Here is a 144,179-nt window from a genome sequence, read left to right as displayed (position 1 = left end):
TTTAAACTTATTTACTGTCCATTTAGAAATATATACAGTTTTTTCGTTTCAAATTGGACGATTTAAAAACTAACTTGGACATTTGGGTCGACTACTTTCAAAATCCTCCAGATCCATATAAGTCGATTTTATAAAAAAAATATTAAATTCTCCGGGTAACATTTGTGTTCAAAAGATTTGTCTATCTTTATATAAAATATTATGAAATAGGGAATTCTTTTTTTTTCCCATTTTCCCATTTTATAAGAAAATTATTCAGTATTTAAAAAAAGACGCCAACCCATTTTTACCCATCCCCGCTCTCTGATTGGCCGATATGGGTCAGAATGCAAGTTCAATGAATATAGCGAAATTTGAAATTTAATGTTGTATTTAAGTATTTTTTAGCAAGGTCTTGAAGTAGGTATATAATTATTTTAAACAATAAAACCCACAATTGACATTCCGATACAGTATATATTTTAAAATCTTATGAAATTGGATCTGGCGCATTTTGAAAATAGGCGACACATTTTACAAATCAGATAGGACGTTTGCAAGCCAGATTGGACGTTATACAATCAAATATTTGTATTCTTAGTTGTAGATTTTTTTATTTGTTTCTTTTAAACATACTTCTTACCTTATGTTTTTCTCATTTATTTATTTGAAACACGCCAACTTTCTGTATATTTTTTTTACTATTTATTATACCTGTTTATTACTTTATATTTTATGAATGATGAGTTTTATTTATATATACGACTAGTTTCGAAAACTTACAGATGTTTTCATCTTCTGGTAAAAATTTAAACTAACGAACAAAAAATATTCAGGGGTATATAGGTTAATAAATATAGGGTAGGGTGGGGGTTATGGAACAAAGATTAAGGTTTTTACCAGAAGATGAAAATATCTGTAAGATTTCGAAACTGGTCGTATATATAAATAAAACTCATTACATGGTATATTCAAGTGTTTAATTTTTAAAAAATAATCAAAATGTTATCCCACAAAGTTAATGCCGAATCAATAAATAATATTTGAGCGATTAATATGGTATTTTTTGAAAAATATTCTATACCACGTTTATATCCAAAACGCTTGGATTATCTCATACGTCTTGCACGTGATAGTATTCGTAGAATTGTAATCGAGACACATCCAAAATATTCCAAAGTTTGAACGGATGTGTGGATATCATTACTAAAAAATCATGCCAATTTTTCCTAACAATTTTTCCATGAAAATTTTATATTATTCCTGCCAAATTGCAACTGAGACGCTTCTGAGTAGATACAAGGTGGTAAAAAAGAGTTGGTAAAAAAATATCATATTTTTACTATAATGTTTTAATTTTTTATAAGTTTACATTACTATAGCAAGCCATGTCACATAACAGAATGGTTCGAAACGACATGTGGTATACATATCCTTCACCTAGAAGAAAAACGTATACGAAGAAGAAGAAAAATTACTTGAGAAATTAACTTAATCAGACAAGCAAAATAATCATATTAAATATAAAATAACGCTTCTTCTTGTAACGTTTATCCGCTCACAATGGTGTGTAGGACACTGCGTCGTATTGACGCAGTGTCATCTTGATCGTTACTTACGTAGATCACTCGTGCGCTTCAAGGACCAGTCCAGGGTACTATTAAAAAATGTAAACAGGGAGAAATTGCCTATATTTATTTGGCCTCCCTGGTCACACCTTTGTATACACCTTTGACAATGGCTCCCACAGGTCCTCTCTACTATTAGGAAGAAGCACAGCATCCTCATCATACAAAAGGCAAAAGACTGTATCAAAATATACGAAATCGTTTACCTAAACCAAAATTTCCCCGTTTACTTAGATTTTACGAAAATATACAATGATTTTCACAAGTTTAAGTCTACATGGTTAAAGTAGCTTTATTATTTTTTTTTTTGGTAATAAAATAAAGTCAAATGTCTGTTAATTAAATTTATTTAGAAGTAAAAATTCATTTATTATACAAGTTAATGATTACATAATTAAAAATCGAATACATTGTATGTATAAATTCTTCACTTCACTTCACTTCAAATCCTTATCCACACCTCAATGGTGCATAGGGCACTGCATTATATTTATGCAGTGTTATCTTGATCGTTAACACATGAAGGAAAGGTGATCAGCCCTCCGCTACAGGTACCAGTCCAGGGTTATATTGAATAAATCAATTATATTTATTAGACCCCCCCCCCTTGGGAATCGAACCCGGGACAGTACGGTAGCCCAGCGCGCTGACCACTACACTACACAGGTGGACGAATGTGTATATAATTATTTATAAAAACAAAAAAACTTTTTATACAAAAAAGTTTTTAAGAAAAATAGAATCATTTGTTCATTGATTTGGCGTTTAATTTGTAGAACTCCATTTTAATTTATGTATTAATTTTAAATCAAAAACAGATTTTTTGAGTCTACAAAGTTGTATTTTATTAACAAAAACACATAAAAAATTAATATTGTGACAATCGTTTCGCCTACTTATGGCATTTTTAAACGAATGAAAATGAAATTACATTTGTTTGAAAATAACATAACAAGGCGAAACAATTGTCACAATATTTTTTTTTTGTATTTTGTTAATAAAATACAACTAAGTTAACTAAAAAAATCTGTGTTTGATTTAAAATTGGTACATAAAAATAGAATCAGTGATTTTGTGATCATCCTGTTCATTGGCTCTGTGATTTCATATGTCAAAAGAGTGACAGAGTTCTGTCACAAAACCCGTGTCACCAAACGAGACGACACCTAAGAACCTTCACACGAAAAAGAAAGATTAATGTAAAGATTTTTTTGCACAAAAACACGTCACCGTTTCCACTTTTTTTTTAAATCCTATTTTTACACACTGGGCCTGAAATTTCACGATTCCGCCTGTTATTTCCGCTAACAAGAGAAGAAAATATAAAATTACAAAAAATATTGCGAAATCTGGCTTGTATGGGATATATGGGTGAAGATATTATTTGATTAGGGCCTTGAATGGACGGAAGTAACCGGAAACGGAACATTGAAACAGCCGCACACCTTTCCGGTTCGGTAAATTTTGATGCGTACCTACAGTAAAATATAGTCAAATATTTGGAAATTATATGGAATATATATATATATATATATATATATATATATATATATATATATATATATATATATATATATATATATATATATATATATATATATATATATATATATATATATATATATATATATATATATATATATATATATATATATATATATATATATATATATATATATATATATATATATATATATATATATATATATATATATCTACATCACAGGAGAAGTCACTTTCTTGAAAAGAACAGATATTTAATTCAACACTCTATTCTATTCTATTCAACACTCTCCTTATCTTTATAAAATTAAACAACCACTTATTTACTTACTCATTTTATTATTATTATTCACACGCTCCAATTTTTTTCCGAAAGTTTTTGGTGTTGAATATTTTTAATGTTTAAGAATTTAATAAACCCTGATGACGACAAGGTTCTTATCGAAACCAGTAGGTTAAAGTGTACTAATAATAAAAAGTGGTTAAAACAAAGTTGTTTCATTTTATAAAGTTTATAAAATGTGCCACAAAGTATCTATGAAAAAAATTCAAGAAATTCTCCTTATCATTCATCGTTCATCGTTATTACATAAAGTGAACAATGAATGTATAATAACGATGAATGATGATTGATAAGAGGTGTCATACCATACCACAAAGTTAACAATGCTTATACTTTACAAAATATGTTTAAATTAAATTATCTAGTCCTCTTGACACGTTTCAGATCTTGCCCATTTCCCTGCAATGGTTTAAAATCTCGATTAATGTATCACGAGTGCACGTAATTCAATATTAATTTGTGCGATTCGAAGATTAGTTCGGAACTTTGCCGATAGGAGTGCTGTACGTGGGACGCCAATTAAACATGGCGGCCAACCTCCATTTTGGGGCTAACTGTCACTTTGACTAAAAACTTTGCTGTGGGATCGTGGAGTGAGGACGGGACAACTTCATCTTCATGCCCGCATTTGCAATTCTGTTGTTTTATTTCGAGTTGTTGCCTCGACGAACGTTTCATTAATAAAATTTTATTATAAAATATTTTGTATCCTCATATTGTCCTAAATATTCTTCATTTTTCTCTCGTGTAAACATTACTTTTCATAACATATCTCATTTGTGGTGTATATCACAGATGTTTAATGCATTTTTGGCTTAAAAGATTAGAATAGCAATCATAGGTTGTGTTTAAAATTGGTCTTAAAAGAATCAATATTGCTTGGTAATCTATACATGTATTTAAAAATCCGAACGTTAGTTACATCAAAATATTTTATCTTGGCTTCATGTAAGTAACGATCAAGAAACACTGCGTCAATACGATGCAGTGCCCTATGCACCATTGTTTTTGTTACTTCACGAGCATTGTGAAATTAAACATTCATATGTCTAATGACATACTAATGTTTGATTAACATGTCTAATGACATGTGTGTTTTTTTTTCATGTCTTTTCCGTTTAACTAGGCTGAGTCATAGCAACGCTTGGCCGGATACAGGTATTTTACAATTAGAAAAATTTACTTTTGATAAATGAGTGCGTAATAAGTCAGCTTTGGTCGATTTCGCGTGGCGCCCACACGTTTCGGGCAGGTATGAAAAAATCAAAGAAAATTTGACACATTATTTGCTTTCTCTGACTGAAATTAATGGAGAGCGTTCACTCATCTTTGTTTCTTAATGACTTGGAAACGGTTGCTGTGAAAACTAAGGGAGGGGGGTCAAATAAATATAAGCGATTTTTCACTCTAATATTTGTTCAATATTACCCTGGACTGGTAATCGTAAGGGTGATCACCTTTACTTCGTGTATTTAGTGATCAAGATAACACTCCGTTTATATGATCCAGTGCCCTATGCACCATCCGCCTCCATAGTGCAGTGGTTAACGCGCTAGGCTAGAGTGCCCGGATTCGATTCCAAAGGGGATTTTTCAATTTTTTTTATATTTTCAGTTTATTTATTCAGACATATTATTATCTTGGGCTGGTATATTATTTTCTTGGGTGCCATGATGATCACCTTTTAACGACCAAGATAACACTGCTTCTATACAATGCTGTATATATATATATATATATATATATATATATATATATATATATATATATATATATATATATATATATATATATATATTATATATATATATATGTGTGTGTGTACTGTACACATATGTGTATACATCTATCATGGCTAAATTTGTTAAGCACTTTGTAACTATGAATAAACTTTCATCAAAGCAGTTTTATTCCATTGTATTCGTCCAATCATTGGATGACCGGAAACGAATTTCCCAATCCGGATGCCACTAGACGGATCAAAAGTTGTCTGAGAAGGCGGAAGACTAAACTATTCTAATGACTGATCTACTCAAGTAATTCTGATAGCTACCCTTCAAGGATGATGAGTAATTTTAATTATTACTAATAGTACAATAATTGTTTGATTGATGACAATTCCACAACTTGGGTCTAGTTTAATACGTAAAACTTTTAAACATTAAAACTTGAATGATTTAAATTAATGAGTGACATTTCTTGGTAGAGATTTACTCCTCTGTTGCTCCGAATGCTGGACGATGTATAACACCGACTCTAGGCTACTAGAAACTTCTGAAATGCGAATGCTTAGATGGTCGGCTGGAGTGTCCCTTAGAGACAAAATAAAGAGTTCACGCATTCGTGGAAGCCTGGCTGTAACAGGCATCAATAGAAAGGTATAGGAAAGGCAATTGATGGTATGGCCACATAGGATGCAGAAAACGTGATCATATTGTGAACCAGGCAATCGCCGTGGATCTTCCTCGAGAGACATCTAGAGGAAGGCAAAAAATTCATGGATGCTGCAGAAAGATAACATGATTCGAAGGCATGGCTTAGGTCACGTTGTCCATGACAGAAGGACCTACAACCTGAGGACGAGGAGAGCTGACCCCGACAATCTACAAAGACGATAAGTTGGGATGGAGCCAGGAAGAAGAAGAAAGTTTCCTGGTAGAGGTCTAAGATAATAAACGTTTTGTTACTGATAACATATTTGAGTGTGTCCAAATACTTGTTCCCTTATCTGGGTTTCTCCACTTAGGATATAAAAAATCATCTAAACATCTAAACAATAGAGTCTCTGCTGAATAAAAGCTTTCTGAATTCACTTATAGATGGCTCCAGTGAAATCACACACACATAAAGCGTCATGGGATTTATGATATATGTAGGAGTTCCAAAAAATTTTATGGTGTTGTTTTCAATCATGGATAGAATGGTGAATTTTGCACTTGTGTAAAGTGATTACTCAAACCATCTTTTGACAGGCCGTAAGCCCTTTAAATACCCAGACTACCATATTCATCTTTCACCTATGTTGAGATATCAATGCAAGTTTATTTTTTCCTTTTTTATTAGCGTAAAATAATGGAAGTTCTTGATACCTTTATGGTAAACCATTTCTAGATTAATTGAATACAATATGTGGAAATAAGGTTCAAAGTGATATTATAAGGAAGTGACGGTACGCAGACACGACGTCACATCCGCCCTTTCCATGTTCCTCCTAACGAATCCATTGAAAACCGGAAGCTAACCGGATGTGACCATATAAAACATAGATAAATGTCCTCAAGTCAGCCGATTCCGGATCTGCGAGCAAACTCTGTTTATACAATGACCGATACATAAACATTTTAAGTGCAATATGATGTCATATGTGGAGGTCCTCACCAAAACGTTACATTTCCATTAAAAATTATTTTAAGTTATCAGGCATTCTAGCTTGTAACATTGTTACGTTTTGGTGCGATTTAATTTCATATTGGTTTAACACAGGATTGGTCACGTTTTTTCCCAACTTTAATAAAGATTTTCATAGAATATTGTGAACAGAACAGATTTGCATTTGAAGGATTTTTGTGCTATATTGGAAATGTAACTTTCAGTGAGGACTTCCACATATGTGAATAAAGATTATCAATTTTATTGGAATATGGTGTATTTTTAGAGGTATATAAATTCAAATTTCCCTCAATAAATTTATGGTAGCACCCAACGTGTGGCATGTTGCGCTATCTTGTCACATAAATGCCATTCAATTGAGTTATGAAGAAGTCAGTTATCATGGTTTTGTAGCGCTCTCCATTGACCGTAATATTGTGGCTGGCATCGTTTTAAAAAAATATGGGCCAATGATTCCACCTGCCCATAAAGCACACCAAACAGAGACTTTTTATGGATGTAATGCCGTCTCGACAAAGGCTTCTGGGTTTTTTCTACTCCAAATTCGGCAATCTGCTTATTGACATAGCCATTAAACTAAAAATTTGCCTTATCGGAAAACAAAATTTTGCATTGATAAAAAGGATCAAGCTGAATATTGTTTTCGGCCCATTCACGAACCTACAACGGGCATAATGGTCATTCAGTCTATTCATGGTGAAATGGAAAAACGTACTGACTACAAATCAACTGTCAGCTGTCAGCTGTCAAATTGACTGTCTGTAGAAATAATGCTGTCAGTTTAAAAACCAAACCTCAAAATACAGCTTTGAATTCTTTCCTTATTTCACCAAGCAGATTATATAAAAAACATCAAAACTTGATTCCTTTTTTAAAGTAGGATTACCGAAAGCAAGCGCGTCGATATCAAACAGCAACGTCACTTCACGACGAGTGTTCGAAGATAATTTAATCGAATTTCATATGTATTTAGTATTTTTAAATCATTTTTGATATCTCAACATAGATGAAGAAGAATATGGAAGTCTGGGCATTTACAGGGCTTACAACCAATTAAAGATCATCCGTAAGTTTTTGAATACACTAAAAATGTTGTTTATTTTTATCTAAATACAGTGCTCATGTTTTCAAAAAATATATTTACTTTTAAATTGGTTATTATTTCTAAAATGATAAACCAAAACTCATTCAAACTATGAAATTTCAAATGAATTGTTTTTTTTTAATATATTAATTGTAAATCAAACACAGATTTTCTGAGTCTACCAAGTTGTATTTTATTAACAAAAACACATAAAAAATTATTCTTGTGACAGTTGTTTCGCCTTGTTAGGGCATTATCAAACGAATGTGAAGATTAGATATCGTTTTATAATGCCCTAACAAGGCGAAACAATTGTCACAATATTATTTTTTTATGTGTTTTTGTTAATAAAAAATCTGTGTTTGATTTAAAATTCAAACATAAATTTAAATGGAGTTCTACAAATTAAACGCCAAATCAATAAATAAATTAATTGTTGCTGCGTTTTACTATTATTATTTTGATTGTAAATAAAAATAATACTTAACACTGACAGAAATAGCTTTTCACAGGGTGACTGTTAAAAAAAATTAAAAAACTTTTTTTTTAAATTGACATTCGGCTTTAATGGACACATCCTCCCCTAAAATAGTCCGTTATATCGTGGTTTTACCGTACTCAAAACCCGAATAAAATAAAATCGTTTTCCATTTCATATTTTTTCCTAAAATATGGCTTTTAAATTTTGGTTTGATCAGTCAAAAATGATGTAGTAAGTCGTGTTTATATATTCCGGAGTACTCGACTAACGTATGTAGGAACAATACTACACCAGGGACAGTGCTTGCGGCTTACATGTATACGGGATCAAGTCAATAAAGTGGTTCCCGAGACCGCGGTAATAAAGTTCCACACATAAATACGTAACTTGCTCATATGTGATATGTAACTGGAACAAAGTTCAAGGCAGGACTAGCGTGAATATCAGACAGTCTACAAGTCTTGTGTAATATAGGGAAAACCAGAATTTACAACATTATTTATTTATTGATTTGGCGTTAAATTTGTAGAACTCCATTTTAATTTATGGAGTTTTTTATTTTTTATTTATTGTAGGTATATATATATTTATAAATTTAAATCACAGTTTTAACATATTTAAAACATTTTTTTTGCAGAGACCCACCAAGCCACCTTGTGTGTCTTGTCGGTGGAGTTCTTTTTTAACACATTTTTTTATTGTTTATAACGATTTTAACCTAATATACACACAAAAAAGAGAGAAAATTAAAAAATATAAACATTTTACAATTTTCATAAAATTAACTCTTGATCATTTACCCATTCCTTTATTTTGCCTTTGTTCCATATTTTATTTTGACCTCTAACATCCGTCGGCAACAAACTAAAAATGTTCGGAACGATATATTGCAGTGTTGGACTCCCATATTTATTTTTAATTCTTGGAACTATCAAACCTTCGTTGTGTGTAAATCGTGTATCATGGTTGTGTACTAAAGTATTTCTATATTTTTGTGTAGTTAATTCATTTTAAATCAAAACCAGATTCTAAGGAAATTAAGAATATAAGGCTACGTACCTACATCCCCCATTAGCTACTGTTGTCGCCCATAAATTATTGCTGCACGTGTTAAAACTGTCACTTAGAATTGTATAGCTACATAAGGACCGTCAATCCATTTGATCTTCACATTCCTTTTATAATGCCAAAACTAGGCGAAACAATTGACACAATATTAATTTTTATGTGTTTTTGTTAATAAAATACAACTTAGTAGACTCAAAAAATCTGTGTTTGATTTTAAATAAATCCATAAATTTACAACATTTTGAGTGTGTTCAAATACTTGTTCACAAACCTGGATTCCAATTATTTATTTAATTTTCATATTACTTTTTGACATCTCATTTTTTAAGATTATATGAAAAATAACCCCTACAATTTGAGATAAGCCAGATTTGTGAACAAGTATTTGGACACACTTAATATGTTGTATATAAATTTAGTCAAGTTATGAACTTTAATAAAAAAATTAAATGATGGTTTCTGTTCTTCTCAAGTTTGTGATTATAATTTAGAATTCGGATATCATATACAAAAGAAAAAGTTTCTTGCTCAATAAAAAGCTTCTCTCATCTCACCAATAGATATCTTTAGTGAAATTCTAGGGATTCAAGTACTACGTTTTGAAATTGAACCATATATATATAGAACTTCCTAGAATTTGAGTAGTGGGGTTGTTAATCATTGGTAGAATTGGTGAATGTTACACGTGCGTAAAGTGATCACTTAATGGTTTGAGGCTGGTGTCTATGGCGGTCGTGAGTCCCGTGAATGTCCAGACTTCCATTTTCTTCTTCATCTATATTGAGATGTCAAAAAATAATATTGATATTGTGTATAATGGGCAGAATATTTCGTCTCGAAAAAATCATAAAATTATAGCCATTTTCCCAAACACGGAATACAGACCAAAAGGTGAAGCAAACCTTTAAAAAATATTACAATCACCATTGTCAGAGATTAGTCTTATGTAGACCTTATAAAAAAAACACAAGCAATTATCCAAGTCGGGCAGGTACTTGGTTCATTATAATCGAGAGCCAGGAATTATGCCTTGTACGGTGATACAATGTGTGAGGGTCCCAAAGGCGCGGCATCGCATCCAGAAAATATAAGGTCGTTCCGGTAACTTGTTAGCGTAAGATAGAGTTAATTTCTAGCTATTCTCCCAGAGGGATGACCGGCGCTGATTTGCTTGTGCATCTTTCAGGCATCGCATACACTGAAATCATCCCCTAAGAGAGTTGAGACGTGAACCCTGCTACTTTGCACAGACGAGCTTAATACGTCATTACGTTTTACATAGTCTAAAACCAGTGGTTCACAACCAGCGCTCCGCGGAGCACTGGTGCACCGCAAGCTTGTTGCAAGCGCCCCGCGAAATTATGAAAACCAAAATTTAATGTTAGCTCATTTACTGTGCGATTTGAATTGCAAATATAATGGCTAGTGCGCTCACCTCATAACAGCGGTCAATTGATTCTACATACTCGTATCTCATTTTTATCGATTGTTGCGCGGTATGATCGATAATCCTGAAACTATCCGGAGCATTGCGTATTGGTCTGTATGTTCCCGATAGTTATGTAGGCGTCTGGCCACGCCGTCAGGTTGACAACACCGAAATATACAAATTCGCCACGGAGATTCCCGAACGGATTCAACAAAAGCGGCCAACCGAAGCAAGGAGACCGAGATTCGCCTGCATCGCTTGGTTCTGACGGACGTATATTCAGCTTCATATTTTAATTCAAAGTTTCATAATTAATTAGATAAAATTATAATAGTTAATATCAATAGTAATTAAAGTGTAAGAATTTATATCAATAAACGATATGTAAGTAAGAATTCTTATAATATCCTATTCTGGCTTCCCGTCAATAACACACACACGAGTTGACCAAATTGGTGACCTCCGACATACACACGGTCGCTAAAGTTACCTAAGACAGTGTCGGCATAGATTGTTTCACATTCCCATATACAGGACCAACCTGCCAATGGTTATGCCTGTAGGAAAAGCTACCGCTATGTTGAACAATATAACATTGGATATTGATCTGTTCCTTGTGTCTGAAGGAGTTTTGCGAAGCGGTATTCTTCTAGACCTTTAAGTCTTATTGCTTACTTTTAATATTTATACTCCTTGAATATTATTTGTTATGTATATATAAATATTTTTTTGAATAAAATTGAAATTAAAAAAAAATTAATTCGTCATTCTTAGAACAATTGAAAATAACATGGGAGTTATGTGTGGCAAATCACACAGTCGGTGCTCCATCAATGGTAGGGTCATTAAAAAAATTTGTAACCCTTGACTAGTGAATCTTTACTTTGTAATCTGGATGAAGAAGTGAAAGTAGCTACGAGTATATCAATTATTAGACCTAATATCACTGAAATTTGTAAAAATCGACAAGCTCAGGTGACACATAAAATCATTTTCGCCGTAAAAAGTTTCACTGGAGTTTTTTTTATGTTTTTGTGTTTTTTTAACTAATGTAATTTTTATTACTTTTAATTTTTATTATTTATTTTTATTATTTTCTAAGGTATTCTTATTCGTGGAAGAGGAGAAGAATGTTTGCAAGGACAGAGTGGTGTGGCGCTCTATTCTCTCTGCCTACCCCTGTGGGGAAGCGGCACGATGGTTAGTTAGTTAGTTAGTTTATGTAATTTTTAACTTGTAATTAATAATCAGTTTTATTTTTAATAATAGTTATCTTTCTTCTTTAGTTTTTCTAGAATTTTCCTTATGATCAAAAGTACTCCCTGACTTCGAAAAGGTTCAGAATCACTGGTTTAAATCGTAGGTCTACAACATTTTGAGTGATCCATGAAACCAGCCTAAGACGATCATAAGCCCTGTAAATGCACAGACCTCCATATTCTTCTTCATCTGTATTGATATGTCATCATAGGTCGGCGAAGTGTGGCTTGGGAGCTTTTAAGTGCGGCTTTTTAAGTGAAGGCTCTACGTATTCATCCGGACAATCTTTTCGAAGGATGAATCTCATTAAAAGCAAACTGAGAAATTGTCTTATTGATGAGAACGTGCTAAAAATAACGACATACAAACCTGATTTGATCAAACTTTCAAAGGAGATGCAAGAACATTATTCGCGATAAGTAGTCTTCTTTTGGAAACTTCAATTCTATTGATCTATCTGTTTTATCAATGAATAAAATCCTTTCATTAATTGATTCGGCAGTCACTTTGTGGTAAAATCTATCCATTTCAGTTAAAGTTTTACTTAGTAAATACCGTATATCGTTCACTCCTTTCAAGAACGTCACAAATCAAAAATCAATTTTCAGTTGTGCATGTTTTCGGGATGCCCAGAAAATGTACTATATCGCAGAAAAAGAGACATATAAAATCCTTATTTTTACCTAAAAACGTCCTAATAACAACAAAATATTATACATATTATTTATTAAATGATCGTTATAATTTATATAATTTATATATATATATATATATATATATATATATATATATATATATATATATATATATATATATATATATATATATATATATATATATATATATATATATATATAGTTAATCTTTTTCTGGCGAATCATGTCAAATATAAAATTTAAGAGCTTTTTTTTCAAACGGTGTCTTTTTTAAGTTCATTGTATAGTCGTCTCTAAGCTTTTGATTCACCCTTCGCGAAGGGTGGAAGCTTTCTACCCTAAGTATATGTACCTGCCTCTCTTTCATGTTTTCCTATTAAAACATTTCATTTAACTTCCGGTCTTTCCATACGTCTTGAATTTTTCTCCCTTATTCTATTAACTCTGAAAAAGGTCTTCGTAAAAAACGAAAATAAACGATGTTTTTAAAAATAAAAATAAACGAATGTTATAATTATTGATTTGGCGTTTAATTTGTAGAACTTAATTTTAATTAATGTATTATTTTATTGTTTTTTGACATCTCATGAAAGATGAAGAAGAATATGGAAGTCTGGGCATTTACGAGGCTGACGACCGTCATCGGCTGGTTTAAGTGATCACTTTACACACGTATAAAATAAAAACAGAAAAACAATAAACAGGTATAATAAATAGTCATAAGAAGCATATTTAAAATAAACTAATGAGAAAATATAAAAAAATGAGAAAATAAAACGAATGAGAAAATATTAAAAAAAACATAAGGTTAAAAAAATAAGAGAATATGACTTAACACTAGATAAATATCTTTCCATAAAGTATTTTTTCAGATCATTTATTTTGGACCCCCGAATGGGTTCTATTTTATGTATGTCAGGCAGCTGGTTAATTTGGGTATAGGCAATATATTTTAAGGACCTAACTCCAAATTTAATTTTGTTTATCAGCTCCACATGTATTTTGTTATGTCCTCATGTATTGTGATAATGAATTTCTTTGCTAAAAATCGGTATGGTATTGCTGTGAGTCGTTTTAAACATTATTTGAAGCATTGTATTTGTAATTTCATAAGTTGGTAGATTGTCAAAAAAATTATATGATCTCTTTTATTATTTATTCAACTCATTCTCCAATTCACATTTTGTTGCTTGCACTTGAGTGCACTGTTAAATGCAATGACCTCAATTAACGCTCGCCGTTAAATGCTAAATTTTAACGGGTCGTGGAACCCCGTAGAGATATTTAATCTCCTCGCTATAACTTATGAATATTATCAAATATTAAAATCTCGGCTAAGGCCATAAATCACTGTTAATCTTAGTAAGGCGTCAGATAATGCTTGAAAGATTTTTAAACAGGTGTATTTAATAGGGGAAATAATGTTTCGGTTTTAACACTTTGAAAAAAAGTTTATAAAAATGAACACTTAATCTTCTTTATATTATATCAGCTCCCTTACATTATCAAAAAAAATGTTTTGATTATTTTTATTCGTTCAGGAATTGTACAGCTTTACATATATAAAAGTATATTATAAAAAATAGTAACATTAATAAAAATAAAGCCTATTACACAATTCCACAATATGATTCATTAGCTAGACATTTTTAATTTTGACAATTTTAAAATTAGTTACGCTGTTCTCTCCTATAAAGAGACTAAGCTCTTGTGCTTGGAGAGGGACTTACACCCATTGTTTATGCTTATGCGTGATATAATAGTTTTAATATAATAGTATACCAACCTTTTCTTTCTACTCTATTCAGTCTCAATCTTATAACTGTATTTTTATTTTTCTGTGTTTATTTTTTTTTCTAAAAAAAACATATTACATACATAAATCATATATACATATAATATTCCCAAAGAGTAATTTCAATTTCTCAATTTGGGACATGATATGTGTGTGTTTGTCTTACTTTACTATACGCTATACGTATAAATAAATATATATATATATATATATATATATATATATATATATATATATATATATATATATATATATATATATATATATATATATATATATATAAATATATATATATATAAATATAAATATATATATGTTTATATATATATATATATATATATATATATATATATATATATATATATATATATATATATATATATATATATATATATATATATATATATATATATATATATATATATATTGTATATATATATATATATATATATTTATATACTATTGAACGTTTTGTTCTAATTTGACAATATCTCCTTTTGGCCCAGTATTCGACTTAATTTTCTCTTAATCTTGGTAACATTTTAGGTTACATAAATTCATTAATTGTTATTTTTATTTTGATAAAATACAACTTAGACTCAAAAAATCTGTGTTTGATTTAAAATTAATACATAAACATTTTAAGTAATGGATTTTTTTCTTAAAACACCGTTCATGCGTTGAAAAAATGAGTTTTTTCGAAATAATAATATGGTTTTGAAAATAAAAGAATTATTGAAAGATTAGAAGTTCTTAAAAATTGACATTTTCTAAGATCAAAAAATATATATTTAATTTAAATTCTCTAAAAAATCGAGCGTAAACAGGCTCTCCGGTGGTCTCCGGTGGAATGAATTCTGCGTTTGAATATCCCCTAATGACTATTTCTTTAATATTGGCACCATATAACTTTTTACGAACGATGAAAATGACGAATAACGGAATACTTTCAACAGTAAAAAATTCTGAATATCGAGTCTGACGAATATGGAGGTTCCACTGTATAAAATATCTTTTTTGTCCCGTCGAGAGCCTCCCGCAGGTAATAATTTCATTCCGATAAACCCCAGTCGGTGAAATTATGTGTCTAGTCTCGCAATATCGTCCTGTTTCTCGTATGGGAACAAATGCTAACTACCCTTTGGATAATTTACCCTCGCGCCCCGACGAAAGCCCAGGAATAAATCTATTATTTCTCTAAAAACCACCCTTGCGTTGACCGCGGGGGAGAGATTCGTTTGATCTTTAAGATGGTTTACGGTTTATTGATAGAGTTTATATTAAGAGCGTTGTTCTTAGGAAAAAAAGGTTTCCACCCACAGATGTTCTGTAATTATTATACGATAATTTTTCTGTTTAATCTCTATCATATGTTACTGAGATGTAAAAGGTTTTATTTTATTTATTGTTTCGGCATTAACTTTGTGGTAAGACATGTTACAATGATTAAAGAAAACACTTGTTTTTTACCACTTGAGTTTTATTATAGACTACATGTTTCAGAAGTTAAACTTTCATCATTCAGGTCTGTATAATAACATACAGACCTGAATGATGGAAGTTTAACTTCTGAAACATGTAGTCCATAATAAAACTCAAGTGGTATAAAACAAGTGTTTTCTTTAATCATTGTAAAAGGTTTTACAGTAAAGCATGGTTTTATCCTGATTATTAATTTATTTATTTTAATTCTCTACCTTGCGGTAAATACTGCAAGCTTCTTTGTTTTATATGTTACATACGTACTACTATATACATAATTCAATATACGTACACTGAAGAAAAAATAAAAATATAACATTCAAATATTTTATTGTTGAAAATTAAAATCAAATATATCATCTTCTTCTTACCCTTATCCGCACACAATGGTGCATAGGGTACTGCATCGTATTGAACAAGTGTTATCTTGTTCGTTAAATACACGAGGCAATGGTAGATCAGCCTTGCGCTTCAGGTACCAGAACAGGATGTTAATAAGTAAATATTAAACTGAAAAAATACTGGCATTTATTTTGACCATCTTTAGAATTGAGCCTGGAACTTCCAGCATAGTAGCCTAACACTCTAACCTCAACACTATGGAGGCGGAAGCATATACGTATACATATATACTGAAATACACATACATTTAATTTCGATTGTATGAAAAATCTGATCGCTTCTCAATTTTTAAAATGCTTTTTAAAAAAATAAAGCACATATATTTGACAACTGTCGCGACAGTCGTGACAATTTCTTGAAGTGTTTCAGGGATTTAATATTATTGAAACAGGAAATTGAAAAAATTGACCATGTCAAAGATAATTTTAAAAAAATACACAAAATATTTTACATTAAATTTGGTTTTTAAGGGAAAAGTGTGTGTGACGAAAAGGTTTATTTTTTTCATATCAAAGGACCTTTGATGTTATATTCCACTTCATAATACTCTTGTGAAAAATCTGTCTTAGTCTCTGTGAATACTTCATTTTCAAAGACTTGAGGGTCACAAATGGATGTTTAAAAAAGTCTTAAATGTTCAGAGATAAAAAGGACCAGGAATATTTTCCTGGTGCAAAAAAAACCTATTTATTAATATTTTTAATATTATTTTCCTTGGTAAATTTAAATTCTTCTACAACATTTTGAGTGTGTCCAAATACTAGTTTACATATCCAAATTATCTCCAATTATGGTTGAATATATGTAATCCAAATATAATTGGAGATAATCCATATGTGTACACAAGTATTTGGACACACTCAAAATGTTGTGAATAAGTTAACTGGTCAAATTATAAGCTAAAATAATTAATGATTAAAGAAAACACTTCGTTTTTTACCACTTGAGTTTTATTATAGACTACATGTTTCAGAAGTTAAACTTCCATCGTTCAGGTCTGTATAATAACTAAAATATAAAATATAAAATTGTTCTATAAATAAGGAGAGGGGAAAGAAAGGGGAAGGGGTTAGTCAAGGGATGGAGTTTGAAAACAAAGGAAAAATGGAAAGCAATGGTGAAGAATTTTGAAACAATATATTATTTAATAAATTATTATTGGAATTTAGTTTTTTTTGGATTTCTAAATTTTCAAGATAATTCATAATTTGGTCTTACCACAAAGTTAATGCCGAAACAATAAATAAAATAAAATAATTAAAATGAAAATGATATTTACTGGCATTTCTCATGTACGAGTATGTGATTATAATCCAGGATTCGGACCTCACATACAAACATGTTTATACATATTTGCTCAATATTTCTGCTCAATAAAAAGCTTCTTCATCTGACCAATAGATATCTCATGTGAAAATTCTTGTGATCATATATCGGTAGTGTAATGGTAAAGGGGTTTATCTGTCAAATTTTTCATTTTCTAAGTTTGTTCCACAAAATGTCTAAACTAGTGTATTATTCAATTTGGCAAAAGGATATAGCTGTAGTTGCAATATTTATTTAGTTTGATTAAGATATGTGTATATAAAAATACATAAAACAAATGAGTTATTTAATTTCACAAGTATGTTTTTGCTCTCCTGTAAAATTTGGTCTGAGACAGATATACCCCTTTGCCTTTACAGTACCGATATATAGAAGTTCCAAGAATTTGAGTAGTGTGGTTGTCAATCATGGATAGAATTTTAAAAATAATGTTTGTTTATTATTGAATGAAATGAATTTAATTTAATTTAATGAAATCAATTGAACACCCTTGTATATATTTTTTGTCTTTTGTAGTCTCGCTACTGTCACACAGATTTTTTTTTTTTTTTTACCTAACGTCCAAGTGACTCTGAAATCTAGCTACGGCTTATGCAACACCGTTAATCATGTTCCTACTCAGGCTTCAACTTTATAAGTTTCATAGCCTATGCCTACTTGTGAGTGGATTTACTCATGTTTAAAGTTACTATAATTTCATGTAATTCATGAGTGAAAATTCTAGGCAAAAACACTCGACTGTCACACAGATGTCTTACAAGTCGTTTATATTTGCGTTTTTATTTTATTATACATTCCGAATCCCACGACGCTACAAATCCCAATCTTTTACATCATACTCAAGTCTCAATAATATCTTCGAACCCAACTCCCCGACGTGACCGCGAACGAAATAACTTTTTCGCCTTCGTGAGGGACGAAGTGATAAATACATTAACCCTTCGCGACCCCTGCGGTTCACCCTAAGGGCGGCCGAATATAATAATTTAACCCTGGACTAGCCGTCCCGCGAGGTAAGAGTTAAACCTACTTGATTCATGTTACTTTATTCAACCTACCGTTAAAGGAGAACAAAGTTGTATTTGTAGGCAAAGATTGATGGGTAAAAAATAGAGGTGAAAAATTGCTTTGCGGCAAGAATACGTTGGCAGAGAGATTAAGAAGTTAACAACATTTTGAGTGTGTCCAAATACTTGTTCACAAAATCTGGATTATCTCCAATTACATGAGTTATTTCACATTACTTTTTTGACATCTCATCAAAGATGAAGAAGAGTATGGAAGTCTTGGCATTTACGGGGCTGACGACCGTCATAGTCTGGTTTAAGTGATCACTTCACACACGTGTACATTCACCAATTCTACCCATTATTGACAACCACACTACTCAAATTCTTGGAAGGTTTATATATATGTATATGAACCAATTTTGAAACATTATTCTTGAATTACTAGAACTTCACTAGAGACATCTATTGGTGAGATGAAAGGAAGCTTTTTATTGAGCAGAAACTCTTTATTATTAGTATGTGAGGTCCGAATCCTGGATTATAACTATACACATGAGAAACGCCAGAAAATATAATTTTCATTTTTATCATTTAAGCTTATAATTTGACCAGATAATTTATTTACAACATTTTGAGTGTGTCCAAACACTTGTTCTACTTCATCTTTGATGAGATGTCAAAGAGTAATATGAAGATAACTCCTGTAATTGGAAATAATCCAGATTTTGTGAACAAGTGTTTGGAAACACTCAAAATGTTGTAACTCTGAGGAGCATATCTGGCAAGAGTCTACGAGATAGAATAAGGGACGCCAGGAAAAGTAATGCGAGATGGATGGTTTCGTAAGTAGAAATGTCTAGTAAATGAATTATATATTTTTTTAATGTATTGTAAAAATTGTAAATATTTTTTTTTTCAAACTTTATAGTTAGATATAGTGGAGATATCGTTCAAAATATTTTGAAGTCTAATTCACTCTAGTCCGCCTCCGTGGTGTAATGGTCAGCACGCTCGTCTACCGTTCTGGAGGTCCCGGGTTCAATTCCCACATATAAGTGATTTTTTCACTGTCTATTTATTCAATATTACCCTGGACTGGTACCTGAAGCGGAGGGTTGATCACCTTTCCTTCATGTGTAAACGATCAAGATAACAATGCGTTTATATGACGCAGTGCCCTATGCACCATTGGGGTGCGGATAAGGGTTTTATTATATATTATTTAATTCACCCTCGAGAGAGCTTTGAAGACATTTTTTAATATAATTAAATAATCATGGTATGGATGGGTTTGAGTTTCATCAAATCATTCAATCGTCCCTATCAGTTAATTGCTGAGTTTAGATCGCCTTTGTACTGCCAGAATATTGAAGTCATGAAAGCACTGTCCATAATCGTAGGATAGACAACATTATGATGATCAAAGGCAGGCCTAATGAAATTCGTATCACGGAGCAGATTGAGTGACGTATAGGGGTAAACACGTGCACATATCTAACATAACAGAACATCACGACGCTTTCCCGCAGAGAATATAGCGTCACACCGATCAGTCTTTGAAAATATTTTGCGCCTCTTTCGCATTCATGCATCTCTTCGTACATACACGTCGACTGTTCCTACTTATGACTTGAGAACTTTTGAGTATTTGAAATCCTTATTGTACCAATTTTTCTTGGTCTTCCTCTGCTTCTATGACTGACCTTATTTGCCTAATTTTTTTTTTTTTTTTTTATTTTCTCTTCAGTCATTTAATTCATATGCCCAAATCATTTCAACAAACTTTTTTTTTTTAAATATTATCGTCAATGCTTATTGTACCTTATCCTTATTGTACCAATTTTTCTTGGTCTTCCTCTGCTTCTATTACCGATCAAATTCGCCTAATTTGTTTTATTATTTTCTCTTCAGTCATTTAATTCACATACCCAAATCTTTCAACAAACTTTTTTTTAAAAATATTATCGTCAATGTTTATTTGCATTTTATTTTATACTTATTTGCATACTTATTTGCTTGCAATGCTTATTTGCTATTGCAATGCTAATTTACATTTTAACTTGCGTTTTTTCTTTATATTAATTACCATTGAAACATCTATCATGTATGGTTTTGAGCGATCGTATTTCGACTGCATTTAGCCTTATTTCATTCGTCTTGAGCTACCTCCTTCCTCACTTCCCTACATTACGTTAGGAACCAGATGGCTACATTCGAACATCTATCACGCAACTTTTGCGCGACCAACTAACAAATCGTAAAACGTTCAGGAGGACCATTTAAGTCACTTTTGATTGACAAGAAAATAAACATCAATGCAGTTAGTCATTTTTAACAAGTCAATTTATTATACTTCCAAGTTTTAAATCGCTTTGGGATTTTCAGGTCAATATTAAGCTAGTAAGATATCGAAGAGTCAATAATCACGTTGTAAAAAATGCACTATAATATATATATATATATATATATATATATATATATATATATATATATATATATATATATATATATATATATATATATATATATATATATATATATATATATATATATATATATATATAAATATATATATATATACATATACCGTTAAGTGGGTTTACTTTGCACCATGGGTGATACTTTGCACCACCTTCAGTAAAGAAATTGTGGAGCTGATCATCTCTGATACATGTCATTTTTCATTCTACTTTCTATTGTTTCTGATAGATGGCACCTAAATCTACTTTTTCGTTTACAAAAGTAACAGTCGGTCGCTATTGTTTCAATGCGTTTTTCCTGTCCGAACGTTAAGAATGTTTTCTGTCTGAAAATTGTGCCCGAAAAAATCCAGTGTAATCAGTATACTGAAACAAGTTACAACAAGTGAGTGGACCCTAAATTGTAGTTAGGTAGGCCCTGCTTTTCTCAAATGCTGTATTTTTTGGTTACGTTGACAAGTTTATGAAAAAATAATATTTTTTTAAGAACTGACTTATATTGACCACATTTCGGGTTACATGACGTATTTGTTATGTGCTTTGTATTATAAATACAAGTTATAAAAATGCATAAATCATGGAAAATATGAATTAATGATGTACCAATAAATAAGATTTTGGGATAAAAACCCATATATTATATATATATATATAAATATATATATATATATATATATATATATATATATATATATATATATATATATATATATATATATATATATATATATATATATATATAATATATATATATATATATATATATATATATATATATATATATGTATATATAAATTTGTCCGCCTCCACAGAGTAATGACTTCCATATGGTTTTCTACCACTGCGCGCTGTATTATAGGTATGTGTAGAATTACATTTTTTGTTTAATGATTCGCCCACATCGTCACGGTCCCGCCCAGAGCTCCGCCGGCAGTTCAATGCGGCTCGCGGTAATCAGGCGGACACGTGGAAAATTGGATGATTTTCCTCGCAAATGTCTTCCTCCCGCGCTGAGACTCGCTCTTTTTACCTATTTTTGTCGCTGCTTCCTGAAACCATTCTTTCACGCGTTCACCTGCCCCCACACTTCCCGTTTTCCGTCGTCCCACACGCGAGACTCTCAGGATTTCAGCGAGAATTTGTGAAAAATGTCGCGTCGAGTCTGGTTCATTACTCGAACAAATATTATTTACCTTTTAAAAATTACCTTTTTTATTTATTTAATACAGTTACAAAAATATTACAATTTTATTCATTTTCAACATTTCTGCTTATACATATCTTTTTACTAGTCACGCTGTCCCTGTTCAAAAATGAGAATCTGCTCTTGCGCTTAGAGAGGGATATATTTGTAAAAAAAAACTCTTTTTATTTTTATAGTGATCTCTCAGAAGAATGTGCGACAAAACGATGTATGAAATATGTTCGAATAATAAAATAAGGAAGGAATGCAAAGCTGAGACAAGCATTATCGATAAAATTAAGAAAGGTGTGTTGAGATGGCTTGGACATGCAGCACGAATGAGTGAGTAAAGAACGATAAAACAAATTTATGAGGCGAATGTAATTGGAAAAAGGAGCAGAGGAAGACTGAAAAAAATTTGGCCTAATCAGGTATGCCAAATACTTGAAACTGGTCAGGTTAGGAGTCGTAACAATCGGCGGGTATTATGAGGAGATGCATGAACGTGGAAGAGGCGAAGAATGTTTGCAAAGACAGAGTGGTGTGGCGTTCTATTCTCTCTGCCTACCCCTGCGGAGAAGCGGCGTGATGGTTAGTTAGTTACTTTTCCTTTTTATTAGTTCTCTAAACTAGTCGTGTAAATTAAAGTCGTGTAAAAACTAATCCGTAAATTAAAAAAGTGATATTTTACAACTACTTAATTTTTATATTTAAATCATTAAATCACCCCAATAAGTTAATGTTAAAACAATAAATTATGTAAACTTTAACGTATATGCCAAAAAAATTTAAAAAATAATTTTCTTGAATTCATCATTCATTTTGCTATTGGCAGGAATCGATCCTACGACGCCTATTTCACAATGAGCCTGTACGCCATGGCACCTTGTTGCAAAAAATAATAAATATTTATTTTGAGACCCACGTATGCGAAATACTTAGACTCCAGATATATCCATCGACAGCATCATCTGCGTACTTTTAGTCACATGGTTTGTAAGACGAGGACATAGAACAAGCTTTACATTATACAAAAAGGAGGTACCTCACATCGAATCCAGTACTACCAATGGCACTTCGTGGAGTACTGAAAAAAGCTCTGAAAATTTCTGTTACGCCGGATAAAAGTTTCACAATTTAACTGCCCGAATTCGGTTACAAACTTTCAGTGCTTAATTTCAGATTCAAATTTCAAAATTAATTACGAAACGAATTTGAATTCAGAATGAGCTCTAATTGGCGGTTAGAATTTCAGGAATCCATGACAAAAGCAGTCGAAATTCGGACTGAAAAAAAAATCAGGAAATCTGAAACGCCGCAAGATTTACACAAAAGTTATATTTTTAATTGGTTTCATTGTTGAATTTGCGGAAAGTAATCATCCCCTTTAATTAAGTTTAATTCATATTAGAATATTAATTTTCGCTCCGTGATTCGATTCAGGGATTAGGGGTAGAAATTGGATTAAAAATTGACAAAAAATTAGTATCCAAAAATTCAGTGGGATAATTTTTCATCTGTAATAACTTGTTACCATTGAAATTTAAAATACTTTAAATGGCTGTTAATCAACTCGTAGTTAAATTCACTTCACTTCAATTCTTAAGACTTATTTTAAGGAAATTTTGTCACTTAATTTTTAAGAATTCATCCAAGAAGCGATCATAAAACGTAAAATATTTCATTTATATGAATAATACATATTTTTTAATTAATTTGTTTTATAATTTACATTTCGGATTAATTTTAAGTCGATTAACTTCATAAGTTTTTAAAATAAATTTTAATGTCTTAAAATTTTTAATTTGTTAATTTTTTATCATGTCCATCATTTGTCTGCCTCTGTAGTATAATGGTAGCACGCTCGACTACCGTTCTGGAGGTCCCGGGTTCGATTCCCAGGGGGGGGGTCAAATAAATATAAGTAATTTTTTCGCTCTAATATTTATTCAATATTACTCTGGACTGGTACCTGAAGCGGAGGGCTGATCACCTTTCCTTTATGTGTTAACGATCAAAATAACACTGTGTTTATATGATGCAGTGCCCTATGTTTTGAATCCAGACACTGTCCGGCTGTTATTAAAATAAATTATATGACGGTTTCTTCTGTTTCTGGTTGGGTCTAAATATTTATCATTTTAGGGGGGACAAGGGACAGTATAAAATATTATTTAAAAAATATATAAATTAATCTGATCAAATATTTCTCTTACAATTTTTAATTAACAACCAAATAAATTTTACATATAGTCCATTGTTTGATTCGACATCGGTTAAACACGATTCGTCAATATCCATTTCGAACCCCGCCCACTCCTTTCATCCTACAAGTATATAAGTTGATTCGATAACAGGTCTAATTTTAATGTACATTTAACCTCGGCTCGTAACGCATGTCTGTATTGAAAACTAAAGTGCATGTTGGTCTTCGGGTCGACCAAAAATCGCATGTGTTAGACATTCGTGTAGTTTTGAGTGTGTAAATGGTGCTATGGTGGTGAAGGGTAGTATTGTTTGCATGCTGTGTTAGTGATTGTCCTGACGAAGAGACGGGTACGTCTCGAAACCGGTAGACGTAAAAATCTCGGTGAGTGGTTTAATACTAATTTTATTAACATTTTTGTAAAAAAATAAATAAGTGAATATTTCTCTCCTATAATTCAATTTCAACAAATTTAGTAAACAAAACGATCGATTATAATGCAAGTAATCCCCAGGTGAAGATCTATTGAAATTATATAGAGTGAATGGTGCACTAAAATCAGTTTTAGCAAATAAAAATCTATCAGCGGAAGCTAAACTGGCAGTACACAATGGAGTTCTGGTTCCAACCCTTATGTATGGAAGCGAAGCAAAAGAAGGATGAAAGCAGACTGAATGCAGTCGAAATGCGATCCCTCATACGAATGTGTGGCAAAACGATGTTTGATAGATGTTCGAATGATGAAATAAGGAAAGAATGTAAGGCTGAGATAAGCATTATCGATAAAATTAAGAAAGGTGTGTTGAGATGGTTTGGACATGTGGAGCGTATGAGTGAAGAAAGAACGGTTAAACAAATTTATGGAGCGAATGTAGTTGGAAAAAGAAGCAGAGGACGACCGAGGAAAACTTGGCACAATCAGGTATGTCAAATACTTGAAAGCGGCCGGGTCAGGAGTCGTAATAATCGTCGGGTATGTATGAGGAGATGCATGAATGTAGAAGAGGCAAAGAATGTTTGCAAAGACAGAGTGGTGTGGCGTTCGATTCTCTCTGCCTACCCCTGCGGGGAAGCGGCGTGATGGTTAGTTAGTTAGTTAGAAAATGTCGTAATATAAAATAAATTACACATTTTTATTATAATTATTATTGCCGGATGAATTCGTTGAAACCTTCAACAAATATTTTGAAAAGATGAAAAATATTCCATTTCAACATTCCTCTGAATTCAATTTAGAAAATGTAACATTTTTGTTTTCTTAATATCAAGAATATTGTATAATACAGAGGCAACAATAAATATCTGATATTTTTCAGATTTCCGTGTGCCTATACCAAATGAAATGCGGGTTGTGTAAAGAGATGCCAGTACAAGTACGTTTAATAAGATTCCTCTACCGTATTGTAATACATGAAAATGCTTAGAATTTTCTAAATTCTGACGAAAACTTCTAAAACTTTTTTCCTCAATGTCAGTAAAAGTCCCGATTTCGATAACCTAAGCCAAGCGATTTAGCCCAGTATTGTCTTATTTCAATTTTTCAATTTATTCAATAAAAAAATAATATGTATATACATAACAAACAATATTCAAGGCGTACATATTAAAAGTAAGCAAGAAGACTTAAAGTTGTAGAAGAATCCCGCTTCGGAAAACTCCTTCGGACACATGAAACAGATCAATATCCAATGTGATATTGTTCAACATAGCGGTAGCTCTTATATGTCCGACTCCGTAGTGTAATGGTCAGCACGCTCGGCTACCGTTCTGGAGGTCCCGGGTTCGATTCCCAAGGGGGGTAAAATAAATATAAGTGATTTTTTCACTGTCATATTTATTCAATATTACCCTGGACTGGTACCTGAAGCGGAGGGCTGATCATATTTCCTTCATGTGTAAACGATCAAGATAACACTGCGTTTATATGACGCAGTACCCTATGCACCATTGGGGTACGGATAAGGTTTTATTATTATTATTATTATTGTCTTGTTTATTGATGTGGCGTTTCATTTGTAGAGCTCCATTTTAATTTATGTATTAATTTTTAAATCAAACACAAATTTTTTGAGTCTACTTAGTTATATTTTATCAAAAAAACACAAAAATTTATATTGTGATAATTATTTCGCCTAGTTATGGCATTTTCAAACGAATGTGAAGATTAAATGGACTGACGGTCCTTATATGGTTATACAATTCTAGGTCTTTTATTAGTTGTGTTTTTTTTTTTATAAAATACATCTTAGTAGACTGAAAACATCTGTGTTTTATTTAAGAATTATTTCATAAATTCAGTATTGTTGTTTCCAATACGGTGTTTGAAAATGATGCGGAATGCAAGTAAACACGTGTCACAATAGATTTTAAGAAATAGTGATATTCACCAAGTAAAGCTTTAATTGAAAATGGGTAGATATTACGGGAAAGTAAATGCCGAATCAATTAATGACATAATCCATCATTGAACATTCACTGCCTACACCGGGGCACTTCTAGAAACTTGGTAGTGGTTTCACAAACTTGTATTTAATTAGATTAGCAGTGACAGGAACATTGGCTATTAAATGTTAATTAATAGTAAAATCGGGATACAATTTTGTTTCAAATTTTCTAATCATTTTCGCAACTTAGTTCACAAAATAGTCACAACTTACAAATACACAAGTAAATGATTTTTCTAATTCCGTTATTAAATATATTTCTAATCACTCATTATCCATGAATCGAATGAGTGAGGAAAGAACGGAAAAAAAGTATGAGGCGAATGTTAGCGGGAAAAGAAGCAGAGGAAGACCGAGAAAAACATGGCACGATCAGGTATGCCAAATACTTGAAAGTGGTCAGGTTAGGAGTCGTAACAATCGGCGGGTATGTATGAGGAGATGCATGAACGTGGAAGAGGCGAAGAATGTTTGCAAGGACAGAGTGGTGTGGCGCGCTATTCTCTCTGCCTACCCCTGCGGTGAAGCTGCGTGATAATTAGTTAGTTTTTTTTTTCATTATCCCTAATCCCTTTTTGACTGTGGCTGCCAATCAACACAAAAAAATAAAGCCACTTGAGATCTATACGAGCTTTTTTTCCTAACCGTCAAAATATTTTGAATTTTGTTAGGTAGATAGTGTTTAGTATTAATCAGTCTTGATAAAGAAGTGGTTAGCTTCTAAACAGGTAGACATTTTAAATTAGTTATAATAAAAAATAGTTATAGTGATTTTAAAACACTAAAAAACAGAATTTCGCCATTAATTGTCGTGGTAGTATGTATAAATCCATTTTTAATTCATGTTTTACTTGGTAAATACCACTTTTTCTTAAAATCTCATTTCGATGCATTCCGCATCATTTTCAAACACCGTATGATGTGGAATACATCAAAATACGTGTGACAATAGATTTTAAGAAAAAGTGATAAAATTTACCATCAAAGAAATGCCAAGTAAAACGTATATTAAAAACGGATGGATACATAATCCACCTAGAAATAACGTTCAATTTAACATTGCACCAATTTTATACAGTACCCTATGCATCATTGGGCGCAGATAAGGTTCAGTTATAGAAGTAAATTATGCACAATGAAGCGAGATAGATTTATTTTTTAAAGAAAAGTGAAATTCTGAAAGACAAAAGTTTCAGAACCATTTGTGGGATTTTTGAAGAAGGTTTTTACCATCCCCTTACAAGATATTTAAGTGGAGGAATTTAATACTTACAAGGCACCTGAGGTTGAGCTCTTTATTACGCAGGTGACTCGAACACGTGACATCGGAGCATTCCTGAAATACCTCCGCGACATAACCGCAGACGTTTTGTATTGTAATACACTTGAACTCAATAAAAATACCGAGGACTTACATCGCTTACTCCTTTCAAGAACGTCATAAATAAAAAAAACTAATTTTTCAGGAGAAAGTTTTTAAAGTTTAAAAATATAACACAATTTATGAAAAATAAATATCAAGCCACTTATTGAAGTTTTTACTGTGCATCAGATCTTTTTAGGTAAACCTGAAGGTTTTTTCTCCATTTGAAAAATATTTAGTATATTTAAAAAAATAATCAAACAATACCTTTTATACAAAATGCAAAAACAACATTTTCTGCCCTGTAGCGGGTAAATATAAGGTTAAAAATATGCCTCTTTTGCTGGGATATAGTACATTTTCTGGGCAATCCGAAAACATGCACAACTGAAAATTTACGATTTTTGATTTATGACGTTCTTGAAAGGAGTGAGCGACATATACAGGTATAGTGGGAGTCGGTTATAACGCGGATTTTCAAATGGCATATCTGACTCGGGTTACATAATCACTACCATGTAAACAAACTGTCCAAAATTATGATTTTTTTTCCATAAACGACAAAGCATTTCTTAGTTTTCCTTATTACTATTTTACATTATTATAAAATATTAATCAAAATCAATTTGTTATACGTTTATAAATAAAACCAGTAATCTCCCGTTTTTATTTTCAGAATATTTTGAGTGTTTCTAAATACTCTCTTAACCAGTCTATGACAAGTTATAAGTCCTGTAATTTTTACTGTCCGCCTCCGTAGTGTAATGGTCAGCACGCTCGGCTACCGTTCTGGAGGTCCCGGGTTCGATTCCCAAGGGGGGTAAAAATAAATATTAGTGATTTTTTCACTGTAACATTTATTCAATATTCAACCTGAAGCGGAGGGCTGATCACTTTTCCTTCATGTGTAAAACGATCATGATAACACCTAAGTTTATAAGACACAGTGCCCTATGCACCATTGGGGTGCGGCTAAGGGTTTTATTATTATTTTTATAATTATTATTAATATTTACTGTGTATATTTAAATATGTTTGAATTAATGTAGACCAAATAATTTTCATTTTTTTTCCTTTTTCTTTTTCTTCTTCTTCAGCCTTTGTGGCCTGTTTTTACGAGGGATTAGCCTCCTGCGATGTCGATTCCCAGCTATCGACCAATCTCTTTGGTTGTCTGCCGGGGAGTCGTCTACCATGGGGTTGGTCGTAGAGTGCGATGTGGGGGAGTCTAGATGGTTCCATTCTCCTCACATGCGCATACCATTGTCTCCTTCGTTGCCTTCCCCGCCTAACGACATCTTCGATCTCGCATATTTCCCTGATCCTGGCGTTTCTTATTCTATCTCGAAGACTTGCTTGATATGCTTCTTAGAGTCTTCATTTCCGACACTCTAAGCGTGTTTTTGTGGCAACAGTGTCCGCTCTACTTTCGATTCCATACGTCATGTTTTTTTTTTTCCTGATTTCAGTTATTTCAATTATTATTCTTGATTATTTTTTCCTCTCTTGTCCCCTTTTTGATTATTATTACTAGGTGTTTTATTTGTTAAACCCAAAATCAATCGGAAATGAGTGAAGTGAAATTTATAAAATAGAATTTAAAATTTAAAATACTGTTATTATTTGTAAACAGCTGGAGGATTCATATCTTGAGGTATATGTTATAAGTTATATGTTATTTAATTAATTGATTCGGAAGCCACTTTTTGGTAATGTACATGCATGTTGTTCCTTCCAAATTTGTGTACTTTTTATAAGAATTTGTGTATTAAAATTGTATTTATAAAGGTATGCGGGAAGAACAAAGAGACGCAGTTCATCGACTTTTATTTTGTTTATAATATTGTCCCCACCGCATGTAACTCCTTTAAAATTACTCCTTTATATTACTTTAATATTATCCTCTTACGAAGAATCTTTAGCCTTCCATAAATTATCTTCACTTAGTAAACGTAGGAATATATCAGATTTATGTTTTTTGTATAAAGTTATAAATAATATGACTGAGAGCCCCTATCTTCTTGCGCAGATATCTTTTCACTGTCCAATAAGAATCAATAGGCATAGTCATACCTTTTATAATCCAGCACCAACAAAGAACTATTCGAAAAATTCCTTTATTTATCGAAGTTGTGGGAAATTTGATGAGTGTTGTACACACCTTGATATGTTCTACTCCAATCTTTCAAAATTTAAAGCTAAGTTGTTCGAAATCTTATAAACCTAAAAAAGTAATTCTATTCCCTGTCCTTTCCTTTTCTTTCTTTCCTATCACTGCCATCTCCTTTTCTCTTTATCCCATCCTTGTCTCATGTCTCTTCCTTTATATAGACCTCTCTTATGTATAGTTGTGAAGAACTATAATTGGTACTCATGATTTTATTTTTTGTATTCTGTATGTATCATATATTGTAACTGTTGTTCTTCCTTCCAATAAAATAAAATAAAATAAAATAAAATAAAATCGTATATAAGGGGTGGAGGACAAATTATTGTGAGCTCAGATAAGATTAAAATTTAAACGTATGTACGTCGCGCTCGCTCTTTGTCTATTGGCTTCGCTTTGTTCTTCTCGCCCTTATATTTTTTGTAATTTTCGATAAATAAATAAATGTCTTCATTTGCGCGTTTCCGTCTTCCTCATCATAAGTGTTCCAGTACCATAGACGTTACATATGGAATATCTATTTTTAATTTTAGTTTTACTTGGTGAATACCAGATTTTTCTTAAAATTTTTTGTGAAACATGTTTCGATGCATTCCGCATCGTTTTCAAACAATGTCGATTTAAAAAATAATGGTATTTATCATGTAAAACTTAAATTTAAAATAAAGTTTTGTATACTGTATTAAAACGTAAATATCCGTATGTAATAGATCTTCTGGATACATTCGATTTGAGATACTTATTTCAGATAATTTTCTATTCGATTAGAATCGAAATTCCAGAATATAAAACTTCCTCCGCATCCCTTAGAGTCCTTGGGGGTAGAATTCTGCGCCCACCTAAATCATGGATTACTCACCTTAACACCTTTCAACCTTAAATCTTTAAATTTTAAATAAATAATAAATTTTAAGGTCTCTTAACCTGAGAAGAAAATTTTAAAAAATTACGGGTCATGGAGCATTTCGAGAATACCTCTTCCGTTTTAAAATTAGACACAACCCTAGTTGTGAATATGATGAGACGTCATATGAGATGTCCCTCATTTAGTTTGGATACGTATATCGCTCACTGCTTTCAACAACGTCATATTTCTAAAATCGTCAATTTTCAGTTAGGCATGTTTTCGGAATGCCAAAAAAATGTATTTTATCCCAGCAAAAGCAGCGAATTTTTAACTTAATATTTACCCGCTACAGGGCAGAATGTTATGGTTTAGCATTTCGAAAAAAGGGTATTGTTTATTATTTTTATAAATTAACTAAATACTTTTCAAATGGAGAAAAAACCTTCAGGTTTTACCTAAAAAAAAATTCTGCACAGAAAAAGTTCAATAAGTTGATTGATATTTATTTTTAATACATTTTATTATATTTTTAAACTTTAAAATCGATCTCCTGAAAAATCAAGTTTTTTTATAAATGACGTTGATCGATATGTAATGTGTGATGAGATTAATGATATCGTAGTCATACAGGAGAAAATGACCAAGTGCATTTTTTTACAAAAACGTGATCATTGACTGTTTGATATCTTATAATATTGCCCTGAAAAAAATCCCGAAGGATTTTAAACTTGGAAGTATAATATATTGACTTGTTAAAAATGACTAACTGCATTAATGTTTATTTTCTTGCCAAGCAAAAGTGACTTAAATGGCCCTCCTGAACATTTTCCGTTTTGTTAGTTGGTCACTTTCTCCTGTACGACTACGATATATGTAGGATTTTAAAAAATATGTCCAGGATAATATTGAATAAATACTAGAGTGAAAAAATCACTCATGTTTATTTAATCTCCCCCTGGGAATTGAATACAGGATTTCCAGAACGGTAGCCGAGCGTGCTGACGATTACACTATTAGTTAGTCAGTTATTTTGTTAGCATTTTAATTTAGCATAGAGTCACAACGGGTTGAAAAGCATAGATCTGCGAATAAGAAAACTTTTAGCTTGAATCCCCGTGGATGTATATAGCGTGTAGAATGGTAGGAATGTACGCTTCTCTGTTTATCCGCGGCAGTGAAATGTTTCAGACCGAAGCCATTTTATTTATCGCCGCCATCTTGTAGTGCAGCCGTTCCGAATTCAAAATGAGTAACAAATTGGCGGGAAACTGTTGCTGCATAGACCACAGCTCCCCAAACTTTTTTATTATGTGTGCCACATTTAGGTAGGTACTGACCTAACCGAATAGGTCACCTTATTTGGCAACATTTTGTGTGCCCAAATACTTATTCACAAATCAGAATATTCTCCACTTTAGCAGTTATTTTTTTTTATATCTTCGTCTTTTTCTTCTAACCCTTATCCGTAACCAATGGTGCATAGGGCACTACATCGTATTAAAGCAGTATTATCTTAATCGTGTAATACACGAAGGAAAAATTATCAGTCTTGCACTTCAGGTATCACCAGTCCAAGGTAATATAAAATAAATATTAGACTGAAAAATCACTAATTTTTATTTTGACCCTCTTGGGAATCGCATTGCTATTTTTTTTATCAATATGTCTATGTAGGAGTTGAAGAGTGTGCTTTTCAAGCACGAGTAGAATTGGTGAATGTCGCACGTATGAAAGTGATCGCTTAACCTGCCTATGACAGGTTATGACCCATGTAAATATCCAGACTTCCGTATTATTCTTTAAGTATTATGTTGAGATGTTAAAATGCACCTTATTTGTATTTTATCGCAACATTATTTATTAATGTATCGTTAAAAAAGAGTTGTCGGAAATTTTGTATCTCGGATAACACAGGACTTCCCTATACTAATATGTGCAGTAGAAGAAGTTGTCAACCAACGGTTCCTCCAGATTCACCTATAAGCCCATAAAAATCCATTTTTATGATAAAATTTATATAAAACCCTGCTTAAAACTGTTAGCATAATTTATTTGTAATTATTATTGTATTACACTGCTTAAATTCATTCAATTTAAAAAAAAATTGTCAAGTATAAAAACTAAAACAAAATATAAAAACTTATGTTTTCAACCTCTGCCTAGTATCAATCTCCATTGGATTCATCAATCACCAATTATACATCGTTTTTCCACACATTTGGTTGAGGGATCGCATTTCGACAGGATTCAGTCTATTTCATCCCTCTTTTGCTAACTCCATGCTTCACCCCCATACATTAATAATAATAATAATAATAATAAAACCCTTATCCGCACCCCAATGGTGCATAGGGCACTGCGTCATATAAACGCAGTGTTATCTTGATCGTTTACACATGAAGGAAAGATGATCAGCCCTCCGCTTCAGGTACCAGTCCAGGGTAATATTGAATAAATATGACAGTGAAAAAATCACTTATATTTATTTTACCCCCCTTGGGAATCGAACCCGGGACCTCCAGAACGGTAGCCGAGCGTGCTGACCATTACACTACGGAGGCGGACGTTACATTGTGTATTTATACATTAAAGTAGAGTTTTTAAGTGGTATAAGACAAAGTGAACGATGAATGTTAAGGAGAGTATTATTTACATTTTTTATACAAATATTTAGCATTTAATTTGTAGAACTCTATTTTAATTCAAATATTAGAGTTTTTAAGTGGTATGAAACAAAGTGAACAATCAATGATTAGGAGAGTGTTACTCACATTTTAAAATTTATTTGGCGTTTAATTTGAAAAACTGCATTATAATTTATATATGAAATAATAAAATCAAACACTACCAAATTGTATTTTATTTTATTTTTTGACATCTCATCAAAGATGAAGAAGAATATGGAAGTCTGGGCATTTACGGGGCTTACGACCGTCATAGGCTGGTTTAAGTGATCACTTTACACACGTGTAACATTCACCAATTCTACCCATTATTGACAACCACACTACTCAAATTCTTGGAAGTTCTATATATATGAACCAATTTAGAAACCTTGTTCATGAATCACTAGAACTTCACTAGAGACATCTATTGGTGAGATGTAAAGAAGCTTTTTATTAAGCAGAAACTCTTATATTAGTATGTGAGATCCGAATCCTGTATTTTATTGTTTAAGAAAACACATAAAAATATATTTAGTGACACTTTGAAAATACCTTGTTGCGGCATTTTCAAACGAATTCGATTGAAATTTTGCTTTTTTCAGAAATCAGTGTTTGATTTTAACATTAATGTTTAAATTAACAGGTTTCTTACTATGGTATTGAAATCCCTCTTAAAAATCGAGTGCAATGTATCAGGTACATTTTAAAGCTCGACAATCGATTACTGCAAATAGTTGGCAGCCACTGATGTATGGTGGTGTATGGCGTGTAATAGTGTGTGGAGTATAGTGTATGGTATATGGTATATGGTATCCGCAAACCACAGACAACACGTCTCGGGAGATTAATGTAATATAATCCCAAACTGAGTTTTGAAACAAAATAAATACATTAAATTGGTTCTCCCAGGCCAATAAAGATCGGCTTCTAAAATTCATTCATTTACTTATATAAATTGTAGAGTAGATAAGATAATACCTCGAAATAACGTAATAATTCTTACGAAAGGTGGTATCATACATGATAATATAGAGAAGGACATTAGTACCATAAACTAAGCTAGGACACAAAATGCCAAACCCTCTTCTAGTGGAACGGAAGGCCTGTTGACGACAGTCAGCAGTCAGAAAGTTTTTTGACTCATCAAAGATTATAATCACACACATGAGAAACGCCAGAAAATATCTTACATTTATATTAATAATAAAACCCTTATCCGCACCCCAATGGTGCATAGGGCACTGCTTCATATGAACACAGTGTTATCTTGATCGTTTACACACGAAGGAAAGGTGATCAGTCCTCCGCTTCGGGTACCAGTCCAGGGTAATATTGAATAAATATTACAGTGAAAAAATCACTTATATTTATTTGACCCCCCTAGGAATCGAACCCGGGACCTCCAGAACGGTGGCCGAGCGTGCTGACCATTACACTGCAGAGGCGGACTACATATTTATATTACTAGACTTTTTTTCATTGAACTGAATATATTTTAATAGTAGGAATACAATATTCACGAGTCGGTAACATTGATAAACGACAACGATTTGAGTTCTAAGTGATAAAGTAGATCTCCGCTTTTCCCTGGCGGTTAAATAGTTCAAGCATTCGAAACCCGCGGTAGTAAAAAGGTCGAAATATCGCTTTCCAACTCTGAAAAGACAGTCTGTTTACCTCGAGAGTATTCGTCGCAAGACAGTGGAATTTCTATTTTATTTGCGCGCATTCACAATTCGCTCACTCCTTTCAAGAACGTCATAAATCAAAAATCGACAATTTTCAGTTGTGCATGTTTTCGGAATGCCCAGAAAATGTACTATATCCCAGCAAAAGAGGCATATTTTTAACTTAATATTTACCCGCTACAGGGCAGAAGGTGTTGTTTTTGCATTTTGAAGAAAAGGTATTGTTTAATATTTTTTTTCAAAAATACTAAATATTTTTCAAATGGAGAAAAAACCTTCAGGTTTTACCTAAAAAGATCTGTTGCACAGTATAAAGTTCATTAAGCGGTTTGATATTTATTTTTGATGCATTGTATTATATTTATAAACTTTAAAAACGTTCTCCTGAAAAATCAAGTATTTTGATTTATGACGTTCTTGAAAGGAGTGAGCGAATTGCCCAGAAAATTGAGATTGTAACGAAAATATACTAATGATTAAAGAAAAAACTTCGTTTTTTACCACTTGAGTTTTATTATAGACTACATGTTTCAGAAGTTAAACTTCCATCATTCAGGTCTGTATAATAACTAAAATATAAAATATAAAATTGTTCTATAAATAAGGAGAGGGGAAAGTAAGGGGAAGGGGTTAGTCAAGGAACGGAGTTTAAAAACAAAGGAAAAATTGAAAGCAATGGCGAACAATTTTGAAACAATATATTATTTAATAAATTATTATTAGAATTCAGGTTTTTTTGTATTTCTAAATTTTCAAGATAATTCATAATTTGGCCTTTATATGGAACAAGGTGTAATAATTTTAATTTATGAGAGTGAAATGAGTGATTAGTATATATTATATGATTTGCAAATTCCGAAAAATAATTACCAACAAGACCGCTATGATGTTCTTTAATTCTAATCTTTAAATTTCTCGCAGTTTGGCCAATATATTTTTTATCACAATCTCCACACGAAATTTCATAAACACCACTTTTTTGTAATAAATCAATTTTAGATTTTGAGTTATCGAGGATTTTTTGTAAATTCAAAGTTAAAAATATGCCGCTTTTGCTGGGATATAGTACATTTTCTTGGCATTCCGAAAATATGCACAACTGCAAATTGACGATTTTTTATATATGACGTTGTTGAAAGTAGTGAGTGATATAAGGTGGCTTGGTGGGTCTCCACAAAAATAAATATTTATATGCATTTATTGATTTATTAGTCAATATTTTTAAGAAATACGTGATATTAAAATTAACATACTTGAAATAATTCATGGTGATCAGTTCTGGGCTTCAGTCTGAGATTCTTTTTTATGTAAAAATCTTTTCAAAACACGATTTTTTTTACGTAGAAAATAATTTTTACATAAAAACAAATTTTATGTGAAGGTACTACTTTTGAATAGTCAAACTAAGCCCATTTGATTAAGGTTCTTTTATATCGAGAAAACCCCATAAACCATGGTAATGAAAAGGTTCAGTGAAAAGACGTAAAAGCAAAGGGTCACTTATGGGAGCTCACCCCACTTGACTCTATTTACGCAGGGGTTTCAGAAAGTTCTAAGAATTGAAATATCCACGTTTGAGACTTCAAATAGTTATATCGCTCACTCCTTTCAACAACGTTATATATCAAAAAAACTTTATTTTTTAGGAGATCGTTTTTAAAGTTTAAAAACATAATAAATGTATTAAAAATACATATCAAGCCACTTATTGAACTTTTTACTGTGCAACAGATCGTTTTAGGTAAATCCTGAATGGTTTTTCTCCATTAGAAAAATATTTAATATATTTAATATAATAATAAAACAATACCATTTCTTTAAAATGCAAAAAACATCACTTTCCGCCCTGTAGCGGGTAAATATTAAGTTAAAAATATGCCTCTTTTGCTGGGATATAGTACATTTTCTAGGCATTCCGAAAACATGGAAAACTGAAAATTGACGGTTTTTGATATATGTATGACGTTGTTGAAAGAAGTGAGCGATATGTGTTTTTCTTATGTTTTCAGATTTCATTAGCGTTATTTTGAAAGATTAAAGCGCAAAATATGATGCATAAAAGATGTTTAGTATCATGCGTTGCACAAAAATTGATTATGAAAATAGTAGGTACTTTAAGTACTGAGGCGGACTCCCACAGATTGTTCAACAATTTATAGTAACTTTAAACGTAAAGAAATAATCTCGTTATGATCTTGCATACATTTAAAAGGGTCTCTGCTAAATAAAGCTTACTCGAATCAACCATAGATACTGCCGTGAACTCGTACATGAAGCTAAGTATGAATCTTATAATTTTTATTGTTTGGAAGTAATATTATATATATATATATATATATATATATATATATATATATATATATATATATATATATATATATATATATATATATATATATATATATATATATATATATATATATATATATAATTATATATATATATATATATATATATATATATATATATATATATATATATATATATATATACATAAATATATATATATATATATATGTATATATATATATATATATATATATATATATATATATATATATATATATATATATATATACATAAATATATATATATATATGTATATATATATATATATATATATATATATATATATATATATATATATATATATATATATATATATATATATATATATATATATATATATATATATATATATATATATATATATATCATTAAATAAAAAATATTGTTATTTTTATTACTGACACAAATATTTCTATTTCATACTATTTCTGTGAGCCTAAGCGCCTCATTGTTAGAAATAGGTATCAAATTGCGGTAGAGTGGGTTCGAACCGAGAAACTCTTAAGAGTCCGCATTACTAACCACGGGACCACAACCCGACACAAAGAAATTTTGAATTTGACAAAGAGAGAGCCGCACAAATTGCTTAAACAGCCACATGTGGCTCGCGAGCCACAGGCTGTCGACCCCTGGGCTAGATCATAAACCAGTCGGAAGATCGAGACTAGAACCTAGCCTGCTCATAAAGGATTCAAAACACAGACAGGCAAATTCGTTTCAGCTCCTAAATATTCTGCACTCCCGGTACGTGGCGGGGTTTTAAAATCCAATGGACTCTCCTCTTCCCGGGTCTGGGATAAATGTCTTACCGCATCCCACCATGACCCACGAATCACGAATTATTTATTTGTCATCGTATACAACAGGTGCGGACAACAGGTCCACCAACTTTGGGTCGGTTTCGGTCGGTAACAAAAAAACGGTATTTTTTATTTATTTATTTAATACTTATTTATTACATTTTTAAGTACAACATAATACAATTTCTAAACATTTATACATATGGCAAACTTATAGTTTTAGATCGCTGTGCCTCTCCAAAAAAGAGACTGAGCTCTTGTGCTTGGAGAGGGACTTACACTCAAGGTTAAATGTTTTATATAATTAATGGTATAATAGTCTTTTTTACTTTTTTTTCAAGATTTATATGTATATAGAACCCTTATCCGCACCCAAGTGGTGCACAGGGCACTGTGTCATATAAACGCAGTGTTATCTTGATCGTTTATACATGAAGGAAAGGTGATCAGCCCTCCACTTCAGGTACCAGTCCATGGTAATTTTGAATAAATATTACAGTGCAAAAATCACTAATATTTATTTCCTCACCAATTTTATTCCCCCTTTGGGAATCGAACCCGGGACCTCCAGAACGGTAGCCGAGCGTGCTGACCATTACACTACGGAGGCGGACAAGATTTATATGTATAAGATTTTTATGTAATGGGCATTATCTTTTTTCTAAAGAATTTCTATATCTTCTATTTTTTTAATTTCTTCAGGGAGTTTATTGAAATATTTTATTCCCAAATATTTGAAGTTTTGTTGAAATTGTTTAGTATTACATTTTGGTGGTGTTGAAAAATCATTTAAGAATCTCGAGGATAAACTTTTTTTAAATTCAAATATTTGTCACCTTTTAGTAATTGAAAAATGGATCTAAAATTTGGGTAAACAAGTTGCAAAAATGCTAGAATTTTATTTTGGCGCTTGATCTCTATTTTTTTTTTGAACTTGTTCAATAAAAACAATTTAAACATGAAAAATGATTTTTTTAATACAAGATCCTTCCTTAATTATTTTATATACTGGGGGACGCCTGAAAAAATTATTTCCATTTTTTTATGAGGCATATTATTTGGACCAGTTATGTTTTTGTTATTTTTTGGATGACCACTGCTGACAATTCGTCGGCAGTTCTCGTCAGAACTTCGGGACGTGGCCTGACTTGGGAAGATGCAAGGGAGCTGGCAGCCGACAGATAAGCCTGAAGACAGTTTGTGGACTCCATATGCTCCACATAGGGAGCGGATATGGTTAATAATAACGTTTTGGTTGTGTCTAAATCCTTGTTCACAAATCTGGGATTCTCCACAATTATTAATTTTTTTCTTTTTGTTACTGTTAATATATCATTGTTTCTTTTTAATGCGCTTGATTTTTTAAGGTTGTTTTTGTATATTTTAATTTTTATAATTATTTTGGCATTTTTTCCATTTAAAAAAAATCAATGCTACATAAAAAAAAAACAATACGAAAAAACACAAACCATGAAAAAATTAAGATTATAAATAATATCTTTTAATATAAAACTATTGAAATTGCACACAATTGAGTTTTCAGGTTATCGTTCCAAGATAAGTATCATAAAAAAATTCTAGGTTCAACCCCACTCTGTCACAACTTGATTCCTATTTTCAAACACATGAACGCATTAGCTTATCTTTAAAAAGTATTAAATTGACATATCGCTCACTCCTTTCAAGAACGTCATAAATAAAAAATTGTCAATTTTCAGTTGTGCGTGTTTTCGGAATGCCCAGAAAATTTACTATATCCCAGCAAAAGAGGCATATTTTTAACTTAATATTTACCCGCTACAGGGCAGAAAGTGTTGTTTTTGCATTTTGAAGAAAAGGTATTGTTTAATTATTTTTTTGAATATAATAAATATTTTTCAAATGGAGAAAAAACCTTCAGGTTTTACCTAAAAAGATCTGTTGCACAGTAAAAAGTTCGATACGTGGCTTGATATTTATTTTTAATACGCTGTGTTATATTTTTAAACTTTAAAAACGTTCTCCTGAAATATCAAGTTTTTTGATTTATGACGTTCTTGAAAGGAGTGCGCGATGTGTATGAACAATAGTATAAATGTATTAATAAGAACATTTATACTATTTGAGTGTCCGGTTGTGGTCCCATGGTTAGTGCCGCGGACTCTTAAGTCAGAGTTTCTCGGTTCGAACCCACTCTACCACAATTTAATACCTATTTCTAATAATGAGTCGCTTAGGCTCACAGAAATAGTATGATATTGAAATATTTGTGTAAATAATAAAAACACAAATATTTCTCTTAAAAAACTCTAAGAAGCCACAATGTTCACATTACCCTTCAAAAGTTTATTCTACACTTTATATGATGTTTCAAATATTATATGGGGATTTTTACATTCTTTTCATTTATAAACCAATCTTTTCAGACAGCTAAGTCGAAAAATGTGCTATTTTTATGTAATATTTGAGAAATAAACAAGGGTAGATTATCCTTTGAACATTAAAGAAAAGGTGAGCTAAGAAAAAGTGTATTGAGATGATTTTGGCACGTGGAACGAATGAGAATGAGGAAAGAACAGTAAAACAAATTTATGTGGCGAATGTAGTTGGAAATAAAAGCAGAGTAAAACCAAGCAAAACTTGGTATCGTCAAGTTTCTTAAATACTTGGACGTGGTCAGATCAGGAGTCGGAATAATCGGCGGGTATATCGCTCACTCCTTTCAAGAACGTCATAAATCAAAAATTGACAATTTTCAGTTGTGCGTGTTTTCAGAATGCCCAGAAAATGTACTATTTCCCAGCAAAAGAGACATGTTTTTAACCTAATATTTACCCGCTACAGGGCAGAAAATGTTGTTTTTGCATTTTGAAGAAAGGGTATTGTTTAATTATGTTTTTAAAATACTAAATATTTTTCAAATGGAGAAAAAACCTTCAGGTTTTACCTAAAAAATTCTGTTGCACAGTAAAAAGTTCAGTAAGTGGCTTGATATTTATTTTTAATACATTGTATTATATTTTTAAACTTTAAACTGTTCTCCTGAAAAATCAAGTATTTTGATTTATGACGTTCTTGAAAGGAGTGAGCGATATATCGGCTGCCTAAACTTAAAACACAGTAAGGGACATTTTTTCGTAGTACGTTTTTTTTGCCTTTTTGGACTAAGTAGAATCTACTTAGTCTAAAAATGCAAAAAAAAACGTACTACAAAAAAATGTCCCTTACTGTGTTTTGAGTTTGGACAGCCGATATGATAAGATGCATGAATGTGGAAGAGGCTAAGAATATTTGCAAAGACAGAGTGGTGTGGCGTTCTATTCTCTCTGCCTTCTCCTGTGTTGAAAAGGCGTGATGGTCAATTAGTTAGTTAGTTAGGAATGGTTACAAAATTGGACCGAACAAAATTACCCAAATAAAAACCAAGGATAAATAAAACTCTTTTTTTCAAATAAAAAATCATTTATTACTAATAATTACATAAAACCTATTTAGACTAGAAAAATATTTTATCTCATTTCCGATAAGACATTTCTGCACCTTTCGCACGGCTCATCTTCAGCATCCGCAGTAAACCTCCGGCACCTGCCGCACTGAGACTTCTTCACCTTTTCCACATTCAAGACAAACTCGTCTTCGTGCGGTTTCGCCTCCTCCAAGACGACCTCGGACACTTGCAACACTTCGCACAGCTCTCCGGAATTTTTCACTTTTGAACCTTGCATGTCCAACAGTCTATCGAAGAGCTCCGGAGTGGCTCTGATGATGGCAGCGTACTCCAAAGAATTCGACCCGAAACATTTTGTATTCAACGATTTCTTGATGTCTAAAACTGAATCCATTAGCAAGTCAACGTAAGGTCTGTTCCATACGGCTTTAGGCGGCTCTTGGATCGTTTTGAAGAATGGCCGTCTTTGGCTCAGCGGATGATAACTCCAAACTTCTTCGACGAAATGAGGTACTATTGGCGCTAAGACTTGACAGAGAGAAACTAGGATTTGATTCATGACCACTTGGCAATTTTTTCTAGCAGTGGAATTTCTGCTCTCGCAATACAAGCGGTCTTTGACAATATGGCAGTAGAATCCCGATACATGGTTCGATGTAAAGTTCACGACGCTAGAGCACACTCGGTTGAATTGCATGTTCTCGTATAACTTCTTCGTTTCCGTGTGAAACTCGTGCAAAACGTGAAGCATGTAAGAGTCGGTATAACCGAGCTGCTGCGTGTTATCGAGTGTGGTTTGTTCGAGATCGCTGACGGCTCCTAATAAGAACTTCATCAAGTTCCGAAGTCTGGATAGTTCGGAATTGCTCTCCGCTAATATGTTGTCGCTAACGGTGACTTGCAAGTTTTGCGTGCCGTGGCTAGCTATCCACCATCTGAAAATTGACAATCAACAAATTAATTAGAATGATTCATTGGTAAACTCAACAAGACCATATAAGATGGGCCCCTAAAATTTTAAGATGGAGACATTGAGATAATAAAAGAGACGTCTAAAAACTTTTAAAAGGATGGTCCGATGACATATTTCAGCCTTCTTCTTGTGTCCAGTATTGAACAAAGACCTCCCTCTTGGACTTCCACAGTTCTCTCTCTTCCAGTGCAGGCCCGCCACTTTCCTAATGTCATCAGACCATCTTGTCTGGGGCCTACCCACGCTTCTAGGCCTCCAGTCAAGCACATGCTTCGTCCATCTATCCTCAGATATACGTGCCACACGACCTGCCCAGTTCCACTTTAAGAACGCATCGCGTTTATTACACACATTTTGTAACATGAGAGAGAATAAAAAAAACGATGAAGAGAAAAGGAGAAAGAGTATCGAATATATATAGAATATAAAATCACTCGTAAATGAGTGGAAGTTAAAAAAAGGAGAGAGCTTTACATTCACACATATATGTTACACAACGACACAAAACAATATAATAAGATAGTGTAGTAGCGTTGTATACGTCAGACGTTATATATGAACAGCTGAGGTACCATAACCATGTGTAAGTCATTTTTGTCATATACTTTTTTGCGGTTATTTAGGTTTTTTACGTTTGTATCGTATGATTGTTTCATTATATCCGTAAAAGCTGTTGATTTTTTGAGCCACATCTGTTACCTTGGTCATTTCCCTTATCCAAACATTAGTTTTTCGATGGTCCAGCGACATGGTTGCTGTGAAAGATGAACAAATGGGGTACCAAGGATGAATATTACGTACCTCATGGTATCTATGCCGTAAGCGGGGTTTTTCTGCAAATTCTTCCCTCCCGCAATGATCAGCTCGGGCGCCGTGACATTCCCCAGGGATTTGGACATCTTCCTCCCGGATGAGTCTACGGTGAAACCATGAACAAACAGGGACCTAAAACGGAAAACAAACCATTCCAGGTTTTCATTGTTTCAATATAATAGCAGTCACAACATGAGCATATCTGGCAAGAGTCTACGAGATAGAATAAGGAACACCAGGATAAGGGAAATATGCCAGATCCTAGACGTCGTTAGGTGGGGAAGACAACGAAGAAGACATTGGTATGCACATGTGAGGGGAATGGAACCATCCAAACTCCCCAACATTGCACTGCACGGCCGACCCCAAGGTAGACGACTCAGGGCAGACCACCAAAGAGTTAGGATTGACAGCTGGGAGTCAAGATTGCAGGAGGCTATAATACCTCTTAAAAACAAGCCACAAGGCTTACACCAAGTAGTAGAAGAAGAAGGAACATGTAACTAGAAATAAGGATAGATTATCACTGCTATTTAAAAATATAAAAAAATTGCAAAATCGTATTATGTACAGAGGTTTAAAAAATGTATGATGAAATGCCTGAATGTATGAAGAATGAAAAGAGTTTAAATGAATTTAAAAAGATATGTTATATTCATTGTAAGAAGATGTAAATACATATCGCTCACTCCTTACAACAACGTCATATATCTAAAAACTTGATTTTTCCGAAGATCGTTTTTAAAGTTTAAGAATATAATAAAATGTATTAAAAATAAATATCAAGCCACTTATTGAACTTTTAACTGTGCAATAGATCTTTTTAGGTAAAACCTGAAGGTTTTTTCTCCATTTTAAAAATATTTGGTATATTTAAAAAATTGATCAAACAATACCTTTTCTTCAAAATCCAAATACAACACTTTCTGCCCTGTAGCGGGTAAATATTAAGTTAAAAATATGCCGCTTTTGCTGGGATATAGTACATTTTCTGGGCATTCCGAAAACATGCAGAACTGAAAATTGACGATTTTTTTTATATATGACGTTGTTGAAAAGAGTGAGCGATATGTTGTTACAGTAAGTCAAATTATTGCAGGGAACATTACAAGGGGTTAATGTTTTAAATTGTATTTTTACATTTTAACTAACAGAAATAACTGAAATGTATTTTTTTTTTTTTTTTTTTTTTAAACCCTTATCCACACCTAATGGTGCATAGGGCACTGCATCAAATTGACGCAGTGTTATCTTGATCATTACTTACATGAAGGCAAGGTGATCACTCTTGCGCTTCAGGAACCAGTCCAGGGTAATATTAAATAAATATTACAGTGTTAAATCACTAATATTTATTTTCACCTCCCCCCCTGGGAATCGAACCCGGGACCTCCAGCACGGTAGCTAAACACGCTGACCATTACACCACGGAGGCGGACAACTGAAATGAGTGATAACTGAAATGAGTCATTTAAAATTAAAATACAATTTAAAAACATTAAACCCTTACAATGTTCCCTCCAATAATGCGGTACCTATCCCAACGTTATAGGGAGTTTACTGTATTAGTTTTTATACTAAATGTAATACATATAAGCTAAGTTAAGAAGAAAGAAAAGAATTATTACTTGTAGGGTGCCTTTCCGGTGAGGGCGACGCCGGTCAGCAGCGAAGTCTGGAACCATCCGGTGCACTGATCCAGGCCTTCCAGGTACAGATCGGCTCCCTGCCCGTCTAGCACGGAAGACCAGGACAGCCCGCTGTCCAACCAGATGTCCATTATATCCTGGGAACAGTGCAGAGGAATGATATGAAAAATTGGGACTAGATCACATATTTTTATTTTTTTACATGAACTGTATACATTTATTCAAAAAAATTATAAACACATTTAAAATCTTTTTTTCAGAGACCAAGTTACCTTCTGTTTCTTGTCAGTGGAGTTCACCTTGCCTTCACGTAAGTAACAATCAAGATAACACTGTGAATATGATGCAGTGCCCTATGCACCATTGGGTGCAGATAAGGGTTAGAAGAAGAATACATAATGTATTCCAATCCTAATGTATTGAAGTGTAGCATGGAGTTGGCAAAAGAAGGATGAAAGTAGACTGAATGCAGTCAAAATGCAATCTCTCAGTGCGGCAAAACCATGTATGATAGATGTTCCATGGTGATACGAGAAAAGAATGCAAGGCTGAGATAAGCATTATCGATAAAATTAAGAAGGGTGTATTAAGATGGTTTGGGCATGTGAATCAAATGAATGAGGAAAAAACGGTTAAACAAATTTATGAGGCGAATGTATTTGGAAATAGGATCAGAGAAAAACCGAGGTACATATTTGAAAAAGATAAAAATTTGTGATTTTATTATTTACAAAAATACTTCAATTTCATACTATTTCTGTGAACCTAAATGGCTCAGTATTAGAAATAGTTAAGAACAGTAGGCTCAGTATTAATTATGGTGGTAAGAATGGGTTTGGGCTGAAAAACTCTGACTCAAGAGTCCGCGACACCACCACGAGACCACAACCCGACACAACAAAGATAAACTTGACACGGCAGGTACATACATGTGAGGAGATGCATGAATGTGTAAGAGACGAAGACAGAGTGGTGTGGTGTTTTTCCGCTATGAAGTTAGTTAGATGAAAACGCAAAGTATTGTTAGTTATTGATTGTCAACCTTTCCCTTGACCAGCCTCTCCATGGATGTGTCGTTCTCCTTGAGGAAGCTCTCAGACACGATTCGGTGGTCGACCGGATTGTTCCACCAGCTGTTGACTCCTTGGATATCCATTGCACCGCAAATTCTCTCCACCAGTTCTCTAAACAGGGTAACATAAACACATTGGGTGTGGAGTACACGTTAGATCATGGGTGGCCAACATTTTTAGAAGCTGGGCCAGATTTTAGAAATGAGATTTCTTACCGGGCCGTAAAACAAAATTTCTTTTATTATTCAAAGCAAACATGAAATATATTGTTTTTTTTTTTAAGAAGATTTAACAAAAATGTGAATCAAACATATGAAAGAGATAATAGCTAGGCAATACAAAAAATAAAAATTAATAATTAAAAAAAAAAATCATGAGATGTCTGTTTTTTTTGTCAGAACTAAGTGCGTCAACGTTGATACGTTAACGATTGATTTTGTTGCTACACGCAAATAGTTTTCCGAATGCTCATCAGTGATTCTTGTTCTCATTTGAGATTTAACATGCTTCATTCGGCTAGTATCATGGCTACTGTATAACTAGCTTTTACATTGCATTTTGACTTTGAGTCATAGATGAGGCTGATAAAGAAGAAGAAAGAAAAAGAAGTATGCATAATGATTGCCACATATGGGATGGAGACCAGAGCAGACAATGCGAGAACCAAATCTCTTCTGAGATCTTCAGAAATGAGATATTGAGGAGTATAACCAAAAATACGTAAGAGACTGAATAAGAAATATGAAAATTGGGAAAATGTGTAGTACAGAGGATATAATCAGATGGGGAAAACAGTGAAGACGATTCTTGGATGCCCATGTCAATAGAATGCAAGAAAACAGACTGGTCCCAATTGCTTTTCAAGAGAATCAAGACAGAACAAGACCACCTGGAAAATCTCCAAAGCGATGGCGTGACAGCTGCCAGTCCACGTCACAAGAGATGAATAACGGAACAGACAGATCCAGGGATCAATAAGAATGAAGAAGAAGAAGAAGTGTATTGAATAAAAAAATACAAAAGAAATAATCAAATGTTCATGTATAGATGTACGATTAGCGAGTGTAAAGTCAGTTTTAGTCCCTTCAACGGCAAATGTTTAAACTTGCTTATCTCAAGCCAGTATAAAAATGAGTCGCGCTACAAATGCCACACACAAACAGAACAATATGTACTAAAAAGGTGCCCAAAAGATATCCGCGTTGCTCCAACTACTGATGAATTTATAGTACCCTTGATTTGGTCAGTTCATCTAGTGGGGAATCTCCCTTATCTCATCTCAAGGACTCATCTCAAATAGACGGAGATATTCACATTACTCTAGAGTTTAGAAGAAAAACTCCATAAAGTAGATACTTACTTTTTTTAGATTAAACTAACTTACTTGCTGATCAAGGGTCTATCTCCATCATAAAGCACAGGAATCGGAGTGCCCCATGACCTCTGTCGGGATATACACCAATATGGCCGGTTCTGGATCTGGTTGACAAGATTTGACTTGTTCTGGTGACAAGTCGACGCAGGGAGGAAGGTTACTTCATTCAAGGCTTCCTGGAAACATAAGAGACTGATCACCACGGTGCTAATATCGTTTACAGCAACAGGTACCCGAGATCAAATCTCAATTTCTAAGACAGAAAAGTCAGATACATAGTAATATTTTTTTAAATCCACACCCTACACTATACAACAAAGAGTATGCCACTTGGTTTACTAAAGAACTAATTCAATTAATCAGTGGAAATAAATTGCTAGATAAAATATTTGAAGAAAGCTTAACAGCTGCTGAACTTTTATCAAAATTTTTATGTTATTTACATATTATTTTTTGACATCTCATCAAAGGTGAAGAAGAATATGGAAGTCTGGGCATTTACTGGGCTGACGACCGTCATAGGCTAGTTTAAGTGATCACTTTACACACGTGTAACATTCACCAATTCTACCCATTATTGACAACCACACTACTCTGATTCTTGGAAGTTCTATATATATGGACCAATTTAGAAACCTTGTTCTTGAATCACTAGAACTTCACTAGAGACGTCTATTGGTGAGATGTAAAGAAGCTTTTTATCAAGCAGAAACTCTTATATTAGTATGTGAGGTCCAAATCCTGGATTATAATCACACACATGAGAAACGCCAGAAAATACCATTTTCATTTTTTTTATTAAGCTTATAATTTGACCAGATAATTTATTTACAAAATAATATAATGTATGTTTTACTTAATATAATATAAATGCACTGTTCTTTATTGTTTTCATATTCAATTGTAGAAGGCCCTTGTGCCGAATAAATAAATAATAATAATAAAAATAAAACCCTTATCCGCACCCAATGGTGCATAGGGCACTGCGTCATATAAACGCAGTGTTATCTTGATCGTTTACACATGAAGGAAAGGTGATCAGCCCTTTGCTTCAGGTACCAGTCCAGGGTAATATTAAATAAATATGACAGTGAAAAAAACACTTATATTTATTTTACCCCCCTTGGGAATCGAACCCGGGACCTCCAGAATGGTAGCTGAGCGTGCTGACCATTACACTACGGAGGCGGACAAAATAAATAAATACAAATATAATAAATAAATACTTTCGGAAAGGTTACAACGTACCAAGGCAATCTGCTTGAGTTTCTCCGTGTTGACGAACCACTGGCTGGAGGCCCTGACGATGATGGGCTGCTTGGTCCTCCAGTCCAGGGGGTACGGGTGCAGGAACGGGGCGCAGTGGAGCACCCGCTCCCCCAGGGAGCTGATGACCTCGCGCTGGCCCTCCGACAGTGCCTCCAAGCCGTCGAAACGGGGGCCAAACTCGACAAACCTTCCCTCCTCATCCACGTGGCATTCCTGGAATAGTTATTTATTTTAATTTCATCATCCACAAAATAGCAAATTACCAATTACAGCAATATGCCCTCACTGAGTTTTATTTTTTTACAACATTTTGAGTGTGTCCAAATACTCGTTGACAAATCTGGATAATCGCCAATTAGAAGTTATTTTTTTTACATAATTTTTTTCACAGACATTTCAACATGGATGAAGAAGAATATTGAAGTCTGGCCATTTGACGGGCTTACGGCCACTATCTTACGGCAATACAAATGGAAAGAGTCTCTGCTTAATAAAAGCTTTGCTCAATCCAACATAGGTGGCCATTGTGAACTCGCACATACAATGTTCCTAGTGAATGAGTTTGATCAATATATTTAGGAGTTCCAATAATTTGAGTAGTGTGGTTGTCAATCATGGGTAGAATTGGTGAATGTTGAATGTGTGTAAAGCGATCATTTAACCAGCCTATGACAGGTCATAGATCCTGCAAATACACAGACTTCCATACTCTTCTATATCTATGTTGAGATGACATAAATGTATGATTTACACATTTGTATTTTTACTAATACATATGTAACATACCACTTTCATGTTGTTTTTCAGGGCGACCAAGAAGTCTTCGGGCCCGTGTGCCGGCGCAGTGTGCACTAATCCCGTCCCCTTTTCCGCAGACACATGGTCACCGATGAGAAAGGGTAGCAAGCAGTCTTCCTTCAGTGGGTGACTGTACAGAGCATCCGATAAAACGTCACCTAAAAATAATAATACAAAAGAAGCACACTAGAAATATTGTAAATAAAAACTGATATGAAAATAAGTACAATAAAAATTGAAAATGATATTTTAACTAACTAACTAACTAACCATCACGCCGCTTCCCCGCAGGGGTAGGCAGAGAGAATAGAGCGCCACACCACTCTGTCCTTGCAAACATTCTTCGCCTCTTCCACGTTCATGCATCTCCTCATACATTCCCGCCGATTGTTACGACTCCTAACCTGACCACTTTCAAGTATTTGGCATACCTGATCGCGCCATGTTTTTCTCGGTCTTCCTCTCCTTCTTTTCCCGCTAACATTCGCCTCACAAATTTGTTTTACCGTTCTTTCCTCACTCATTCGTTCTACATGTCCAAACCATCTCAACACACCTTTTTTAATTTTATCGATAATGCTTATCTCAGCTTTGCATTCCTTCCTTATTTCACTATTCGATATGATATTTTCAGTGTGTAAAATAAATACTAAATGATATTTTCAGTGTGTAAAATAATTCAAGAACAAACTTAAAGGTGGAGACTGACCGGAGCATTTCGTCGTAACATAACGTCGTAACATCGCTCGCAGTGAGCATCACCGAGTATCCGAAACTATGGCTCGTTGTACTGACTGCCTGAATGCTCGCATCGTAACGTGTTACGTTACGGCAAAATGCTACGGTCAGTCTCCACCTTTACGCATATTTCACGAAGATTTCATATAAAACTTACTTTTTTCAATCATAGATGTCGAAGACGGGGTTTCACTCAAATAATGTAATCAAAGCATTTTTACATCTTTCCAAAATTCGAGTAATGCAGTAGCCAATCATGAGTACTAACTAACTAACTAACCATCACGCCGCTTCTCCGCAGGGGTAGGCAGAGAGAATAGAGCGCCACACCACTCTGTCCTTGCAAACATTCTTCGCCTCTTCCACGTTCATGCATCTCCTCATACATACCCGCCGATTGTTACGACTCATGAGTTACGAATCATGAGTACAATTGTGGATTATACATATATTAATTATACAGTATATTAATTGATTACTAACACCAACCAATAATTAGGTCGTAAATACTAACCAACTAACCATCGCGCCGCTCTCCGTAGGGGTAGGAAGAGAGAATAGAACACCACACCAATCTGTCATTGCAAACATTCCTAGCCTCTTCAGCATTCACGCATCTCCTCAAACGTACACGCCGATTATTCCGACTCCTGACCTGACCATACCAAGTATTTGAAACACATGTTCATGCCTCGGTTTGCCAAGTTTTCCCCAGTCTTCCTCTGCTTCTATTAATAATAATAAAAAACCATCGCGCCGCTCTCCGTAGGGGTAGGAAGAGAGAATAGAACACCACACCAATCTGTCATTGCAAACATTCCTAGCCTCTTCAACATTCACGCATCTCCTCAAACGTACACGCCGATTATTCCGACTCCTGACCTGACCATACCAAGTATTTGAAACACATGTTCATGCCTCGGTTTGCCAAGTTTTCCCCAGTCTTCCTCTGCTTCTATTAATAATAATAAAAAACCATCGCGCCGCTCTCCGTAGGGGTAGGAAGAGAGAATAGAACACCACACCAATCTGTCATTGCAAACATTCCTAGCCTCTTCAGCATTCACGCATCTCCTCAAACGTACACGCCGATTATTCCGACTCCTGACCTGACCATACCAAGTATTTGAAACACATGTTCATGCTTCGGTTTGCCAAGTTTTCCCCAGTCTTCCTCTGCTTCTATTACCGACCACATTTGTCTCATATATTTGTTTTACTATTCTTTCTTCACTCATTCGATTCACATATCTAAACAATTTCCAACACACCTTTCTTAATTTGATGGATGATGCTTATCTCTGCCTTGCATTGTTTACTTATATGTATCACCATTCGAACATATATAAAGGTGGGGACTGACCGGAGTCATTTGGTCGTAACGTAACACGTTACGATGCGAGCGTTCGTATAGTCAGTACAGCGTTTCGAGTGCTCCATCCGAAGTCGGATGGTCACCGCCAATGTTACGCTACGACGAAATGTGGAGGTCAGTCCCTACCTAAATATAATATTTTGCTGCACATTTGTCTGTGAGAAAGGATTTCGATTGTAATCTCTCATCCTTCTTTTGCCAACTCCATGCTTCATTTCCACACAACATGAGTCTAGGGGAAGATAGTAAATTTTTTCATTAATTGATTCGGCAGTCACTTTGTGGTAAAATCTATACATTTTTAATTAATGTTTTACTTACTTACCAATATTTCTTACAATCTACTGTGATACCGTATTTGAAAATGATGCGGAACGCATAGAAACACGTGTCACAGTAGATTTTAAGAAATAGTGGTATTTATTGTGGAACGTATGAGTGAGGAAAGAACCGTTCAACAAATTTATGAGGCGAATGTAGTTGGAAAAAGAAACAGAGGAAAACTGAGGAAAACCTGGCACAATCAGGTATGTCAAATACTTGAAAGCGGCCGGGTCAGGAGTCGTAATAATTGTCGGGTATGTATGAGGAGATGCATGAATGTAGAAGAGGCGAAGAATGTTTGCAAAGAAAGAGTGGTGTGGCGTTCGATTCTCTCTGCCTACCCCTGCGGAGAACCGGCGTGATGGTTAGTTAGTTAGTCAGTTAACATTAAATTTTTAAAAAAAGATAGTCAAGTTAAGTACCTTGAAAAGACAGCACTTCTTCGTAATTCCCGCCGACAGTCTGGTTGAATTCTTCCACGAGAGCGGAGGCCACGATGAGCAGCGGTCTGTCGGGACGTTCCCTCGAACGCAGAGCGGAATACGCAAGACTTGCGGAGTAGCAGACGGCCTGGTTGCCAACCAGAGACCAGGGAGTCGTGGTCCAGATCACGGCGGAAAATCGTTCACTATAAAAAAATGTGTCCCAAAGTGCTAAACATGCGCTGCATTAGTTTGAAATTGCCCTAATACGGCGAAACAATTGTCACCGAATTTTAGTTTTCATTTATTCATGGTTCGCAAATAATGAAAAACACATTACATGAAATGAAATACAGTGCAATACAAATCATTTATTTTTTCATCAGTTAGATGAGAAAGCAACAAACTTACAGGAACATGTAAAGGTTAAATACACATATAAAGAAAGAAAAGAAATGTGGTCGTGAAAAAGAATAATAAAAATAAAAAGTTATGAAATGAAAAATTTTTTAAAAGGTAAAATCAAAAGCGAAATTAAACTAAGCTAGAAGATTAAGGTAGAAAATTCAATTGTTGGGTAATATATACAAAATTAAACACGGTTTTTGGATTGAATTCTACTTCATTTACATAAATGTATGTTTATGATAATATGTGACGCGTTTAGTCTTATTAACACATTAGTTACGGCAATGTTTTGATAAAACTGTATCTTGAGGCGGGCGACATTAGACAGCTGTCCGGAAATATAAAATATGTCAGTGAACTTCATATTTTGAACTTGAGGTTGAACTCGAAAACAATACAAAAACGGTTAAATGGTCTCTAACGTCTCAAAATAAAATCATGTTAGTCCACAAATCACAAAAGTAAAAAAAATGTTAAAAACACTAATAAAATATTAGAAAATAACTACACAGTTTAACAACCGCCGAAAACTCAAAATCTGCGAATAAAAAATGATTTATGGGCTTTCCCCATACGCGTTTATTGCTTTGTAAGTACCAACTGCCGACTTAAGTAAAGGACAATGATCTTTGTATTTTATTTGTCTGTATCCTGTAATACCCAAAACGGTATTACGCGTCAAATTTAAATAGTCATCGAGTAGTCACGTGGTTCACTCGGCGTACGTGGGTTTCTACATGTTTTCACTTCCGCTGATCTACATAGCACAGCCCCCCCCACCCCGGACGACGCCACTCCAGGAAGATCGGTCCTACCGAGCGCACGTGCTTGTTCTGTTTTTGGTGGTTTTTATCATGAAACTAAGTCGATAATCTGTTAAAGAAAGTTATTTTTATATATTTAACCTGTGCTCTAGTGTTCCTAGTTCAAATGTACGGTTTCTGTAATCCGAACCCAAGTTAACCTATGGAAATGGAGCCAACATAGCCTGACTTAGCCAGATTCCGCAGTTGCAATTCAGTCTGCAGTTGCAATGAATAGAAAAATCAAGTTTTAAAAATAAACTAAGCATTTGAGTAGACCCAAGTCGAAAGTATTAATACGGAATTCAACATAATAATTGTCAAGTCATAAATAAATCACTGGCATTTCTCAATACATATGCGCATAACACCAACGTGTGTTGACACCAAGGTGGTGTCAACACACAGTATAGTATCCATGATAACATATAATAAATTTATAATAAAAAATAAAACAAAATAAGCATCCATTAAGCATTTAGAAATAAATAATAGAGTATTTTATATTCATTATCTTACTTGGGTGCCAGAGATTTAAGTCGATCGGGTATATTTTTAAGTGGTAATTCCAAATACACCTGCGTACTACTGTGTTTGGGATCGTATTCTAATTCTGCTTCAGCCAAAGCACTCCTGAAAATGAATGATTACTTGTTTTATTTTATCAATTGGAAAACTGGCATCACGAAGAACATAATAAAGCTCCAATTGGTGCATGTTGGTGTCCGGGTCAACCAAATTCGCATGTGTTAAACATTTTTTGTAGTTTATGCTAAAATGTGACACCTCAAACATTTTCTGAATGTTTTAGTTGTATATTTCTGAATTCTATTAGGTCTTTTTTTTATTGACAGCCTGTTGAAATCAGCCATACTAATACCATCAGGCATTTAAAGCGTTAAGAGAATAGATATTTAACCGGATCCACGCGGCTCGCATAACCGTATGTGTTTTCATAAAACATGCCCCATACGCGGCTGACATAACCGTATGTGTTTTTACTTTGCTCCAAGTTTCGAACCTCAGTTCAAATTGGAGGGATTTTTTCATGGTGTGGAACTTTGGATAAAATAATACGTCAATCCTTGGCCTTATGACATCTGTTGAAATATCTGACTAATAATTTGTAACATCACAAGGATAAATAAAAGAACAGATCCCTGATTTTTCTTGCAGTCGGTAATTAGTCCGCGCCATAATCATGCCCTATATCTGTCTCACTCTCGACGCTACGCATCGCCAGTGGGTAAGAGTGACACACGATGCGTGCTTTGATTTATTTATGTTACGATCTTATTTGTTTATATTACGATATATTTCAAGAATAATGTGACACAAGTGTATTATAGAGTACCAAAAAGGCACAATGAATCCCATTGAACGTTTTTGTTTAGGAAAATAAATGGTTTCTTAACTAAATACATGATAAAAGTAATCATTTTAAAAACGGTGAAATAACGCCGCGTACGGGCGTCTCTCAGGAACAAAGTTGACGCGGTTAAAAGGTTAAGAGCACGTACCCTGAAGAAGGGGACCAATATACCGGCTTCACATCCCTGTATATATAACCCTTCTCATACATCTTGTAAAACTGCCTCAGCTGATTTTTGACGTATGACTTATCGCTCGTATAGTAGCACTGTTTGTCCCAGTCGGCCATGACCCCCCAGGACCTGAACACTTGTCTCTGCGCGTCGGCTGTCAGTACTGCGAACTTCCTGGCCATCTCTCTTAGCTGTATGACGTTCATACTGGACTTGGTGATGAACGTTTTCTTCCCGTAGTTGAGAGCTTTCAGCTCTATGGGAAGGCCGTGGCAATCCCATCCGGGAATATAATGAACTCGGCGACCGTTGATGACGTTGTACCGCGTCGTGATGTCCTTCAATATCTGAAGATAATCAACATTTATTTTTATTTATTGATTTGGCATTTAATTTGTAGAAGGCCATTTTAATTTATGTATTAATTTTTAAATCAAACACAGATTTTTGAGTCTACTTAGTTGTATTTTATTGAAAAAACACATAAAAATTAATATTGTGACAATTGTTTCGCCTAGTTATGGCATTTTCAAACTAATGTTCGTTTGAAAAACATTATCATCTTCATCTACATCTCTCCAAATAATCTTTATTTTCTTTCGCCGTTTCTTTTCATAATTTTTATTTTTATTTGTTTATTATTTTTAATTACATTTTATAAAACAAAAAAATGTTGTAAAACATATATGGCTGACTAAGTATTGCACCCACCACTTAGTCAAGCTGGAATAAAGATTTATTATTATTATTATTTGTTTGAAAATGTCATAACTAGGCGAAACAATTGTCATAATATTAATTTTTATGTGTTTTTTTTTAAATAAAATACAACTTAGTAGACTCAAAAAGTCTGTGCTTGATTTAAAAATTAATACAAAAATTGATTTTTATGAGGGCCAAAATCGCATGTGTTAAACATTTTGTGTTGTTTTAAGTGTGTACATAGTGCTATGGTAGTGACGGGTAGTATTATTTGCATGCTGTGGTAGTGATTGTCCTGACGGAGAGACGGGTACTCGTTAGGATATTATCAAACTACTAAAAATAGGTATCAAATTGTGGTAGAGTGGATTCGAGCCCAGAATCTCTGACTTATGAGAGTTTGCGAAGATACGATTTGCAAAGTTCATTGTGATTTTTTTACAAACCTTGTTAACTGCATGGCCTATGTGTGGATCTCCGTTAGCATACGGTGGACCATCATGAAGGACAAAATCGGGGCCTTCTAAGTTATCCCTTTGCCAACAATATAATCCCTCAAAATCAGCAGCCTATTGGATTTTAAAAATATATATGAATATCTAATAAATATTGAAATACTAGTTACGTAGACAAAAAGCTTTGGTACTAAAAAATATAATAAACAACAATATTAACTACATTGACTTTAAAAAAGCACAAATTTTAAGATCATTCAAATTATTATATTTCATAACCTTATAAATGTCATTGTCAACTTGAACCCTTTTTGTAGGTTTGTGGCGGCTGGGATAGTCTGTTTTGGGTAAAATTACTGTGCTCGTATAACTTGTAGTTTTTTTCAATAAATTTTGTTGTGAACAGGAGCGGAATCCCCATCTATCAACTCGAGGATATTTAATTTTTTTCAAAAACCCGCCGCAGCCAAACGTCAAAGCGACAGCCGCCATTTTTATAAATTACCATAAGGACCACGATAGGGTAAGAAACATTTTCTACATGTCAAGTACCTACCCACTTTGGACCAATTTTTAAAAAAATGGGGGAGTGGGATAGTAATGAATGTTGGTTTCTCTACCTATTTTCAGAATAATTTACATATTAAAATAATATTCGCCGCCATAAAAAATCTCCCTCTACCATATCTGTCAGCACTTTCATGTATTTATTTAAATCTTGTAACTTTCCCTATAAAACTTTTGATTGCAACTTTTGTTTTTTATTTTGGCACGAATATTTAGTTTCTTTTTTGTCAAATCTCATCTTAATTCCTGAAAATTTTTATTCCTTCTTCAAATTCAAATTTGCATTAAATTGAGCTTTCAATGCAATTTTTTAACAAATAACGAAGTTACTTTATATGCACAACTAAATAATTAATTTTTTGTCACCAAAACTTTACATATGTACATTTAAGAAACACTGCATTATCAGTATACAAATGGCAGAAGTCAGATTGTTCATTGAGTCGCCTATATATCTTCTTTGTGTGTTACAACCTGTGTAATGAACATGTCTCTTCAACTCGGCATACCCGCTACAGCGCATGTCAGAGATAATTTGGTCCATGTAGTTTAAATGGAGTCTACTTTGTGCCTTCGCTCATGCCCTCTGCAATCATAAGAACCAGGCTTGGGTGCCTTATATTATAGACTGTCCTTTATTTAAACATCATAAATATGTTCACATCACCGAATGCAATAATTTGTGAGTTGGAAGAATATGATTGTAATGAACCACTTACCTAATAATATTGCAGTCAGTTACTAATATAGACTGGATTGGTAAACATATTAAATAGTTCATAGATTGGTGTATTGAAATGTGAACACTGCAGATGTAAATTTCATAACAATTCATTAACATGATATCTGTCTAGCAAAAGAGCTATTCTGGAACTGGAGTTGTCTACCTGCAAAGGTTTGAGAGGTAACACTAGGATGCTCCATAGTTGGACAGCGCTAGCAATAGCATAGGCCATCAAACCACAGAATTATCAACCTTTGTCTACTACAGTTGTATAGATTCAATGTTGTTTTTCAGTTGTATCTTGCGAAGCCTTCATATTACCTCCGGAGATAGGAATGAAAGGTATAGGGAAGGATAGTATGAAACATACATTGTGACTTACTGCACCCTTTTTGTACCCCTAGGTGATGCATAAGGCATTACGTCGGATCATTGCAGTGTTTACTAGATCATCAATTATATGGTGATCAGTCCTTCACTCCAGATTCTTCTTCTTTTGAAAAGATACTGATGATGAAATTGAAGTAGTTCAGAGCAAGGATATTATGCATTATGCTGCTGTACGAGAAACAAAATGGTAAAGGTAATATAGCTGATTGTCCGCCTCTATAGTGTAGTGGTTAGCACATTTGGCTACCATGCTGGAGGTCGCGGGTTGGATACCCAGGGAGATCAAAATAAATATAATTGTTTTATCACTGTAATATGTATTTAATATCAATATGTACTGGTACCAAAAGAGTAGAATTGATCATCTTGTCCTAAAATAATTAACAATTAATGTAACACAGCATTGTTGCAATGCAGTACCCCATGCAGTATTCGGTACAGATAAGGAGCTATAGAAAAAGAAGAAGAATAAAGGTAATAAAAAAAGATGTGATGACTAGGGCACTCGGGGCTATACTCATACTAGATTGTGTGACCTATAACACTGCTAACGTGTACGAGTCCCAAAAAATCTGAATCAAGTTTTCTTAGTAATTGATGGGAATCGAAGCCACAATGTTAGATTCGCAGTCAAGCAGCACTCAACTGTGCCAATGCCTTTGGCCACACCAGTTATTAGCTGAAGTTGTAGATAAAGCAATTTCAATCTAAATTACCTATTTAAAAATATGTAAATATTTGTTTGTTCAAAATCTCATTCACTAATTGCTTAGAAATTTTAATACCTTGCATTTTTATCTATATAAATAAAAATATACAGTTGATAGGTCTTCTTCTTCTTATTATTATTATAGGCCTTGGGGCCTGTTTTTAAGAGGGATTAACCTCCTGCGACGTCTCTATTCCCAGCTATCGGCCCATCTCTTTGGTGGTCTGCCCGGGAGTCGTCTACCATGGGGTTGGCCGTACAATGCGATGTGGGGGAGTCTGGATGGTTCCATTCTCCTCACATGCGCATACCATTGTCTTCTTCGTTGCCTTCCCCACCTAACGACATCTTCGATCTCGGATATTTCCCTGATCTTGGCATTTCTCAATCTATCTCGAAGACTCTTGCCTGTTATGCTAGTTGATAGGTATAACGTGTTATTTCCTTCATGGCAGGCCTTCTGTTAAGCGTAACAGCAATAATACAAAACTAAACATTACTCATGACTGACATGTCACTTAGCATTTTAAATGTTTTCAATTGTATTGTTGTTTCACAGATTTTTGATATTTTCATTGCTTCATAAACATTGTTCAATTACGCATATGGAAAGGTTGGCTATTTTTTAAATTTTTTTTCTATTTAAGCAGACTGAGTCACAGCAACACATGGTACAGGCAGTCAATAATATATATTTTTTAAAGGATTAAATAAATAAAACAATTATTCCCAGCAAATATTTTTTTTCCATCACATTCATATATAAATCTATAAAATAAATCTTAAATTTAACATGGTGACTTTGCTTGCTTAAAATTACAAAAGGTGCAAGTCTTTTGTCATTGAATATATGCCAAATGCTTGTCATCGTATATAAACCAAGTAGCCAAGTGTGCAAAATCTTGTACATTTGGCAGAAATTCATAATAATATGTGAAAAAGCTCAGTGAATATAAAAAAGCAACTCAAAACGTGTAAGCCATACAACTTCATTTGTACAATCTGGATGCAAAATAAAATTTCATCGAAATGGGGGAGATGAAAAAAAAAATTAAGTCAGTCATCAGAAAGCATTGTCTCAGTTTTAGGTAAACTTTATTTTTGCTAAAATTTCCTGATCAAAAATTCACATATTTATTTCATTAAATATTTTGGAAAAATTGTAAAGTGAGGTAAATATAGTTTCCTTTGTTTTTTTTAAAAATAAATATATACATTAACAATGTAAAAATCAGCCAGTCTGTCTAAGAATAATCCGAGTGTTTTAACACGTTGACTGCCACGGCAATTTTCAGAATTCCAGTCTAAAAAGCCAATTTCATTTAATCATATTACTTTATTTATTGTTTCGGCATTAACTTTGTGGTAAGACATGTTACAATGATTAAAGAAAACACTTCATTTTTTACCACTTGAGTTTTATTATAGACTACATGTTTCAGAAGTTAAACTTCCATCATTCAGGTCTGTATAATAACTGAATGATGGAAGTTTAACTTCTGAAACATGTAGTCTATAATAAAACTCAAGATGTAAAAAACGAAGTGTTTTCTTTAATCATTGTAATCATATTACAATATATTATTAGAAACTCTAATTATAGTACATAATTACATTTTCTGTTCGTTTATTAATAAATTTTCTGTTCATGTAAGCCAGCATTGATGTTTTGTTCTCTTCCCAAGCGCCATCTATCCATATTGGCACTGATATACTAGGAATTTGATCATAGGTTCACAAATATGGCAAGTAAACACTGTACGAGATAACTCCTAGTCAGCATCCTAGCAAAGAACGCAATCTACAAATTATCTCATAGTTGGCGGTCAACGTGTTAAAAAATTATATAATTAATATAATAAGAGAATATCATATCTTTCCACAGTGTAAAAAATAAAAAAATGCCTTCAACATATAAAAAATTGATTCTCTTTTTATTGGTCAAACTCAGAAGGCCAATAAAACGTGGACCAAGTACGTAAAATGAAATAATATCACGTTAGAAAACGTGTCAATTAATATTCAAAATGTCAACGATTGCATTTCTTAATATCACTTAAAATAAAAGGGGATTTAAAACTAACAGTCCTTATTCTACATGTGTACCAAGTTGGATCAATTTAAATTAATTACGTGAAAATGCTAAAAAAATATTAAATCAGTCATTTTGTGTGATTATGTAAAAGGAATTTTAAATTGAAATGCTGTTGTGAAGTTTGGTTTTATTTGAATGTATTGTTGGTAGTGGAAGTGCAGCGTTATCTTCATCCAATTAACGCTTTGTAGATTCCATACAGTGCCTTGAGCATTATTGTATGTGTATAAGGGTCAATACAACGGTGATTATAAAACTTTTAAAAAAAGGTCACATTATTACGAAGGTTGGGATGTTTTTGTATGCGTGGTCAGGTCCAACTTGGACGCATGTTACGAATTTAAATTCGGAGATCACAATTACATTTACACAAGGGCATCGGGTGAAAGATGAGGCCGAGTTTCCGGAAGAAACTTCGACTGTACGGCTTACACATTGAAAGGAACCCTGCGATGGAGTGTTATCGGGTTCGGTGAGGTCTCGCGAGCGTGGCAGTGCGGCGTGGAAGGACGTCAGAAGCGCAGGGACTTGGCTATCAACGCGGCAGTCGCTTTTGACTTGTCCCCTCCCGAGCGCTGAAGCTCGGTTTCGACTTGTTCCCTAGTGAATCCCATCTTCATCAATTCCTGTATCGTTGACTCGTTGCTGTTTTGGGTAGCGGCTGAAGTGGTGGGCTGGTTTTCAGTACGTTTCAACGCCTCACTCGAAGCTAGTAAACTTTCGGCTAATTCATCTTCAGCGGACGATACTCTGGGAAGTTCCCCTTCGGCTAAGAAATGGGTTTCAGTTCCAGTCGTGCCGATGCGCAGTACGTTCTTTTTCAAGTCGATATTGCATTGATGCCTTTTCAGCATGTCCAAACCCAGTATCATGTCCATCGGTTGGTCTTGCAGGACGGAAAATGACGTAGTTAGGAAGTCATTTTCAATGTGCATTTGTACCATGTGGATCCTGCCGATGATTCTTTGTACTCCGACTCCTTTGGCTATTCCCGACCATCTCGTGTCGACCAGTCGCATGATGTTGCAGCGCTCAGCGCATGCCGAGGACATGATGGTGGTCTGCGCTCCGGAATCTATGAAAGCTTTGACGGGAAAGCCGTTGACGTGGCAGTTGATGTATAACATTACGACAGTGCCAAATGTTTCCGGGTTGTATTCCATAGCGGCTTCCATGTTCGCTTCGATATTTTTCTGTTTGATTTCTTCGGCGATTAGCCTCTGCGCTTCAGTGTCGAAAGGATCCGCATTCATCATTCTCAGTCTCTGCTGCTGTCTCTCGGCCCTCGCAGCTACCTGCTCTTTCAACACGGCGGAGAAAGCGTCTAGATTTCCCGTCAGCAGCGCGTCGGCGAGTCTGGGATTGTTTTGTTTGAGAAGGGCCAATTGGTCGGGGTTCGCCATAAACATGTCTCTTATTTTCTTAGGATCATCGTCGACTCCGAAACTAGGGTTCTGGGGATTGACTACGGTTCCCGGAACTCTAATGCTGCTGAAATCGAGTGCCGGAAGCCCCGTCGGAGTAGGCGGAGGCCTAGTTTCGACACTCGGCATCGGGACATCGTTAGAGGATTGAAGCATATGCTGCAGCACTATAACGTCGCCATCGGTGACTCCGAGCTCTTTCAAGGTCTTCTTCTCCTCGTTAAGAAGCCTGCCGTGGAAATTGAGCACGATTTCACGGGCGGGGAAACCGGATTCCACTTCACAAAATGCCTTGAAATTCTCCAATTCCAGGTCCTCGGAAACGTCTAAACTGAAAATATCGTCGGAAAGGGTAGTCACGGTAACCTTCATTGTTGAGTATCGCGCACCAAGCAAACGAACAAATAATGTATAACGTATAATGTATGAATCAGTATGAATGACATTTGCAGCGGACGATGGAACAGCGTACACCGACCCACGATGACAACAAAATAACAAATTATAGTCTATGGTGCAGTAGGTCAGCAAGATTTTGAAAATGAAAGAATGTCATCAGAATGTTATCAAAAAGGAATTGAAATATAATATCAAATTAAAATACACTTATATATCTGTATTTGTTCCTTTAGAATGTTATGAAATCCTCAATTTAATTAAAAGTAAGTACTTACTTCCACAAGAAAAAAAACCGCATATTTTTGTTCTTGTTTTCATATTGTTTATGGTTCTTTTTACACATGGCTTCTGTCAAACGTGGTGTGTTTTTATTTTGTCAAACGGGGGTTCATATATAATTCTTCACATAAACCTTCATAAATTTGCAAAAAATGGTACGTATTTCAAAATAATTGCTGTTGGTTAAAATTTAACCAACAACTGCGCTGTCACGCCGTATTCTGCCTGTTTTGAAGTGTCAAAATATTTTTTATATATGGTTTTTAGTATTGTTTAATGTGGATTTTTCTTTTGTTTCTAGCCGAAAGCAAAAAAGTTTATAGATCGGAAAAATGCCGTGACGTTTCACCTCGTCCACAGGTCGCAGAAGGACCCTCTAGCCGCTGACGAGACTGCACCCCAGCATGTCCTAGTCGAGGCTGCAGACAAACAGCAAAAGGTTCCTAATTACAGGTTTTTTACTATTCTTAGCAGCGATGCCAATGCCAAGGTTCAGAACTCCCCGAAAATCTAGGCCAAATACCCAAAATTGGGGGAAAATAAAGTCCCCACATAATTATGTTGTAACATGTTTACTCCGCCAGTCCAGTAGTGCGCAGATCGTCTTACGCGACGGTTGTGTCGCTACGCCAGCTATAACGGCCACTTGCAATGTCTTTTTTCTCATTTTCAGGTAATTATCAGAGCTAACATTACAAAATTGTTACACTATAACTTCGACTTTGGTCAATAAAAGCAACATTTACAAATATTTACATTTTTCCCGTTTTTAAAGGATATTTTCATATGGTGTACAAAATACATATTAGCTGTGCACGCGGAAGTTTTTTTTAGCACCGTAAGGGAAGGGTTAAGTCAAAATCGAGTTTTTTTTGTGAGATCGAGGGATCTTGCATCCCTTATGTCACTGCGACCACATTAGGTGTATTGTGACCATAAAAAGCGAGTTATTACTGATCATCTTCATTACTGAGCATTACTGTGCCATGCTCAACCAATTTTTTATTCCAAAAATTGAAGAAAACGACATGGACGACAATCGGTATACTTATCTTATTGTGACTTTCAAACCTTCTTCTTTTGTAGATCCTAGGGATCTGTTTGTGCCTCCGCATGTCGTTCTCGGGATGTCGACTCCCAGCTGTCTTTCCGTCTTTTCGGAGGTCTTCCTGGGGGTCTGCGTCCTTCAGGGTTGCCTTAGAGGGCGATACGTGGAAGTCTGTCTTCTGACATTCTGTTTATATGTTCCTACCATATAAACAGAATGTCAGACTACTTTCAAACCATAACATAAATATTCATAATTTTATCTTTCAGGGAGAAGTGGGCAAAAGAAAAGAAGAAGAAAGAAAATTTGGAGTGTTTTTCGATGATGAATATGATTACCTTCAGCATCTAAAGGATTCACAGGATGTGTCTGTTCACTGGGCACCTGCAGTTGTGAGTAAACCCGTCATTGATTAATAATAAAAATAAAAAAAAAACCCTTATCCGCACCCCAATGGTGCATAGGGCACTGCGTCATATAAATGCAGAGTTATCTTGATCGTTTACACATGAAGGAAAGGTGATCAGCCCTCCGCTTCGGGTATCAGTCCAGGGTAATATTTAATAAATATTACTATGAAAAAAATCACTTATATTTATTTGACCATTGATTAATTAAAAAAAAAAAAGAATAACCTGCAAAACCTCTATTCTTAGAGGCTTGTCTGCAGGTAGGATAGTAAGGATAGGGGAGGTTAAATGTGAAAAATACATAACAAACACCCAGACCAATTGAGAATAAATTGTTCTAGAATTAATTGTGTAACTTGCGGGAATCCAACCCGTGATGCCAGTTTCACATTTCAGCGTCTACCCAACTACGCCACGGCGCTTGTATTAACTTGATGTTTTATACAAAATTGGCTCTCCAGGCTAAAGATCTTTGGTTGTCTTTTGGGTACATATCTGTAAAGCTAAGGCGCCCATTGGCTGATATTACCAGCAATGCATTCCATCGCTAAATTTTATGATAATTCAGGAAAAACAAATATGCTTTTAACACATTGTTTGCGGGAAACACTTTAAAGTGTCTTTTACATACTGTAGAGCGCGAGAGACACCAAAAAACATTGTACAGATGGGAATTGCGGTTACTTGTGATTAGTATTTGACCCTAATATGCATAGTAACACATTGTGGGAAAAGCTTAAAGCTCCATTCCACATTCTTCTCCTTTTACATTCTGTTGGTAGAGAGTTCATTCTGTTAGGGAGATGCTTAGAAGGGTTCTATTTGCTTACTTTATTACTTACCTAATAATTATACTAATTTGAATCAGGGTTGATGAAAAAACTGCCCGACAACAATGTGTTAACACGTTGTCGGCGGGACACGGCATTTGCCGTTTTTCGCAGACTGTCGGTCAACTGCGGGACACGGCGAATGCCGTTTTTGTCGACTGTCGGTTATCGGCGGGAAACGGCAATATACGGGTTTGTTATCAGCGTGAAATAAAACGCGTTGAAGGGTAATCTGCTACCTGGGTGCTAGGCGACAGTCTGTTGACGTTATTTGAGATGCCTTGTCCGGATTGGCTAGTGTGTCACTTGTAAAGGCATCGCCAGAAATCCAGAGTTTTTATGCGATCTCAATCTCCAGTTTATTTTGAGTCATTTCACGTATTGGACTATTGTTCATACCGCTCGCACTGTTTAGTTTACTGTTTGGTATTTTATTATTTGAATATATTAGCATTGTATAGGGAATGATACCTCGGAGGGGAAGACTATTTTTTAGAGTTTACAATGCTTCTAAAATTGTGAAATACGGAATACTTAATTTAAATTTATGATTATAATTTATTTTTGAAGATCAAATGTCATATATGATTTCTTTGAAAATTTCAATCGAAAATATTATTTGGTTTAGAAATTGTGTCAATTTTAAGAAAGTGATATATTTTTGCACTAATCGCGAAAAACGTCCGCTATAGGCTAGAGTCTATTGTTCGAAGCGCCCGACTACAATGTGTTAATAGAGCCAAAACACGGCAATAAAATTTTTGCCTTACTTGTTTTTTTTTGTTTTTAGTTTCTAAGAAAAATCATGTTTAAACCGACTTGTTATATAATGCGTATTGATTATTTATTTCGCATTTAGTGACACAAATATTGTTTTGCTTTCACATTAGGATCCTTCGAAACTACCGCCCCCCAAAGAGAAGAAAAAGTCCAAGAAAAATGTCCGTCTCAACTTGCCGAGTTCCGTGTTTGCATCAGAAATCGAAGAAGATGTCGGCCTACTCAATAAAGCAGCTCCACAGTCAGGTATGTATATTATATTGAAAAAATATGTATTTATTTAAACTTCATGTACAGAAAAGAAATAAGTACATATTATTTTTTGACATCTCATCAAAGATGAAGAAGAATATGGAAGTCTGGGCATTTACGGGGCTGACGACCGTCATAGGCTGGTTTAAGTGATCACTTAAACCAGCCTATGACGGTCGTCAGCCCCGTAAATACCCAAACTTCCATATTCTTCTTCACCTTTGATGAGATGTCAAAAAATAATATTTCTATATTGTCTGAGAAAATGCATTTCGACTGCATTCGGTCTACTTTAATCCTTTTGCCAACTCCATGCTTCACTTCCATCAAATTTATGCGCAACGTGTTCACGCACCGATCAAGAGCACCGATCCGAAGAAAAATGGACAAAAGCACAAGCCAATCATCGTTTTAAAATGCTAACTGACGTGCCGGACGGTAAAATTCCGTGTGGTTCCGTGTAGTGCACAAACGCCCATAAGGTAACAAAATTAAAAATGACTAAGCACAAAGTAAAAGGTTTAAATATATATTTTTTTAATTGCAGGCCTTCGCTTGGATCTGGACCCTGATGTGGTGGCTGCCATGGATGAAGATTTCGACTTCGAAGACCCTGACAACCAACTGGAAGACAACTTCATGGATCTGGCTATGCAAGAAGGTGAGGCAAAATCCTATTTACAGTCAGCTAATGGTTTTAAGACTAGCTAGACGCACCAATGAGTCCATTCGCCAGGAACTACGCTTGTATGGCTTGACTCTGGCCAATGTCTGTACCCGACGGATTCTCCAGTTCTTTGGACACGTTGCGCGTGGCAACGAGGATAGCCTGGAACGACTAGTTGTGATCGGTAGCCTGGAGGGAAAGAGAGGGAGGGGAAGATTCCCCACACGATGGACCGATCAAATTAAGGCAGCATCAGGCACCTCGGTGGTTGGAGCGCTACGTGCAGCGCAGTCAAGGGATAACTGGAGAAGAGTCATTGCTTCTGCAAGGGTCACAAACCTCAGCAATGAGGAGTAAGGCGGAGAAGAATGGTTTTAAAAGAATAAGACTCTACTTTAGAGGCTAGTCTGCAGGTAGGATAGTAAGGATAGGGAAGGTGAATGTAAAAAATACAGACCAATTGAAAATAAATCTTTATTAATTTGTTTTTTACAATTGGTGGGAATCGAACCCGCGATGCCAATTTCACAGTCGAGCGTCTACCCTGCGCCACGGCGCCCGTTAGTTATTGTTTTGACGGATATGGAATTCTTGCTGATGGTGCTATGGGAATTTGTGTCGTTCACCAATTGGAAAATTTATTCAAATATATTTTTTATCCGCCTTATGGTTAGCATGTTAACTTACCATGCTGGAGGTCCCGGGCTTGATTCCCAGGGGGGGGGTGAAAATAAATATTAGTTTTAGTAGATTTTACACTTTATTTATTTAATATTACCCTGGACTAGTCCCTGAAGCGCAGGAGTGATCACCGATCGAGATAACACTGCGTCAATACGACGCAGTGCCCTATGCACCATTGGGTGCGTTGAAAAGTTAGAAGAAGATATATTTTTACTGAGTAAAGTCTGAATTTCAAAGTTCAGACACCTTTAGTAATATAACGTAGAACGGGGCTACTTGAACTTTGATGTGTTACTTGAGCCCAGTACAAAAAATTTATTCAAATCTGTATTTGGTCTACAATAATGAACTTATTTAACACATCAAAGTTCAAGTAGCCCCGTTCTACGGTACTTCTATGGTTATTTTTTTCATTTAATCTCGGTCTCTCCGCAGGCGGCGCGGACGATGAAGAGTATTCGGAAGATGAAGACTCCCTGGACTCTCAGCACGGCTACGGCTCCGACGACCAGCTCACAGACAGCGAGGAGGAAGGCGACCTCAGCGGGTTGAGGGGCCGTGGCGGGCGCCGGCACGACGAGGACAACAGGTCGAGGTTCTCCCAGTGCTCCATGTCCTCCAGCGTCATGAGGAGGAGCAGCGGCCTCACCACGCTGGACGACAGATTCGAAAAGGTCAGGCTGGTCAATTTTGAAGCGTTTATGAAAGAATATCATGAATAAGAATTTTTCATGATTTCATTATCTCACGAATAGATGTCTCTTGTGTAATTCTAGTGATTCAAGCACTAGGTTTCGAAATTGAACTATATATATATAGAAGTTCCAAGAATTTGAGTGCGGTTGTCAATCATGGGTAGAATTGGTGATTGTTACACATGTGTAAAGTGATCACTTAACCTGTTAACCAGGCGGGACGCATAAATAGGTCAAACGTAAACAATATCGGGTACGGGAAGGACATATGAATACGTCTTTGAAATATATGTTTATTATATTATGTATATGGACGTATATTTTTCCAATAACAAAGGTATTAGTCATCCATACATGTCTCGACATGAATTTAAGACACGGAGTGAATCAGTATTCGCGCCCGTTACAAGTTGCGTAATTGGACAGCGGACCGCCCGGTTAACAGGTTAAGCCAGCCTATAAAGGTTGTAAGCCCCGTAAATGCTTAGAAATCCACATTCTTCATCTATGTTGAGATGTCTCAAAATTCCTTATTCTTCTTTATCTGTGTTGAGATGTAAAAAAAAGTAAAATTACAGATGTTTGCGGATTACGATGACGCCGAGATCGGTGCCCTGGACTCGGAGGACATCGAAGGCCACCTCTCGGCCACCCCGGAAGTCCTGCTCAAATGCGCGGAGCAGTTCAGCGACCAGAGGAGACTCTACAAACTTGATGAGGCCGGAGAAGACAAAGAACTCAAAAAGTAAATACCCGACTCTGTGTACACTCTTCCGGGATCTTCACTGGATCAAGTGTCCAGAATGGATTCAACACTCTCCTTATCATTCATCCTTCACTTTGTGTAATACCATTTTAATAAACAGTAATCCATGACTACCGGTTTCGTAATAATCATTCAATCATCAGGTTATAAAAATAAAATTTATACTATTTGACATTTCACTCACTCCTTTCAAGAACGTCATAAATAAAAAATAAAATATTTTGCAGGAGAACATTTTTAAAGTTTAAAAATGTAATACAATTTATTAAAAATAAATATCAAGCCAATTAACCAGTTGTCTTGAAAGGGTTAACCTTTTGCACTGTAATGGCGACAATATGTCGACATGGTAAATTCCCCAGTAAATGGGTTGGCGACTATATCGCTCACTCCTTTCAAGAACGTCATAAATCAAAAAACTTGATTTTTCAGGAGATCGTTTTTTAAGTTTAAAAATATAACACAATTTATTAAAAATAAATATCGACCCACTTATTGAACTTTTTACTGTGCAACAGATCTTTTTAGGTTAAACCTGAAGGTTTTTTTCTTCATTTGAAAAATAACTAGTTTATTTAAAAAAAATAATTAAACAATACCTTTTCTTCAAAATGCAAAAACAACACTTTCTGCCCTGTAGCGGGTATAGATATCATGTTAAAAATATGCCTCTTTTGCTGGGATATAGTACATTTTCTGGGCATTCCGAAAACATGCACAACTGAAAATTGATAATTTTTGATTTATGACGTTCTTGAAAGGAGTGGACGATTTGTATAAAAAAATTAAATTTTGAAAGAGAGAAAGAAGACAAAATTTCTCGTCCTGCGTGCCCATACCATCTCAATTGCCTTTCCTCTACCTTACTATTGATGCCTGTTACAGTCAGGCTTCCGCGAACGCGTGAACTCTACATTTTGTCTCTAAGGGACAGACTCCAGCTGACCATTTACAATACATAACATAAGGTACAGCAAATAAGAAAAATATAAAGCATACTTGGGACGATATTTTGTAAAAATGGCATTGAATAAATAAGTAAAATATTATTTAATTATTTATTAAAAATATTATTAGTGTTGAGGAAGAACCGATAAATTTTTAAACCTGTTTATTTTTTCTGATTTTCCAGGATAGTGAGAATGAAAGGCATAGCGGAAGAAGAGGAAGAGGTGAAGGATGAAGACCTGTTTGGTACGCAGGAAGAAGAGCACCACAAGTGGGACTGTGAATCTATCCTCTCCACCTACTCCAATATATACAATCATCCCAAACTCATAGATGAACCCAAGGTTTGTGAGCACCATGACATTTCACGATCACATAGAGGCGGTCAGTGGTAATGCATTGAAAATGCTAGGATTTGTTCTGATATCTCAAAAAGTGTTTGGTTTTTAGGTGTTGTAAAGTGATCACTTAACCAGTCATAGATGTCTGGGTATTTACAGGGCTTATTACAGGTCATAAGCTCTGCGAATACCCAGACTTCCATGTTCATGGTCATCTATGTTGAGCTGCCAAAAATGTAATTATTATAATAAATAATGCAAATAAATGCCACAATATTGGCTGTTCAAAAACATTCCATGTAAATATGATAATAAATAGATACAGTAAACGCCCCTTATAACGTACACTCGTATAAGGTTTCCCCCTATAACGTTTATGGCAAATTGATTTAAAGCAAATTGAAATTGAAAAATTGAAAATGGTAGTTTTTTCTTATAACAATGGTGGTCTCCCGCATAATTTTTTTTTTTGCTCGCAGCGAGAGAAAAAAATCAAAATCAGCGCCAAGACCGGGATACCGCTGGGCGTGATAGACGGCTCCGACTCTAGCAGAGTCACCCTCAAGTCCCTGGCGCGCTTCAACTCGGAGCAGGAGCGCCTGGAGCGCGGAGCGGACGACCAGTCGGTGTGCGAGTCGGTCGGCACCGTGCTGAGTGCGCTGTCGCTGCGGCCGCGCGACGAGGAGCCCGCGGAGCGGCGCGAGCGCAAGCGCCTTCTGCGCGAATACCGCCAGGAGCGGCGGGTGGAGAGGAAGGCCAACTCGCAGGCCTTCAAGGAGGAGAAGAAAATCCAGGAGAGAATCAGCGTCAATAATCGGCAGAATGTTCAAGGGATTAAAATCGTATGATTGGTGGCGAATTTGCGTTTTATTTATCTAGGTATTATCACCCTACTTGCCACATATTTACCCTAATGCCATGTGACAGTGACTATTTACCCACTAAGGGCGCTTGTCCACTACCCGGAAATCCGTGTAATTTTACTGTCCGGCACAGTTAGCGTTTTAAAACAGATAGCGAAATGTGCAATGAAATGCTTAATGAAATAGACATCAATAATGTTTCTTTTAATACGTTTAAGACAAATATTGTTGATGTCTATTTGACCAGTTGATAAAGAAATGTCATAAAGTATATAGTTATACTTTTATGACAGTTTATTTAAATTGTTTTATTTTTAGATTACTTAGGTGGAAACCTATAATTGGAATTGTTATTTTTTTTGTATTTTCTCATATTATGTTATTTTTGTTGAAATTTTCTCTTGGTTTTCCAATAAAAAAATAAAAAAACCACGATTGGCTTGTGCTTTTGTTCATAAAATTTCGGATCGGTGCGTGAACACGTTGCGCGTAAATTCGAACACGCTAAACTATAGTAGTCGTTTTTATTTTTCAAAACCGGACTGCTGGACGGTGAAATCCCGTGTAGTGGACAAACGCCCTGAGTATGGGTGTTTTTTACGCCTGCGGAACGCTGGCGACGGGATTCGAAAAAAGTGTACATATATTTTAGATTTATGTATTAAGTTTTCAATCAAACATAGATTTTTGAGTCTAATAAATTGTATTTTATTGTTAACCGGATCCACGCGGCTCGCAAACCTGTATGTGTTTTTACAAAACATGCCCATACGTGGCTGACATAAGCGTATGTGTTTTTACTTTGCTCCAAGTTTCGAACCTCAGTTCAACTTGGAGGGATTTTTTCATGGTGTGGAACTTTGGATAAAATAATACGTCAATCCTTGGCCTTATGACATCTGTTGAAATATCTGACTTATAATTTGTAACATCACAAGGATAAATAAAAGAACAGATCCCTGATTTTTCTTGTTATTAGTCGGTTATTAGTCCGCGCCATAATCATGCCCTATAGTCTCACTCTCGACGCTACGCATCGTCAGTGGGTAAGACACACACGATGCGTGCTTTGATTTATTTATGTTACGATCTTATTTGTTTATACTACGATATATTTCAAGAATAATGTTACACGAGTGTATTATAGAGTACCAAAAAAGCACAATGAATCCCATTGAACGTTTTTGTTTAGGAAAATAAATCGTTTCTTAACTAAATACATGATAAAAGTAATCATTTAAAAAACAGCAAAATACCGCCGCGCACGGGCGTCTCTCAGGAACAAAGTTAACGCGGTTAAAAGGTTAAAAAACGACAATTGTTTCGCCTATTTATGGCATTTTCAAAGGAATGACATTCGTTGAAAATGCAACATTAAAATTAAACATCCGTAGAAGTAACAAAAGTAATGAACGTGTTATGTTTAAAAAAATAATTAGTAGGTTTAAATAAATAATTAATAGGTTTAAATAAAAGGCAGTGTTTTAACTCATTATTGCTCATATATTGTATTTCCTTATAGATATTTCATAAAATTAAAGTCATTATTTAATTATATACAGACAAAAAAATAATAGCATACAAACACTTCTTTACTATATAAAAAGTTCATAACTACTTACAGATACAGATACTGTTATATTCAATTATATTATTACATTTATATATATTATTTAGAGATATACACATACGATGATGAAGGAAACATAATTCTGCCCAAATCAGTCAACAAATATCCATTATTCAAGTACAGTAAACCCCCCTACAACGTTGAGATAGGTTCCGTGTTATAGGAGGGAACGTTATAGGGGATTCATATTTTAAATTGTACTTTTACATTTAAACCAGCGGAAATGACTAAAATGAGTCATTATTTAATTAAATTACAATATAAAAACATTTATCCCATGTAACGTTCCCTCCGATAACGCTGTACTTATATCAACGCTCTAGGGGGCTTTACTGCATACGGACTCGCATTTCGTAAGTGGAAATGATAGGGTAATGTGATGAGTTATTGGCCATACTGGGGACCGATCACGACGCATGCTTGCTTCCGCATTGGATAATTTCCAGGTATACGACGTACTAATCATCGGGCTGTCTTCTTTACCAGAAGTAGTACCAGATGGGCATCTATTTTTTTTCTTCTAAAAATTACAATAGAGTTTTTAAACAGGGTAGGCAGTAGGAAAAACAGCATTTAAAAAAAAAATTAGCTGTCGTAACTCTAATAATGCGTGTTTTGCTGCGGGGAGAAATAACTGAGAAAACTTGCAGATTTTTTAATCTTTTTTAAAAATTATCATTATTACATATCACAGTTTTCCATATTTTTTCCATTCCATTAGGGTAGGCACTGCTTACGTGCCTGTATGAAATGCACGCCACTGCCTATCAGGCACTTGTTTAAAGAAGATAGTATGATGATTAATACTTGGAAAAATATCCGGCGCAGAAGCATCTGTGTCATGATTGGTCCCCTGATTACATTTATAATACTATCTAATTTTATACACGGAGAAGATTAAAATAATTCAGTTTTGAAGCCAAAATACTGTCTTCAATGCAAAAAATATTTCTTTAAACGTCCTACCTTTAGGTTCTTATTAAAAAAGCAGCTAAAATTAAAATCCTTTGTTTTTTTTCTTCTTGATATTTGTCAATAACAAATTAACAATGCACCAGACAATTTTTTTAAATAATAGACCCATTTATGACCTTTTTTATATACTTAGCAAAACAGAGGCTCTCAACCGGATAATTTCATTATATGGCGTTATTGATGCGTATGAAGGAAAAATTAGCAAAAAAATTACCCCAAATTAAGAAGTTTTATCAGTCATCCAACGAACTTATTGAGGTGATGTATTACATATATGTATATATTTTTTAAAAACACTACTGAATATGTCTGTATATTCTTATTGCTTAATATAAAACGTAGTCATTTAAATAGTAAGCAATTTCCGCTTAAGGTGACGCAGTGTTTGGCCACAACGGAAACTGCTCAGTACTCGACTTGATATAATACTTTTGGGGCTACTCGGCTATAAAAAAAATAGATGGAGTGGCCAATATCTACCCTCTTTACCCTAATTGTTTAAATGTGTCCGGTTTTTCAGGCTTCTTGTTCTGATATATACAGCGTGATAGCCCAAAAATTTACAAACTGATAGAAGCGTGTGTTATATTACGTGGAATGGTTTTGTTCAAGTTTGACTTTGACACAGTGGTAAGTAATACACGGTATCGGTAAGTGTGATGCTCAGGGTTTGATTTTCCAAATCAACCAACATAATATCGTGGGTATACTGGCAAAAAAAGTTAACTCTAAAATCCCTGTTTGAATAATCCGTTATTAAAAGCTATTAGCATGAATGAAATACCCTCTATTAATTTTAAAGTTGAATTTATTTTTAAAACCACATATCGCTCACTTCTTCCAGCAACTTCATTTATCAAAAAACTTGATTTCTCAGGAGATCGTTTTTAAAGTTTAAAAATATGACATATTTTATATTCATATGCCGCTTTTGCTGGGATATAGTACATTTTCTGGGTATTCCGAAAACATGCACAACTGAAAATTGACGATTTTTGATATATAACGTTGTTGAAAGGAGTGAGCGATATATACATGCCGTGCATACATATTTGTGTTTTTGGTTGACCCGAATGGCCAAAGTCAAGTGAAAACACCCAAAGTGCAAGTCATGCTTTGAGTAAGTGATATACACTTGCTTGAGATACAGTTGCATTAGGATGGAAACTGGTTAAATTGCCTGCCTCAGTGATGTAATGGTTGGCTGGTTAAGCTACGGTGCTGGAGGTCCCGGGTTCAATTCCCAGGGCGGGGGGGTGAAAATAAATTTTAGTGATTTTACACTCTAATATTAATTTAATATTACCCTGGACTGGTCCCTGAAGTGCAGGAGTGATCACCTTGCCTTCATGTAAGTAACAATCAATAACACTGTGTCAATACGATGCAGTACCCTAAGCACCATTTGGTGCGGATAATGGTTAGAAGACTAAACATACTTGCCATGCACATACATTTGTGTTATTGGATGCCCCGAATGGCCAGAGTCAAGTGAATCATGCTTCGAGTAAGTGCAATACAAACTACTTGCCGACATGGTCCGGCTAGACTGGGAACATGGCAAACAGCGCCTAAACATACTTGTCGTGCGTGTTATTGGATGCCCGAATGGCCAAAGTCAAGTGAAAACAGCCAAAGTGCAATTCATGCTTTGAAAACATGTGTATTACATCTTTGGGGGAATGAAACATAAAACAGTCATGTGTCATCAACTTAATATGATCAGACTCAACAAAATGAAGAAAAAAATGCAAATAATTTCATCTTATAACGCAATTGTATGTATAATTGCGTATTGATATAATTTATGCGTAAATAATAATGCCACCTATATAAATTTTTTTTTATGCTCCCATTCTCTTATCTCCTTCTAACCCTTATCCGCACTCAATGGTGCAATAAGGCACTGCATCGTATAGAAGCAGTGTTATCTTGATCGTTAAATACACGAAGGGAAGGTGATCAGCCTTCCGCTTCAGGTACCAGTCCAGGGTCAAATTAAGTAAATATTAGACTCAATTTCTCTTTTACGGCTGTGAATCATGACACATTACAAGGGCCCAGAGCAGTCGTATACTCAGCGATAAGAATCGATGCCTGCGAAGAATTTTAAGCGGTAGTGACTTTTTGTCATTTTGTGAGGAACGAGGAAATATGTACGGCATAAACCGCAACAACGCATGGTCACAACCAGTGGCGGTACTTCCATAGAAGCCCATAAGCCTGGCTTGCCTAACAACTCCGAATAAAAATTACCAAATCTGCATCAAATGATAAAAAATACATAATTAGGGTATGGTTGTTTTTAAATTATCGCGCGCTTGTTCGTGGTACTGGAATCATCTAGCCGAGATTACAATGCATTGTTTATCTTTATAATGTTTTTTGGGGTTTACTGTACTGGGAATGGTATGAATGGAAGAAATTATAGGTACGTCATGTATTCACGAAAGTGAAAAATAAGGGCTTGCCTTACTGGTAAACCCTAGGCACGCCACTGGTCACAACTGTAGTCAAAAAGGGCGATTCAGTTGGCTGGGCTACGTATACGCATGCCTCCCAAGAGCCACCACCAAGCTTACCTTTTTGGACTGCATATGCTCCACATATCGAGCAGATACGGATAAATGAATGCATCAAATAATATTTTTTCAAATAACACGTTTTGTACAAATATAAGTCAGTAAATTATTTTTAACAATTTTCATTCTGGATTTCCACCATATGGACGATATATCAAGATATTTACTACGGATGTCTCGACAGAGATGATGATATCTATTTTTTATGGGACGGGAATATGGAAGTCTGAGCATCCCGTGGCTTATGATCTGATCACTATATACACCGCGCAATGTTCACCATCCTACCCATTATCTTTTTAGACTCTAGTTCTAGCCACGGCTTATGCATCACCGTTTATCATGCTCCGACTTAGGCTCCAACTTTTTGAGTTTCATTGCCTATTCCTACTTGCGAGTGGGTTTACTCTTTATGGTCAAAGTTACTATAATTTATGTGATTCTTGAGTGAACTAGTCAAAAAACTTCATATATAAACTATATTTGAAATTTTAGTAATTTGGTTATCATTCATAGGCAGAATGTTGAATATTACACAGTTTATAAAAGCCAATATCCCTTCTAACCCTCAACCGCACCCGATGGTGCATAGGGCACTGCGTCATACAAACGCAGTGTTATCTTGATTGTTGTTAACACATGAATGAAAGGTGATCAGCCCTTCGCTTCATGTACCAGTCTTGGGTAATACTGAATAATAAGAGTGAAAAAATCACTTGTATTTGTTTGACCCCCGTCTGGGAATTGAACCCGGGATTTCCAGTACGGTAGCCGAGCGTGATGACCATTACACTTAGGAGGTGGACTAAAAAGCCAATATTAGCGCTGTAAATACCCGCATTTCCACATACACATCTGAATAAACTTCTTCATCTATGTTGAGATATCCGAAATAGAAAAATTATTCAAATGTGAGCAGTTCTTTGTTCCTAAATTTAGAAAGCTTATTGCGTTTTCTTAAACATAATAGTGTGTCAAGTCTGTGATATTCTCTACAAAGCGATAGCACCCAACACGCGAATCAATATTGCTGAGTTCATCCAGCCAAGGCCGAACGAGGACAAAGGGTTCAGAGTGGGAGGCTTCAGAGTGAGAGGGATCAGGGTGGAAGGGTTCAGAGTGGGAGGCTCAAGACTGAGAGGGATCAGGGTGGGAGGGTTAAGAGTGGAAGGGTTCAGAGCGGGAGGTTTCAGAGTGAAAGGGTTCAGAGTGGAATGATTCAGAGTGAAAGGGATAAGAGTAAGAGGGTTCAGAGTGACAGGTTTCAGAGTGGGATGGTTCAGAGCGGGAGGGTCCTGATTGGAATGATTCAGAGTGGGAGGGTTAAGAGTGACAGGTTTCAGAGTGGGATGGTTCAGAGCGGGAGGTTTCAGAGTGGAATGATACACAGTGAAAGGGTTCATAGTGACAGGTTTCAGAGTGGGATGGTTCTGGGCGGGAGGTTTCAGAGCACCAGGTCGGCGTAGGTGACGCCGTCCGACTCGGCGGCCTCCATCCCGTTCCTCAGGTGCACGAGGGTGTTGTTGAAGTGGACGTTCACCAGGTCCGTGTCTTCCGACTGCTCGAGGTTCGGCAGCTCCTCCCGGACCTTGGACATCACCTGGACACAAACGGACGTGGAACTACATATAAAGAAGCTCATTTTTTTATAATTGAATCGGCCAGTGAGCAAAGTAAATAAATAAAAGTTCTTCAAACCCTTATCCGCACCCCGATGGTGCATAGGGCACTGCATCGTATAGAAGCGGTGTTATCTTGCAATCAATAACAATTTAAACACACGAAGGAAAGGTGATCAGCCTTCTGCTTCAGGTACCAGTCCAGGATCATATCGGATAAATATTAGAGTGAAAAAATCACTTATGTTTGTTTCATTTATACTGGTACCTGATGCTGAGGGCTGTTCGCCTTTCCTTCATGTGTTTATGATCAAGATAACACTGCTTCTATACGATACAGTGCCCTATGCACCATCGGGGTGCGGGTAAGGGTTTGAAGAACTATTATTTATTTACTCTACATCATCGGGTGCGGATAAGGGTTTGAAGAAGAAGAATTGGATATAATCCAAATTTGTGAACAAGTATTTGGACACACTCAAAATATTGATTCTATTATATTTCACATGGTAGAATTGCCAACATATCTCCCGTCACTACTACATGTCCACTACATGTAGCTTGCTCCAACTAAGGTACCTTGTTGAGCACGGCCGTGGTTATGTGTGAGTTGCTCTTCTCGTAGAAGTAGACGTAGTGGTTGAGCAGCTCCACCAGCAGCTGGACCTGCACCGTGGGGTCCATGCACTGCGACGCGATGCGGACCCCCTTGTTCAGGCACTCCAGCACCCTCTTCCCGTCGCGCATCTAAACAGGGCATCAATTCAATTATCCACCAATTCAATTATACCACCCGTTCAATTATGCTTCTGATTCAATGATGCCATGTCACCAATTCAGTTATACCACAGATTCGATTATGCCACTAGTTCAATTATTCTACTGATTCAATTATTCATTTTATTTGTTTGGGAATTATACAGCTTGTACATAATAAAAAATAAATAAATAATAGATTGAAAATGATAAAAATAAATTAAATAATTCCACATACATGTTATGAATACTGTTATACATTAACCTTTTAACCGCGTTAACTTTGTTCCTAAGAGACGCCCGTGCGCGGCGGTATTTCGCATCATGTATTTAGTTAAGAAACGATTTATTTTCCAAAACAAAAACGTTCAATGGGATTCATTGAGCCTTTTTGGTACTCTATAATACACTTGTGTCACATTATTCTTGAAATATATCGTAATATAAACAAATTAGATCGTAACATAAATAAATCTCAAAGCACGCATCGTGTGTCACTCTTACCCACTGGCGATGCGTAGCGTCGAGAGTGAGACAGATATAGGGCATGATTATGGCGCGGACTAATTACCGACCGCAAGAAAAATCAGGGATCTGTTCTTTTATTTATCCTTGTGATGTTACAAATTATTGGTCAAATATTTCAACAGATGTCATAAGGCCAAGGATTGACGTATTATTTTATCCGAAGTTCCACACCATGAAAAAATCCCTCTAAGTTGAACTGAGGTTCGAAACTTGGAGCAATGTAAAAAACACAAACGCTTATGTCAGCCGCGTATAGGGCATGTTTTGTTAAAACACATACGGTTATGCGAGCCGCGTGGATCCGGTTAACAAGGGAGTATGGACGTAAATGAACGTCAGTGCGAATTTTCCTTAAAGGAGTATGGACGTTAATGAACATCGAAGTTCGTCTGTCAGTTAGTATGATGTAACTTGTATAGCCATGATATCTGTGGATATTTGTGTGTAATTTTGTCATAATTGAAAAATATTTCGAAAAGGTGTTTTTAAAAAAAAATATATATTTTAACAAAATTCTTCGTAATACATCGATTTAGTGAAAAAAAAATTTTTCATGTAAAAAGAACCCACTCCCCTGAGAAAGTCAGACATCAATTTTTGTACTCCCAGAAAGGTTAAGAGTGAAATGAAAAGAGAGGGTGGGTGTGTGTGAGTGTATGTTTGTGTGAGGAAAATAAAAGGGTAAAGGTAATGGTATAAAATGGAATACACAGGAAGAAAAAGAAGAGGAGAGGATTTAACCGGATCCACGCGGCTCGCATAACCGTATGTGTTTTAACAAAACATGCCCCATACGCGGCTGACGTAAGCGTTTGTGTTTTCACTTTGCTCCAAGATTCGAACCTCAGTTCAACTAGGAGGGATTTTTTCATGGTGTGGAATTTTGGATAAAATAATACGTCAATCCTTGGCCTTATGACATCTGTTGAAATATCTGACTAATAATTTGTAACATCACAAGGATAAATAAAAGAACAGATCCCTGATTTTTCTTGCGGTCGGTAATTAGTCCGCGCCATAATCATGCCCTATATCTGTCTCACTCTCGACGCTACGCATCGCCAGTGGGTAAGAGTGACACACGATGCGTGCTTTGATTTATTTATGTTACGATCTTATTTGTTTATATTATGATATATTTCAAGAATAATGTGACACATGTGTATTATAGAGTACCAAAAAGGCACAATGAATCCCATTGAACGTTTTTGTTTAGGAAAATAAATCGTTTCATAACTAAATAGATGATGAAAGTAATCATTTAAAAACGGCAAAATACCGCCGCGCACGGGCGTCTGTTAGGAACAAAGTTAACGCGGTTAAAAGGTTAATCAATGACGCTACCAATTCAATTATGCCACTGATTCCATTATTACCACCGGTTCAATTAAACCATGATATACAAGAGATTGGGTGGACGTGGAAGTCCTCACCTCTTCTCTGCTGCTGTTCTTCCCGCTCCAGAAGAGATGTGCGCAGGCGGTGACCCCTCGGCACTGGTCCGGCTTCTTCAGCAGCTTGCTGGCCGCCAGGGCGCACTGCGTCCTGATGGGCTCCGCGTTCTCCTCGCCTGCCATCAAATAGACCTCGTTCATTCACTGATTCGGCATTAACTTTGTAACACTTCATAATAACTGCATTACATAAATTAAAAATGGTTGAGTCAACTTCTTCCAACCCTAATCCTCTCACAATAGTGCAAAGGGCACTGCAGCAGCAGTACGGCTGTCCAAACTTAAAACAGAGTAAGGGACATTTTTTTGTAGTATGTTTTTTTTTTTGCATTTTTGGACTAAGTAGAATCTACTTAGTCCAAAAATGCCAAAAAAACGTACTACAAAAAAAATGTCCCTTACTGTGTTTTGAATTTGGACAGCTGAGTAGCATGAGATACAGCTAATATTTAACATAAGGTACAGCTAGTATTCTAAATATGAACATGATGTCCATCTCCGAGTGCAGTGGTCAGCACATTAGGCTACCATGCCGGAGGTTCCGGGTTCGATTCCTAGGCAATCAAAATAAACATTACTGATTTTTTCACTCATATTTATTTAGTATCAGGTTGTGTCGGGTGTGGTCCCGTGGTTAGTGTCGCGGACTCTTAAGCCAGAGTTTCTCGGTTCGAACCCACTCTACCACAATTTGATACCTATTACTAATAATGAGCCGCTTAGGCTCACAGAAAAAGTATGAAATTGAAGTACATATTTTTGTAAATAATAAAAACACAAATATTTCTATATTATTTTTTGACATCTCATCAAAGATGAAGAAGAATATGGGAGTGATTGTAAGAATGTGGAATATGGAATATCTCACCAATAGATGTCTCTAGTGAAGTTCTAGTGATTCAAGTACAATATTTCAAAATTGCTCCATATATATAGAACTTCCAAGAATTTGAGTAGTAATGGGTACAATTGGTGAATGTTTCATGTGTGTAACTTGATCACTTAAACCAGTCTATGATGGTCGTCAGCCCCGTAAGTGCCCAGACTTCCATATTCTTTTTCATCTTTGGTGAGATGTCAAAAAATAACATGAAAATAACTCCTGTAATTGGAGATAATCCAGATTTTGTAACAAGTATTTGGACACTCAAAATGTTGTGAACAATTCGCTCACTCCTTTCAAGAACGTCATAAATCAAAAATCGTCAATTTTCAGTTGTGCATGTTTTCAGAATGCCCAGAAAATGTACTATATCCCAGCAAAAGCGGCATATTTTAAACTTAATATTTACCCGCTACAGGGCAGAAAGTGTTGTTTTTGCATTTTGAAGAAAAGGTATTGTTTGATTATTTTTTTTAATATACTGAATATTTTTCAAATGGAGAAAAAACATTCAGGTTTTACCTAAAAAGATCTGTTGCACAGTAAAAAGTTCAATAAGTGGCTTGATATTTATTTATAATACATTGTATTATATTTTTTAACTTTAAAAACATTCTCCTGAAAAATTTAGTTTTTTGATTTATGACGTTCTTGAAAGGAGTGAGCGAAATATTTCTCTTTAAAATACAAAAGAGTTAGTGAAGATATCCTCACCGAAGCAGTACATCTGCTCGAATGTGGAGACGATGAGGGTGATGGCCGACAGCTGCGCCTTGGAGTCCGATATCTCATCCTCGTACAGCGAGAAGGCCTGCGACAGGAACTCGTACGCTATCGTCTCGTAGTTCTCAAACTGGATCAGCCCGATGGCGAGAGCCCCTTGCAGGAACAGCCTGGAAGAACGGCAAGCAAAGACCTGTGTAACGTAACTTGTAACTTGCCATACAGATGGGGGCTGATGCCATCACTAGGATGCGTAGAACCAGACTATCCGCATATGGTTGAGTTTTTATTTTTTTAACTCATCTTCATTTTTGCAGAGAGGATGGTTCTTAGCCTTTCCCTTAGGGCACTTGTTTTTACTGTCCGGCATTCAGGTTAGCATGACAAAACGGATGATTGGCTTGTGCTTCTGTCCGTATTTCTTTGAATCGGTGCGCTCAATCGGTGCGTGATCACAGTGCGCGTGAATTCTATCACGCTAAGCTGTCGTAGTCGCTTTAGAAAAACGGACTGCCGAACAGTAAAATTCCATGTAGCGCACAAGCGCCCTTACGGTGCTAAAAAAGTATTTTGTACACCATATGAAAATGTGATTTAAAAACGGGAAAAATGTGATTATTCCCAAATATTGCTTTTATTGACCATAGCTGGAGTTGAAATGTAACAAGTTTGTAAGTTAGCTCCGGTAAGTATCTAAAAACGAGAAAAAAATACATCGCAAGCAGCCGTGATAGTTAGCGTAGCAACACGACCGCCGCGTAGGACGTCCTGCACGCTACTGGCGCTACTAAACACACTACAATATGCGCGTATACACAAAGCACGGCACGCACTTACAAACTGAGAAACGTTTGTGCACTGGTGATTCTATCCCCGATTTTTTCACAAATGTTTTGAATATTGAAAGCATTAACTTTATGGATCATATTGATATATTATTTCGAGAAATAAAAAGACTTTGTGTTTTGATCCACTCACATTTTTACTAACCAACTAGTTTCGGCAACAACCTGTTGCCCTCTTCATAAATTAAACCCTGAAGAGGGCAACAGGTTGTTGCCGAAACTAGTTAGTTAATAAAAATGTGAGTGGATCAAAACACAGTCTTTTTATTTCTCGAAATAATTTTCACAAATGATTTATTTCCGTCGCTGCAAATGAATAACTTTATTAAGTACCTGAGAGGGAGTTCGGCCATCTCCGCTTTGACCAGCTGCGTGATGGTGGAGTGACAGAATTGGAATATCTGCATGCACTTCTTCTCCCACATTTCATCCTGGACGACAGAAAACAGAGCTCAGATCGGATTAATGGACCCTTTTGCATAACCTAACCTAACCTAATCTATTATTTTTTGACATCTCATCAAAGATGAAGAAGAATATGGAAGTCTGGGCATTTACGGGGCTTACGACCGTCATAGGCTGGTTTGAGTGATCACTTTACACACGTGTAACATTCACCAATTCTACCCATTATTGACAACCACACTACTCAAATTCTTGGAAGTTCTATATATATGAACCAATTTAGAAACCTTGTTCATGAATCACTAAAACTTCACTAGAGACATCTACTGGTGAGATGTAAAGAAGCTTTTTATTAAGCAGAAACTCTTATATTAGTATGTGAGATCCGAATCCTGGATTATAATCACACACATGAGAAACGCCAGAAAATACCATTTTCATTTTTATTATTAAGCTTATAATTTGACCAGTAACCTAATCTAACTTACCTTACCTTACCTAACCGTCTTCATCCAAAGATAAAAAGAAAGAAATAAAAATCATTAAGTAGTATTATAGAAGTCTTTAATTTTGAAAAAAAATAATCAACATGTCATTCCGCAAAGTTAATGCCGAATCGATAAATAATATGCTTAATACTTGTTTCATCTCTTAGGTTCGGGTAAGTTAGGTTAGTTCGGGTCAGTTAAAGTCAAGTCAGGTCGGGTTGATTGCGTATTAGGGCGACGAGGATTACCTGTTTGGCGAGCTGCTTGTAGGTGAAGGCCAGCCTGTAGGCCTGGAACAGTATGGGGGGCACGGTGTGGGGCAGCCTGCGGGGGCCGCCCGCCGACAGCTGCTTCTTGGCGCTCTTCAGGATGAGGTACTGCTGGTCGGGATTGTCCGACCTGAAGTGGTGGATCAACCTGCAACAAATTACGTGTTTTAGCCACTTGATGGTTTTAAAGGAGAAGTGTTTGCATAAAAAAGTATTTGACAGGCGCCGTGGCATAGTATTTTCATTTAGTGTCGGGTTGCGGTCCCGTGATTAGTGTCGTGGACTCTTGAGTCAAGAGTTTCTCGGTTCGAACCCACTCTACCACAATTATACCTATTTCTGATAATGAGCCGCTTAGGCCCACAGAACGACTCCTGACCCGGCCGCTTTCAAGTATTTGACATCAGGTCAGGAGTCGTGATAATCGTCAGGTATGTATGAGGAGATGCATGAATGTAGAAGAGGCAAAGAATGTTTGCAAAGACAGAGTGGTGTGGCGTTCGATTCTCTCTGCCTACCCCTGCGGTGAAGCGGCGTGATGGTTAGTTAGGCTCACGGAAATAGTATAAAATTGTAGTATTTTTATAAATAGTAAAATCACAAATATTTCTCTTTTTTTAAAATAAAAAATAAAATTTTCAATTGGTTTGGGTTTTTGTAATGTCCTTTTTTTTACTAAGACTTTATCCAATACTCATAGAGTATTTGATAATGTCTTGATAAGACAAAATGCGTCACATATTTTCATTATATATATAAAAGTAGAAATCAATCCAATAGCCTTGTTTAATTTCGGACATATTACATTTTATAAAAGTTTTCCATATGTATCAATGTTTAAAATTTATTATGTTATACTTAAAAATGTAAATATATTAAATAAATAAAAAATAAATAAAATAAAAATTACAAGAAAATTTTAAATGGAATTCTACCAACTGTCTGCAGTTACAATAAATAAAAAAGGTTAATCATATCCGGACCCATATAAGGAACAATGACTATATCGATGATGTACCACGACGCTGTGTCCGACAGTCTCCCTTACCTTGCCAATAGTCCCTGCTCCTCCACCAGGTCCTCGGCGTCCTGCGGAGTGGTCGGCTGGTCGGGCTGATCTGCCACCAGACAGGACATCATCCCAAGCACGGCACTAACCTGAACACAAAAAAAGGATATTTTAATTGGAAACAGAATTTGCGAGAGAAGGTATGATGTTGACGAAAATTTATGAGGCAATAGGATATACAGGACCACTAGAATCAACATCACACACACACACCCTCTTACACACTTAAAACATGCACATTTTCTCTCATAACACGTGTTCATTTGCTAGATCTACACTAAATATTTTGTACTAATCTTTTTATGTTTCTGTGGTTAAGTATAATTGACTTTATTTATTGTATATTCTTTTAATGCTTTTTTTTATATATTGCTCACTCCTTTCAAGAACGTCATAAATAAAAAAACTTGATTTTTCAGCAGAACATTTTTAAAGTTTAAAAATATAATACAATGTATCAAAAATAAATATCAAGCCACTTATTGAACATTTTACTGTGCAACAGATCTTTTTAGGTAAAACCTGAAGATTTTTTCTCCATTTGAAAAATATTTAGTATATTCAAAAAAATAATTACACAATACCTTTTCTTCAAAATGCAAAAACAACACTTTCTGCCCTGTAGCGGGTAAATATTAAGTTAAAAATATGCATCTTTTGCTGGGATATAGTACATTTTCTGGGCATTCCAAAGACATGCACAACTGAAAATTGCCGATTTATTATTTATGATGTTCTTGAAAGGAGTGAGGGACGTATGTTGCTGTTGTTAACCCAAATAAATAAATAAAATTGACAATAAAAAGATCTATCTGATTTAGTAGTGTGTTATTTAGAAAATATGACAAGACGAATAAGACAGATAAATGAGCTACGTGACAAATCTTGATTGATATAAGATATTGAATCCATTGTGTATTGTATCGATGTATCAATTGTATTGTTTTTAGGGATCAATCCTATTAATTTGTCATTAACTAAACACTTTAGCTATTATTTTTTAACCATATAAACTAAATATGCTATAAACCCTTGCACATAACAGGCAAAGAGAACCACCTTACCAGCACCCGATCTCGAGTGACAGTGAGAGTAGTAATGTCCTTTTACCATGCGTCCGGCACCTGATCTTGAGCGGTAATGAAAGTTTTAATGTCTGTCCACCACCTGATCTTGAGTGGCAGTGAGAGTAGTAATATCTTACCACCATGTTACCAGTACCTGATCTTGAATCGTAATGTCCTTCCACTATATTACCAGCACCTGATTCCGAGTGGAAATGAGAGTAGTAATGTCCTTACACCATATTACGGGTACCTGATATCGAGTGGTAGTCTTTTTGACCGCCTCCATAGTGTAATGGTCAGCACGCTCGGTTACCTGGACTGGTACCTGAAGCGGAGGGCTGATTACCTTTCCTTCTTGTGTTAACAACCAAGATAACACAGCGTTTATATGATGCAGTGCCCTATGCACTATTGGGGTGCGGATAATTGTTTGATTGATTGATCTTGAGTAGTAATGAGAATAGTAATGTCTTTACAACATATAACGGGTACCTGATTATGAGTGGTAATGAAAGTATTAATATCTGTCCACCACCTGATCTTGAGTGGCAGTGAGAGTAGTAACGCCCTTCCACCACGCTACCGGTACCTGTTCTTGAGTGGTGATGAGAGTCCCGTTGTCCAGCACGCTGCTGAGCAGGTACACGGCGAGCGCCTTGCGGCCGCAGTAGTCCAGGTACTGCAGCAGGTTGGCGTACTCCGTAAGGCGGATCACCGTCAGGATGTCCGCGTAGTGGTCCACGGGAAGCTTGAGGAGTCGCGTCAGCTCCTTGCAGACGTTTGTGTTGTAGTCCACTCTGTGGAATAGAGACATTTGTGTCAAGCTTCATTTCGCACTTAATTACAGTGAAAGCTCTCTCTATCATTTCTGGAATAATCGTTTTCCCTGATGAATAATTTATTTCTTCTACTCCTAATTCTTCTTCTTTTTCTAACCCTTATCCGCACCCAATGGTGCATAGGGCACTGCATCGTATAGAAACAGTGTTATCTTGACTGTTAACTACCCGAAGGAAAGGTGATCAGCCTTCCGCTTTAAGTACCAGTCCAGGGTCATATTAAATAAATATTAGACCGAAAAATCACTAAAATTTATTTTGACCCTCTTGGGAATCGAACCCGGGACCTCCAGAACGGTAACCGAGCATGCTGACCATACACTATGGATGTGGACACAATAATAAAACAATTTAGTAGACTCTATATATCAATGTTTGATTTTAATATTTAATATATAAATTAAAATAGAGTTAAAATTAAACGCCAAATCCATAAATAAAAATGAAAGAACACAAGTTTGAGTAGTGTGGCTGTCAATCATGGGTAGAATGGTGAATGAAGTGATCACTCAACCAGCCTAAGATAGGTCATGTAAGCCCTGCAACCCAGACTTCCGTATTCTTCTTCATCTAGGCTGAGATATCAATTATGTATGACAGTCGATCGACTGTCTGGCGCGCTTGCCTACTCACGTGGTGATCTGCAGCTTGGTGAAGATGCCGATGGTGTTCTGCAGCACCTTGTCGATGTAGTCCTCGCGCGAGGGGTAGCACTTGTGCGCCAGCCCCAGCAGCGCCACCTGCAGGGAGACCATGTCCTCGGCGGGCATGTCCTGTCTGCTCTATAAGTGAAAATATATACAGTGAAACCTCTATCTATCGTTCCTCGAATAATCGTTTTCCCGGATGTGTCGTTTATTTCTTCTACCCCGGATTCATTTCATACAAAAATAGATCGCATGGATCGTTTCTATCCACCATTTTTTTTTTTTGATTTTGTTACATTCGACGGCAATATTTCAACGTGTGGGATACAGACTATCGAAAGCTTGTGTGATGGATACAGCAGAAGAGGTCTGAAGATCTTTGTGTTGTGTTCAACTCTGTATTTTTTTAAATAAATACATTTATTAACATCTAAAACTTGTATTCTTGAAATTTCCACCTACTAATGGTTATGCAGATTGGGAGGACGGTATCTTTACTCGATCGTATCTCCTTGTGTATTGACTTCTTTATCCCGCATTCATTGTTTTCCCGCATTCATAGTTTATTTCAATAGGTCCCCTTAAAAACGATAAATAGAGGTTTCACTGTATTTTTTTATTTAAACCATAGAATAGTGTAGAATAGAAACCATAAAATGGTGCATAGGGCACTGCGTAATACAAACACAGTGTTATCTTGATCGTTTACACATGAAGGAAAGGTGATCAGCCCTCCGCTTCAGGTACCAGTCCAGGGTAATATCGAATAAATAGTACAGTGAAAAAAATCACTTATATTTATTTTACCCCCCTGGGAATCGAACCCGGGACCTCCAGAATGGTAGCGTGCTGACCATTACACTACGGAGGCGAACATTTCACTGTATTAAAACAAAATATTATTCAAGCTCACCAGGATGCTAAGCTCTTCCCTCTTGCGTTCCTTTTTTCGTATATGTATTAAACTCAATCAGTTATGATACTGTCATTACTAGGCACAATCATGAAAAATTCAGCAAATTTAGCATAAATGACGAACACTTGTATTTTCACCAGTTGATGAGAACATCTATACATAGTTCTCGAAACTAAACGTGTTCCCTTTTTCTTACGGTGCTAAAATTTTACGCAAGAACCGGTGATATGTATTTTGTACACCGAATGAAAATGTAGTTTAAAAATGGGAAAAATTAGAACATTCCTGAATGCTGCTTTTATTGACTATGGTGGAAGTTGAAATGTAACGATTTTGTAATGTTAGCTCTGATAATTACCTGAAAATGAGAAAGAAAGACATTGTAAGTGGCCGTTATAGCTGGCGTAGTGACACGACCGTCGCGTAAGACGATCTGCGCACTACTGGACTGGCAGAGTAAACACGTTACGACACGCGCGTATACTTGCAAAGCACGCCACACGCGCACACTTAGAAACATTTGTGTATTAGTGATTTTATTCCTGATTTTTTTCACAAATTATTTATTTCCGTCGCTGCAAATGAATAACTTATATATATATATATATATATATATATATATATATATATATATATATATTATTTTTTTTTGGAATCTGAGCCCGCCATCCACCCGCAGCAGTTATAGAGTCCGGAGGGACTCTCTGTCAGCTGCACATAGAGGAAAATCTTCAAAATATTTCTGAAGAAATAAATAATGCTCTATTCAATTAATGAGGGGGGAGGAGGATGTACGGACAGAGGCCGACACTTCGTCCCCACCCCTCGGGATCCCCTCATTACCTCTTTTACTTTTAATAAAATAAAACAATAAGAAAACAAACAAAAAAATTAAATAAATACGATTTTTCCAAAAATAAAATACAATTTAAGACGAAAACAAACAATGACTTGACAAAGACAAAGACTAAAGTAATAGAGAACTAGTAACTAATATTTTAAAAAAAACACTGTTATTTACATTAAGAGAAGAAAAAAACATAAATAAAGAAGGGCTTCCTGGGTGAACAAAGGCAGAGGATCCAAATACCACCCCCATAAGGGGAGGACAAAACACAAAAGAACGTGTGCATAACTTTATATTAAAATGCTTTCATGTAATACATGATTATACTGTGGGCTATGTAGCCACACCGTCGAGTTGCAGCGCTGACGTGAGCAGGACAGAAGCGTTTCGATACGAACTAAACCGAAGATTTCCGAGCGGACACGACTCTGAAGCGACAGAACTCAAAAGCGGAGAGGATTGCTTCGATCGTTGACGCGCACAGACGTTTTATTTCGATTTTCACTTCACTTCTTTAACTATAAAAATTGTAAATTATTTGTAATTATTTGATTCCAGTGTTTAGTATAGAATCGCATTTATTTCAATAAAGGAACTCACTGTAAGTACATCATTTCGTTTTCATTCTGTGCACCACTCCTTTGCATTAACAATCACAAAACGCGGCAACACGCCGCCCCCAAAATAGCTGTTCCCGAAACCAATAGCTACAAAGTCAAAGAGCCATAATTGGTGACCTCAACAGCTATAATAGTACGGAGGAACACAAAAATTGTGAACCCATATCTATTATATTTTATATTGATATTCTCATTTTAAAAGTCGAGTTGTAGTAAGTCATGTCACCAGGAGGGGAAGGTATAAATGAGGTATTATTTCTAGGTAGTCTAGTATGATTTACCTGCGTAATGGAAGCCACTTGGTCTGAGAACACGTCAAAGAGTTGGACATCTGATGTACCGGTTTCTGACCCTTCCTCGTTCACCACGACCATAGTTATATTGCCATCATTTCTCTGAGAAAAAAAAACAATATTATTGTTACTATTATGAAGATGTAGACCTCGGGAGATAAGAGGCGTCGGAAGACCTCAAAGATGATCCGAGGAGATAGCCGCGTGGGGGGTAAAAACTGTCTGCAAGCAGCAACTGACTAAATAAAAAGGAAGGATAGGGAATAGGCCTATATCTCGCAGTAGAGGGCAGAAAACTAGAAGAGAAGAAGAAAAATTGTTGTGGCTAGAATGGAAATGAAAAAGACCAAAAATAAGGAGAGAAACATTCAATAGTATTGCACAAAAAAATCTAAAAGTCATGTGTAAGATTGCTTGTAAATGAAAATCGTACTTATGTACTTGATCACAGATCACAGTTTATTATTTTTTTTGTTTTTAGATGGTAATTGCATTTATTATTTACCTGGCTTATTATGTACAAGGTTTATAGATCATTTAGTGGATTTTTGTTTCTTCTAGCTAATTCAATATGTTTTTATTTGAATCTGTGTTGGGAACAGGAGGGATAATCTAGCGTGGGTCAAATAGGAACTTCTCAGCATTTGCTCATTGCTGGGAGGAAACCACATAAAACTCCTGAGGATCACAGTTTATTAAACAAGTTATAAAATAAAATACAAGGACTCTAAAACTATCTTTTAAAAATAATCAAAATCACTGATTTTAAGTGAAAATAATTTTGTCATGCGAAGGTTTGGTCGCTGGCAGCATCTGTCTTGAGCGGTGATTGTGCAGAAAGAGATAGATTGTATTTTTTTTTTTGAATTACCTAACGTCTAAGTGACTCTGAAATCTAGCTACGGCTTATGCAACACCGTTTATCATGTCCCTACTCAGGCTTCATCTTTATAAGTTTCATAGCCTATGCCTACTTGTGAGTGGATTTCCTCTTAAAAGTTACTATAATTTCATGTAATTCATGAGTGAAAATTCTAGGCAAAAACACTCGCTATCTCGCTAGAGGTATGAGTTTATACATTTTATTGATTCTAAGTTAGCAGTGAAGTTACTTAGGTGTATGAAATTAATTCTTGATTTTACTAGAGATAGATTGCATGTGCATGTTGATTTTTATGGACTCCCGCTTAGTGCACAGGGCTGACAACCTGGCAGGTTTACCAGTGCAGGCAACCTGATGGGTTTGCTTGTTTGTTCAGGTACCTACTTATGAGTATCGAATCACCACAATGTATTAAGCGATGAGGTATCATAGCGTAAATTCAATGCAGTACCAGTGCTCTACGCTTCACAAGAAGTGAATAAGTAAAATTCTCTAATAACTTTTGACACATTGTAGTCGGGCGCTTCGAACAATAGACTCTAGCCTATAGCGGACGTTTTTCGCGATTAGCGCAAAATATATATCGCTTTCTTAAAATTGACACAATTTCTAAACCAAATAATATTTTCAATTGAAATTTTCAAGGAAATCATATATGACATTTGACTATCAAAAATAAATTATAATCATAATTTTTAATTAAGTATTCCGTATTTCACAATTTTAGAAGCATTGTAAACTCTAAAAAATAGCCTTCCCCTCCGAGGTATCATTCCCTATACAATGCTAATATATTCAAATAATAAAATACCAAACAGTAAACAAAACAGTGTAAGCGGTATGAAAAATAGTCCACTACATGAAATGACTCAAACTAAACTGGAGATTGAAATCGCATAAAAACTCCAGATTTCTGCCGATGCCTTTACAAGCGACACACTAGCCAATCCAACAAGGCATCTCAAATAACGTCAACAGACTGTTGCCTAGCACCCAGGTAGCAGATAACCCTTCAACGCGTTTTATTTCACACTGATAACAAACCCGTATATTGCCGTTTCCCGCCGATAACCGACATTCGACAAAAAACGGCATTTGCCGTGTCCCGCAGTTGACAGACAGTCCGCGAAAAACGGCAAAATCCGTGTCCCGCCGACAACGTGTTAAGAAACATCTGAGACATTATTATTTATCATTAGAATCCTAACTGTCCATCAAACCTCCTCCCTTAGTTTTTACCTCTACCTCTTTCCCTAAACTCCCTCTTTCCTCAGTCCTCCTTATTATCATCTTTGGTAAATTATGTTTTTTTAAATGTCAATTTGCAATTTATGTTTTTTTAAATGTTCAAGTACTATCTACCCTCTGATTGCAAACAGCTATATTTTATCAAACGTTTTGATCAATATCACTAGTCTGTTTTTGGCTGGTATAAGATATTGCTTTTTAGTAATAAGCCCGCCAATGTACTTATTTCTTTTCTGTACATAAAGTTCTAATAAATAAATAAGGTGATAAAGAAAATGGTCACCTGACTGAACGCCGCTAGTCTGTCGATAAGAGCGATGATGATATTCTTGACGTTGACTCCGGGCTGCAGCTCTGCGCAGGACTTGAGGAACGGCTGCAAGGTGGCGAGGTGGAACTCATCAGGGAACACCTAGAAATTATAAACAATTCACCATTGACGAACTCCGGTACCAAAAAATAAAAGTATTAAAATTTAGATAGACACATTTCGAATGGGAGTTTTTTACGCCTGCGGACCGCTGTCAACGGGATTTCATAATTTGCTCACTCCTTTCAAGAACGTCATAAATCAAAATACTTGATTTTTCAGGAGAACGTTTTTAAAGTTTAAAAATATAACACAATGTGTTAAAAATAAATATCAAGCCACTTATTGAACATTTTACTGTGCAACAGATCTTTTTTGGTAAAACCTGAAGGTTTTTTCTCCATTCGTAAAATATTTAGTATATTTTAAAAAATAATTAAACAATACCTTTTCTACAAAATGCAAAAACAAGACTTCCTGCCCTGTAGCGGGTAAATATTAATCTAAAAATATGCCGCTTTTGCCGGGATATAGTACATTTTCTGAGCATTCCGAAAACATGCACAACTCAAAATTGACGATTTTTTATTTACGACGTTCTTGAAAGGAGTGAGCGAATTGTGTACATATAGTTTAGATCTAAACAAAGAGATTGGTATATAATACTCATATAAAAACATTAAATAATTCCTTCTTTTCTGACTTTGAAATGAGGCCGGTGCAGAAGGTAAAAATACTCTTCCCTTCCTTAAGCATCAATCCACCCAATGGGTAGAAATACCTTTCCCGTCCGAATTGTGTAAATATCCAAAAATGTTGTATTTCATGATTGAACTAAAAAGATAGGAACTTGAAATTGGAGATATTTTGAGACGGTCCTACCTGGATGATGCACTCCATGAGATACTCCTGCGCGATGGCGTCCCGGCAGGACACGGCCTGCTCCAGGATTCCGGGCAGTATCAGCTTCTTGTACTGAGGAAGGCCGGCGCTCTCCAGCTGGGACAGCCGCACCAGGTTGGTCCCCACCAGGATGCGAAGCTCCTCCCTCTCGCGTTCCCGTCTCTCTTTGTCCCTGGAAAAAAAAAATATTTATTGAACACAATGAGTTAAGCAATAACGAAGCAAGCTAAATAAAATTTAAATTAAAAAAATAATGTTTTACCGCTTCAGTTATATTACGGCCAACCCCATGGTAGACGACTCCCGGGCAGACCACCAAAGAGATGGATCGATAGTGGTTAAAAATCAAGTGTTTGAATTTAAATATCATCATGTCTTACTACAAAGTGAATGCCGAAACAATAAATAAAAGCTAAATAAATAAAAAAGTCTCTACCCCTTATCTGCACACAATGGTGCATAGGGCACTGCATCGTATTAACGCAGTGTTATCTTGATCGTTACTTACAAGAAGGCGAGGTGATCGAACCTGCGCTTCAGTGACCAGTCCAAAGTTGTATTAAATATGTAAATATTAGAGTGTAAAATCACACTCTAATATCATATTTATTTTCACCCCCCTTGGGAATCGAACCCGGGACCTTTAGCACGTTAGCTATACACGGTAACCATTACATCACAGAGGCAGACTTAATAAATACTTCACCAATTTATCAACACATTGTTATCTGGCGGATTTTTCTTCAACCCCGACCCTTATTAGTATACTAATTAGGGTAGTATATTAAGCACAAGTAACCGCAAACTCAATTCTCATCTGTACAGCATTTTTTGACGTCTCTCGCGCTCTACCAAAAGTAAACTAATATAACGCTTACAAGTGTCTCTCGCTATCTACCAACAGTATGTAAAATACGCTTTTAAGCGTTTCCCGCAAACAATGCATTCACTGGTGGCGCCAGTCAGCTGTACTTCACATACCTATCGAAAAATCTACCCGTATGTGGAAGGTTCTGAGACCATTGCATATATACAGGTTTCAAAAATGAATGCAATATGGACGGGCAATAATGGGTGGAATGATGAACGTTGCACAAGTGTATAAAGTGTTATTCGCTATGCGAGGTATCACTGTATTATAAAAAATATATTTTGATTACCTGGAGTGACCTTGATGCTGCATCCGAACCCACAATTTGTTCATTTCGGCGAAATTCATCAGCACAAAATCAATGGCATCCTTTATCTAAAAAAAATATTACATTCATTAGACCAGGCATGGGGAACCTTACGGCCTTAAGGCCGCATGCGGCCTTTTGGCTATTCTATTGCGGCCTTTTGACTGATGCCAATTTTTTTTAAAAGTAACATTGACAAATATTTTTTGACATCTCATCAAAGATGAAGAAGAATATGGAAGTCTGGGCATTTACGGGCTTACGACCGTCATAGGCTGGTTTAAGTGATCACTTTACACACGTGTAACATTCACCAATTCTACCCATTATTGACAACCACACTACTCAAATTCTTGGAAGTTCTATATATATGAACCAATTTAGAAACCTTGTTCACGAATCACTAGAACTTCACTAGAGACATCTATTGGTGAGATGTAAAGAAGCTTTTTTCTGATGAAATGTAAAAAAGCTTCTTTACATCTCACCAATAGATGTCTCTAGTGAAGTTCTAGTGATTCATGAACAAGGTTTCTAAATTGGTTCATATATATAGAACTTCCAAGAATTTGAGTAGTGTGGTTGTCAATAATAGGTAGAATTGGTGAATGTTACACGTGTGTAAAGTGATCACTTAAACCAGCCTATGACGGTCGTAAGCCCCGTAAATGCCCAGACTTCCATATTCTTCTTCATCTTTGATGAGATGTCAAAAAATAATATGAAAATAACTCCTGTAAATTGGAGATAATCCAGATTTTGTGAACAAGTATTTGGACACACTCAAAATATTGTTGACAAATATTTTTAATGATGTGCGTACTTTTTTATGTATTAAGTATGTTTCTTATAGATACGCACCTTGATGATAAATAAATTTATTTGTAATTATGTATTTTTTCCATATTTTTCTAAATTGCATGTTTAACAATTTATATTGCGATATAATTAAAATATTTAGTTAATATGGGGGGTGTCAATGTTTTCTTTACTGCGGCCTCATGTTGAATCAAATAAGTGAATATGGCCTTTTGAAATAGAAAGGTTCCCCATGCCTGCATTACACCCTTGCGTTTTACAAATGAAACTTTTTTACGTTCTAGAAAAAAATATTAAAAAATCTAGCAAGACACATTACACATTCCAATAATTGAATATTCATTTCGCTCACTCCTTTCAAGAACGTCATAAATCAAAAATCGTCAATTTTCAGTTGTGCATGTTTTCGGAATGCCCAGAAAATGTACTATATCCCAGCAAAAGAGGCATATTTTTAACTTAATATTTACCCGCTACAGGGAAGAAAGTGTTGTTTTTGCATTTTGAAAAAAACGTATTGTTTAATTATTTTTTTAAACGTACTAATATTTTTCAAATGGAGAAAAAACCTTCAGGTTTTACCTAAGAAGATCTGTTGCACAGTAAAAAGTTCAATAAGTGGCCTGATATTTATTTTTAATACATTGTATTATATTTTTAAACTTTAAAAACGTTCTCCTGAAAAATCAAGTTATTTGATTTATGACGTTCTTGAAAGGAGTGAGCGATTTGTCTTCTGCTCCACATACTGTTGTAATAAATACGAGTTTAAAAAATGTGAGCCTGTATTTTAACCCATTGCACCACTAATACAGATGACATAATTTGTTCATACAACACACTATTTAATTTAGACACTTTTTTATTACAATGACATTATTATTACACACAAAATAAAAATGGCAAAACATAAAAGCATCCTTATTTTTTTGTTCGTAAGCTAGATATACTTATTTAACCGAAATATACTTATTTATGTCATTTTTATGAATAAAGTTATCAATGCTTTAATATACAAAATAAAGTTATTGTCATCAATTTAAAAGTAATAAAAATCACTACAAAGACAGCCGGCAAATCGTCGGCTTTGTATTGCAATGGGTTAAACACGTTATTATCGTTTTTTCATCAACCCCGACCCTAATTAGTAGTCATATACTAATCACAAGTAATCGCAAACCTAATTCCCATCTGTACAATGTTTTTTGGCTTCTTCTACGCTCTATCAAAAGTAAGCAAATAGAACGCTTATAAGCGTCTCCCGCTCTCTACCATCAGTATGTTAAAGACGCTTTTAACCTTTCCCTTTCGGTGCAAAAATAAAATGCGCGTCCCGGTGTTGGGTAGGCACTACACAATAAAAAATTAGCGATTTTAAATCGGAAAAATACGGACATTCATAGCTAATAATTAATTATAAATGAAGTCAAAAATCATAAAAATTTAGATTTATTTGCTGAAAACATTAAAAAAAACCATCTGGTAATGCTCACGGAACAAGCATAGGTCCCTTCTTGTCGGAAGCTCAAGAGCTACTGACCGCTAGCCAGAGAACATTGAGCTTTGAGCTCCTCACGCATGCACAGTGCAAGTATGCAAGAATGAGATGCGAATATAGTGTCGCGGTCTTCATGCGCTGTTTATACACAAATTTATTTCCGATATTCACAAAATGCCTCCGATGTACCTGATAAATGATGATTTTTATTAATATTATTTTTTAAATCAATGCGTAAATATGTTATGGAGGAATACCTAAAACCTTAGCCTTGTATTTATTATATTTATAGAGATATTTTAGTTATTAGAAGCAATGTGTACAAGGTACACAACACCGGGAAGAGAGTGTTAACCGTTTCCCGCAAACAATGTGTCAACATGTGAACATCCTTACAGTTCCTTCAGCCTCGTTTTCCGCCTCCGCTACATCAGGAAGGACGTTCCTGGTGCACTGCAGAAGGTAGTTCCTGAGAAACAGTCCTCGGAGCGGATGCTGAACTCCCCGACACATCTCTACTAGGTCCTGGAAGAGATGAACATCGACGGTGCTTTGAAAACCATTTAATCCAAGGTTCAGAGATAAATTTAGTCAGTTTTATTTATTTATTAAAATTGATTTCATTCTTTAAGGGGATACAACGCAAACACAGAATTCAATCACCGGCCGACCACCGGAGAGGTCACACGTCATTTCATACCAGATTTTTTTTAAGAATGTATATTTTTTGTTTTTTAGAATATATAGAGAAAAAATATTTTAATATATTTTTTTTAAACTCTTAACTTTGCAATTTCAAAACGATATAATTATTTAGAAACAAAACCAATTTTTTCAATGCAAAGAAGCTCCTCACCTTGAGCAGGTCCCTCTTGAGGCTGTTGTTGGTCTTGATGTAGACCAGCCCCACGGTAATGAGCAGGTACAGCCTCGGCACGATGTTGCCCGCGTGCTGGACGAGCTCGTACAGGTCGGCCACCCGCCGCCCCTTCTGGAACTCCTCCAGCAGGTACAGCTCCAGGTAGCGGAGCTCGTCCGTTATCGCCATGTCTGGTTCCTCATCGTTAAGGACAAACGGAGAGAGGGATGCTAGACAGGGCGCTTACACCAGGCCTTTCTTGTCCCCTCAAAAGAGCACTTAAAATAAAAATGGATTTTAACCTTTCTGAACTAACTAACTAACTAACCATCACGCCGCTTTCCGCAGGGGTAGGCAGAGAGAATAGAACGCCACACCACTCTGTCTTTGTAAACATTCTCCGTCTTTTCCACGTTCATGCATCTCCTCATACATACCCGCCGATTATTACGACTCCTAACCTGACCACTTTTAAGTATTTGGCATACCTGATCGTGCCATGTTTTTCTCGGTCTTCCTTTGCTCTTTTAATATTTATATATATATATATATATATATATATATATATATATATATATATATATATATATATATATATATATATATATATATATATATATATATATATATATATATATATATATATATATATATATATATATATATATATATATATATATATATATATATATATATATATATATATATATATATATATATATATATATATATATATATATATATATATATATATATATATATATATATATATATATATATATATATATATATATATATATATATATATATATATATATATATATATATATATATAAATATATATATTTTTTTTTCATGTACATATTGTATGAGATATTATGGTGTTAGAATCAATTTATTCAATATTACCCTGGACTGGTACCTGAAGCGGAGGGCTGATCACCTTTCCTTCATGTGTTAATGATAAGATAACACTGCATTAATATGATGCAGTGCCCTATGCACCATCGGGGTGCGGATAATGCTTTGAAGAAGAAGAAGAGGACAAAATTAAATACAAGTATCCACAGATGTCATTGCTATACAAGTTGCATCATACCAACTGACAGATGGACTTCATTAACGTGGATACTTCTTTGAAAAAAAATTCGCACCGACGTTCATTTACGTTTATACTCCCGGAAAGGTTGAGTTTTATACTGACATTTTTTGGTGGAACTGCATTTAATATAATAAAATAACAACTTTGTAAATTTTCCTCATAAATTTTATCTGACCAGCAACTGGATTTTGTCATAACCAACATCACCAGTCTGAAAAATTACATAATTGTTTTTTTTTTATATAATGCCCTTGATTATGGATGGGATTTATTAGTATGTATTCAGATTCACAATAACTTCTTTTTCTAACCCTTATCCGCGCCTAATGGTGCATAGGGCACTGTATCGTAGCGACACAATGTTATCTTGATTGTTACTTACATGAAGGCAAGGTGATCACTCCTGCGCTTCGGGGACCAGCCCAGGGTAATGTGAAATAAATATTAGTGTGTAAAATCACTAATATTCAATTTCACCCCCCCCCCCCCTGGGAATCTAACCCGGGACCTTCAGTATAGTATGGTAGCCAAACATGCTAATCATTACACCACGGAGGCGGATTACCGGAGGCGATACATTTACCCTAGCAAAACTTATCATATATAAACTCATTGTCCGCCTCCGTAGTGTAATGGTCAGCACGCTCGGCTACCGTTCTGGAGGTCCCGGGTTCGATTCCCAAGGGGGGTAAAATAAATATTAGTGATTTTTTCACTGTAATATTTTTTTAATATTACCCTGGACTGGTACCTGAAGCGGAGGGCTGATCACCTTTCCTTCATGTGTAAACGATCAAGATAACACTGCGTTTATGTGACGCGGTGCCCTATGCACCATTGGGGTGCGGATAAGGCTTTTTATTAACATAAGTGATCACTTTGCATACGTGCAACATTCATCATTCTACCCATGAACAAGTATTTGGACACATTCGATATGGTGTGAAGGATACATAGTTCGTAGTAGCTTTTGGGGGAAAGCATCGATGTCCTCAGCTCTCCCAGCATTGTGGACGCGTGCTTCAAGGCCTCTGTGAGCTTTGACTTGTCCAGACATCTTTTCATCTGAAGGGCCTGTAATGAAAATTACAAAAATGTAAACACTAGCGTAAGAAAAATATATCGCTCACTCCTTTCAAGAACGTCATAAATCAAAAATCGTCAATTTTCAGTTGTGCATGTTTTCGGAATGCCCAGAAAATGTACTATTTCCCAGCAAACGCGGCATATTTTTAACTTAATATTTACCCGCTACAAGTAAGAAAGTTTAATATTGTATTTTGAAGAAAAGGTATTGTTTAATTATTTTTTAAAATATACTAAATATTTTTCAAATGGAGAAAAAACCTTCAGGTTTCATCTAAAAAGATCTGTTGCATAGTAAAAAGTTCATTAAGTGTCTTGATATTTATTTTTAATACATTGTATTATATTTTTATACTTTAAAAACGTTCTCCTGAAAAATCAAGTTTTTTGATTTATGACGTTCTTGAAAGGAGTGAGCGATATATGTATAAACATAAATTTGGAAAACCGTATATTATTTTTTGAAATATCAACATAGCTGAAGAAGAAAATGGAAGTCTGGGCATTTACGGGGCTTACGATCATCATGGGCTGGTTTAAGTGATCACTTTACACGTGTAACATTCACCAATTATTTTTTTTGTCACGTTGTTGTTTTATTGGCTTATAAGCTAATATGAAAAATCACAAGACAATTGGTAACATTCTTATTGAAATCTGTAAAGAACTAAGGGAGATATGAAGGTTTAAACTTTAGATATCTGAATAAAACGAAAAACGTGCGTTCGCATACGTCATCAAATTTCCGTCATTGAACGTTTTATGACGTAGCATGTTTTACTAGTATGGATTGTTTGTTTACCACTAAACTGCCATTTGTGTTATACAAATATGAGGGGAGGGGGGGGGGGGTTGGGAGAGTGCCGCCGATAATTAAGCCATTTTAATAAAATAAGACCATCGTTTCTATGACGTCATTCATTACCAACTTACGAAAACAACGTATTTACGAAGGCGAATTTTCCACAAGAAAATGATGAATGAAAATATTGATTATATCGGCTGTTATAAACACAAAACGAATCATACACAATCCTTTATAGCTTGAGTATGTTAAATTAGATGTTCCTCCTGTCTGATAATGATCCATTCTACCCATGATTGGCAAATAATAATTGATAAATAACGAAACTACTAACAAAAGTGCTATCAATAAACAAAAAATACCCATAGCTAGAAACGAAATAGATCGCGTCCTTCGGCCACGTCATCCATAAATGATGCGCGGGAAGGCATTGTAAAATTGAATTGTAAATATGTCTATGATAAAAATAAACAATAAATCATTGCACAAATTAAATGACAATTAATGGGATGCGGTTACACAATATTATTTGATCGGTGTTCTAGTAAGAATCTTGTATAAATATTGGCGTTACAATGATGACAGAACGGCGTAAACAATGGATCTGTCATTTGAGGAAATTAATTAGGGCAACAATTGATAATAAAATTAAATATTTGTAACGAATCATGAAGTATAATAAAGTACCTGAACTTTGACGACACTCAAAGACTCATCCAGCAATTTTTCCTGCTCTTCCATTGGTGATGATTGATTCGTCATTGGCTGAAATCAATATGAAATAAATATAATCAAACTAAAAAACAGTTTTAAATAAAACGCGATAAGTTAATCAATTTAATTCATTATCACAAACTAACGGAAAGCCAATCCCCGAATAATGTAGTCATCGTCGATCTTATTTCCGACAGTTGACAGAACGGCTGCGCTGTTATGAATTCAGCCGTGGAAACGCTACAGTCAATGTTATTTTAGCGAGTGTGAAAAATTACCTTGAAATGTGTGTTATTTTTTGCCGCAACAATAATTCGCTGATAAGGCGGGTTTTTATAAAACAAATAAATGCAGGCTGCGCGACGCTCCGCTCGACACTTTTGACAACTCGATAGAATGAATTTAAATTTATAGCGATTAATGAATGATGAAAATGGCTTTGTATGTCATAAGTAGGTACTGCTTTTATAAAAGCGATTCGTATAGATTTTTCCCTCTTAAAAGAACAATTTATGTAATCAAAAGTATAGATGCATTATAAAATTTATTTATTTTTCTATTTTTTCCGATTAAAACTGAAATTTAATTTATTATTACTAAAATTTGCTTATACCTACCTACCTACGTTTGGTTCAGTAAAATTTCATATGACCACACTCAAAACTATTGAAAACACAATATTGACAGGTAAACCTGAATAAAGTCAATTTTATCACCTGTCAAAGCGCAGATGTCAAAATTAAATGGTTAATTTCGCTATAATTTTGGTTGTTTTGTTCGAGAACATCGCTTTTAAATACGCGATAGCAATAGCGGCACTTTATCTCGACACTAATAAATTAAACAGTCTCTTTTAGGTCATAGTTCAATTGCCGTCGAATGTTTCGGGTCAATTGTCAGCTGACATATGCATTAAGATGAATGAAAACAATGAAGCTCGACCGTCGCTGAGCAACTATTTCGGTGATGCAAATATATCTTCGTCTGCGGCGTTCTTCGATGAAATAACTAACAGCAAGGAAGTGCCCATAACGCCCATCAACAATACGCTAGCTAATATTGGAGTATTGGGAGAAGGTTGTTATAACTTATTTAGTTTATTCTAATTATTTTCTTATTCTTACATAATCAACTGTCTAGCGTCGTTGTTAATGATAATTTAGATTCGTTTAGAGTCTAAAGTTCTAACAATGAATAGATAAATGTGTTTTTTTTCAGGTACGTATAATAGTGTGTGGTTTTGGTCTCATGCTAAATGTCTCTGAGTGTGTTATTTATTTATTTTTTCAAAACATATTACATACATAAGTCATATATATATATATATATATATATATATATATATATATATATATATATATATATATATATATATATATATATATTATTTTTTGACATTTCATCAAAGATGAAGAAGAATATGGAAGTCTGGGCATTTACGGGGCTTACGACCGTCATAGGCTGGTTTGAGTGATCACTTTACACACGTGTAACATTCACCAATTCTACCCATTATTGACAACCACACTACTCAAATTCTTGGAAGTTCTATATATATGAACCAATTTAGAAACCTTGTTCATGAATCACTAAAACTTCACTAGAGACATCTATTGGTGAGATGTAAAGAAGCTTTTTATTAAGCAGAAACTCTTATATTATTTTTTTAACTCTTATTTTTATTTCTCATTTTGGGACATGGGATTAAGGTTAACAAGTAAATATAAAATATAAAAAAAACATAAGGTAAAAACAAAATAAGAAAATATGACTAATCACTACATATAATATATATCTTTCCATAAAGTATTTTTTCAGATAATTTAGTTTGAATCCCCGAATGGGTTCTATTTTATATATCGCTCACTCCTTTCAAGAACGTCATAAATCAAAAAACTTGATTTTTCAGGAGAACGTTTTTAAAGTTTAAAAATATAAAACTTGTATTAAAAATAAATATCAAGCCACTTATTGAACTTTCTACTGTGCAACAGATCTTTTTAGGTAAAACCTGATGGTTTGTTCTCCATTTGAAAAATATTTAGTATATTTTTAAAAAATAATCAAACAATACCTTTTATACAAAATGCAAAAACCAGACTTTCTGCCCTGTAGCGGGTTAATATTAATCTAAAAATATGCCGCTTTTGCTGGGATATAGTACATTTTCTGGGCATTCCGAAAACATGCACAACTGAAAATTGTCAATTTTTGATTTATGACGTTCTTGAAAGGAGTGAGCGATATGTCAGGCAGCTGGTTAATTTTGGTATAAGCTATATATTTTAAGCACCTTACTCCAAATTTAGTATAGATTAATTTAGTGTTTATCGGCTCCACATGTATTTTGTTATGTCCTCTATGCTATGGTTATGAATTTCTTTGTTAAAAATCGGTATGATGTTGCTGCGATTCGGTATGTGTAGTTGAGTTTCTAGGTTCGAAGCCACTCTACCACAATTTGACACCTATTTCCAGGTCTTTCTTTTCTATGTAACGCGGTGGAACGGCATTTTGGCACCCTTTTTCACGGATATTTTTATTTAAAAAAAATTCTTAATCAATTAGATGAAACAATGTTTGTGCCTACGTAATTACAATGTATTATTTATATAATTCGTCATAATGATAAAATATGGTATTTTAATGAATATTTAAATGAGTTTTGAATAAAAAAAATTAGTGGGACTTTTTCCGGAAGTTTATAAAAGTTTTGGGACCTTTTTCATTAAAAAATAACTCTGCCTATTTCTAATAATGAGCCGCTTAGGCTCACAGAAATAGTATGAAATTCAAGTATTTTTGTAAATCATAAAAATAAAAATATTTCTCTTTTTAAATATAAAATTATATTTTTTTTTACATCAAATATGATTAATAAGCATTCGAGTTAGTTGAAGTTTGTTGTAATTTAATAAAATATTTATTCATTTTGATTTTTTTGGGAATTATACGGCTTGGACATAAAAAAAAATATAAAAATAATTGGATTGACAATAATAAAGGCCAATTAAATAATTCCACATATCGCTCACTCCTTTCAACAACATTATATTTCAAAAAACTTTTTCAGGAGATCGTTTTTAAAGTTTAAAAATATAAGGAACTTATTGCACTTTTTACTGTGCAATAGATTTTTTTAGGTAAAACCAGAATGTTTTTTCTCCTTTTGAAAAATATTAAGTATTTTTAAAAAAAAATTAAACAATACCTTTTCTTCAAAATAAAAAAAACAACACTTTCTGCCCTGTAACAGGTAAATATTAAGTTAAAAATATGCTGCTTTTGCTGGGATATAGTACATTTTCGAGGCATTTCGAAAACATGCACAACTGAAAATTGTCAATTTTTGATAAATGACATTGTTGAAAGGAGTGAGCGATATGAGTAGTAAGACCTTAATAAAGAGATTGGTTTATAATATTCATATAAAAACAATGGATAATTCCTTATTTTCTGCATTTGAAATGAGGCCGGCGCAGAAGGCAAAAATACCCTTCCCGTCCTTAAGCATCAATCGTCCGAACAGGTTAAAAATACCTTTTTCGTCGGAAGTGGAATAACACACATTTTTTCTTTTCAGCAGAAAAGCCTCAAAAACCTGCTTCTACAAACCCGGATCCTGTAGTTTGCAAGCTTTTCGTGGATCAGTCAACTGCAAATCATTCCGTCTCCTTCAGTTCTGATTCAAGAGAAGACAAGGTCTCCGCATCTCTGCTGTTTGATATTCCGAGGACCATGACCACCGGAGTGAACCAGCTCCCAGATCCTTCCACCTTCTTCGATAACATCGGCCCCGCTGCGTCCATGAATGTCGCTGGCACAAATTTAAACCTCACCGAAAGTTTTGGGTCGTCAGTCGATATCACTCTCGAGAAAGTACCGTTGCAGGTTTGTAATATATAAATCATACTTGAGAAGTTTGCTTTCTAGGAATGGATTGATAAAGATAGAAAATAGGGTGAATGCTGGGTACAGGGTGAATGGCGCACTGAAATCAGTTATAACAAATGAAAACCTTTCCCCGAAAGCTAATCTGGCAGTACACAGCGGAGTCCTGGCTCCATGAATTCAAAAAAATTGAGTAGTGTAGTTGTCAATCATGGATAGAATGCTGAATGTTGCATGTGTGTAAAGCGATCACTTAACCATCTTATGACAAGATATAAACCCTGTAAATACCCAGACTTCCATATTCTTCTTCATCTATGTTGAGATATAAATTTTTTTATGTGCTATTAATTCCCAGGAATCTACGCCGAGTGGCGGAGAAGCTGACAGAAGAAGAGATGCATGGATTCCGACTGAACAAGCAAAGAAAATTTTATATCAGGTACATATTTCTCTTATCCTGGTGTTCCTTATTCTATCACGTAGACTCTTGACAGATATGCTCCTCAGCGTCTTCATTTCTGACACTCTTAGAGTGTTTCAAATTTACGCGCACCGTGATCACGCACAATCAAGTACACCGACCGAAGAAGGACGGCCAAAAGCACAAGCCAATCCAAGCCAATCATCCGTTTTATCATGCTAACCGGACTACCGGACGGTAAAATTCCTGTAGTGCACAAGCGCCCTTAGCCTGTCAGAAATGTTTTCATTGTTGTTTCATAGATTTTTAATATTTTCTTTGCTTCACAAGCATTGTGAATTAAAATACATTACAAATGTGTGCTCTCTATTTTCTTTCTTTCCCATTTAACCAGACCGAGCTACTGCGAAGCGTGACCAGGTACAACTAGTTATATAGTAAAATGGCTCTGCAAATTTAATATGCCTGTGACGGTTAATTTGTACGACTCTTTTTTCACGCAGTTGAATAGGGCGCTGCGTTAAATAATGCAGTGTTATTTTGGTTTAAATTTGCATCTCTGTTTTCCAGGCACAAACCTCACCTGCGGGATCTTTCTTTCCAGAAAGAGATGTTCTGACGATGCCCGGTGTAGTCTTGGAAGAGGATTTAGTATGTACATGAGATTTTTTTTATTCATCTTTGTGTGCAATATTTTCTTTTGACTTTAATTTTTTAAATATGAAAAATAAATCACATCTATCAGACCACTTTTTTGAGTTTACTAATAGACTGAGAGCAATTTTGTTCATCAACACCGACCCTCAGTATACTAATAACAAGTAACCGTAACACCCAATTCTGATCTGTGCAATGTTTTTTGACGTCTCTCGCGCTCTACCAAAAGTAAGCAAATAGAACGCTTATAAGCATCTCCCGGTCTTTACTAACAGTATGTAAAAGGCGCTTTTAACCGGTTCGCTGCCACAAGCGCATTAACGCGCTCTCCTATTCCGTGCTCGCCAGGCCGGCCATACAAAATAAGCGCTCTCCTTTGAGCTTGTCGCAAGCCAATATTAAATCCAATTGCAATATTTTTAAATTAAAATATATAGAAACATCTATTAGGAGGACCAAGAAATACTAAAAGATTACAATTTACCGATATTATCAAAGTTACAGTCATCTTTCTAAAAGCTTTACCATTTTTGTTGAAAAAAATCACGGCCTGCTGGGTATGATCATATTTATACCTTCTGTCATTGAAAGGGTTAAGCGTTTCCCGTAAAAAATGTGTTTATATGAAAAATCTTGCTATGTATTGTATTTTCAGGGCGACGTGTTGTACGATGTGGTGTCTCATTACCTGGGCGAAGGGGAGGCGGTGCAGAGAGGACAGCTGGGATGTGAACATGTATCCCAGGATGAGAGGGGACTCCGGGAGTTGATACAAGCCGGCTGCTTCCGGGCCGCCGTCAATCTTACTTCCAGACTGCTCACCATTTACGGACAAGGTAAATCCAGTCTGTAGTGTAATAGAGGTATTCCCAGGAGGGTCAAAATAAATATGTATTAGTGATTTTTCACTGTAACATTTATTTAATATGTACGAGGGTCATTAAAAAAATTAAGTTCTAATTTTTTAAAAATATACAGCTTTATTGTTCGTCCGCCTCCGTGGTGTAATGGTCAGCGTGTTTAGCTACCCTACTGGAGGTCCCGGGTTCGATTCCCAGGGGGGGTGAAAATAAATATTAGTGATTTTACATTGTAATATTTATTTAATATTACCCTGGACTGGTTCCTGAATCACCTTGCCTTCATGTAAGTAATGATCAAGATAACACTGCGTCAATTCGATGCAGTGCCCTATGCACCATTGGGTGCGGATAAGGGTTATAAGTAGTAAGTCAGTTATTGTTTTGCTTAACATTATATATCATTTTAAAGCTTAAAGTTTACTCTATTTTTCTACATAATCACCGTTTCTGTCTAAACACTTTTGCAGACGATGCATTTTGCTCCAACTTTTGTTTCCCCAAGTCAAAATTTTGCCATCATTCCTCTGAGAAATCGAATCACCTCTTCCTTGACTTCATCATCAGTATGGAAGCGCATTCCACATTAAAAAAACTGAGATGTATGATCCAGAATTGCCAGAGAAGATTGTCAAGAAACCAGTCCATAGAAGGCAAATCAACATTCTGAGAGGACAATGTCTCCCCGGTCCACTAGTGTATTATATGATTATTTTTTTTGGATGGGAATTGCATTAATTTTTTACCTTGCTTATTATGTACAAGGTTTATAGATCATTTAGTGGATTTTTGTTTCTTCTAGCTAATTAAATATGTTTTATTTGAATCTGTGTTGGGAACAGGAGGGATAATCTAGTGTGGGCCAAACAGGAACTTCTCATCATTTGTATTATGTGATTCATATGATGCATGCAAGATGGATCGGCCATGTAATACGTCAAGAAGGTCTCTTGCATGCCATAATGGAGGGTATGACCGAGGGGACAAACTCTAGGGGGCGCCCACGCCCAGAGTACCTGGAGGACCTGTGCTGAGACTAGGACATTTCAAAAGAGCCGCACAAGACAGGGAAGAATGGAAGAGAAGAACAGAGGAAATTGCTGCAAACCAATCCCAGGATTGAAACCAGAAATAAAAAAATTATTGACATTTTGCGCTTCTAGGTGTGGGTAGGGCGGGTCATCCGGGCAAGCACTCCCCGCGCTCTCTTCAGCTCTGGTTCACCCGGCTAGCTCTGCTGGTGAAGATCCACTCCTTCACGACTTGTCAGATGGAAGCCGAGGCCTTTGGAAACCTGGACAATCCGGACATATTTTTCCAGGTAATTATTTTTTTTTAAATTCGAACCCTTATCCGCACCCCAATGGTGCATAGGGTGCTGCATATAAACGCAGTGTTATCTTGATTGTTAACATACGAAGGAAAGGTGATCATCCCTCCACTTCGAGTACCAGTCCAGGGTAATATTTAATAAATAGTAAAGTGAAAAAATCAGTTATATTTATTAGACCTCCCTCTGGGAATCAAACCCGGGACCTCCAGAATGGTTCCATTCATCGTTCCTGACCATTCCACTACGGAGGCGGACATTATTTAAATAATTTTATAAAATAAAACTTAAACATAAAATTGCTTATATGAAGAATTCTATTTTATAAAGCAATATTCAGCTTGATTCTCTTTTTCAATGCAAAAATTTGTTCACCAATGAAACACATTTTTTTTTCTTGAATGTTTTTCGCAGATACTTTGTGGCACATTTTATAAACTTTATAAAATAAAACAACTTTGTTTTATCCACTTTTTATTGGTACACTTTTTCCAACCGGTTTCGACAAGAACTTTGTCGAAACTGTTTGGAAAAAGTGTACCAATAAAAAGTGGTTAAAAACAAAGTTGTTTTATTTTACAAAGCACATTTTTGGTTAAATGGCAATGTCAATAATCAGAATTGCCAAATTTGGATTGGAGAAAACCCAAAAGCCTTTGTCGAGACGTTCTTACATCCATTAAAAGTTACTGATTGGTGTGCTTTATGGGCAGGTGGAATCATTGGCCCATATTTTTTTTAAGACGATGCTGCTTAGAATGTTACGATCAATGGAGAGAGCTACAGAACCATGATTACTGACTTCTTTGTACCTCAGTTGAATAGCATTGATGTGACGGAAAAAAAAGTATTTCAATAATAAACAATAAAATATTTATTTATTATTAGAAGAAAAAGTATATTTTACACTTACACTATTAATTATTATAGCATTGATGTGACGGAGCTGTGGTTTCAACAAGACGGCGCAACATGCCACACGGCGGGTGCCACTATCAATTTATTAGGGGAAACTTGAATTTGTATACCTCTAAAAAAACACTCTATGCCTAAGTCTTTTTTAGGACCACTATTTGTGAAGTTTTATGTATTATATATTTCCAGTTCTATCCCGATATGTACCCCAACCGCTCAGGATCCATGGCTTGCTTTTCGTTCCGACTCCTTCTCGCCGAGTTGCCTATGTACCTGAAGAAACCCGAGGTCGCTATTGCCCGACTACACTTGCTGCTAGCCGTAGTGCGGAAGGTAATTATCTCATAGTATGAGGAATGTGGGTGTATTGGTGACATTATTTATTGATTTGGCGTTTAATTTGTAGACATTCGTTTGAAAATGCCATAACTAGGCGAAACAATTGTCACAATATTTTTCATGTGGTTTTGTTAGTAAAATACAACTTAGTAGACTCAAAAATCTGTATTATTTTTTGACATCTCATCAAAGATGAAGAAGAATATGGAAGTCTGGGCATTTACGGGGCTGACGACCGTCATCGGCTGGTTTAAGTGGCCACTTTACACACGTGTAACATTCACCAATTCTACCCATTATTGACAACCACACTACTCAAATTCTTGGAAGTTCTATATATATGAACCAATTTAGAAACCTTGTTCTTGAATCACTAGAACTTCACTAGAGACTTCTATTGGTGAGATGTAAAGAAGCTTTTTTACTAAGCAGAAACTCTTATATTAGTATGTGAGGTCCGAATCCTGGATTATAATCACACACATGAGAAACGCCAGAAAATACCATTTTCATTTTGATTAATTTTTTTGGAGATAATCCAGATTTTGTGAACAAGTATTTGGACACACTCAAAATGTTGTCAAAAATCTGTGTTTGATTTAAAAATTTAAAAAAAATTATTGGTGACATGTTGGTGACAACAACATAATGTATGCATGCCCGCATAGTTTGGCAAGGGCATTTTAGATTTGTCTCTCCTAGAATCATTCTTTCTCTTCTGTTTGTGTCATGACGCCTCATAAATTTGTTACTTGATAGTACATACATTGATTCAAAATAATTATTCACTTTCAGATGATCAAAAACCTAAAGTCCTCAAAATGTGAGGTCGGCAGCGACCTGGAGCTATCCACTCAAGACAGTCAGGAGTCCCTCAAACTGTGGTCCGGTCGAGAAGCGAGGATACAGTTTTCCGTGATTAACTGCGCGCTCCAAATGAAAGTAAGTTTCACATTTTATAACTTTTTTCATCTTTATCGTTCAATATCGTTTAGTTTACTTTTATAGCCTTGTGTCTGTGTTGGATGACTCGGAATAAAATGATTATCGGTTCATTGCGACAGGCGCCGTGGCGTAGTTGGGTAGACGCTCGACTGCAAAGCTGGCGTCCTGTGTTAGATTCCTGCCAATTGCAAAATGAATTCAAGAAAGATTCATTTTCAATTGGTCTGGGTGCTTGTGATGTATTTTTCACATTCACCTTCCCTATACTACCTGCAGACAAGCATTTGAAAAAAGACGCTCTGTGGGTTATTCCTTTTTAAAATATAAATAAAAAATTCAACAACTTTCTAACACAGTACAAGAATAAGTGTAATATCCTTTTTTGTCAATCTCATAGAGATTGGGTTCTTACGCCTTCATCCCCCTAGCGTACACCCTTGTCCTGCCCTCTAGCGGCCGCTTTGAGTCACAAGTCAAGTTGTTAGAAACATTGCGTAAAATAAAATCTTTGCATGAGTATTTTGGATATAATAATGAATCTTGTCACGCAGGACTATTCTCTGGCCATCGAGCTAGTGGAAACGATGGCAGAAGACCCGATGTGGGGCCCCGCGCAGTCCAAGGCTCTGTACTCAGCCCTGGGGCGCTGCTGTCTGCAGGCGGGGCACATCCCCGGAGCCGAGGGCTACTTCAGGAGGGCCACCCAGATACGAGCCACGCAGTGAGTGTTGGTAGCCGTTAAAAACAATATGCCGTTTTTGCTGGGATATAGCACATTTTCTGGGCATTCTGAAAACATGCATAACTGAAAATTGACGATTGACATATGACGTTGTTGAAAGGAGTGAGCGATATGTATGACTTTCAAAATGTGAGTAGCATGGTTGTTATTCGTGAGTAGAATGGTGAATGATATACGTATGTAAAGTGATCACTTAACCAGCTTTTGATAAGTCGTAAGCCCTGTAAAAACCCAGACTTACATTTGCTTTTTCATCTATGTTAAGATATCAATATATAAATAACCCCTAAGTGGACAAACCCAGATTTGTCAACAAAGATTTGGAAACAAACCCAAAATATTGTAAATGTGTCGGGTTGTGGTCCCGTGGTTAGTGTCGCGGACTCTCGAGTCAGAGTTTCTCGGTTCGAACCCACTCTACCACAATTTGATACCTATTAATAATGAGCCACTTAGGCTCACAGAAATAGTATGAAATTTAAGTACAACATTTTGAGTGTGTCCAAATACTTATTCACAAAATCTGGATTATCTCCAATTACAGGAGTTATTTTCATATTATTTTATGACATCTCATCAAAGATGAAGAAGAATATGGAAGTCTGGGCATTTATGGGGCTGACGATGTAGATATATGTCTCTAGTGAAGTTCTAGTTATTCAAGGATAATTTTTCTAAATTGGTTCATATATATGGAACGTCCAAGAATTTGAGTAGTGTGGTTGTCAAAAATGGGTAGAATCGATCTATGATGTGTGTAAAGTGATCACTTAAACCAGCCTATGACGGTCGTCAGCCCCTTAAATACCCAGACTTCCATATTCTTCTTCATCTTTGATGAGATGTCAAAAAATAATATGAAATTTAAGTATTTTTGTGAATAATAAATATTGCTCTTTATTTAAAAAAAAAAAAAAAAAAATTAAAAATCTTTGCAGGTATCCTGAACAAGATGTCCGTGAGTTGGTGGACCAGTCGCTTCTAGCCGTTGCACAAAATGCCTTCGGAGATGCCTACCAGTCCCTGATCAAAGCTAACGAGATAGAACCTGCAAATATAATGGTAAATAATCGTGTAGTGCACAAGCGCCCTTGTAAAAAAAATATGACAAAATTAAATAGTGTGTTGTATCAACTTTATTAGTGGTGCAATGGGTTAAAGCACTGATGGCCAACCCGCGACTCCCTTACATGCGGTCCGCGGTCATGTATGAAGAATATATTTTTGAATCAGTGATATATTTGTAATACACGGTTTGATACATCAAAAAAATTTATGATTTTTTTGCCCTGTAGTGGGTAAATATTAAGCTAAAAATATGCCTCTTTTGCTGGGATATATGTAGTACATTTTCTGGGCATTCCGAAAACATGCACAACTGAAAATTGACCATTTTTGATTTATGACGTTCTTGAAAGGAGTGAGCGATGTGTGTTTTCTTCTCACATCTGGTCGTAGTAATGTTTTTTTTCTTCATAATCTTCCCTAATTGTACTTTCTGATTAATTCTGCATTCAAATTATTTATAATACTTACAAAAATTCAATATGTATGAAATTCGTTGTTATGATTTTTTTCTAATGTCTGTATGCGGCCCTTGGGAAAATTTTAGGTCATCGATGCGGCCTGGGGTGCAATTTGGGTTGGACAGGCCTGGGTTAAAGGCATGTCGGATTACGAAAGACGCTAGATTACAGGGTGGTCTGTTAAACAGACATACGATATTAATGACAACATCCGACGTACAAAAAACGTCTTTAATAATAATGAACAGAATCACATACTCTATTGGATTGTTCTTAGTGCGCGCGTTGCTTTGACAGTTTACTTTTGAGCTTGAAGACTGAAGTTAAATTGTTATTGAATATTATTAACCTGCGATTTACTTAATAATTTTCTTCTTCTTCTTTCTGTGCCACTTCTAACGAAGATCGGCAATCTCATGGCTATCTTCACTTTTGATGGTGCAGCTCGGAACAGAGATTTGGTGGTTCTGCCAAACCATTGTCGTAGATTTTTCAGCCATGATGTCCTTCGGCGTCCTTGAGTTCTTCGCCCCTCAATCTTTCCTTGTATGATTAGGTGGAGAAGACGATATTTTTCATTTCTCATGACGCGCCCAAAGTACATCAGCTTTCTCTGCTTGATGGTCTTGATGGCTTTTATTTACTAATAATTTTTGGTATCTAGTATGTAGTAAGTACGAGTATAAACATTTGATGTCCAGCATTCCTTCTACAAAAAGTCACCGACCGCCACTGGTCTGTTTACTTATTTTCATTTATACTTCTAGGTGTTAAACAACATGGCCGTGTGTCTCCTGTACTCCGGGAAGCTGAAGGAAGCCATCAACGTCATGGAGAACGCAGTCAACTCCAACCCGAGTCGCGGCCTCAGCGAAAGCCTCCTCCTCAATCTCTGCACGCTGTACGAACTGGAGTCCTCCGACACCATGACCAAGAAGATGTCTCTGCTGAGGCAACTCTGCAGATACAAGAGCGATACAATCACCAATGTTACCATGTGCTTGAAACTGCAAATGGCTACCAATTAACACGTTTAACGCCATGGGGGCACCAGTGACCTCAATCAAGAGCTGAGTTAGTCTTTGTGATGATTGGTTTGCTTCTTTGAGTCACCATTGAGTGACAGGGTCATAATTGATAACTTATAATGTACATAAGTCTATTTATTGATTTGGCATTTAATTTTTAGAACTCCATTTTAATTTATGCATTAATTTTAAATCAACATTCGTTTACACCGTTAATGACACATTTGTTTGATAATGCCCTAACAAGGCGAAACAACTGTCACAATATTAATTTTTCACATTGTTTTTGTTTATAAAATACAACTTAGTAGACTCAAAAAATCTGTGCTTGATTTAAAATTAGTACATAAGTTTAGTTATTATGTAATAAATACTTAAACTATAAATTTATTTATCATTTCACATACCCAATTTTTTAATATAGGTTTTACGATATTATCTCAACTCATACCTGACCTTTCCCCCTTTATTTTCACCTACTAACTGATTCATAAATATCTCTTTTCTCCATTATTGAAGATTGTGACCCTTGTGGAAGCAATAACTCTTCTCCAGTTATCCCTTGACTGCGCTGCACGTAGCGCTCCAACCACCGAGGTGCCTACTGCTGCCATCGTGTGGGGGATCTTCCTCTCCCTCTCTTCCCCTCCAGTCTACTGGTTTTGAAGCTAACCGCTTCTTTATCAAGACTGGTTAATACTAAAACACTATCTACTTAACAAAATTCAAAATATTTTGGCCGTTAGGCAAAAGAGCTTGGGTAGATCTCAAGTGCCTTTATTTTTTGTGTTGATTAGCAGTCAGTCATAAGGGATCAGGGATGTTGAGTGATTGGAAACATATAATAAGACTTTTAGAAAAATCGTTTACTTGTGGCAAAACCTCAGATGAATGTGTGGCAAAACGATGTTTGAATGATGAAATAAGGAAAGAATGCAAGGCTGAGATAAGCATTATCGATAAAATTAAGAAAGGTGTGTTGAGATGGTTTGGACATGTGGAACGTATGAGTGAGAAAGGAACCGTTAAACAAATTTATGAGGCCAATGTAGTTGGAAAAAGAACCAGAGGAAGACCGAGGAAAAATGGCACAATCAGGTATGTCAAATACTTGAATGCGGCCGGGTCAGGAGTCGTAATAATCGTCGGGTATGTATGGGATGCATGAATGTGGAAGAGGCGAAGAATGTTTGCAAAGACAGAGTGGTGTGGCGTTCGATTCTCTCTGCCTACCCCTGCGTAGAACCGGCGTGATAGTTAGTTAGTTTTAAATTGTGAGGACGAATTAAAGTAATATTTTAATTATAAAATGGAAAATCACAAAGCTATTGCTACAAATATAAATTATATTTTTTATCATTCATACTACTGTATTTGACAAACTTGTGTCCGACCCATCATGACGTATGGAATCGAAAGTAGAGCAGACACCGCTGCCACAAAAAACACGCTTAGAGTGTCAGAAATGAAGACTCTGAGAAGCATAACAGGCAAGAGTCTTCGAGATAGAATCAGAAATGCCAAGATCAGGGAAATATGCGAGATCGAAGATGTCATTAGGCGGGGAAGGCAACGAAGAAGACAATGGTATGCGCATGTGAGGAGAATGGAACCATCCAGACTCCCCCACATCGCACTGTACGGCCAACCCCATGGTAGACGATTCCCGGGCAGACCACCAAAGAGATGGGCCGATAGCTGTGAATCGACGTAGCAGAAGGCTAATCCCTCTTAAAAACAGGCCGCAAGGCCTATAATAATAAGAAGAAGAAGACTACTGTATAACAAAAAAGGTCTCAATGCGATGGATAATAAAATAAAGTCTTAATTTTTTCGCCCAATTTACAATGGCGTTATTTATTGATACAAAAACACAGAAATGTACAATTTATTTATTACAGCGTTTAAAGTTTGGCGTCAACCCGGGATAAAACATTACACGCCAAAGTGGGATGTAATATTTCATCCAGTCACGCTTAAATGCTTATATTAGCGTCTTCAATCAGATCTTGAGACAAACATCGGGAGTCGAGTATCATTTTATTGAGACTATACTCCAATAGAAAGAAAAAAATACAAGATTATACTGAACCAACACAATTATCAGAAATTTCCATGAGTGTTTTAATTTCAAACAAGATGAGTTACTCAAAAAACATCAAAAATTATAAATGAACAAGATAAAACACATTTTAAATGAGTGAATAGTTCTTTGCAAGAAACACGACACCAAATATCGTAGTCATACAGGAGAAAGTGACCAAGTGCACTGTTTTACAAAATTGTGATCATTGACTATTTGATATCTTAATAATAATAAAACCCTTATCCGCACCCCAATGGTGCATAGGGCACTGCGTCATATCGCATTTTTATCTTGATGGTTTACACATGAAGGAAAGGTGATCAGCCCTCCGCTTCAGGTACCAGTCCAGGGTAATATTGAATAAATATTACAGTGAAAAAATCACTTATATTTATTTTACCCCCCTTGGGAATCGAACCCGGGACCTCCAGAACAGTAGCCGAGCGTGCTGACCATTACGCTACGGAGGCGGACTAAAATTTGATATCTTACTAGCTTAATATTGCCCTGAAAAATTCAAAAGGATTTTAAACTTGGAAGTATAATATGTTGACTTGTTAAAAATGACTAACTGCATTGGTGTTTATTTCGTTGCCAAGCAGAAGTGACTTAAATGGCCCTCCTGAACATTTTACGTTTTGGCAGTTGGTCACTTTCTCCCGTACGACTATGATATGTAAAAGCAACTATTTTTATCAGTTTTTTTAAAAGGCCTTCAAATAACTGTTAGACTTTAGTCATATGATAATTTGCTTTTTTTAATTCATGTTTTAATTGGTAAATACCACAATTTCTTCGAATCTAATGTGACGCATGTTTTGACGCATTCAGCATCATTTTCTAACGCGGTAGAATGATGCGGAATGCATTGAAACACGTGCTACATTAGATTTTAAGAAATAGTGGTATTAAATAGTGGTATAATTATCTGGTAAAACTTCAATTAAAAATGGATAGATATTACTACAATGTGACTGCTGAATCAATTAACATACAAAGGACGGGACAGCTATTTCTACCCGTTTGGTCGATTGATGCTTAACGATGGGAAGGGTGTTTTTACCTTCTGCACCAGCCTAATTTCAAAGTCATCAAGAGGGAATTATTTAATGTTTTTAAATTGATATTATGTACCAATGTCTTTGTTAAGGTCTTAACTATGTACACAATTATCGAATCCTGTAGCCGTAAAAAAACACCCGTCCTAAGTGTGTTCATGAAAATAATAATTAACTTTCACAGAAAAATCTAAAATAATACATTGTGAAATTTTCAGATATATACAATAAACTCTCAGATATGCTGCTAATTTTTTTTAGGCATGTATGCAAAAAAAAAAGGATTTTTATAATATATATATATCGCTCACTCCTTTCAAGAACGTCATAAATCAAAAATTGTGAATTTTCAGTTGTGCATGTTTTCGGAATGCCCAGAAAATGTACTATATCCCAGCAAAAGAGGCACATTTTTAACTTGATATTTACCCGCTACAGGGCAGAAACTGTTGTTTTTGCATTTTGAAGAAAATGTATTGTTTTATTATATTTTTAAATAAACTAAATATTTTTCAAATGGAGAAAAAACCTTCAGGTTTTACCTAAAAAGATCTGTAGCACAGTAAAAAGTTCAATTAGTGGCTTGATATTTATTTTTAATACATTGTGTTATATTTTAAACTTTAAAAACGTTCTCCTGAAAAATCAAGTTTTTTGATTTATGACGTTCTTGAAAGGAGTGAGCGATATGTAATTAAAAAGTTCACTGCGTATAGAATACTGAGTCATATAGAGCAGTGCTCCTTAACCGTTGGGCCACAGTCAAATTAAATGTATTCAACATTTTTCAATTTTTCATCATGTATTTAATTCACAATGACAAATAATTTTTCATAATATTGTCTTTCTTTCAAAATGTAGAATAATAATTAAAACTAAATAATTTTTCAAAAGTCTATATATTTTAGCTTTTGGTGTGCCGCGAAATTCTAGGAAAAATTTTGATGTGTCCTACGTGAGGTGTCCGCCTCCACAGAACGCTCGGCTACCGTACTGAAGGTCCCGGGTTCGATTCCCAGTGAAGGGGGGCAAATAAATATAAGTGATTTTACACTTCAATATTTGTCCAATGTTACCTAAAGCGGAGGACTGATCACCTTTCCTTCCAGTGCTAACGATCAAGAAAACACCGCGTTTATATGATGCAGTGCCCTATGCACCATCGGGTGCAGATGAGGATTTGAAGAATAAAAAAGATAAATACAGGCGTGTTTTATAGTCTGTAAAATACAATAACTTTCACTGTAATGACAATTTTTTACAATTTGAAAGTTTCGCTTTCTTTTTGTAGAATGTCTTGACATTTTTTTATCACAATAATATCAAGGGGTTATTGTTAGAACTCGCGAAACATGCTCTCCACACACAGGGTCTTCACACAACCTTGTTGAAAAAATGCGTTCATTTTCAATTCTACAAACAATACTTCTACCGTTCAATTAATGGGTTTGCATTCACTAAACACATTTGAGACAGGAAGGGTATTTTTGCCTTCTGCGCCGGCCTCATTTCAAATGCAGAAAAGAAGGAATAATCCAATGTTTTCATATGAATATTATATACCAATCTTTTTGTCCAGGTTCTCACTATATCGCTCACTCCTTTCAAGAATGTCATAAATCAAAAATCGTCAATTTTCAGTTGTGCATATTTTCGAAATGCCCAGAAAATGCACTATATCCCAGCAAAAGAGGCATATTTTTAACTTAATATTTACCCGCTACAGGGCAGAAAGTGTTGTTTTTGCATTTTGAAGAAAAGGTATTGTCTAATTTTTTTTTTTAAATATACTAAATATTTTTTAAATGGAGAAAAAACCTTCAGGTTTTACCTAAAATGATCTATTGCACAGTAAAAAGTTTATTAAGTGGCTTGATATTTCTTTATAATACATTGTATTATATTTTTAAACTTTAAAAACGTTCTCCTGAAAAATCTAGTTTTTTGATTTATGACGTTCTTGAAAGGAGTGAGCGATATGAATATAATCATCAAATCCCGTCGCCATTAAAAATAAAGTCCGCAGGCATAAAAAATACCCTTCCGAAATGTGATAATTCCACCGCTAATCAACCTAAAAAAACCTACAGATCTCAAATTACAATAACGCGTCTAAAATGTGATAAGGTTATACAATTGTTTGTATCAAAAATAAATAGGTGTCATCGAAAACCAGTGCTTAGATATAAAATAAACATATTTGAATACACATCTCAAAAAATATTTTATCGTAAACATAAACTAAGAAAGAGTGATATATCTTACACGGAAAACTGACGTGCATCGGTGTTAATGTAAGAAACCACTATGAGGACTGTATGAATTTTTTTGTAGCCGTGAAAAATGAATCCATTTTGAGAAATTGGCACAGAAAATTGGATAGGAAGGTGTAGAGTAAATTTAGACACTTATTAAAACAGACTGAGTACTATGTTGATACATATGTAAAGACAGACGAGAACTATGTTGATACATATGTTAAGACAGACTGAGAACTATGTTAAGATTGAGAACTATGTTGAGACATGTTAAGACAGACTGAGGACTACGTTGAAACATATGTTAAGACTGATTGAGGACTATGTTAAGAGTGGTCAAAATAATTAAGTGATTTTTCACTCTAATACTTATTCAACATATCTCTGAACTGATACACTAAGGGCAGGACCAATCACATTGCTTTCACACAACTGAGGTTTAAGATAACACTGCATCGAGGAGATTCAGTGCCCTATGCACCACTGGGTGTGTACAGAGGTTAGAAGAAGAAGAATCTGTATCAAGTGTCTAAATTTAATATAATCGTTCAAAATTAATGCCATCTCAATTAATATGCTGAGTAAAATTAGTGAAAAAATTATCAATATCATAAATTATACGCCCGGAACATGCCGGTTTTAAATACATATATAGTTTTGTGATAAAATGTATGTATTTAGTTATGAATACGTTAGTTTACTTGCGCACATTTATACACTGAAAGCTTTTAATTGGAAACGGCTAATCTATCTAAGTATCAGCTTACACAACATCCAACGGTTATATTTACAATCTGGCAAAATGATCCACGGACGGACATTTCATATTCATCGGTACGGGTACACAGACGCATCCACAGCCCCGACCAGTACAGCGACAGACAGACGCGGAACAGTGCAAAGACATTAGGAGAAAACGCTCATTCATCCGTCGGAATCGGATCTAGCTGACTAACTGAACTAACTAGCAACTAATCCCTTTCACTGCCTACACCGGGGTGATTCTAGAAAATATGGTGGTGTATTTAAAAACTTGTATTTATTTAGATTGGCAGTGACAGGGATATTGAAAGCTTTTAAATGTAAATTCACGGTAAAATCGCGATACAATTTTGTTTCACATTTTTAATCAATTTCGCAACTTAGTTAATAAAAAAAATTGAAAGAGAAGGTCTGTCAGGAAGCCTAGATGCTTCTGTATCAGATCAGGGAATACGGTGGGACAGCTTTCAATGGTCGATTCGATTAGAATATTGTTTTTCTCAATCGTTCTTCATTTCAAAATTATTCTAATCTAACGTGTTTACAATTATCTCTTGCCAGATTCTAAGTATAGTGCTCTCTAGCTAGTATAATGCAATTTTGCTAAGTATCAAGAAATAAAAACACATTGATTTTTGCCATTTATAATTTAGCTACATGGCCGTAAATTACGTTTCATCCAAATAATAAATCATAACCGTAGCACTACATAGTCTTATCAAACACATTTAAGGCAACGTCAATTCAGTAAACAGTTACCTACGCTTGATAATGAGATTTTGCGGAAATCGGGCAACATTGGATAAAACAGAGTCTAGTTCTGTTACGACAGTCATTTTAGAATTCTCAAAACAACGCTTAGAGTATAAAATGATATCTTTTATTAACCTTTCCCTTACGGCATTAAAAAACTTCCGCGTGCAACGGTGATATGTATTTTGTACACCATATGAAAATGTGATTTAATAACGGGAAAAATGTCAGTATTCATAAATGTTGCTTTTATTGATCATTGTTAAAGTTGAAACACTACAATTTTGTAAAGTTAGCTCTGGCAATTATCTGAAAATGACAAAAAAATACATCGCAAATAGCCGCAACAGCTAGCGTAGTGACATGACCGCCACGCAAGACGGCCCGCGCACTACTGGCGCTTCTAAACACGCTACGACATGCGCATATACGCAAAGCAAGGCACGCACGCACGCACTGATAAACGTTTGCATATAGGTAATTTTATCCCAGATTTTTTCATAAAATAATTATTTCAGTCGCTGCTAATGAATAACTTTATATTACAATACTTTTGTGCAATACATAGTTATATTACGGAGGAATACGAAAATTCTGAGCCTGTATTTGCTATATTTTAAATTGATATTCTCATTTTTAAAGTCGAGTTGTAGTAAATACATATCACCGGGAGGGGAAGGTTAAACAACTTTAGATCAAATAATTCACGATCTTAGGGAACCCATATATTTCATTAACTTGGAATGAATACCATAATATTACAAAATTCTCATAGTATATTGATATTCAAGATTCTGATTGATATTTCCACATAGGTATCCACAAATATTCCATAAAAAAGAGACTTCTAACAAATTCAACTGAAATTACGTCAAAAAGTGTTTATGGAGACGAATATATCGTTGAATAAAAATAATAAATGGTGTATCCCAACATAGATAAAGAAGAATACAAAAGTCCGGCCATTTATAGGGCTTTCAACCTAGTATTTATAAGCTGGTTTAAGTGACCACTTTATACGCGTGTGAAATTCACCATTCTATCCATAATGACAACCACACTTGTCTGGTTATATTTGTGCTTAAATTGAAAAGATAATTTATGTATTGAAAGCATTGTTAACTTTGTGGTATAGTAATATAACACTCTCGTTATCATTCATCATTCACTTTGTGTAATACCATGCTTTAAAATGTATTACACAAAGCGAATGATGAATGATAAGGAATGTTAGATAATTTATACTTCAATTGTACAAATACAGCTTCCGAAATTTGGGTAGTATGGTTATCAACCATGGGTAGAAAAGATAGAATCAAATCCCGTCACCAGTGGTCCGCAGGCTTAAAAAACATGCATCCGAAATGTGTTAATATCAAATATATGGTTGAGATGTTTTGGAAAATATGAATATCAACACACTGAGTATAATGTAAGGTGTCTCGTGAAATGTTTTGGAATTTAAAAAAAATAGTCTGGCATGATAAAGAGAAGATATCGCTCACTCCTTTCAAGAACGTCATAAATCAAAATTTGTCAATTTTCAGTTGTGCATGTTTTCAGAATGCCCAGAAAATGTACTATATCCCAGCAAAAGAGGCATATTTTTAACTTAATATTTACCCGCTCCAGGGCAGAAAGTGTTGTTTTTGCATTTTGAAGAAAAGGTATTGTTTCATTATTTTTTTAAATAAACTAAATATTTTTCAAATGGAGAAAAAACCATCAGGTTTTACTTAAAAAGATCTGTTGCACAGTAAAAAGTTCAGTGAGTGGCTTGATATTTATTTTTAACACATTGCATTATATTTTTAAACTTTAAAAACGTTCTCCTGAAAAATCAAGTTTTTTGATTTACGACGTTCTTGAAAGGAGTGAGCGATATGTGGGCCGTTCGGTGGCTTTATTTTTTATTCCGTTAAAAATATTGTCATTTAAACAGGATACTATTGACAAATTCTTTGTAATAATCTGGAATTATCACTCTTTCCCTGATTCTTCACTCATTTATTTACTATATTAAGAGGAATTTTGTAAACTTTTTAACTTCACTGATAGCATTTTCCACTTTTATTTTATTTGACCAGTGACCGGGTTTCGTTGTTACCGACATCATCAGAGTGGTGATGATGTTGGTAATGACGAAACCCGGTCACTAGTTAAATAATAAACTAAATAGTTGTTGTTTTATTATATTCACTGTTCAATTTACAAAATTTTCTAACTTAATCAATCAATTTATGAAAATGTCTAATTTTATTGATGAATTTAAAGGTCTGGGAATCGAACCCCGGACCTCCAGCTTGGTAGACAAATGTGCTAACCACTGGACTATGGAGGCGGAAAAAATCAGAATTTGTGGGATACTTTTAAAAAAAAATTTACCCTCCACTCATTTACCAGTGATTTCGTGGGATATAAATGATATATATTTTTTCATACAGGATGGGAATGAATTGATTTTTCTTCACAAGTCTATCACAGACGATATAGCTACAATTGTTCAACAATGCCAAGTATAATAGCACTTATTTGTCTCTCACAACAAAATTTGGAAGACATTCGTACGAAAACACTGTTGAATATTTTTACATGACCTTCTAAAGAGAGAATTTTATAAAAATGTAATGCGTTGCGATGTGGAGTTTATACAAAACCATCCCATACTGACGTATGTTTCAATTTAAATTACCCCAAATAAACATATAAGAAGGTATTTTTACATGACCTTCTAAAGAAAGAATTTTATTAAAATGTAATGCGTTGCGATGTGAAATTTATACAAAACCATCCCATACTGACGTACGTTTCAATTTAAATTACCCCAAATAAACATATAAGAAGGTATTTTTACATGACCTTTTAAGGAGAATTTTATAAAAATGTAATGCGTTACGATGTGAAATTTATACAAAACCATCCCATACTGATGTACGTTTCAATTTAAATTACCCCAAATAAACATATAAGAAGGTATTTTTACATGACCTTCTAAAGAGAATTTTATAAAAATGTAATGCGTTGCGATGTGGAGTTTATACAAAACCATTCCATACTGACGTACAACGTTTCAATTTAAATCTATAGTCGGAGCGCTTGCCGCGAGCGACGTTACAACAAAATGCTACGGTCAGTCCCCACCTTTAGAGCAATGGTATATCACCATGTAAGCTGAGTGTGAAGATCATATATGTAATATACCAATAGGTTCAAATTACAATTTAAATATTTTGAATTAAAAAAAAATAATAATGTAGTGAAGACTGCGATGTTTGACAATCAACTCTTTAGTTCATATAATATTAATTTACATAAAAAAAAATTTATATACTGGCAGCGGTTTATGGTCAAAAATGTTTTTTTCTCTGTGGGCAGAGCGCTGAAGTCGTTAACAAAACAGAAAATATGTACCTAAATTACGTAGTATGACATCTTAGCTACTATGCAGCTGAATCTTGTATTGGTGAACAAATTAAAACCTCCAATGTTTTATCAGTTTTCTTTCAGTATTGATTATTTATTTATATGTAGAGATTGGTAAATATACCCAGAGTTGTAATTTTTCATTAAATTTTTTGCTAACAAAAAAAATAATTGGATATTTGAGTAGTCCACTTGCAAACCATGTTATGTTAAAAAATTAAGTTTTTTTGAGAGATTTTTTAAAGTGAACCGTTGATTGGCATAGCGAGTCTTGCAATATTGATTTTTCTATTCCATTTTATTCCTAACTTAACGAGTTTTGGTAGTAAGTTAAACAGGGACGTTAATATTTTAAACTTTTACAGATTTAAGTTAATTTTTTAACATAACATGGTTTGCGAGTGGACTACTCTTTTGTCGGTTCAAAACTAAAAGGATATACAGTATATTTCGAGAGAAGTATCAGAGACAAGTGGTTTTAATTTTTTTTTATAATGATGTTTTTCCATTTGTCCAAAACTACGCTATTTCATATTTCTTAACAGAAAATACACGTCCGAGTTAATTAGATATTCCGTCACATCACAGTTTAACGCTAGAAATGAATTAGCAGCGCGATACATCTCCGCACTTATCTCCTATAAGAACACGCTCCTCGTCTCGCGGCAACAAAAAATGTCGGCTTAAATTAAGTTTCACATAAACACTAAGAATACTTGAAACAAGTCCCTATAGTATATTTGTCAATTGTTCGCAAGTTTATCAACTTCGTATCAATCAAACTTTCAACTTCGCACAAATAGTTTCCTTCTCGCAACCTTTCCAAACGGAGTTTGTTTTACATCGAGTGCAAATTCCAACGTCGCGACGGCGTCCGGATTCCCGTCACAATAATCAATCGACGGTTCCGAGTTAATTGACTTCAATCACTACAATTTAACTCCGGAGTAGCGATGTGAATCATTTTCATAGAGAGAGTGATACTGAGCGTTTGTCGATATATGCTAAATGAGGCTATTTATTTAACCAAATATCCGGCGGGAGGAAAAGTATTGAACTTACAGCTACGGAAATAATAATCCTAGACAAATTATAGCCTATTACCCACCATCACAAACTAGCTTAGTCTGCCTTGTTTAAAATCTCACAAGTATTTGTTTATCCGAGTGTCGGGCTCGAAGGGCGCATATATCCAAGACGGCCAGCATCTCTCGGGGGTGAACGGAAGCGGGGAACAGATCAGCCGTAGCGCTGGCAGTTGGCGTCGCCGTTCTGGCTGATGCCGATGCGCTTGATGAAGTCCTCCTGCAGCATGACGGTCTTCATGAGGCTGGCGGGGTACAGCGGGTGCGCGGGGTGCGGCGGGTGCGGCTCGGGGTAGGCGTCGGGCGCGGGCGCGAGCGCGGGCGCGTCCAGCGCGGCCCAGTAGGCCTCGCTGGGCGAGGCGGAGGCGGCGCCGGGCGGCGCGGCGGCCGGCGCGCCCGTGTAGCGGAAGTAGGGGTTCTTGAGGTCCAGCGTGTTGGCGGCCGCCACGCCCGTGCCCTCGAGCGCCAGCTCCATGGTCACGTCGTAGCTCTGCTTCTTGTTGGCCACGAGCAGCACGCGGCCCGTGAGCAGCTGGCCCTGCTTCACGAAGATGGGCGTCTCCAGCAGGCAGCGCACCTGGTACCAGTGCGTGAGCGGCTCCGTGGGCGCCGTGGACAGCCACACGTACTGCGTGCTGCCCGCGAAGGCCACGTCGAACCAGAAGGCCAGTCCGTGGCAGGTGCCGGCCTGCAGCAGCTGGAAGCGCAGCGGGATCTCCAGCCGGTGCAGGTCGGCCTCGCTGGCCTCCAGGAAGTCCACGGCGTGGCGCACGGACTTGGCCATGCAGATGCGCACGTCGAACGTGTCCACGATGGGCTGGCGGAAGTACTCCTTCATGGCGGCCGTGCGCAGCGCGCTCAGGTCCACGCCGTGGAAGCACGTCTGGTACCAGAAGTTGGCCTTGTTGTACTGCTCCATGAAGAGCGCGTCGTCCGTGAAGGGCGCCACGTGCAGGTCGCCGCGCGACGGGAACATCTTGCCACCGGGCTGCAGCCACTTCTTGGCGTGCAGGTACGTCTCCAGCATGCGCTCGTTGTACAGCATGTAGCCCATGGGCTCGGACACGATCACGTCTACGCGTTCGGGCAGCTCGATCTCCTCGATCTTGCCGGCCACGATCTTGATGCGATCGTGCAGCCCGTTGGCGTTCACCAGGATCTGCGCGTGGTGCGCCATGTTGCTGGCCTCCACGGCGTACACCTTCTTGGCGCCGGCCTGCGCCGCGAAGAAGGACAGGATGCCCGAGCCGGCACCCACGTCCAGCACGATCTTGTCCTTGAAGTCCGGGATGTTGTTCAGGATGGCCCGCTGGTACGTGCTCGTGCGAACGTAGTCCTGCATCATGTTCTGCTGCTGGCTCAGGAAGCCGTAGAACTGGAAGTACTGCGTGGCGGACGAGTCCTCCGTCCTCACGGTGAACATGGACGCGTTCCGCCCGGCCTGGATGTCGTTGATCAGCAGATGGAACTTTCGCGTGTCGACGTCCGACAGGAACTTGAAGAACAGGGTCTCGTTGTCCAGCGTGAATATGTAGGATTGAGCGGCGACCCTAGCGCACTCCGTCTGACTGTGGACCGGGATCTCGAGCAGTTCGTGGTCGGTCATCGCGTCCGACTTGATAATTTTGACACTGAGACCTTGCGGATCGTATTCCACGCTGACACTTGTCGGAAAATTATATTTCGGCGTCAATGCGCCGTCGTTATTGACGGTCGAAACCGTGACGGCGCGAAACACGTTCGCCATTTTTAATGCTTTTTGCGGCAAGGAAGTGCGATAACCCGACGGACGGCCAAATGGCAAACAAAGAAAACTGTCGCTCCAACTTCACGCGGGTCAAAGACAACCGGCGTGAAGCTATCGCCGTGCTATTGTCTATGGCAAAATTATACGGGGCTTGTTGGAGAATTTTTATTATCTGTAAAATAAAAATGTTTTGCAAAATATAGAATTTTGTCGCTCTAATTTTACGTGTTTCAGAGATTGTCGGCCTTTTTTTAAAAATTACCTTACGTTAACACCTCCTCTGCGATGGTGGGTCTGATCAGACCCACCATCGCGGAAAATTATTAATTACTTAATAGGTAATTTTTTTACGTCGTTTTCCGTCAGTGTAATCGTTCTTCAAACAATTACCTACAAATTGAGATATAAACAAAAATTATCGGACCAGATTCGAATGAGTTATTTAAAAAAAAAGAACAAATAAAAGATCAAAAATCATATTGAGTAAGGTCAGTTGTTCGCTATCAATGTGTTAGTGTGCCGTCTGCCGTGCCCTCGAACTCCCCAAAACAAAAGCAAACATTGTCAATCTTTGGCGATTGATTCTGTGTATTGTTTTTTTACATTCGTTTTAAACTGATTTATTTGTTTACTTGTATGAAAAATACTAAGGATCACGTTTAAAAAAGTGTAATTATTACATAAGTTGTTAATATTTTCATAAATTGATTCGGCAGTTACTTTTTGGTAAAATCTAACCATTTTTAATTTAAGTTTTACTTAGAAAATACCACAAATAGTGGTAATATATAGTAGATAATAGATTTATGTATAAATACAACACCGACATACACAAAGTTACTAACTTCAAAACTTCACAATAAACTGTTTTATGTTTGAACAATTTCTAGTTTTTAAAAAAAAAATCTTTACGACACTTTACCACAATGAATGGCAGGAAAAAAATAAATATCTCATAACGAGATTGGACGACTTTTGGACAGTTCTAAAATTGAAAGAAAAGTGAGAAAGTAGTGTAGATGACAGTGATTTAGAATTCAAAAACCTTAGATATAGAATTTTAAAGTGAAACAGAAAACTTGGTTTTGTAAGAAATGTCAGTAAGTGATGAAGACATCGATTTTAACAAGAAAAGTAGCGATTGTCTTCTGATTTTTTGATAATAATTTACTTGTCAATATTAAAATTAAATTTGTTACCTATTATGTCTAACGAACTTGTATATAAAAATAATTTATACCCAAAAATTAGTTTTATTTAGTACCGTACAAAATTATATTCATAATTTCTAAGACCCGCAAATCTATGTAAGAAATGGCGAACATTAAATGAATATTTACACCATTTTGGGCAATTCTGTTTATATTTTTCAATGAAAAATTTACCATTCTCACTGTATTTAAAATAAATTTTAATTGCATTATGGACAAAAATTTATCTTGAATTATGAACTCAAGCCAAAATCCCAGAATCATTTTGTGGTTTTTAGAGCTAACCGCCACGTTTTATATTTGAAGATAACAAATAAAAGTTAAAAATTCTATCTTTTATGATGTTGACTTAAAATATAGTTAAAAAATTAAAAACACAAATTATTTGAATTCAGTAAAAATAAACATGTTTACAACCACTGCTTCATGCCGATCATGCCTCACGCGGATGCGACATGCTACGCGGTGGTAGTTAGCAGCTGCGCTCGGTCGAGTTCGCATGTAAAATGAAGCGCTTGGATAATTTAAATTCAAAACTATCAAAAACTTGAAAATTCTCATACAAAACTTATGACACATTATCCTATTGCTATGTAGCCTATTTTGATTAATATATAAAATATAAAAACCCGACAAAAAACTGTACTGGGTCAGATCAGACCCACCACCGCTGGGCGCGTTTTGTTTGAGGGCATCGCGCTTTAGGTGTTAAAATTACTATATTTTAGGTACGGCTTACATATAACAACGTTTATAATTTACCTACTTAGGCGACATCATATAAAGTGAATTTCCTTATTTTGTATAATATCACTACAATTTCATATTATTCTTAAGTGAAAATTAGTCACAATCACTCATTTCAGAGGGAATCAGCGTGATGTTAATATATTATATTGTCTATGGACGAAAAAGGGTTTGTTGAAAATTGTATGTGTATATTTGAAAAAAATGTACAAAATTGTAAAATATTTTATACTAATAAATAAATCTTTAGAATAATTTCATCTTACAAGATCACTTCCTACATTTTTTGTTGCAAAGTGTTGTACGATTTTTTTTACCGGTAATAGCTACCACTGAAATGATCATTTTTACCATATTTTTTTATGTACTGTGAATAGCAATGAAAAAATATTAAAATGGGTTTTTTATTACGGTATGAACTGACAATACGGTACCTAATTTATTAATTAATACATTGAAAGTGGTTTTGTAATATTGCTAGAATGAATTATACACGATATTAAACCATCATCCATCGTAAAAATAATGATGGAAGGATACATTTCAATTATGAAGTTGAATTACGTCCATTATTTATGGAAGGCACTGGGGGCCACAACAGCCTAAGGGACGTTTGATATTACTTCAATCAGAGTATCGATGCAATAATTAGATGAAAAACATGATGAGAGAAAATACATAATATATAAAATATATAATACATAAAATATTAAATAAAACATAGTTTCCTAGCCAAATTTACTCGGATGCCAATATTATAGCTAGAACCTATAAAAATTATGTTAAAATGTTTATTTTTTTAGCGACATGTACGGTATACTTTAGTATGTTACATTTTAAATTTATATAATAATAATAAAACCCTTATCCGCACCCCAATGGTGCATAGGGCACTGTGTCATATAAACGCAGTGTTATCTTGATCGTTTACACATGAAGGAAAGGTGATCAGCCCTCCGCTTCAGGTACCAGTCCATGGTGATATTGAATAAATATTACAGTGAAAAAATCACTTATGTTTTATTTTACCCCCCCTGGGAATCGAACCCGGGACCTCCAGAACGGTAGCCGAGCGTGCTAACCCTACGCTACGTTATATACACTACGGAGGCTGACAAAATTTATAAAGGTGACTTTTTTCTTGTGTTTACCAAAAATCGAAACGTTGACTACTTTAGTCTTGGTAAATTTAAATAAAACAAAGTCATAAATATTTGGTAGCCATTTTGAAAAAAAAAACTGTTTTACTGTCGCTTAGGTTTCTTTTGGTCTTAACGCGTCAAACGTAATCCGTAATAATTGTAAATTTTCTCATTACATCTATAGACGTAAACCCCAGGTAAGTGGATTATTACTTCCTTTATGCCTGAATTAATTTATCAAAAGAAAGGTTCAAATAAACATTACGATTTAAAAGTAGCTAATATTATAATTCAAAGATGAAGAAGAATATGGAAATCTGGGCATTTACGGGGCTGACGACCGTCATAGGCTGGTTTAAGTGATCACTTTACACACGTGTAAACAGACTTCCATATTCTTCTTCATCTTTGATGAGATGTTAAAAAATAATATGAAAATAACTCCTGTAATTGGAGATAATCCAGATTTTGTGAACAAGTATTTGGACACACTCAAAATATTATATATAATTCAAGTTATTAGCGCCAGTGTTATACAAAAGTTAGTACATTAAAAGTGCATAATTGCCTACAACAAGGCGTACAAGCAAAAAAAAAAATCCAAGAGGTGTTATTGTAATTCAAGTAAGTTTTTAAATATCTTCCTTTATATAGACCTCTCTTATGCATAGTTGTGAAGAACTGTAATTGGTACTCATGATTTTATTTTTGTATTCTGATTTATCATATATTGTAACTGTTGTTCTTCCTTTCAATAAAATAAAACAATTTTTTATTTATTTATTTCGAATTTACAAGCACAGCTAGAGCCAATCGCCAGTACAACACATTTTAGAAAAAATGTATACTATAAAACCGATAAAACAAAACTGATACATATACCAAACAAAAAATTCAAATAAAACAAATTGTTAAATAAAACACTTGTTTTTTTACCACTTGAGTTTATTTATGACAACTAGTCTCGGAAGCTAAGCTTCCATCATCAGGTCTTAATGTAAACTCATTACATTTAGTTTACATTTAGGCCTGAATATGGAAGCTTAGCTTCCGAAACCAGTTGTCATAAATAAACACAAGTGGTAAAAAACAAGTATTTTCTTTAATAATTTTTAACATTTCTTACCACAAAGTAAATGCTGAAACAATAAATAAGATAAACAAAGCCATGTTATTCAGCAGACCATCATTTTCCCCACTGGCATTACCAGCAGTAAGTAACAAATGGTCTGTGTCGCCTGGCTCTTGCATAATCGTTCTGTCCATATATTTAGTCTACTTTTTAGTCTAATTTACAAACTTTATGGTTTTGACAGGCGTCGTGATGTAGCTGGGTAGACGCTAGACTGCGAAACTGGCGTTGTGGGTTCGATTTCCGCTAATTGCAAAAAATATATGTTTTAATGTTTTCCTTTGGTCCAGATCAAATATATAAAATTTAAAATATATAATACATAAAATATAAAATATATAAAAATCAATATACAATATAACATAGTTTCCAAGCCAAAGTTACTCGGATGCCAATATTATATAGGTAGAGCATAAAAAAAAAAACAACCAGCTGTTTGATGCATTTTTAAATTTACCTTCCCTATCCTTAAATATATATATATATATTTTTTTATCTTCTTACAAAGGTAGGAAGCAATAACTCTTTTCGGACTTCTTTTCTTTGCGGGTAAATATTAAGCTAAAAATATGCCGCTTTTGCTGGGATATAGTACATTTTGTGAGCATTCCGAAAACATGCACAACTGAAAATTGACGATTTTTTATTTATGACGTTCTTGAAAGGAGTGAGAGATATGTGAAAAAGACATCAGAAAAATCCAGACCAAAAGAAAATAAATTATTGTTCAATTCATTTTACAATTTCCGGAAATCGAACTTGTAACTCCAGTCCTGAAGTCGAGCGTCTATCCAATCACACCACGCTGCCTATGACAGTGATATTATTGATGATAATATAATTGACAATAAAGACGTCATAATAATAAACTTGACCCAGTGAACTGATTCGATCAGGTTTTCTTTTGAAGGTTTAAGTAATAAGAAGGTTGTTTAGGGAAATATTGCAATGTTTAAATGATAGTATTGCCTTATAACGAGCTAACTAACCATCGCGCCGGTTCTCCGTAGGGGTAGGTGGTGAAAAATAACGCTAAATTCTGTCTTTTGAAACATTGACCGTCTCTTCCGCATTCATGCATCACTTCATGCATAACCACATCCTTATCCTGACTCCTGACCTTACCACTTTAAAGTAATTGTAATACTTAATCATGGCAAGTTTTGACATTATATATATATATATATATATATATATATATATATATATATATATATATATATATATATATATATATATATATACATATATATATATATATATATATTTATATATATATATATATATATATATATATATATATATATATATATATATATATATATATATATATATATATATATATATATATATATATATATATATATATATATATATATATAATATATATAAATATATGTATATAAATATATATATGTATAAATATATATATATATATATATATATATATATATATATATATATATATATATATATATATATATATATATATATATATATATATATATATATATATATATATATATATATATATATATATATATATATATATATATATATATATATATATATATATATATATATATATATATATATTTAAATGTAAATATATTTTTTTCTTTATCTAGTAAAATAATAAGTTTTGAAGTCGAAGTGGTAGTACACAATTGTTGGGTAATATACCTAAAATAAATCACGGTTATTGGATTGAATTCTACTTTTAATTACATATAAATGATAATATGTGACGCGTTTCATTTTATTTAGACATAATCAAACGTTTGATAATGTCTTACTAAGATGAAACGCGTCACTTATCATTTATGTAAATAAAAGTAGAATTCAATCCAATAACCAGGTTTAATTTTGAAAATATTATCCAACAATTCCAAATGGAATTCTACCAACTGTCTGCAGTTACAATAAATAGGTATACATTACACAAAGTGAACGATGAATGATAAGGAGAGTGTTAAATAAACTATAATAATAAACTGCATTATCTTTACTGAGTTACTGCAACCTTTTTAGGGGATGATTTATTAAAATCACCTTCGACGAGACCTTACATTGTCACATCTAACCTTACATAAAGGTTGATGAGATATACCCACATTGATAGCGTAATGGATGAAATCGAAGATTCAAAGAAAATCCCATGGAAAAATGGAGTCTGTGAAATATTAACTCTGCGTGTTACACGCAAGCCATCGCCGTGTTTATTTATTATCATTTGATATTCATTAAAGAATTATGATAGTTGCTGTGACTCACTGCTCGCTTATCTTAAAATATGTGATAATCTCTACAATTCCTGCTATAAACTGGACAGCCTTCCTAAGTAATAAATATTTTTCTTTATTTTTTGTATATTAAAAGCATTTTTACTTTGTGGTATGGTAATATAACACTCTCCTGATCATTCTTTAAGTCGTATCACACAAAGAGAACGATGTATGATATTAATTAATTAAACCATATCCGCTCCCTAGGTAGAGCGTATGGAGTCCACAAACTGTCTCCAGGCTTTTCTGTCGGCTGCCAGCTCCCTTGCATCCTCCCAAGTCAGATCCGCGTCCCGAAATTCTGACGAGAACTGCCGACGAATTGTGGCAGTGGCTGTGAAACATGGCACCTTACAAGGAACCAGAGCAGCCGTGTACTAAGCTTTGAGAATAGGTGTCTGCGGAGAATTTTAGGCGTGCGGTGGTTTGACTTTGTGAGGAATGAAGAGTTAAGATTTTAAGCCCCATTTCTCTTCATCATCATGTTTGACTTCATCCTACGAATGTCAATTCCACCGGATCGAGGAATTGCAGTGAGTCCTGCTCAGAAATTATGCGATTTAGAATATGCGGACGATGCAGTTCTAATAGATACATCGATCGGAGCCCTGCAAGATATAATTGACTCCCTCCAAATAAACTCCGCTCGGTTAGGCCTAAGAGTGAACGCCAAAAAGACCAATGTCATGTGCAACTCAGCCTGTCCGGACCGAGATCAACATCTTACTTGTGAGGGACGAGCGCTCGTCCGAGTCGACACCTTCAGATACCTTGGAACACTCATGGTGGAGGATGGTAGTGTCCAGAAGGAACTGAATGTACGGCTCGGAATGGCAGGAACTATATTCAATAAAATGCGCAATGTCTGGGACTCACTGCTTTACTCGACAAAAACCAAGTGTCGTCTCTTTAACGCCTGCATCCTCACAGTGTTGCTGTACGGATGTGAGTCGTGGCACCTCACCAAAGCTCAAAGCAAGAAACTAGCAAGTTTTGAAAATAGATGCCTGAGGCGAATACTGGGTATAAAGTGGTATGACTTCGTCAGGAATGACGATGTGAGGAGAAGAACTCAACAGCCCCTCATACTGGAAGTCCTGAAGAGAAGAAGGTGGACATGGTTGGGACATGTCCTTAGAATGCCACCTGAGGGCATCAACCCCTCATGTCTCTTCTTCCAACCCCGAGGATTCCGGCGCCCCGGAAGGCCGCTGACGACCATTCACCGACTATACTCAGTGGAACTTCGAGACGCCGGACTGACCTGGGAGGAAGCCAAGGAGATGGCGCGTGACAGAGTGACTTGGAGACGACTCGTGTTGGCCATATGCTCCACCTAGGGAGCGAACATGGAAAAAGAAGAAGAAGAAGAGAAGAGTTAAGGCGTAGGACGCAGCAAATCTTGGTCACAACTGTCGTCAGTAAAAGGCGATTCAGTTGGCTTGGGCATGTACTCCGCATGTCTCCTGAGAGCCGCCATCAAGCTTGCCTCTTTAATAAGGCATCAGAAAAGAAGAGTGTTATATTATTCTTCTTCAAAGGCCTTGTCAGATCCTCTGGACGTTGACTCACACAACGTCTTACCATATTTTTCAATACATTTTGACATCTCAACATAGATGAAGAAGAATATGGAAGTCTGGGTATTTACAGGGCTTACGATAGGCTGGTTAAGAAATCACAATTTTTATGCACCTCATACTTTGGCCAGTTATTTTATTCACAACATTTTGAGTTTGTCCAAATGTTAGTTCACAAATCTGTATTATCTCCAATTAGGAGTTATTTTTTATATTATTTTTTGACATCTCAATATATCGGCTGTCCAAATTTAAAACACAGTAAGGGACATTTTTTGTAGTAGGTTTTTTTGCATTTTTGGACTAAGTAGAATGTAGTTAGTCTAAAAATGCAAAAAAAACGTACTACAAAAAAATGTCCCTTACTGTGTTTTGAGTTTGGACAGCCGATATATGTAGATGAAGAAAAATATAATTTATTATTTGGAGAAATAAAATAACTTTGTTTTTTGATCCACTCTCTTTCATTAATATAAACCAACTAGTTTCGGCAACAACCTGTAGCCCTCTTCAGGGTTTGTTCTACAACTAATTATCAAATAAAAATACAAATAATTTAATTTTTCCAAATGATATATTACAAGCGGAGGGCTGATCGCTTTTCCTTCGTGTGTTAACGATCAAGACAATACTGCGTTTATCTAATGCCCAAATACTTTGGGCATATCGCCAGAAAGAACGAGAAGAGTCTTGAAAAACTGGTAGTAACAGGTACAGTTGAAGGCAAGCGGGCAAGAGGACGGTTCCAACAAGATGGACAGACCAAATAAAGGAATTAACCGGATCCTCGCTAAACGCTGCCATCAAGTTGGCCCAGGACCAGGAAGAATGGAGAGGACTTGTGCACCAAGTGCCTGACATTCCAGAAGACCACGAAGCTCAGCATTGAGAAAGAAGATGAAGAAGAAGAAGAATCTAATGCAGTGCCCTATGCACCATTAGGCTGCGGATAAGGGTTTGAATGAATGAAAATATACTACAAAGATCCACAAAGTGAGTGCTTTAAAAATAAAAAATAAATATATTTGCAATTTGTAATTGTAAAAAATCTCGTAATTGTCTTGATATTATGTTTAATGAAGACATTTCGATATCGGTGTTTTACTAATATTTTTTCTGACCCGTGCAGAAAGTGCTTGCGAAGTAGAAACTATTGTTTATTGAACGAATTCCGTCGTGTGCCATCGCAGTTTATTAGCCTATATTATCAGGAAATAAACTCGATTGCTATTATCAAAATCTGAACAATGACCTCTCACAAAACGACAGTTCTGCATTTTTGCACGTGTAATTTAGATTTGTTTTCTTTAATCAGCAAATCGTTAAGTGTTTTATTTTATAATTATATATTAGAACTCTATTTATTAAATGTCTTGCTTATGATCGCAAAATATTTGTTGCCCCCAGATCGCGTTAATATATTTTTTTTAAATGTATTATATGGTTACAAAAGTTTTTTTTTTTAAACAAATTTTTATCAATTTTCTTGACATTTCTACTTTAACAATCTTAAAATTAAAAATATGATTTGTTTTATTTTTATTTATTGTGTGTACATAAATGTATGTATATATATATATATATATATATATATATATATATATATATATATATATATATATATATATATATATATATATATATATATATATATATATATATATATATATATATATATATATATATATATATATATATATATATATATATATATATATATATATATATGATGGAGCATAGGGCACGTCATATAAACGCAGTGTTATATTGATCGTTAATACATGAAGGAAAGGCGATCAGTCCTTTGATTCGGGTACCAGTCTAGAGTAATATTGAATAAATATTAGAGTGAAAATTCGCTTATATTTATTTGACCCCCCCTCCCTGGGAATTCAGCCCGGGACTTCTAGAACGGGAACCGAGCGTGCTGACCATTACACTACGCATGCGGACGATGTTGAATGTTACACGTGTATAAAGTGATCATTCAAACCAGCATATGATAGATCGTCAACCCTGTAAAAACCCATACTTCATCTTTGTTGAGATGTCGAATTGTATTTTTATTTATATAAATTAATTTAAGTATTTGAGAAGAAATAATAATGAAAAAAAATATATAATTAAAAAAAATAAAATGTGCGAATAGTGAAAAGGACAGAGTGGTGTGGCGCTCTATTCTCTCTGTCTACCCCTGCGGGGAAGCGGCGTGATGGTTAGTTAGTTCATTTATTTGAATAAAGTCATTTATTCATCGATTTTCCAGCTGACATACTGAGCTTGTGCACTACCCGGAATTTTACTGTCCGGCAGTCCGGTTTTGAAAAATAAAAGCGACTACGACAGTTTAGCGTGATCGAATTTACGCGCAACGTGTTCACGCACCGATCAAGAGCACCGATCCAAAGATGGACAAAAGCACAAGCCAACCCAAGCCAATTATCGTTTTATCAACATTTTGAGTGTGTCCAAATACTTGTTCAAAAAATCTGGATTATCTCCAATTACAGGAGTTATTTTCATATTATTTTTTGACATCTCATCAAAGATGAAGAAGAATATGGAAGTCTGGGCATTTACGGGGCTGACGACCGTCATAGGTTTATTGGTGAATGTTACACGTGTGTAAAGTGATTACTTAAACTAGCCTATGACGGTTGTCAGCCCCGTAAATGCCAATATTTCCATATTCTTCTTCATCTTTGATGAGATGTCAAAAAAATCGTTTTATCACGCTAACTGAAGTGCCGGACGGTAAAATTCCGTGAAGTGTACAAACGCCCATAAACTTACACGAGTCGTGTAAAGAATATTGATTATTTTACAACACAAATGTAGGCCATTTCGTTGCTTTGCACCAATTCACAAAAAAAACTAGCAAAATATTTCTTGTAATTGCAGGTTGAATGCACTCCTAACTGCCTCGGGCATTAAAAAATTGGGTGAATGCATTAGTCTGTTTCTAGAAACATGAATCACCAAAATTACCCAGAAATGCAAGATAGAATAATACTCAGTAAAAAAAAAGTGTACCAGTGTCAATTTATTTTCGTATTATTTTTTTGACATCTCATCAAAGATGAAGAAAAATATGGAAGTTTAGGCATTTACCTTGCTTTATGGGCTGGTTTAAGTGATCACTTTACACACGTTATAGGCTGGTTTAAGTGATCACTTTACACACGTTATAGGCTGGTTTAAGTGATCACTTTACACAGTGTAACATTCACCAATTCTACCCGTTATTGACGACCACACTACTCAAATTCTTGGAAGTTCTACATATATAATTTAATTTCAAAACATTGTTAATTTCAAAACTAGTTCTATATATCGCTCACTCCTTTCAAGAACGTCATATATCAAAAATCGTCCATTTTCAGTTGTGAATGTATTTGGAATGCCCAGAAAATGTTCTATATCCCAGTAAAAGTGGCATATTTTTAACTTAATATTTACCCGCTACAGGGCAGAAAGTATTTTTAATGCATTTTGAAGAAAAGGTATTGTTTAATAATTTTTTGAAATATACTAAATATTTTTCAAATGGAGAAAAAACATTCAGGTTTAACCTAAAAAGAACTGTTGCACAGTAAAAAGTTCAATAAGTGGCTTGATATTTATTTTTGATACATTTTATTATATTTTTAAACTTTAAAAACGATCTCCTGAAAAATCAAGTTTTTTGATATTTGACGTTGTTGAAAGAAGTGAGCGATATATGAACCAATTTTGAATCGTTGTTCTTGAATCACTAGAACTTCACTAGAGACATTTATAAGTGAGATGAAAAGAAGTTTTATATTATTTTTTTATTTATATAGTTCATCATATACATAATAACCAATTACAATAATGTGTCCTCCTTGAGTTTTCCCGTGCCGTGGGCACACTTAACAATACCTTTTTTAAATTTTATTTTCAAAACTTGAAAGTGTTCAGGAGTCGATCCGAATATACCAAGAAGTTCCAAGTAATTGAATAATGTGTTGTCAATCATGGGTAGAATTTGTGAATGTTACACGTGTGTAAAGTGATCACTTAACCAAGCCCGTGACGGTCGAATGCCTTGTAAATGGCCAGACTACCATATTCTTCTTCATCTATGTTGAGATTAAAAAAGAACTTCTATGTGGAGGTTATCCAGATTTGTGAATAAATATTCTTACCTTATGTTTTTCTCATTTATTTCTTTTAAATATGCTTCTTATGCCTATTTATTAAACCTGTTAATTGTTTTTTTTTATATTTTGCCATGTATTAGTTTTGATTATTTAAAAAATCTTTTTTGCTACTTTATTATTTGTGTTCCAATCTTGTTAACCTTAATCCCATGTCCCAAAATGAGAAATAGAAATTACTCATCGGGAATATTATACTTATGACTTATGTATGTAATATGTTTTTAAAAATAATTAAATAAATAAAATTCAGACCCCTGTAAATGGTCAGACTTCCATACTCTTTCATCTGGTTGACATGTCAATAAAAAAGTGATCCCATTCTTGACAAATATCACATAACTAGGTTACTAAGTCAATGTAAGAATTTTACTCATCCTTAACCTTCGAGATTTGCGTGTTGAAGACTATTTAATACTTTCAATGTTTACTAGCAATTATTAATGCATTTTCTATTGTAGCAGACGATTTATCCAATTATACAATAAATTTATGCAAAATTCATGGAATAAAGTTGTTATTGGATGTTTTCTTGTAATTATATGTTGGCCGTGAGTGATTCTGAAAATGAAGGTTAAATAAATCAATAATACTTTTTTACTATTTTTTTACAATTCCAGCAATGTTAGTGATGCTTGTATATAACAACATTTAAAGTGTGTCCAAATACTTGTTAACAAATCTAGATTATCTCCAGTTAGGAGTTATTGTTGCTTTTTTGACGTCTTAACATAGATGAAGAAAACTATGTATTTACAAAATTTTGAGTGTGTCCAAAAACTTGTTCACCTTTATGGATTATCTCCAGTCCGGAGTTATTGTTACTTATTAGACGTCTTAACATAGATGAAGAAAAATATGTATTTACAAAATTTTGAGTGTGTCCAAATACTTGTTCACCTTTATGGATTATCTCCAGTTAGGAGTTATTGTTACTTATTAGACGTCTTAACATAGATGAAGAAAAATATGTATTTACAAAATTTTGAGTGTGTCCAAATACTTGTTCACCTTTATGGATTATCTCCAGTTAGGAGTTATTGTTACTTATTAGAAATCTTAACATAGATGAAGAAAAATATGTATTTACAAAATTTTGAGTGTGTTCAAATACTTGTTCACCTTTATGGATTATCTCCAGTTAGGAGTTATTGTTACTTATTAGAAATCTTAACATAGATGAAGAAAAATATGTATTTACAAAATTTTGAGTGTGTCCAAATACTTGTTCACCTTTATCTCCAGTTAGAAGTTATTGTTACTTATTAGACTTCTTAACATAGATGAAGAAAAATATTTATTTACAACATTTTGAGTGTGTCCAAATACTTGTTCACCTTTATCTCCAGTTAGAAGTTATTGTTACTTATTAGACTTCTTAACATAGATGAAGAAAAATATGTATTTACAACATTTAGAGTGCGTCCAAATACTTGTTAACAAATCTAGATTATCTCCAGTTAGGAGTTATTGTTACTTATTAGAAATCTTAACAAAGATGAAGAAAAATATGTATTTACAAAATTTTGAGTGTGTCCAATTACTTGTTCACCTTCATGGATTATCTCCAGTTAGGAGTTATTGTTACTTATTAGACATCTTAACATAGATGAAGAAAAATATGTATTTACAACATTTTGAGTGCGTCCAAATACTTGTTCACCTTTATGGATTATCTCCAGTTAGGAGTTATTGTTACTTATTAGACTTCTTGGTCACTTTCTCCTGTACGACTACGAAATATTAGAATATAAAATCACTAATATTTATTCTCACCCCACCTGGGAATCGAACCTGGGACGTTCGTCTTATTATTTCAGATTGATATGTAGCATAGGTATAGTGGTTAATGTGTCTGCGGTCCAATCAGAAGGCTTCGTTTAGCACATGCGCACGACAGAACACGCCCACAAGAAAAGTGGGTAGATAGAGTCATCCCCCAAAGAAAATTATTATATATGTTAACCTTCAAAAACCACCCTTAAGGTTTGAAACAAGTCCATTCTACAAAATTTGTGAAAGATTATTTTAAATCACAATATTTTGGTTGTGCCCGAATTATTGTTCACAAATCTGGGTTTCTTCGATTATTAATTATTTTACATTTTATATCGAATCAAATTGAAAGCTGCTCAAAAATTAAAAATCATGTTTTTAGTATGTAAAATAATCCGGATAGGATCTTGTATACATCTAAATAAAAATGTCTCTGTAAAATAAAAGCATAACTCACACATAAATTATCATGATATTTACGAAGTATGATGTAGGTATTAATTGATTTGGAGTTTAATTTGTAGAACTCCATTTTAATTTATGTATGAATTTGAAACCAAACACAGATTTTTAAGTCTACTCAGTTGTATTTTATTAACAAAAACATATTTATAAAAAATTATATTGTGACAATTCGCTCACTCCTTTCAAGAACGTCATAAATCAAAAAACGTCAATTTTCAGTTATGCATGTTTTCAGAATGCCTAGAAAATTTACTATACCCCAGAAAAAGAATCATATTTTTAACTTAATATTTACCCGCTACAGGGCAGAAAATGTGGTTTTTTCATTTTGAAGAAAAGGTATTGTTTAATTATTTTTTTAAATAAACTAAATATTTTTCAAATGAAGAAAAAACCTTCAGGTTTTACCTAAAAATATCTGTTGCTCAGAAAAAAGTTCAATAAGTGGCTTGATATTTATTTTTGATACATTGTGTTATATTTTTAAACTTTAAAAACGTTCTCCTGAAAAATCAAGTTTTTTGATTTATGACGTTCTTGAAAGGAGTGAGCGAATTGTTTCGCCTTGTTAGGGCATTATGTTAGGGTATGATATTCGTTTGATAATGCCCTAATAAGGCGAAACAATATTCACTATGTTTTTTTAATGTGTTTTCGTTTATAAAATACAACTTAGTAGGCTCAAAAAATCTGTGTTTGATTTAAAATTAATACAAAAATCTAAAGTAGGTGATAAAAAAAAGAGGATTGTGGTGTAATCATGGGTGAATGTTACACGTATGTTAGGGTATGACATTCGTTTGATAATGCCCTAACAAGGCGAAACAATTGTCACAATATGAATTTTTTTATGTGTTTTGGTTAATAAAATACAACTTAGTAGACTCAAAAAATCTGTGTTTGATTTAAAATTAATACATAAA

General features: G+C 35.0%; 6 protein-coding genes across 10 annotated transcripts; 2 read left to right on the top strand and 4 right to left on the bottom strand.

The window, feature by feature from the left end:
* Positions 1-42,449: 42,449 nt before the first annotated feature.
* LOC148299492 (isoleucine--tRNA ligase, mitochondrial-like) lies at positions 42,450-57,669 on the bottom strand. Its single transcript, XM_088276020.1, has 12 exons — positions 57,457-57,669; positions 57,169-57,291; positions 55,997-56,367; positions 54,996-55,109; positions 53,266-53,471; positions 50,395-50,564; positions 49,588-49,821; positions 48,349-48,515; positions 46,934-47,075; positions 45,871-46,028; positions 44,231-44,374; positions 42,450-43,391 (listed from the first exon to the last, which is right to left on the bottom strand). The coding sequence occupies exons 1-12, from the start codon at positions 57,667-57,669 to the stop codon at positions 42,518-42,520; spliced, it is 2,916 nt and encodes a 971-aa protein (XP_088132146.1). The 3' UTR covers positions 42,450-42,517.
* Positions 57,670-61,205: 3,536 nt separating this feature from the next.
* Positions 61,206-63,566, bottom strand: LOC148299491 (protein DDI1 homolog 2-like). Its single transcript, XM_088276021.1, has one exon. It carries the CDS (start codon positions 63,456-63,458, stop codon positions 62,175-62,177), a length of 1,284 nt encoding a protein of 427 aa, XP_088132147.1. The 5' UTR covers positions 63,459-63,566; the 3' UTR covers positions 61,206-62,174.
* A 250-nt stretch (positions 63,567-63,816) lies between these two features.
* Positions 63,817-72,044, top strand: LOC148299490 (protein LTV1 homolog). Its single transcript, XM_088276017.1, has 9 exons — positions 63,817-63,919; positions 64,066-64,203; positions 65,082-65,204; positions 66,943-67,078; positions 67,632-67,745; positions 68,871-69,109; positions 69,709-69,875; positions 71,029-71,188; positions 71,665-72,044. The coding sequence occupies exons 1-9, from the start codon at positions 63,917-63,919 to the stop codon at positions 72,031-72,033; spliced, it is 1,449 nt and encodes a 482-aa protein (XP_088132143.1). The 5' UTR covers positions 63,817-63,916; the 3' UTR covers positions 72,034-72,044.
* Positions 72,045-74,684: 2,640 nt separating this feature from the next.
* LOC148299489 (vacuolar protein sorting-associated protein 35-like) lies at positions 74,685-103,306 on the bottom strand. 2 transcript variants are annotated; one of them, XM_088276019.1, is made up of 18 exons: positions 103,187-103,306; positions 102,882-102,959; positions 101,257-101,377; positions 99,199-99,392; positions 98,739-98,867; positions 96,008-96,093; positions 94,827-95,019; positions 93,918-94,046; positions 91,492-91,605; positions 88,814-88,962; positions 87,931-88,138; positions 86,254-86,363; positions 85,185-85,353; positions 84,377-84,474; positions 83,190-83,368; positions 81,572-81,708; positions 79,434-79,601; positions 74,685-78,835 (listed from the first exon to the last, which is right to left on the bottom strand). In XM_088276019.1, exons 2-18 carry the CDS (start codon positions 102,954-102,956, stop codon positions 78,680-78,682), a joined length of 2,415 nt encoding a protein of 804 aa, XP_088132145.1. In that variant the 5' UTR covers positions 102,957-102,959; positions 103,187-103,306; the 3' UTR covers positions 74,685-78,679. The 2 variants fall into 2 exon arrangements, with proteins under 2 accessions (XP_088132145.1, XP_088132144.1); XM_088276018.1 differs by lacking the exon at positions 103,187-103,306 and adding an exon at positions 103,055-103,150 and having other exon boundaries at positions 78,536-78,835.
* A 276-nt stretch (positions 103,307-103,582) lies between these two features.
* On the top strand, positions 103,583-115,951 carry LOC148299488 (trafficking protein particle complex subunit 12-like). 4 transcript variants are annotated; one of them, XM_088276026.1, is made up of 12 exons: positions 103,583-103,654; positions 103,756-103,985; positions 106,495-106,799; positions 107,158-107,241; positions 107,794-107,874; positions 108,536-108,716; positions 109,904-110,061; positions 111,175-111,318; positions 112,120-112,266; positions 112,821-112,990; positions 113,950-114,073; positions 115,305-115,951. In XM_088276026.1, the coding sequence occupies exons 2-12, from the start codon at positions 103,826-103,828 to the stop codon at positions 115,563-115,565; spliced, it is 1,815 nt and encodes a 604-aa protein (XP_088132152.1). In that variant the 5' UTR covers positions 103,583-103,654; positions 103,756-103,825; the 3' UTR covers positions 115,566-115,951. The 4 variants fall into 4 exon arrangements, with proteins under 4 accessions (XP_088132152.1, XP_088132149.1, XP_088132151.1 ...); XM_088276023.1 differs by having other exon boundaries at positions 106,492-106,799; XM_088276025.1 differs by having other exon boundaries at positions 103,583-103,985.
* Positions 115,952-125,969: 10,018 nt separating this feature from the next.
* LOC148299487 (histone-arginine methyltransferase CARMER-like) lies at positions 125,970-128,759 on the bottom strand. The gene has a single exon (XM_088276014.1). It carries the CDS (start codon positions 128,735-128,737, stop codon positions 127,145-127,147), a length of 1,593 nt encoding a protein of 530 aa, XP_088132140.1. The 5' UTR covers positions 128,738-128,759; the 3' UTR covers positions 125,970-127,144.
* Positions 128,760-144,179: the final 15,420 nt, after the last annotated feature.

This window comes from Brachycentrus maculatus, unplaced genomic scaffold (assembly GCF_059751285.1).
Source record: "Brachycentrus maculatus isolate JH-2025_06_01 unplaced genomic scaffold, ASM5975128v1 h1tg001123l, whole genome shotgun sequence".
In the NCBI taxonomy this organism is placed as follows: Eukaryota; Metazoa; Arthropoda; class Insecta; order Trichoptera; family Brachycentridae; genus Brachycentrus; species Brachycentrus maculatus.
The sequence above is the reverse complement of the archived record's forward strand: the minus strand, read 5'-3'. Positions and strand labels throughout refer to the sequence as shown.

Coding starts and splice junctions, on each gene's coding strand:
- LOC148299492 (XM_088276020.1), bottom strand. CDS start 57,669: ATGGCGGCTGTCGCTTTGACGTTTGGCTGCGGCGGGTTTTTGAAAAAA. Junction 47,076..48,348: donor GATAGACCCTTGATCAGCAA/GTAAGTTAGTTT, acceptor TACCCTGTTTAG/AGAACTGGTGGAGAGAATTT. Junction 43,392..44,230: donor TACGGCATAGATACCATGAG/GTACGTAATATT, acceptor GTCAATTTTCAG/ATGGTGGATAGCTAGCCACG.
- LOC148299491 (XM_088276021.1), bottom strand. CDS start 63,458: ATGAAGGTTACCGTGACTACCCTTTCCGACGATATTTTCAGTTTAGAC.
- LOC148299490 (XM_088276017.1), top strand. Junction 67,079..67,631: donor TAAAGCAGCTCCACAGTCAG/GTATGTATATTA, acceptor TTTTAATTGCAG/GCCTTCGCTTGGATCTGGAC. Junction 69,110..69,708: donor TGGACGACAGATTCGAAAAG/GTCAGGCTGGTC, acceptor GTAAAATTACAG/ATGTTTGCGGATTACGATGA.
- LOC148299489 (XM_088276018.1), bottom strand. CDS start 103,084: ATGACTACATTATTCGGGGATTGGCTTTCC. Junction 101,378..102,881: donor TGAGTGTCGTCAAAGTTCAG/GTACTTTATTAT, acceptor TTTTCATTACAG/GCCCTTCAGATGAAAAGATG. Junction 86,364..87,930: donor TCATCACCACTCAAGAACAG/GTACCGGTAGCG, acceptor TTTTGTGTTCAG/GTTAGTGCCGTGCTTGGGAT.
- LOC148299488 (XM_088276023.1), top strand. CDS start 103,826: ATGAATGAAAACAATGAAGCTCGACCGTCGCTGAGCAACTATTTCGGT. Junction 108,717..109,903: donor GCTCACCATTTACGGACAAG/GTAAATCCAGTC, acceptor TTGCGCTTCTAG/GTGTGGGTAGGGCGGGTCAT. Junction 111,319..112,119: donor TGCTAGCCGTAGTGCGGAAG/GTAATTATCTCA, acceptor ATTCACTTTCAG/ATGATCAAAAACCTAAAGTC.
- LOC148299487 (XM_088276014.1), bottom strand. CDS start 128,737: ATGGCGAACGTGTTTCGCGCCGTCACGGTTTCGACCGTCAATAACGAC.